General features: G+C 41.6%; 3 protein-coding genes across 3 annotated transcripts in view; 2 read left to right on the forward strand and 1 right to left on the reverse strand.

The window, feature by feature from the left end:
- Positions 1 to 15,701: 15,701 nt before the first annotated feature.
- cdkl5 (cyclin dependent kinase like 5) lies at positions 15,702 to 84,683 on the forward strand (the record flags this gene model as incomplete). The annotated part of the gene is made up of 21 exons (XM_083996771.1): positions 15,702 to 15,738; positions 28,959 to 28,993; positions 48,176 to 48,221; positions 48,363 to 48,499; positions 50,149 to 50,269; positions 52,308 to 52,367; positions 53,290 to 53,380; positions 59,756 to 59,858; positions 61,962 to 62,048; positions 62,557 to 62,637; positions 63,805 to 63,980; positions 66,754 to 67,230; positions 68,432 to 68,817; positions 69,252 to 69,595; positions 72,369 to 72,470; positions 73,997 to 74,102; positions 75,530 to 75,665; positions 78,760 to 78,865; positions 80,528 to 80,689; positions 82,642 to 82,908; positions 84,246 to 84,683. 21 exons carry the CDS (start codon positions 15,702 to 15,704, stop codon positions 84,681 to 84,683), a joined length of 3,498 nt encoding a protein of 1,165 aa, XP_083852897.1.
- Positions 84,684 to 90,853: 6,170 nt separating this feature from the next.
- On the reverse strand, positions 90,854 to 106,361 carry rs1a (retinoschisin 1a; the record flags this gene model as incomplete). The annotated part of the gene is made up of 7 exons (XM_084001478.1): positions 90,854 to 91,006; positions 96,255 to 96,450; positions 98,936 to 99,077; positions 104,127 to 104,256; positions 104,952 to 104,977; positions 106,165 to 106,273; positions 106,350 to 106,361. The coding sequence occupies 7 exons, from the start codon at positions 106,359 to 106,361 to the stop codon at positions 90,854 to 90,856; spliced, it is 768 nt and encodes a 255-aa protein (XP_083857604.1).
- Positions 106,362 to 111,240: 4,879 nt separating this feature from the next.
- ppef1 (protein phosphatase, EF-hand calcium binding domain 1) overlaps positions 111,241 to 144,179 on the forward strand; it is a gene marked incomplete at both ends in the record, with an annotated part of 33,210 nt that continues 271 nt past the window's right edge. Inside the window, 17 exons of the mRNA XM_084001479.1 lie at positions 111,241 to 111,307; positions 112,239 to 112,262; positions 114,856 to 114,983; positions 116,889 to 116,949; positions 118,886 to 119,049; positions 119,149 to 119,270; positions 120,289 to 120,370; positions 123,250 to 123,416; positions 124,585 to 124,621; positions 124,729 to 124,878; positions 127,860 to 128,011; positions 129,069 to 129,309; positions 130,208 to 130,393; positions 131,746 to 131,888; positions 132,880 to 132,986; positions 142,140 to 142,303; positions 143,297 to 143,381. Coding sequence (XP_083857605.1) covers positions 111,241 to 111,307; positions 112,239 to 112,262; positions 114,856 to 114,983; positions 116,889 to 116,949; positions 118,886 to 119,049; positions 119,149 to 119,270; positions 120,289 to 120,370; positions 123,250 to 123,416; positions 124,585 to 124,621; positions 124,729 to 124,878; positions 127,860 to 128,011; positions 129,069 to 129,309; positions 130,208 to 130,393; positions 131,746 to 131,888; positions 132,880 to 132,986; positions 142,140 to 142,303; positions 143,297 to 143,381 — 2,080 coding nt within the window. The remainder of the gene's footprint in view (positions 111,308 to 112,238; positions 112,263 to 114,855; positions 114,984 to 116,888; positions 116,950 to 118,885; positions 119,050 to 119,148; positions 119,271 to 120,288; positions 120,371 to 123,249; positions 123,417 to 124,584; positions 124,622 to 124,728; positions 124,879 to 127,859; positions 128,012 to 129,068; positions 129,310 to 130,207; positions 130,394 to 131,745; positions 131,889 to 132,879; positions 132,987 to 142,139; positions 142,304 to 143,296; positions 143,382 to 144,179) is intronic.

Genomic DNA, 144,179 nt, shown 5'->3' on the forward strand with positions numbered 1-144,179 from the left:
CAGTGTTTGAGCTAAGCTAATTAGCGGTGCGCCAGCTCTGCCCGTATCTCCCTCGTTACTGCACGCACAGTCGAAAGGATGGTGTCTATCTGCTGGTCATGGACTCGGGAGTGAGGCAAGACACGAAAAAAAAAGTTGCCGTATCCCTTTAAAGATAAAAACTGTCCGTATGAACTCCTCCTCCTGCCTTCATCAACTCTTATTAACATTTCCATGTCTCCCACATTCTTTGACATAAACTGTAAACTGTTTTCTTGTCTGTAACAACATCTATTGCACGTCTGTCCGTCCTGGGTGAGGGATCCCTCCTCTGTTGCTCACCCTGAGGTTTCTCAAAATTTTTCCCTGTTAAAAGGGTTTCCATGGAGTTTTTCCTCAGTCGATGTGAGGGTCTAAGGACAGAGGATGTTGTTACGATGCCATGTAAAGCCCTTTGAGACAAACTGTTTGTAAAAACGGGCTATACAAATAAAATTGCCTTGCCTTGCCTTGCCTCAGTGAGAATCAAATCCAGAAAATAAAACTGTTACCAAAAAAAAAAACCCTGTTGTGTGATCCAGATTCACAGTCCCTCTCATAGTCCGACTGTGTTGTGTTCACGGCGTCCCAGCGAGCCGAGAGCCGCGAGCGAAGCAGAGAACTGATCCAACAGCAGCTTCAGTCTCATCCATCCGGTCCAGAACCAGATACACAACAGAACCTCAGAGGGAAAAAAAACCACAAGACAAAAGGCTCCTCGGGTCGGGGATGAGGGAGAGTCTGTTGTTGTGGTGTTCGCTGCTGCCTCAGCCTTTACTCTGACTCTGTGTGTGTGTCTGTGTGTCTGTGTGTCTGTGTGTCTGTCTGACTCTGTGTCTCTGCAGCGAATCCCATTGAGTCCCTCTGAGCCATAAAGATTCCTGGCTGCCATAAAAAGCCATTAAGACGTGTGGATGTGGGACATCTGCTCTCACATGAAAAGGATTCCTGCTCTGCTGCTGCTCCACTGTTTGCACTGGTCTCTCTGTCTGTCTCTCCCCCTCCTCCTCTCCTCCTCCTCCCCCTCTCCTCCCCCTCTCCTCCCCCCTTACACAGGGTCAGACTCAACCCAGCTCCAGACCAGGAAGCACTTAATTTTTTACGACCTCCATTTCCACTCAGCCGGGCCACTGACCTGCAGGATCAGCGAGACGAACTGTCGTCTGACGAGCCGTCGGATCGAACAGGAGCTGATAACTCATCATCATCATCTCTTGGTTTTTATGTTACAGCAATTAAAAGTTAAGGGATAGTTCACCCAAAATTCAAATTTCACTCGATGGTAGTCTGTGTATTAATCCTTCTCAGGTTCTTTATTCAGACTCTGAAGTGAAGCAGTGAACAAACAGAATGTGTTTGAACATAATTAACAACTAAAGTAAAATAAAACTGAAGACTGAATAAACATTATAAAAGGGATAGTTCACCCAAAATTAAAATTTCACTCATTATCTACTCACCCTCATGTGGACTAAGGGCTGGGAGAAGTTTCAGAGTCCTCCGTGGCTTCTCTGAGTTACAGGGGGGCTCCGTGCAGCACTGCATGTCCATATGACGGTTGAGAACGGAGCTCACTTTTTTTCGTCCAAAAAGACACACCAAAAAACATCCAATTACCTCCATAGTGCTCGTCTGTAATGTCCCTCTTGTATTGAAGCTCCAACATGAGAAATTGTTCCGAAAAAAATTAAATAAGTCTATGTTTTAAGCTTGTTTGTAGTGGAAGCTCCGAGTGTCTCAGTTCACTGCTTTGCCTGTGTCAGTGCAAATCTCGCGCGATTTGCACTGACACCCAGTTCACGGCTCCGCAAATCGCGCGAGATTCCGGCAGAGCAACACTGGGAGCTTCCGCTACAAAACAAGCTTAAAATATAGACTTATTTAATTTTTTTCGGGACAATTTCTCATGTCGGGGCTTCAATACAAGAGGGACATTACAGACGAGCACTATGGAGGTATTTGGATGTTTTTTGGTTCTCTGGACGAAGAAAAGTGAGAACCATTCACAACCGTCATATGGACATGCACTGCTACGCCGAGACCCGCTGTAACTCAGAGAAGACACGGAGGACTCTGAAACTTCTCCCAGCCCTTATTAGTCCACATGAGGGGGAGTAGATAATGAGTGACATTTGAATTTTGGGTGAGCTATCCCTTTATAATGTTTATTCAGTCTCTTTTATTTTACTTTAGTTGTTAATTAAATGTTCAAACACATTCTGTTTGTTCACTGCTTCACTTCAGAGTCTGAATAAAGAACCAATCAGTCACTCACTCATTTGAAGAACAAAATCTTCTAAAGGTGACGACTTCAAATCACTGAACAAGAACACCAGAAACAAAAATATATTCAATTTACAATAAAATAAAAAGAGAAAAATAAAAAAAATCCTCTCATTTAAAAAGCTGGGACATTTACAATAAATAGATAAATAACTTAATAAGTTGTGCTGCTGATTAACCGATTCATTTTGCTTGTTTAAAGTGTGTTAAATAATGAAACGAAGATATTAATTTATGATGATGAAACGATAATGTTGCAGTGAATATTAATTAATATTAATGTTCAACTAAGAAAAATAAAATGGGCTTTAACTTTAACTTCTCTAAAGGATTATTTATGGTGACAGAAGAAAAAGAATTATCTAACATCAAGTTTTCTTTGTTTTTGAACCAAAGATCAGAAAAATAAATCTTGTTCGTCTGTTCATTGATTTTAACAAAGAGCTGAAATTATGAACAATAATTATCACTGGTTTGTCTGGTGATCATTTTATTAATTCACTTTTTCATCATTTGTTTCATAAAATGTGAAAATGCTGGTTATCATTTTCTGAGCTTATTGTTCTGGGTTTCTGTTTCACAACTGTAAAAACATTTCATGGATAAATTCAGATTCACCTGCAGCAAAAAAAAAACATTTATTATATTTGATTGTCACTCTATTGTTTGGAAAACGACTGTCAAATTTTGACAACATCATAAAACAAAAAGCACAAAATTCTCACATTTTAAAACCTCAAATGATAAATAGTTGAAATTTCTTCTGAATAAACAACTTGAAAGACACAAGAGTCTGGAAATGATGCTGTTTAAAACCTGCTGATAAATGACACTCTTTGATTTGATCTTTTATCTTTTATCTCTTTTTATCTTTTATTTCTTTATCTTTTATCTCTTATCTCTTTTATTTCATATTTTATCTCTTTATCTTTTATCTCTTTCTCTCTCTCCAGACCGACCGGTTGCAGCAGGAGGAAGAAGTGAAGGAAGTTTTTTCCTCATCACAGTTGTTGAGTTTGTTCTTTTATTAAAATACTGTTTTTAAAGACAGATTTATTGATCTGCTTCAGAAAACTAGAAATAAAATAAAATGTATTGAAATTAATGTGATTGATTATTTATCCAGCATTTCCAATTACTGCTGTGATCGATCTAAAATCATATCATCTGTATAATAATAAATAAAAAAAGTTGGACCACAGGGGGACGATGGGTATTATTATTATTACTGTTATCAATAGGCTATTATTATTATTATTATTATTATTATTAATGAACTTGATCAGGAACTGAGTCGCTCCAGGTTGAAACTGATCGATGAGGATGTGATCGGTGCTGTGTGTGTGTGTGTGTGTGTGTGTGTGTGTGTGTGTGTGTGTGTGTGTGTGTGTGTGTGTGTGTGTGTGTGTGTGTGTGTGTGTGTGTGTGTGTGTGTCTGCAGGGCGGCACCTCCAGCAGGACGGGATGGAGCAGTAACAGTAACTTGTTCCTCTCTGTCAGTGACAGACGCTGCTGCTGCTGTGATTTGCAGCTGCGGAGCTCAGAGGAGGAAAAACATCTGACCAGCAGCAACGGACCGGGTTCGATACCGGAGAGTCCGGGACCGGAACCACAAACAAACCGCTGCTGCACGAACGAACGAACTGAATGTAGAGAAATTAAATAAACGTGGAGAAGAGAAGAGAAAAGTGTGTGACGCATTTTCATTCTGGTTCGTCCGGTCGGTCGGTGGGCGGAACGGAGCTCAGCATGCACGAGCCCCCGTTACAGCACGAGCACCGACAGCACGAGCCACCGACAGCACGAGCGCCGAACCGTCAAGACCCGTTCCTTCACACGGAGAGCGACGGGGAACGAAGCACCGAGCAGAAACACACACACACACACACACACACACACACACACACACACACACACACACACACACACACACACACACACACACACACACACACACACACACACACCGCTCAGCTCGGTGCTTTACGCAGCAGCGGCTCAGACCCACCGAGGCCCGCGGGAATCGAACCGGAACCGGGCCACAGCACGGTAGTAGGCTAGTAATAATAAAGAGACAGGAGGAGTCGTAGGTACCAACCGTGACAATGAGCCGCTCTGCTCTGCTGGGAGAAGAGAAGAGAAGAGAAGATCCCTCCTCACTTTCTATCAGATGCGAGCCGCCATGTTCGCTGCAGCGCCGCGCATGTCCACCGCGCAGTGCTGGAAGCATGAAGAGTTTCCACTGGAGGAGGAGGAGGAAAATAGAGAGAGAGAGAGAAAAGGGTTGAAGAGAGAGGAGAGACAGAGAGAAGGAAAGACAGAGAGAGAGAAGGAGTGAGTGGTTTGGTGGTTGATAATAAACTAGAGGAGGAAACAGAGACGTGGACACTGATGATGAGCAGCTTCCTGTTGTTTTTACCGAGCAGGAGATGAGATGAACCTGCAGAGCACACACACACACACACACACACACACACACAGGAAATAATAAACACTCACAATGTGACGTCAACAATTAATAAAAACAACACAGAGAAGTAAATAAATAAAAATAAAAAAATCCCCTTAATTGGATATTAAAGCTTTTACCCAATTAACACGTTTTATCAGCCAATGTAATGTAATTTCCCAGCTTGGGATCAATAAAGTCTATCTATCTATCTATCTATCTATCTATCTATCTATCTATCTATCTATCTATCTATCTATCTATCTATCTATCTATCTATCTATCTATCAATGACAGCCACTCATTATAAATAGACAAGATGGTGTTTATATAGGATTTGCCTGTTGCATAGTTTACGGTCACACCTCATTTCCTCTGATGTGGTTTTTTTTCTTTTCTTTGAGTCGTTTTTTTTTAAATATTTTAGAGCTCTTTAACCTCCAACAGAGACGACGATAATGAGAGATACAGTTATGGTTCTTTTCATACCTTTGATTTGTCTGTTATATTAAAAATAAAAACTAGTTTATCTGGATGATATTTGGATTCTTCCCAAAACTGAAAATCCTGAAAATGTTGGATTCTATAAAAGAGACAGAGTCTGAAATGTCACAACATTACATTTGAGACGGTTGATAAATACAGAGAAATTAATAAATATTCTTTAACTCTTTAAGGCAGAAATTAAAATAGATGTAGTAAACGGTTTTAAACTCTAACACAGAGGAGTGAAGTCTCCCTCTGAAATATAATAAGCTAAAAGTATAAAATAGACTGATACAAATACTGATGTAAAATTATATTCTTTTTCCTGAGGAGCAGAACTTGAAATAAACTCCTAACGGCTGCTGATTATTGTCTATAAGACGATCACTGACTGATCAATACACGCTGAGAGAGGGTGATGGAGAGAAACTGTCACTGTTAAAACTGTGAAATAATAAATGTGCAAATCAAATGTTCAACTCTTCCCATCATGCCTCTAAAGTTTGGGCTTAAAGGGATAGTTCAACATTTTGTCAAATTAGCCCATTGCCATAATCCCTATAGTCATAGCAGTAGGTTCGTTACCTTTAATTGTCGGTGCAAGCTATTTTTATAACGGCGGAGCAGAGCCGTGAGCTGCTCAGATCAAACTCAGGTCAAACTCATCAAATACACAATCCAACAACTCCACAACGCTCTGGTGGACAAGTTGTGAGCTGCACATTCACCACGCTATGAGATAATAACACAACGTTAGAGTTGTTTTAGAGGTAAATACAGAGACTGTTGATGAAAAACTGTCCCTGAAGGCAACGCGCATCAGTGGTTTTACATGAACATCATTATTTTTTATAATTTAGCTATTTCAAACCAGACCAGAATAACATATGCACATACAACAGACAGAGAAATAAAACAGCACAGCCAACAGGAACAAGATTTAATTGTACAGATTTAACATTTGTTGCTTAAATTTTCTTTTAAACTCACTTTAAAATCACAGTTTCTGATGTTTTGATCGAAACCATCCAGAGTTTTACAGACTGAGATGTTTTAAAATGTGGTTCTGCTGCAGGAAGGTAGGTAACTTTATTATGGTAAGTATTACAGTTTTTTTCAATTGCTAACAAGCAGTGGTCGAAACTGAAGTCACATTTTTAAAACTCTTAACACAGTTTGCAAAACACAAGTCCATGTGGACCAAACTGTGAAGCACTTTTCATTGCTTTCACACTAAATGCATTGAGTGACCACAGTCACCAAAACTCATGGACTCTTTTCTCAGTTACTAGTTCACCACCTGCAAAACACTAGACTTTTACAGCACATTTTTCACATACTAACACACTTTGTTCAAAACAGTTAAAAACACAATCAAAACAGAATGATGGGAGGGAGGGAGGGAGGGAGGGGATGGGGGGACGTGGGGAATTTCTGTTGCAGGAACATTGAAATCTATAAAACATCAAATCAAAAATATTTTATTGAATAAAATAAATAAAAATATTATGCAACTCCAAACACAGGTGAGGTTACTGTAGTTTCCAGCTCAAGACCGATCCAGGTGATCTGTGTTTGGCCTCATTAGAAACCATATGAAAAGGGGAGGGGGGGGGGGGGTCAAAGAGCACCAGTTGGGGAGAGAGAAGAGTGGCCAGGAGAGGGAGAAGAGGAAGGAGAGGAAGACCAAGAGTTGTGTTTTTTTTTTTTTTTTACTTACATGCATGTATCTCTTGATTTGTGTTCTACCTCTGGAGATTCTGCATTTTGACGTAAATTGCTGCATTCCTGATTCATTCTTATTGCAATATATTATCTAGAACACATATTTATTTTATAATAAAACTGATTTACTGATTTTGAAAAAAAAAAATCATTCAAACTTCAAAGATCAAATTTATTTTAAGTAATGTTCTTTGTTGTTAGTGTTCTGTAGTTCAGTGTGCTAAGAGTGACAGTGTTTGTTTCCAAAGTGATACTATGTGCTAGTGTTGTGGTTGAATGAGCTTATTTTGAGACATGTATGAAGTGTTTTGTTGATGAGGCACCGTTTTGGGGAAGAGATGAACTGTTTAGCTGAGATGCCTGATGGAAACGCTGGCTGTGTTAAGAGTTTTGAACATGTGACTTCAGTTTCGACCACTGCTTGTTAGCAATCGAAAAAAACTGTAATAAGTAACTTTATTATGTCCCTGAATGTGTTTTTCCCTGTCGACGACTTGTACAGTTTTTAGTTTGACCAGATCTCTCAAGAACAAGTCGTTGGTTTGTTCATCATTATATTTTACATTGAATACAGAGCAGATAGCTCTATTCTGTAAAATAATCAAAGGGTGCACATGTGTTGTTGTTGTGTTAATATAAGGGTCAAAGTGAAAAGGCTCTTTTATTTTGAAAAGCACATTATTCTGAAAGGCTGCAGCAGGAACAGTTGCACTGGATTATTCACTTTGGTGTTTTGTCTGATGGAAGTTACACTGAACCACATTAATAACTAGAAAATTTCCTCTCGGGAAATTTTGAATGGGCCACGGCTACTGCCGATTTTGCCATCTCTGTCGACATGGGAATCAAACCCACGATCTTAAGGTCAAGACAGAGCTGATCAGACAGACACATGATCATCTTTCTATAAGCACTGATATGGAGGAGCTGTAACCACATTAGGTTAACTGTGTGTGTGTGTGTGTGTGTGTGTGTGTGTGTGTGTGTGTGTGTGTGTGTGTGTGTGTGTGTGTGTGTGTGTGTGTGTGTGTGTTTATCTTGTGTAATAGGGCCAGGACTCAATTAAAACAATTCATCTAATTAATTAGAGGCTTTGTAATTAATTAATCGCAATTAATTGCATTTTAATCGCATATAAATATTTGACCTGAGAACAGTGAGAAGCATTTTTTTCACATGGATTTTAGTATACCATTGAATGACTGAATAGCTTAAGCAACAAAACATTGTTTTTTTTTTTAAGGTGGTACTTAACCAAGACCAACATGCAAATTATCGATTAATTCATTAGTCGATATTTGATACAGATTTAAATGGTCTTTCCTGCCAATACACTATGATGATTACTGTAGTATTTAACTAGGCTACATAAATCACAGTAGCATAAACTGGTTTGTTGAACGGACCAGGTGATGGGCTGACTGGTCCTGTCTAACTTCTGTGTACTGGGTGCCATTGTGCAGGGTGTTAAGGCAGCCTTCCTCCACTGCAGTCCCTATGGTCCTGGACCCTCTGGCTGGTGGGGTGGGCTGCTTTCAGCTGGGGGGGACTCTATCAGCTGCTCCCACGAGAGGCATTTGACGCATTTGACACCAACAAGGTTTAACTTTAAAACCAGATTAAATCATGGTTTAAGTTTAAATTCTGTTGCACGTTAACTGTGTTTTAATCACATGAAGGTGTGTGTGTGTTTGTGTGTGTGTGTGTGTGTGTGTGACTGTAATCACATGAAGCTGGCTCTAGAGTCTGTGTGTGTGTGTGTGTGTGTGTGTGTGTGTGTGTGTGTGTGTGTGTGTGTGTGTGTGTGTGTGTGTGTGTGTGTGTGTGTGTGTGTGTGTGTGTGACTGTAATCACATGAAGCTGGCTCTAGAGTCTGTGTGTGTGTGTGTGACTGACTTGACACATAGTTAGTTAGTAGCTGCATCCTGTGTCAGTCTGATTTAGCTGTGTCGGTGTTTATAAACATTTAAACGAGCGCCAGGTGGATTGTTTATGAAGTTAACGAGCTCTGGCCTGAGGATCAAAGAGGTTACCACGGCGATAGGGGCCCCCGCAGGCTGAGACAGACAGAAACGTGGAGAAAAAGAGCCATTTTCTGCCTCTGCACCGGCCTCACAATTAGGCTTAGCCTGACAAAACGGTAAGTCCTATCAGAACAAAACACAGATCAACGTTGCTCTAAGGACTTACTGAAACTTTTGGTACGATTTGGTGTTTCTACAGTAAATATTTTGGCGACGCTGGCAGTTTTAAAACATCAGGCCGTTCTGCTTCTCTCAGAAAATATTTGTATTGGAGTCTATGAGGAGCAGAGACAGACGTGGCCGCACTTAGAGGCTCAGAGTTTAAATTCTGTAAGTCTCTCTGATATTTTGAGCAGATGATAAGAGAGATAACAAGTTTGTCTTACAAATTCTGAAAAAATTATGTGTGTAGAGTGTAAATTGTGGCCGGGCCGAGTTTGGAAAGAGAAAAAATCTGGAGTTTTTCTGGCATCTCTCCCACTCTAACCGATGATGTCACGCACTCTGACACGAACATTCCGTCCAATACACACCCATTATAATCTCATAATTTCTCCAAAATGATCATGGTCATTGAACAGGGATTGATCAAAAACTATATGACCTATCAAAACGTGGAGTAATACGACAATACACAAGACTTGTGTCTACTGTTTAAAGTTTAAATGGAGTCTCTAGGTGAAAGTATGCCTGAGCAGTAGACGTTTGTTAAACTCCAATGATTGGTCTTTACGTCGCGAAAAATTCGTACACTGTTGAGAAAAGTAATAGCACACCGATCCCGATCAAGACACACGTTTTGATATATAATTTGGCCTGCAACTCTTCGAGTTGCAGGACTAGTAGCAAACCGAAAGTCGGCCGGAAGATGAAGAAAGAAGACTAGGAAAAAATCCACACAATAACAGTAGTCCCTGCAGCTATTTCATAGCTGTTGGGACCAGTGCCCGGTGCAATTGCCCGTGGCCCTAATAATAATGATGATGATGATGTTTAGTTTCATCTTCAGGACAGAGAAGTTGTTGAGGAATTGATAATCTGTTCCCTTCCTCCATCCTTCCTTCTTTCCTTCCTTCCTCTTTTGATCCAATTGACCTGATCTGTTCTCTCTCCCTTCATCCTTCTTTCCTTCCCTTTTCCCTTCCTTCTCTCCTCCCTTCTTCATTCCTTCCTCTTCCTTCCCTGTTCTGTTCCCCCCCTCCATCTTTCTTTCCACAATCCTTTTTCCCCTCCCTCCCTCCCTTCCTTTTTGACCCAATCTGTTCCCTCCCTCCTTCTATCTTTCCTTCGTTTTTCCCTTCCTTCCTTCCCTTCGTCCTTACTTCTTCTTCCTTCCTCTTTTGATCCAATTGACCTGATCTGTTCCCTATACCTTCATCCTTCTTTCCTTCCCTTTTCCCTTCCTTCTCTCCTCCCTTCTTTCCCTTCTTCCTTCCTTCTTCTTCCTTCCCTGTTCTGTTCCCTCCCTCCATCTTTCTTTCCACTATCCTTTTTCCCTCCCTTCCTTTTTGACCCAATTAACCCGATCTGTTCCCTCCCTCCTTCTATCTTTCCTTCCCTTTTCCCTTCCTTCTTTCCTCCCATCTTTACCTTTGTCCTTACTTCCTTCCTTCTTTCTTTCTTTCCCTTCGCCCTTCCTTCTTCCTTCCTTTTTGACCCAATCTGCTCTCTCCCTCCCTCCCTCCCTCTATCTTTCCTTCCTTCCTTCCTTCCTTCCCTTAGTCCTTCCTTCCTTCCTTCCTTCCTTCAGGAGGACAACAGAATGCTTAAACAGACCAGGACCTGGTTTCCAGGGCGTGTGTGTGTGTGTGTGTGTGTGTGTGTGTGTGTGTGTGTGTGTGTGTGTGTGTCCGCGGTCGCAGCAGCAGGAACCAGAAACACAGAAACCAGAACCGGAGCAGCACCGCGGGAGCGCGCCTCCCGCGTCCATACTCGCTCCTTATTGGCTATAGCCACTACGCGCGGCGCCGCTCGCACGGTGACGCGCCTGCGCCGCTTCGCCGCGTTGCCGCTCCGCTGCCGCTGAGGCTTCAAGCTTCAAGCTGAGGAGCAACGGAGCCTCCGGAGGAAGAACTGACTGGTGATGCTTCATGGACCCCCCCACCCTCACCCCTCCTCCTCACCTTCCTCACCCCCACCACCTCCTCCTCCTCCTCCTCCCCCCTCTGCCGCTGCTGCTGTCGGCGGCGCCATGGCTGCTGCTCCGCTCCGCGCTCCGTCCACAGTGAGTAGATGATGGAGTCACGACGCTCAGGCCTCTCTCTCTCTCTCTCTCTCTCTCTCTCTCTCTCTCTCTCTCTCTCTCTCTCTCTCTCTCTCTCTCTCCACATGATGTTTCTTCTCTCTCCTCCTCCTCCTCCTCCTCTTCCTCCTCCTCCTCCTCATCATCATCATTTTCTCGGGCATGCTGCTCTGCTCTGCTCTGCTCCTCTCCTCCTCAGCAGCGACACATCAACATCTGCAGGTAAAACGACCTAATGGGGCGTTTTTATTATTTCTCTTTGACCGAATCTTTCGTTCGTTCGTGTAATTGTGTGAATGTGTCTGTGGATGTTGTTGGAAGGCAGAGAGTGTGTGTGTGTGTGTGTGTGTGTGTGTGTGTGTGTGTGTGTGTGTGTGTGTGTGTGTGTGTGTGTGTGTGTGTGTAGGCTGAGAAACGCGTGGACAGCGGAGGAATGATGCTGCGCTCCGCGACGCAGCGAGGAGAAGAGAGACGCAGTTTCGGTGCAGAGAGAGAGAGCAGCATTACAGCCTCTCTCTCTCTCTCTCTCTCTCTCTATCACCTCATACATAGGCTACACGCGCACACACACACACTCATATATCCTATACTGTCGTGCACGCGGACGCACGCACGCACCTGCTGCCTATTAAATTCAGTCTTAAACTCCGTCCTCCTCCTCCTCCTCCTCCTCCGTCGGACCAACAGGCGTCTGTTGTTGAGCAGGATGGAGGATGAAGGTCTCGCTCCATCCGCTCAACATCCCATCATCACGCTGCTGTTGTCACCTTGGTTCCGTCCAGCTGCTGCAGCTGTCTGTCTGTCTGTCTGTCTGTCTGTCTGGGGGGTAGAGGAACATTTTCTCCTCCATCATCATCATCATCATCATCACCATCCACCTTGTCTCTTCCCTGAAAGCCTGTGAATATTCTCATTTGTCCAGGTCATACATAGTTATCTCAAGGAAATTTAAAGGGATAGTTCACCCAAAATTGAAATTTCATCACTCATGATCTCCTCACCCTCATGTGGACTAAGGGCTGGGAGAAGTTTCAGAGTCCTCCGTGGCTTCTCTGAGTTACAGGGGGTCTCGGCGTAGCAGTGCATGTCCATATAACGGTTGCAAATGGATACCAACTGTCTTCATAACAAAAAGACAACATCCAAATACCTCCATGCTGCTCGTATGTAATGTCCCTCTTGTATTGAAGCTTCTCGAAGCTTCTCTTCCCGGTTCGTCCAAATTTGACGAACTGGGAAGAGAAGCTTCCGCTACAAACAAGCTTGAAATATAGACTTATTTAATTTTTTTTCCGGACAATTTCACATTTCGGGGCTTCAATACAAGAGGGACATTACATACGAGCAGCATGGAGGTATTTGGATGTTTTTTGGTGTGTCTTTTTGTTACGAAGACAGTTGGTATCCATTTGCAACCGTCATATGGACATGCACTGCTACGCCGAGACCCCCTGTAACTCAGAGAAGCCACGGAGGACTCTGAAACTTCTCCCAGCCCTTAGTCCACATGAGGGGGAGTATAGATAGGCTAATGAGTGAAATTTCAATTGTGGGTGAACTATCCCTTTAAATGGAAAGCAACTGGACTTGGTTATTTGTCTAGGAAGACGTTTCACCTCTCATCCAAGAGGCTTCATCGGTTCATGCTCGCATCTGACCAGGCTGGGACTGGTCCAACTATCTGTTCTGGGCAAATTGGATCGTAGGCAACTGGACTTGTATTTGTCTGCGAAGATGTTTCGTCTGTTTTTCGTTTTCCTCTTGCAAGCTAGTGCGGAGTAGTGAGACTTGTTGCGTATGAACTGATGAAGCCCCTTGGATAAGAGGCAAAACGTCTTCCAAATACAAGTCCAGTTGCCAACGATTCAATTTGCCCAGAAAAGAACGATGGCCTGGATGAATGAGAATATCCAACTATCTGGTGTGGAGATCCAGGTATTTAAAGCAGAAGTAAGCAGAATATATGTCTTAATATAAGTCTTAAATAGTTATATCTTCCAACAGCAATCACTTCTATAGAGTGTTTGGTCTGAAACACGGGTCTGTCAGTCCCTCTGCTCTGCTCTGAGCCGAGGAGAAAACTTTCCTTGTATCCTACAAGCTTTATCCAATGAGGAGAGAGAACGGCATAAAGGGGCGGTCCTCTCTGTGTGTGCAGCCAAGGGATGCGCCTGAATGTGGTGACGTAGGGACGAGGGCCAATAGATCCATGACGAGGGCGGGGGCTGCTAACTCCATCGGCTGACAAGAAGTTCTGGTGCGTTCAAGGCAACTCTTAACTCGTGTTTTTCCGACCTGTGAAGTCGTACCAGTTCGATCTGGTACGAGTTCACGGGTCGGAAGTTACGAGTGGCCGTTATAGTGACTTTCACAGGTAAAACAGGTCGGAAAAACACGAGTTACGGGTTGCCTGGAACGCTACAAAGTCGTAAGTCGTGACTTGAAGTTTTTAAAAGGCTGCCTGGAACGCAGCATTAGCCAAAACGACCGGATCGCTTTATACTTCTGCTTTAACCTCTGTGAGGGCGTTCACAAGACCGATGATGTCACTGGATCCCTTCGTGCTCCATGTGCCAACGACAGTGACAGTCGTTAGAGGAACTGATGAAGCCTCTTATTGGATGAGAGGTGAAACGTCGTCCTAGACAAATAACCAAAGTCCAGTTGCTTTCCATTTAAATTTCCTTGAGACTCTTCCCTGAAAGACTTTGCTGTGTGTGTGTGTGTGTGTGTGTGTGTGTGTGTGTGTGTGTGTGTGTGTGTGTGTGTGTGTGTGTGTGTGTGTGTGTGTGTGTGTGTGCTCACTGCATAGGAAAACGCCCACACAGGCACATGAGCCAAATCAACATTAAAGTGTTGGTTTTTGTTGTTGAACAAATCGAATTAAGTTGTTGTGATGATGTGAGAAGAAGCTCAGATGTTTCTGCTGCAGCAGCTTCACATCACACCACAAACGAACGAGGTGTTGACTGACGTCGTCGTATTTCAGTCTGGACTCAAGTTAAAACCCTCCTGCTCTCCTTCTGGTTCACATTGACCCAAACTCTTCCCTTCCTTCCTCCATCCTTCCTTTCTCCCTTCCCCTTCTTTCCACAATCCTTTCCCCTTCCTTCCCTTCGTCCTTACTTCTTCCTTCCTCTTTTGATCCAGTTGACCTGATCTATTCCCTAAACTGTACCTCCATCTTTCTTTCCTTCCCTTTCCCTTCCTTCTTTCCACAATCCTTTTTCCCTCCCTTCCTTCCTTCCCTTCGTCCTTACTTCTTACTTCCTTTTTGATCCAGTTGACCTGATCTGTTCCTTATACCTCCATCTTTCTTTCATCCTTTTCTCCTCCCTTTCTTCCTTCTTTCCCTTATTCCTTCCTTGAATGAATATGTTCCCTCCCTCCATCTTTCTTTCCTTCCTTTTTCCCTTCCCTCTTTCCACAATCCCTTTTCCCTCCCTTCCTTCCTTCCTTCCTTCCTTCCTTCCTTCCTTCCTTCCTTCCTTCCTTCCTTCCTTCCTTCCTTCCTTCCTTCCTTCCTTCCTTTTTGACCCAATCTGTTCGCTCCCTCCATCTTTCTTTCCTCCCCTTTTCCCTTCCTTCTTTTCTCCCATCTTTCCCTTTGTCCTTCCTTCCTTTCTTCATTCTATCCCTTCGTCCTTCCTTCCTTCCTTCCTTCCTTCCTTCCTTCCTTGACCCAGGAGGACAACAGGAGGGTTAAACCCGGCTCGAAGCTGCTGGTGTCACACGGCGTCGGCTCCTTCAGCTTCATCCTCGGTCAATGTGGGACTCATTAGAATAGAAGGCAGAGAGTGTGTGTGTGTGTGTGTGTGTGTGTGTGTGTGTGTGTGTGTGTGTGTGTGTGTGTGTGTGTGTGTGTGTGTGTGTGTGTGTGTGTGTGTGTCTAAGTCATGCTTAAGTCATCCATGATTTAAACGTGTCCTGGAGGAAACGCTGCCTAGGCTGCTTGTCCTAGTTAACCACCATCTGTGGCTAACGCTAACTGAGTGAGGCATGATGGGAAGTTGGACCTTGGAGTGACCCCCCTCTCTCTCTCACAGAATATGTTACTGTAACTCCTTCGTCTTCTTCCTCATCTTCTTCCTCATCTTTCTCTTGTTTCTTGATCTTCCAGGTGCAGCCGTGCGGAGGTTTGGATAGAAACGCGTGACGACGTGCAGCAGCAACAACAACAACGACGTGAAGACTTGGAATAGAGTTTGATTTTGAGAGGCGACTGAAGCAACTTGAGGCAAATCCATAAATAAAAGAAAGTGACATTTACAGAGACGACAGAAGGCTGAGGAGAGAGAGAGAGAGAGAAGGAGAAGCTGCAGAAGAAGAGGAAGAAGAGGAGGAGGAGGAGGAGTGAAGATGAAGATGGGGTGTGGTCTGACACTCGACTCGACAGTTCGGTCGGAGCTGGAGTCTCCTCGCTGAAGCTGAGCCGCTCGTTTCACCTGGAGGAGCCCCCGCCCTCGGTGATGTGATGAATAAGTTTGAGGTCCTTGGCATTGTGGGAGAAGGTGAGTGCTGTGTGTGTGTGTGTGTGTCTCTCTCTGTGTGTGTGTTAAAGGGATAGTTCACTCAAAATTGAAAAACCCTCATGTGGACTAAGGGCTGGGAGAAGTTTCAGAGTCCTCCGTGGCTTCTCTGAGTTACAGCGGGGCTCCGTGCAGCACTGCATGTCCATATGACGGTTGAGAACGGAGCTCACTTTTCTTCGTCCAAAAAGACACACCAAAAAACATCCAAATACCTCCATACTGCTCGTCTGTAATGTCCCTCTTGTATTGAAGCCCCAACATGAGAAATTGTTCCGTAAAAAATTAAATACGTCTATATTTTAAGCTTGTTTGTAGCGGAAGCTGCCAGTGTTGCTCTGCCAGAATCTCGCGCGATTTGCGGAGCCGTGAACTGGGAGTCAGTGCAAATCACGCGAGATTTGCAATGACACAGGCAAAGCAGTGAACTTGGAATTCGGATGTTTTTTGGTGTGTCTTTGTGGACGAAGAAATGTGAGCTCCGTTCGCTACCGTTATATGGACATGCAGTGCTGCACAGAGCCCCGCTGTAACTCAGAGAAGCCACGGAGGACTCTGAAACTTCTCCCAGCCCTTTCAATTTTGAGTGAACTATCCCTTTAAAGGGACATTGTGTAACTTCTCCTGTTATCTATTCACGAAAATCGATTATTTGGTTCTTCAGTCTGTTTTTCATTAATCAGTAATCCCCCCATCAACAAAGTGAAGTGTTCCTTTCAGCTCTGAATGAGCCGTTCATATCATTCATATCTCCATGGAGCGGGTAAGCTCGGTGCTGCTGCCATGTGGTGTCGCCATGTTTTTAGGTTCAGTGGCAGCGTGACGGTAGGAAACCACGGAAACTCAGCGGAGACACCGGAGCTGTCGGCTCAGGTGGAGGTGGCGTCTGTGAAAAGTCACCACGGTAACGCAGTGAGGAGGAATGGAGCGTTACAGTAGGTGCTTTTCCATCAGCTATTTAGATGCATCTAGATGTATCGCATCGGAAAATGATGATGGAAACGCCGTAATTCGAATTAAAATCCCCTGATTCGCACAAACTGAAATACGCTCGCTTGGGCCGGGTTTTGGTTGATGATTCGAATGAATGCTCCCGTGTTTGCAGTTCACTCACAAGACAACATCAGGGTTTCCACTACATGCCTAATTAATTGTGGCGCACCGCCACGGCCAAATAAAAAAGTCCGTAGATGGAAACACACATGATTCGAATTTCTTTTAATGTGCATTCCCCAGTAATTTGAATCACTTTGGATGGAAACATGGCTACTGATGCTGCATTCACCTGTAGTCGGGCAGACGGCCGTTGGTAACAAACCAGACGTCATTTTAGTCACACAAGTCGAGAGAAAGCCGGTAAAACGTGGGTCAGGTAAACAATACCACATCGCCATGACAACATATTGTCACGTGTATTGTTTTGCCTCGTGCTGACGGACCACTTGTTTACATAGAGGCTTGTTTATGCCGTTACAGTACGTGCAGCGGCTGTCGTCCGTCTGCCGTCTGCCCAATTTCAGGTGAATGCAGCATGAAAAATACGATTGAGTTGCTTGAGATATACAACCGCAACGCTAGATGGGAGGAATTCCTACACAATGTACCGTAAACTGAGGTGGTGTGTTCATCAGCAGCCGATGCTTCAGGTCTTGCAGGTCCAGGTCCAGAGCAGCAGAGCCAGATCAGGGTCTGGGCGGCAGCAGGATGGAGGAGTTTGTTGTAGATTAAGATGTAATCCTCCAGACTGGGCTCACATTGTTTACCAGATATTCTCCAGAAGCTTCCAGATCTTTTATTTACCGTGTTCTTCTGCAGAGAGCTGGGCAGTTATCAGCTTTACTCCTCCATCCTCCTCATTTATGTCCAATCAGAGCTCAGTGATAACTCTCCCTGTTCCCTCATCTGCTCTTTTATTTTCATCTGGCGGTGATGCAAACTCAGAACGACCTTGTTGCAGTGACACAGTCCTGTAATGTCATAACTCACAGTCCATGCTGAAGTGACGGGGAGTGAAACCCCACAGCTGCAGGTTTGGGGTTTCACACTGTCCGACTGTAACTCCGCCAGCCTTTAAAACACTGCAGAGGAGACTGAATTAAAGGGACATTGTGTAACTTTTCCTGTTATCTGTATTGACGAGACGTACTCACACCGTGTAGTTCAACATCCAAGTTTACTTGCAACTGCACTTCCTTGTTACATACACTTCAGTAAGCAACTGGTGCCAACTAGTGGTAGCGTTGATCATTACATCTCAATACATCTCCCTTTTTTTCAAGTAAAGTATTCTTGTACCACTTAAACTTAAATCAGTTTTTCAGTAAATGAATCAATTCTTGTTAACGTGCTTTCACAGCTTAACTGAAATATTTTCCAGAAATAAATTCCTTTAAATTCAAATTCACATTTTACTAGCATTTACCACTATATCTTAACACAGTTTCCTCTTTGGCACTTTAACTGTTCAGAACTTAACACTTAACAACTTTTACTCTCATCATTTCCATTTGTCTTTTTTTTTTTTCATATCTCTTCAATCAGTCTCTTTGGTTTCACAATCAGTCTTTTTGGTCTTTGACCCTGTGTGACATCAGTTGGTGTGTCTTTGTCTGTCTCAGAACAGGATTGGTCTGAGATGACTGGCATGTCAGTTGTGTCATTGTCCATGAGTTCTTTCTGAGGCACTTTGAGCAGATGCCTTCTGTTCCGCCTCAGTGGTGTCCCCTACTCCGTGATGACTTCATATGATCTAGGTGTTGTCTCCTTGACCACCTTAGCTAGTGGTCCCCACTGTCCATCACATCTCACCCTCACAATGTCCTCCTGTGAGAGTGGGCCTAGAGCCTTGGTTGCTCTGTCGTACAGTCCTATCTGTCTCATGTTTGGACGTGTTGTCACATACTTTTCCTTCCTGTATGTGGCTGCTGGAAGCCTGGTCCTGAGCTTTCTACTCATGAGCATTTCTGCTGGCGAAAGTCCATTCTCCAGTGGTGATGCTCTGTAGTTCAGGATAGCAAGGTACGGATCCTCTGCATTTTCTGCAGCTTTTTTCAGAATACGTTTCACTATTTGTACTCCCTTCTCCGCTAATCCATTGGATTGCGGGTAGTGAGGACTCGAAGTCACATGTTCAAAACCGTACTTTCCTGCAAAGTTTTTAAAACATTGGCTCGAGAATTGTGGTCCATTGTCACTTATCACAGTCACAGGGATCCCATGAAGTGCAAAGATCGCTTTTGTGTGCGTCACAACTCTCTCAGCAGTCGTATCACTCAAACACGTGAATTCTGGGTAGTTGGAATGATAATCTATAACTAACAGGTAGTCCTTGCCTTTAAGATGAAAAAGATCCATCCCAACCTTTCTCCACGGTTCCCTTGGCTTGTCATGTGGCCTCATCGGTTCCTTGGCCTGCTGATATCTGTGGCGCTGGCAAGTGTCACAGCGCTGGATGTAGGTCTCAATATCTCTGTTCATGTACGGCCAGTACAATACTTCTCGTGCACGTCTCTTGCATTTTTCTATTCCTAGATGTCCTTCGTGCACTAATCTGACCATTTGCTGTCTTATTGAGTTAGGAATAACAATCCTGGTGCCTTTTAGAAGAACACCGTCTAACACTGACAGTTCTCCTTTAAAGTGTTGGTATGGCTTAGACAGTTTAACCTGGCCTGGTAGGTTTATCTGTTCCATGACTCGTTTCAATGTTTCATCCTTTTGTGTTTGTTTGGCTATCTCTGACCATTTTAAGTCTGACACTGGCATGTGTGCTCTGACACAGTCTATATGGATTTGCACGATTTCTTCAGTTGTGCTCTTTAAATCCTGCAGGCTGGCCCTGCTCAACGTATCTGCCACCACTAGGTGTTTTCCTGGCTTAAACTCAAAGTCCACGTCATATTTCTGAAGTCTTAGCATTAGGCGTTGAATGCGTGGTGGTGCATCACCCAGTGGCTTCTGTGAAATTGCTATTAGCGGCTTATGGTCAGTTTCTAGTGTTACTGTTCTTCCATAAACATATTCATGAAACTTTTCACAGCCATAAACAGCCCCTAATGTCTCTTTCTCAATTTGTGCGTAATTTCTTTCTGCACTGGTCATAGTGCGAGATGCGTACGCGACAGGATACCATTCTGTGTCATGCTTTTGAAGAAGCACAGCTCCTAGGCCGGCTTTGGATGCATCAGTTGACACCTTTAACGGTTTGTCCTGATCGTAGAATGTTAAGACGGGCTCTCTGATCAGACTATTCTTTAGCCACTCCCATTCTTTTGCATGCTCTGGCATCCACTGCCACATTGTTTTATTCTCTAGCAAGCTTCTCAGTGCTTTAGTGTTAGCTGAAAGGTTCGGGACAAATTTTCCCAAGTAGTTAACTAAGCCTAAAGCTCTCTGTAGGTCATTTTTGTCCTGTGGTACAGGCATTTCCGCAATCGCCCTGACCTTCTCTGGATCTGGTTGGACCCCTGCCTCTGAAAGTTTCTCTCCCAGGTAGGTTATTTCTCTAACCCCGAATTGGCATTTGCTTTTGTTTAGTTTTAGTCCTGACTTTTGCGCCTTAGTGAGAACTATGCGCAGCCTCGCATCATGCTCCTCTTTTGTTTTTGCCCCAGACTACGACATCATCAATAAAAACACCCACCCCTTCTATTCCATCAAAGAGCTGCTGTACAGTCCTATGAAATACCTCAGGGGCGGAGCTTATTCCAAATGGAAGTCTCAAGAAGCAATGTCGACCAAAAGGAGTGTTAAATGTGCACAACCTAGAACTTTCCTCTTCAAGCACAATCTGGTAAAACCCTGATGAAGCGTCTAGTTTAGAGAAGTAGCATGCTCCACTCATTGCACTAGTTATGTCTGATTTAGTTGGAAGCCTGTAGTGTTCACGCTGGATTGCCTTATTTAAATCTTTGGGATCTATGCACAATCTCAGATCTCCATTAGGTTTCTCAACAATGACTAGGGAGTTAACCCATTCGGTGGGCTCTTCAATTTTCCTGATGACCCCTTCAGTTATCAAAGAGTCTAGCTTTTCCCTGAGTCTCTTCTTAAGTGCGACAGGTACTTTTCGTGCTGGGTGTATGACTGGTTCTACATCATCTTTCAACCTGATTTTGTGTTTGCCTGGCAGACGTCCTATACCTTTAAACACATCTGCGTATTCTTTCACCCAGTCAGCATGTGTAGCTCTTGTTGCAGTAGTCACTGTTTTCTTAGTTTGTTTGTTTTCTGTCATTTTGTCAGCATCAATGACATTTATTCTCTTTATTAGCCCTAGCTGCTCACAGGTTTTTAAACCTAGAATAGCTTGTCTATTCCCCTCAACAAGCACAAATAGAGCATTCACTTTCTTATCATTTCTAGTCAGACTAACTCTACACACCCCTTTAGTGGGTATAGGAGTGTCATCATATGTCCTTAGATTTATCTTTTTGTCTCTCACCTTGGGCTTGTTTTTCAGTCTTTTATAGTCTGTTATTGGCAGTATGTTCACCTGCGCCCCCGTGTCCAGTTTCAGTGGGATGTCGGTGCCATTCACATCCAGGTGAGCTATCCACTCATCCTTTGAAGCCGTCGGTGCCTCCTCTATTGCACCCACAAAGAACGCCATCTCCTCGTCGTCCTCGGTGTCGCTCTGTTTTTCCACGAGCTGCACTTTCTTCTTGGTGAAACAGCATTTGGCGAAGTGATTTCTTCCACCGCATTTCCTGCAGTCCTTCCCGAACGCTGGGCACTGTTTCGGCGCGTGTCTCAGCCCGCACCTCTCGCAGTTCCCCCTGTCCTGCTGCGGCTGTTGCCTCGGCTCTCTTTTCCTTGCCGACGTCCTCGGTCTCCCGCGCTGGACCGCGTCCACTTCCGCAGCTTCACCCTCGTTGTTGAATGTCTTTATCTGCGCCTTTGCGCTATCTGAAGCTTGGCATATTTTAATAGCTTTTTCAAGCGTGAGATCTGTCTCTTTCAATAAGTGCATTCTCACTTTATTGTCCAGTACACCGATAACTATCTGGTCACGTATCATTGAATCACATAACGTGCCGAAGTTGCATGACTGACTTTTCAGCCGTAGGTCTGTGACATACTTTTCTATCGCCTCGGACTCTTTCTGAACACGGTTTCTGAAAACATATCTCTCATATGTCTCATTCTTTCTCAGCGTGCAGTACTCCTCGAACTTTGCCATGACCACATCAAACTTATCTTTTTGGTCGCCTGTGAAGACAAACGTGTTGTACACGTCCAGTGCGCTGCGGCCTGCTACTGTTAGCAACAGTGCTATCTTCCGCTGGTCGTCGCCTTCCAGTCCGATGGCAAGCATATATAGTTCGAAACTTTGTTTGAATACTTTCCAGTTTTCGTTGACGTTTCCTGTCAACTTCAACTCCTCTGGTTGACGTATAAAGTTCATTTTCCAGTTGAGATATTTCTCCTGGTACCATGTATTGACGAGACGTACTCACACCGTGTAGTTCAACATCTAAGTTTACTTGCAACTGCACTTCCTTGTTACATACACTTCAGTAAGCAACTGGTGCCAACTAGTGGTAGCGTTGATCATTACATCTCAATACATTATCTATTCATGAAAATCGATTATTTGGTTCAAAAGTATATTTTTCATTAACCAGTAATCATCCCCATCAACAAAGAGAGGCTTGTTTATGCCCGTCTGCCCGTCTGCCCAATTTCAGGTGAATGCAGCATGAAAAATACCATTGAGTTGCTTGCGATATACAACCACAACGCTAGATGGGAGTAGGCTACTGTAATTCCTACACAATGTACCTTTAAAAAAACAGTGTTTATGTTGAAAGAAGAGAAAGAATGAATGCGGTGCTAATGCACGGTGGAGGATTCACCATGACTGGTCCAGTCACAGGTGTGTGACTCAGCTTTCACCTGAACATCACTGAATATTTCTGACTAAAATCACCAAACCAAAACCAGGTCAGAAAGTCCTGTACGGAGGCTTTCACACCGACCTCGACTGGTCCAGACTTTCTGACCCTTCTGTTTGTCCGAACCAAATTTACAGGTGTGAAATCTCCCCCTCCCCCTCGGACGACCGACCTAAAGAGGTGGTTCTGTCTGGACCAGACTAAACCCTGGTTCAGTGTGAAAGCTTTGTTTTTCAATGGTTCAGACTTATGAACCTTTAACAGGAGGTTCTGGAGGTTAGCCTACACATTAAAGGTCCAGTCTGTAAAATGGGGGGGATTTTCCCTTCGGGCTGACATACAAACATGGCGGTGCAAGATGGCGACGCTCTCTAAAGCAAGACCCTTGCTATAAAGAATAATTATAAGGCAGATTTGATTTTATAGCGATTATACACTTATACAAATATATCCATGGGTAGTAGATTCAGATTTTACCAATAAACCTTGACAATTATTACACACTGGACCTTTAAGAAGAAATAAAGATAAACTGTGGTAGCACAAGAGGAGATGAAATGTCCAAAATGACCAAACAAATCTGGTCCGATGACAACATGCAAGCTTTCAGCAGAGCTTCAGTCGTCTTCTTCTTCCCAGGCGGTGACGATAAAGCCTTCACATGACGAGGACATTCATCTGAATCCCAGCTAGCCATAACAATAATTATCGTTGCCACGATGCCACAAACTTAATTTTCCTGGGTCGTTACTTTGCTAACGAGTTAATCTGAGGAGAGCTTTGGTGACTCTGTGACTACGTCATCACACGCCTGTTTACAAACCAATCAATGTCAAGTGTACGGAGACGCAGCAACGTAGTTGATGAGGACAGGACGTCAGTATGTCATAAACAGTTGTTTGGTGTGAAACCAGAACCAAATGGAGCAGAAACACCAACCTGGGTTCAGACCTGCGTTCGGTTCGGTCAGGTGTGAAAAGTCTTCAGATAACGATGTCATCCTGCTGATTGATCTTTTATTTTGAATGACAAAAATAACCACATCTGTAGATATTTTCACTGATGACCGTGTCTATTTTCTCAGCTTCTATATTTAAATCTTTAGACTTTTACTTTAGGTTTCACTTTCTCAAGAATATGACTGCTTCACTTTACAGTAAATATCTAAAATGAGGTCATGAGCATCAGCCTCAACTGTGTTGGTGTTATGTTGGTGTGTGTGCGTGTGTGTGTGTGCAAGGCTCTCAGTTACCCGTGCAGCCATTATTCCTTTCTGCATGTCTGTCATTCAGCAGCGCGGTTTGGGGCTGATTCCTGGGAGCTGGACTGACATTCATCCGCAGCTTCAGTCTGATGTGAGACGACGCAGCGACCGAGTGTTTATTGTGCTGTTGATAATTCTCACTAACTGTGATCTACATCGGTGCTTGTCGGCACACATTAATCAAAAAAAGTTAAATATACAAAGAGCTGCAGTTCGGCGGTGGGAGATTTAAAGCCGCAGTGAGACGACTTAACCCGACTAATGACTCTCTGCTTGTAGATACACAAGAGTTATACACATGGATTCATTCACCGCTGCTGCTTTTCACTGTTTTGTCCCTAAGAAAAGATATTTTGGGGATTTGGTTTCGGTGCTTGTGAGCCGCTGAGGAACAGAGCCGTCAGCTTCAGAACACTTTGTTTCTGCAAACAGCAACAAAACTCTTGATCGTCCTGTTGTTGCTGACTTCTTTCAGAACTGACCCAGAATCTGAGCAGGGATCTGGTTTAAAGGGATAGTTCAACATTTTGACAAATTGGCCCATTGCCATAATCCCTATAGTCATAGCAGTAGGTTTGTTACCTTTAATTGTCGGTGCAAGCTGTTTTTAGAACGGCGGAGCAGAGCCGTGAGCTGCTCAGAGCTACGCTACGGAGGCTCATGGGATTTCTTGGTTTCCCTCATCAAACTCATCAAATACTAGGCCTGGGACGATAACAAATTTTGCTGGACGATATATTGTCCCACAAATTATTGACGATAAACGATATTATTGACACATTTTTTTGAGAACAAATTAACCACTAATATAATAATAGTATTTCATAATAATGAAGTTATAAGTAGACCCTTTTAAATGCGATAAACTTGTATTTCTCATGAGTATTTTTTTTTAACCATTGTAATTGGAATGACAAGAACTTATATAGCTACTATCCTAAAAAAATAAAATAAACAAAAAATAATAAGCAGTGCAGCTCTTCTGTCCAATAACGTTACTGAAGCTCCACTTTTCATTCAAACAAACTAATGTGACTTCCACAGATGTAAGATTTCATCAATGAGACTAGCATTTATCTCCTAAAAGATATTAAACCAGCCGGCGGTAAACCTCTAAAAACCTGCTGATAAGTTTTCTTAGTCGTTTTCTCCCCCAATGACGGAGGTTGACACGGCCCGTGAGCTGCTGCAGACAGACGGCTGCAGACTGTGGGAAGCCCCGCTCCTCCTGCTGGCTGCTACCACATTAGCTCCAAAACGTCGGAGGAAAACTCCTAACAGGCGATATGTGGATAAACTGACACAGACTGGGGATCTAAACTGTGACTTTCTGGCATGAAAAAATATTAAAACTTTAAAAAGTGACGTGTTAACAGCGCTGCAGCAAGAATTACGTAAAATAGCTTTTAGCTGCTTAGCTTTACAGCTAGCGCTGCCGGTTGCTGCCAAATGCATTCTGGGAAACAAAGATCCTGGATGACTGAAAAGAGGGTTCACTCCTTTCATTCTGCAAAACAAACGGCCCAGGTGCTGAGACCGATGCACAGAGTGAAGCCTCTTGTCATCCAGCCTGGTTGGAGGAAAACAAATATGTGCGCATGCACATGGCGATTTATCGAGGCCGGAAAAACTATCGAATTCATTTTCATTTATCGTACGATTAATTGATTTATTGATTATCGTCCCAGGCCTATCAAATACACAATCCAACAACTCAAAAACGCTTTCGTGGACAAGTTGTGACCTGCACATTCACCACTATGAGATAATAACACAACGTTACCAGACAGAGTTGTTTTAGAGGGAAATACAGTGGTTTTACATGAATTTCCCTCTAAAACAACTCTGTCTGGTAAAGTTGTGTTATTATCTCATAGCGTGGTGAATGTGCAGGTCACAACTTGTCCACCAGAGGGTTGTGGAGTTGTTGGATTGTATATTTGATGAGTTTGATGAGGGAAACTCCAATGAGCCTCCGTAGCGTAGCTCTGAGCAGCTCACGGCTCTGCTCCGCCGTTCTAAAAACAGCTTGCACCGACAATTAAAGGTAACGAACCTACTGCTATGACTATAGGGATTATGGCAATGGGCCAATTTGCCAAAATGTTAAAACTATCCCTTTAAATGAAGTAGTGAATTTAGAAGTGCATGGGTTCGGTTTTTGGATTTTGATCGTGGTATCGAATGAGTATCGAGAATTTGGTATCGACTGCTGAAGTCCTGGTGTCATGACAAGCCTCCATCTCCAGCTGAAACAGACGTTGACTTTACTCTTGCACATCCTTTGACCTCCAACATGTCATCAAAGCAACAGATATTTAACAACCAACAAACATCATATTTTGTATAATGCAGGTGCTGATCTCAAACCGATAATTCAACCAGAAGCTCCTGTGACTGTGGAGAAGATACTGTAAACATGTTTCCCTCGAGTCCTGGAGTCAGTTTCACCACATCTACAACATGAGGTGGTTTCTGTGTGAGAGCTCTGCACAGGAGGACTCACTCATTTATCTACAATTTGGGAGCACAAAGAACTTGGGAAAAAAAAGAGAAAAGATGCAGCAGCCATTTGTGATCTGCGTGGTGCGAATCACCTTTACGAAAAAGCCCCCTGAGTGTCTAAAATAGCTCATCCCTTTTAACAACACTGTCACAGCTCAAGTTTTATTACAGAGCATTTGTTTCATCAGTCTCCCTGAAAAGCTGAATTATGTTCCTGCAGTTTTCTGTCTGTGCTATAAAAGATCGTTGTTGCTTTATCTCGGTTTGGCTTCTCAAAGTGAAATGAAGGCGGCTTCCAAAGGGAAAAGCCGTTTTGTGACAGATGACAGTAAAACAGAGGAGAGAGCTCGTGACCTCCGCTCTCCTTTAGACACGAGTTGTAAAAACCTTTAAATCACAGCACAGAGGAAAAACGTCAGGGCTGAAAAGCACTGATACAAAAACAAGCTGGAGTCTGAAGAGCCTCCAAACATGATCGCTACATCCAAAGCAAAATAACTGACCTCAGACTGCCATTTCTGTTCAACTGTCGAAGAGATCAACTACATCTCCTTAGTTATTTTACTTCCCTGAGACAACTGGACTATAGAATGATACTTTAAAGCTTGTGTGTCCTGATTATAGACTGTATAAAGATGGACGTAGTCTCTGTTCCCCCTTTTCCACTGAGCTGGTTCAGAGTAGACTTGTAGTCAAGACCGCCTGAACCGAGACCAAGACACTACCAAGACCAGAGAGTATCAAGACCAAGACAAGACCAAGACCAAGACAAGAACAAGACCAAGACAGACCAAGTCAAGACTAAGACCAGTTGAGCTCAAGACCGAGACTGAGAAAGAGACCAGTCTAGTTCAGAGCCAGAACCAGACTTACCACCGGTTCTTTGCTGTTCGACCACCTAAGCACCGACTCCTAGTTCTCAAATCTGGTTCCAGACCAGCACCAACTCCTTGCTGGTCTAGAGCCAAGAACTGATTATGCTAGTGGCTGGGGGTGAAGTCACCTGACCAACAGGACCACCTCAGAGATGTAGCTATAGCCACAGTCACGAGGTACCAGTGAGGAGAAGTGACAGCGTGTGGCGGTTAGCGGTACTGAAGTTAAACTCACTCACATAAAAGACGTGCTAACCCACTTGCCAAGTGGTCGTTGACCTCTTGGCGAAACGGTTAGCATCGTTGCCTGCGGTGCGAGAGACCCGGGTTCAAAACCCACTCAGGGCAGGCCAGACAATGGGTCACACATAGACATTATCAATATCTTATTACGTTAAACTGCAGATCGTTGCTAATCACAGTCTAAGCTGAGTATCCGAGCTACAGGCTGTGGCTAACAACGTTCATTTAAGAATCAAAACGTCTCACCGTCAAAACGCAGTCACTGTTCACGGCGGTCAAGTCCAAGATGGCTTCCTTTGTTTTCCTTTTATGGCTGGTTTCCGGCCGTGAATAAATGCTAGTGAGACGGGCTGTGTCGGGTCCGGGCTTTAACACCCGCCGATCGGACCGGGTTTTAATTTTCAAGCTAGTTGAGAACTCTGTAGTAGTAGTAATAAAATATAAACTGATGAGTTGTATAAAACTTACACACCAGTACAGTTGCCATGGAGCAGGACTGGTTTTGTACCAGCCTGTAAACATGTAAACATGCTTATTTCTGGTGTAAAGTTGGAGTTTTTAACATGGGAGTCTATGGAGTTTGACTCACTTCTGGAGCCACCCTCAAGTGGCCGTTGAAGGAACTGCAGTTTCCAGCAGCTTCCCATTTGTAAATTACTCACACGTTAAAACAATAGGAGGAGCTATGAATATATTTTTCTTTCTTTAAATGTACCCATCATGCACTGCAGCTCTGATTCTGTGGGGGAATGACGCATGTTACTCCTCTCTTGTAACGTTGCCAGTTTTGCAGTGATCGAACAAACCTGGCAACAGAATGTAATAGATGAAAACAAAGGAGGATACGGGAGCGATGGAGGTCGGTGGAACTATTTGTTTGCTCTCGTCTTGTTCCCAGATGAATGAATAGTTTAACCTGGAACAGGCACAACTGGGAGTGAACACAGTGTCTGAGATGAGCAGCCTTTACCTAACCATAGTATGTTGTGTTCCTATTTTGAATGGCAACAAAAGCAGCTTGGACAAATGCTGAATTTTTGTTTTTATCACAACAAATGCAAGTCTGGTTTACAAGACTAAAAAAGTCATTTGTCTGAACCTGAGATCTGAAATATGGATGATCAACTGAGAACATAACGTGCTTAAGAAAGACAGAAAACTACAGGGACACTGTGTGTGTGTGTGGTGTTGGTTATCAAAGGTATAAGCTTCCGTGTGTGTGTGTCGAGTGTGTGGGAGAGTCCGTGCCTCCGCCTCACCTATTAACTGCTGTTTCTCTGGTGGCTCTCACCTCCTGCTCTTATTTCTTATGAACATGTTTGTCTAAGGTTTGGGAGGCCAAAACATAATTAAGATGTTGGAACTTAACAACACGTCTCAGTCTCACTTTATTGATATTTTCTGTCTCTCTCTGTGCAGGAGCGTATGGAGTGGTGCTGAAGTGCAGGCATAAGGTAAGACAGCATTTCTTACTTCTATCTGTACGTCCAGCTGTCAACAAACTGTTTTGTATGACTTTGTATGAAAATAAGAACGGTTTGCATTGTTGTGAATGGACGTTTTTGTTGTGTTTCTGTTGAGTTTTTCTTGAGCGATTGGATGGGCAGAGTCAAAAAACAATGAAACAAAGATGATGTTTCATATACTTTGTTTGGATTGACCTTCTAGATATTTAGTACTATTTTATATCGAAGAATGATGCAACAACAGCAAAGAAAACTGACACAAAGAAATCATATAAGTTTCCTTCTCTACTGTCCTCAGCAGATTTTAGTTGGTGTTAAATGGTTTCAGCTTTCTATGACTATAAGATGGATAAATACAACATTAGAGTGACGTGTCAGGGGATTTGTCTTGTGGTTGTGTGAGGTAGTCCGACACTGTCAGTGTTTTACCTGAAACAGATTCAGATCGGAGCACTAACAGTTTGAAACAGTAGGCAGCAGTAACAGCTTTAATACTTAAGGTGATTGGTTCTGCTTTGGTCAGTACAACTGTTCAGAGGAGTCGCCCAGGACGAAGCAAACAGAGGAGGATTTCTCCAGCGTTGTAGAGTAAAACATATCTAAGAAGTGGGACTCTCCCTCTGAGGTCGGACTCTGTCATTGCAAACAACAATGTATGTTTCCTGTGTGATGATGTAAAGAGCCCTGGTAATAACAAGAAGAGGAGGTGGTTGGAGATACAGAGCTCCGTTTCCACAGCGACTGCTTCCAGGTCTGGTGAATGCTGAATGCTTCATTCCTATTGGTCCTTTTGGGTTTTTGTCACAGTTTGAGTCCAACTGAGTTGAACATTGACGGCTGCACTGAACGGTGTTATGTTGAGTGTGAACTTTGCTTGGTGCAGCTACAAACCGCCATCCACAACAAAGGGTTTCAGAGTTCATGTTGAGTGCACTGAGACGGACTGGAAAGACGTTGGTAAAGAGGATCTGCATTATTGGGATATGTAGAAGAAAGAAAGAAAAGCAGAAGATCATCTCTTCTTAAGGTGATTGAGAACATTAATGGTGTGATTAGACTGAGGGACAATCTATTGGACGAAGCAGCGCATAAACCAACAGTGGTGCCAAACCCATTCAGACACAAGTCAGTCTACGATGTGGGAAAGAGTGACGCGGTCAGATGAGTCATCCTTTCTCAGGTGGGCGGGTGCACCTGTGACGTACCTGAATGCTTGATGCTTCTGCAGGGAGGGGGCCCAGTGGTTCTGTTGGGGAGTATGTTGTTGGCATGGTTGGTGTCCATTGGTCCACTTGTCCCATTAAAGGGAGGAGCGTCAATACAAATGAACACCGTGTTATTCTGGGTGATGACTGTTGATCCTGTGGTAGTGAATCATGTCTGACTTCAGGGAGTGGTCTTCTTCCAGGAACGACCACCACTCTCTCTCTCGTCCCTAAGACACAAAGCGCCCCCTGGATGGTTGAGTGTGGGGTGAATCACATGCTATGACCTTTACAGTCACTGGATCTGAACCGAGCTGAAACACCTTCGGGAGGTTTTGGAGAGACGTGTTAGACGGCACGCTCCGCCAATGAGGTGTTATCTTTAGAGGAGAGTTCAGAGGCTCGTTGAACCAAAGCCAAAGCACACTGGAGCTGTTCTGGCAGCTTGTGATGGCCCAACACTTTATATGTGTCTCTTCTTAATTTGCTGTCTGTCTGTAGGTCACACTGTATGCACGACTCAGAATTTTAACTCGAGAACACTGACGAATAATATGGTTCCAACGGTGGTTCTTCAACAAAGTATTTAAATTTATTCCATTAATGTAGTTGGTATGCAGGAAAGCAGGGCCTGCTGGTGTGACTCATCCAGCAGAGCTTTCCATACGTGACTACATGTTTCCCTGCTCATGTATTGCTTTATCCAGTATCTTCTTCCTCTTGTCTTTTCTCTGCCGTGTGTTTATTGATCAAAGCAACGTCCCCGACCTGCGATGCTCTGAGTTGCAAAGTGAAAAATGGCTGATATTCACCAAAGTAGCTCTGATGCACTAATTTATTTGTTTCACAGTGACTTCTAATGATGTGACTTCTGTTAACCAGCAAAGAAAAAATAAGTGGAAATTGTGAGAGAATGTAGCCTAGAAATCTAGCTGCACCCTAGCAGCAGCAAATATATTTGCTCCGTAGGTGGGTCTAGAAACGAGCCATAGGAACTTTTTGAGTCTCGAACACTGTTTGTGTTGACCAATCACAGCGCTCCATCTGTTTAGAGAGTCGTTGGGCGGGCTTAACGCGATGACGACATACTTGCGACGGTGAAAAACATGACAAGAAGATAGATGGCTTTGGCAAAGGAATCGTTTGAATCGGCGTTGGCATCAACTTTGAAAGAATTCAACTTCAAAGAAGGATGTATTTGGGGTTTTGCCGACGGGTTATGGGAAAAGTTTAATCTATGTCATCCTGCTCTTTACTCTGATTGGTCGTAGCGCTACCCTATTGCGTGCAGAGGCAGTTTGAAAGACAGCCTTCATCCCGCCCCCTGGATTGAGCCGAGGTCTACCGGTCGTTGCCAGACTAGACATGTTAATGATAAAGTCTGGTTTATCAGGCTAGAGAGAATGACAACTTTGATAGAAACAAATAATCAGTTATTTCTAACACAACCCATGTATCATAATCCTGTAATCTGCACTAGCCCCATGGTATGCTAATGCTAATGCTAATACTTACGATCGCAAGAAAATAAAGATAGTTAGCGAACAGGTCTACCTTTGGCTTTGACTCTAGTAGATTTCAATTTAAAAATGGTTTCATACCATTTTTATTTTAATGTTTTGGTCTCATTCTTGTTCAGTACTCGTTCAGTTGGTGCCTTCGGGGCAAGAGGTCGTGAGGTCAACACACTGACATGGCTGGTTGAGCATGTAGCTACACTACACTCTGACTCTGAATTTGAACAAATAATCACTGGTCTGTTTGTGATAACTTCAGTTTCAATTCTTCTTCTCATTCAACATTTTTGGATGTAATGAGTTTGATCTTTTAATTTGTTCATTTATTTCCACCAACACTGTTATGAATGAAACACCAGTGTGATGTCCTGACTCCATCATCCAGGAATGGGGTTAAGGACAGATTACTGCCAGCTATTATTAGCACATGATTTCAGGCCTTCATTAATAAAGTGCTGTTAACTAAGAGTTTAATCTCAGTAGGAGCGCCAGTTACTGCAAAGGTGATCAACATCATCATCAATTGGTCGTTGTCATAATTCATCATAGAACAAGGTTGACACAGTTTTCATATGAAATTAATTCATCTACATCGTACTTGATAAGATACATTAGTGAATTAGGACATCAGAGGTGGAAAACAGTCTGTATTGGAGCTGTTGGCACTTTTATACATGTAGTTTCTTAGATAAACTAATGCTGAACATTACGTTTGCAGCACATAGACATAGTGGTAAGTCAAAGAAAGGTTAAAAAAAAAAAAATCTGGGCTCTTTTTGGCTCAAAATCCCAAGAAAAGTTCCCAAAATGAAGGGCAGGTCTGAATAATACAACGCTCCCGGGCTAACGATGTTCAAAGCAGGTCTGCAGGTCTTCACACCGCCCCACATCACTGGGATCAGTTCAGATCGGTTCAAGAGATCTGTTCACTTGACTCATGACCTCTGGCTTCGTGCCGTCACTTTGACAAAGTTTCTAGTTTCCTCAGTGACGAGCGCAGGTTTTTAATGACTTTTAAGTCTTTTTAACTGATGAGTCTTGAACGCGCTGCAGCTGATTGATCACATCAGAGACAGTCGCAGTGAGCGATAGTCGGCCGGTCACCGGTCCCTCCTCCCCCCCGGTGTTAGGAGCTGACATCATTCAGACAGAGCTGCCCAACATGGACTCATATTTAGCTCAGTGGGCTAATAGATCAAACCGCCCATTTATTAAAAATGTTGATTCTGAACAATAATTTAGTACTTGATTGGTATTATACAGTACTTCAGTGTTTGTCACTGATATGTATTATTTTAACTCACATCCTCTAATGCTTTTCACATGACTCGTTGTATTGCTGCGTGTTTCTCGTCACGTTTTGTTGTGTTGTTGTTGTTGCACAGAGGTAATTTCCCTCCAGAATCAATAAACTATCTACCAAGACTTCAGCACTTTCCTCAGATGAACAGAATTACCTCCATCAGAGAGTGAATCCCTGTGAACCAATCGTGTTAAGTTTGCATCACTTGAACCAGGCAAATGCACCAACTTTGCACGTTTGTGATTATCATGAGCCTCAGCTGCTGCTGCTGCTGCTGCTGCAGAGAAGAGAAGAGCCCTCTCAAAATTATGAACCAGAGCGAAATCAAAACAGAACGAACCACAAAACCAAAGCTGCAGATGTCACCCAGAAAAGAAAAGTACTAGAGTTTAAAAGTAAATGGATTTAACGGAGCTAACTCGTATATAATATAGCACATCTACGAGAAACATGAGGTCATCAAACTTCAATCCATATTTGTCTTATTCTGCAGATATACTAACCAGACTCTATTCACTTATAGACTTTACATATGTTTATAGAAAATCCTGCAACCATTTCAATTCTCAAAACTGGTCAAACTGAGCCACAGTGACTAACAGTAATTTAACTATTTTGTAGAAAACATTCATCTGTGTGGATGAAGATAGATAGATAGATAGATAGATAGATAGATAGATAGATAGATAGATAGATAGATAGATAGATAGATAGATAGATAGATAGATAGATAGATAGATAGATAGATAGATAGATAGATAGATAGATAGATAGATAGATAGATAGATAGATAGATAGATAGATACTTTATTTATCCCGACGGAAATTCAATTTCTCAGCTGCACAATAAACAGTCATTCAACAGCAAGACATAAAATAGTAAAAAGTAGTGCATGGAGAATAGAATAAATAAAAACAATAGATTATAAAAAGAATAAATTAATAGAGGCAAAGAAGAAGAAAAGAAGCAACATTATACTTTGATATTTAACATATTTTTGTATCAGTGCTTCTGTCAGTGGTATTATGAAATAATGTTTGGGAAAAACACTGAACTCTGCAGCGAGAGAGGACGACTGTAGGAGGAAGAGAAAGTCGCAGCAGAATCACAGGCGTTTTTAAAGTTTAATGCCGTTACTGTTCCATCATGTTTCTGACTGAGGGCTGACATCAAAAATGAGCAAATCTTATTAAATTTTTGGTCACCATATTGTTTCTTGAACCCAATCTTATGTGGAAATGAAATGTAGAATGAAGCTCAAAGAGCCTGTGATAAGTAGCAGACAAATCTGGGTTATTACCAGCAACACTGAGTGAGAGATGAGGAGGAAATTAAACTAAACTGAGGTTGGTGCTTCTGAATTTAAACCAGATCTGTTCATTACTCTGAGTGCTTGGTGTTTGTCCTGTGGTCCCTTTCCCCTGTATGTTCCATTTGCACAAGTTCTTTCAAAGCCACGCTTCATGAAAATTTTAAGAGGCATAAATTATATACAATGAGTGAAATTCTAAATATGCAAACGCTCGCACTCTGGAGCCATGAACAAAATGACATGGTAAGCAGAACATGACGGTGATGGAGGAAGCTGCAGCTCAACAAAGGCAGATAGAAGCAAAACTAAAAACACAGTCTGCATCATCATCGGACATGTTAAAATAGAGAAGGCAGGCGACTGAGCGTGGTGATTGGCTGGCGCGTCGCCCTCTCCCTCTGTGTGTTGTGTGGGGAAGACTTAAGTGTCTCTGCTCTGATTAAGGTCTTTGTTAGCAGCAGTGAAGTGCTGCATGTGTGAGAAGAACACTTCTCTATCAACACAAGTTTAGACTGGAACAAATATTTTTATTGCATGCACATTTGATTTGCCGTGTTGTAGGAGGAATTACCATTCGGGACACAGAGCGAAGAGAGACAGAATCTCTCCATGTGAGCAGAGTCAACCATGGCTACCTGCACAGATGACTAATCCGTCTCAACACTCGGCCTGCTGATTGTTATTCGTACGCAACAGCTAATCGGAGTTATTTTGGTGACACAGAAAGTGAGAAAGTGAGAAAGAGCGAGCGGGCGGGCGAGACAGAATCTTATAGTTATTGATCCGGACGTCGTCTATTCTGTCTCCAGAAGACACGTCATGTTGCTCTGCTGCTACTGCATGAAAAATAAAGGCAAAGAGGCTGTAGAGCTACTCAATCATTTATATGTGACATAAATATGACAGATATAAATTAAACACGATAATACTCAAATCTGCAGCAATAAAACCTGATTACGTCATTGAATAAATTCCAATTTAGACAGAGATGGAAAAAAACAAAAAAATAGCTCTTATGATTTTGTCAACAAGATCAAAGTGAATATTTCCAGAAACGGATAATCTATTTGTTTTCCAGTATCCTTCAGTTAAAAATAACATTTATTGTGATTAAAGCAGGGATGTTGGTGAAGTGGTCTGACTTTATGTAAGTGAAGCTGATTCTTTAGTTAAAGGTACATTGTGTAAGAATTACTCCCATCTAGCGTTGCGGTTGTAGATCTCAAGCAACTCAGTCATATTTTTATATAAAAACATGGCGACACCACATGGCAGCAGCACCGAGCTTACCCGCTCATGTAGATATGAATGATATGAACGGCTAATTCAGAGCTGAAAGGAACACTTCACTTTGTTGATGGGGGGGATTACTGGTTAATGAAAAACAGACTGAAGAACCAAATAATCGATTTTCATGAATAGAGAACAGGAGAGGTTACACAATGTACCTTTAATGGAACTCCTGGATCTGAAAATCAGTAAGGCTCCAATTGGAGGATTTCCCTGCTGGCAGATGATTGGTTGATTGGACAACTGCATGAATAAGCAGGTGCATGAGTGCTACACTCATACACTCTAATGATACCTGATGGTGACAAAAAAACAATATTTAGAGTTAGTACAGCTTCACAATACAATGCACCTTAACATTGACTCTACAATACTTCCTGTATTGGAGCACTGGGATATTAGGGTAGGAGAAAATAAATCAATAAAGCACAGAGTCATGATATTTTGTGTGGTAACAATGTATTGGTGTATGGATGCCAAGTATTGATCATTTATCATGGAACTACGGAATACAAATTTAACTTTTTAGTATCAGAATACTAGGGAAGTGTTGGTCAGTCTGTCTGCTTGATAATCCCGTTGATGTATATAAATTTCAATGTGTCACAATATGATGTTACAATACTGAGGGTAGTGCAAAATGTCCCTTACTTGGGAGAACGCCGGTTTGAGCTCGGACCAAAATGATCATTCACTGCATGTCTGTCCCCATTGTCTCTCCCTGTTTCCTGTCAAAGCTCCACTGTCTGATCCAATTAAAGGCAGAAATCCCCTAAAAAATAACGGATTTACAAGAATATCATATCTTGTACATCATGGTGAGGTGGTGACTCAGATCCCTGAGAGATATCTCGTTGCTTGGTGCTTTGATGACGGCGGTACTGAGTGCTTTCTAAGATCTCTGCTGGACTTCATTTGGGTACAGATCTGGAGGCTGTGGAGGCCATTAGCCACGAACTGATGAAGCCTCTTGAAGCCTTGAGGCTTTCAAGCCAACTGTGTTGACAGTGCTCCATTGGGACAAATAGAAAAACCAATATAAACATGGTCTCAACAACAAGTGTCTCCATGATTTTGGCTTTGAACATTTCAGATCATAACATGTCCAAACTGGAGACAACCACCACAACGACGGTCCAATCTTAACACAAAGCTAACACTAGCCTACTATATTTTTCTTCCATGGTTTGAAGTTACTAGGATGTGACACATGACATGTTTCACACTTATATAACAGTGTAAGGGGATTCATTTTCACATGTAGAGCCAGAAACTCTACACAGACTATGGCTTTTTAGCTTTGCTGCAAGAGAGCAGTTATTTTTACTTGTCTCAGCTGGAAACAGGGCAAAAGAGAAAAGGATGGCAAAGAGAGAGAGAGAAAGAGAAGTAACGTGATGGAGAGGAGGAGGGAGGTATTGGATACAGAGACTATGTGGATGGTAAATGGGTCACCCTGTTAGGTGTCTACAGCAGACCTGTGTGTGGTTGATGAGGCCCGAGACTCCAAACACCTGGATGAAACCCAGCCAGGTGGTTCAGAGGAGAAATGAGACGCTTACTTAAATGTATGTGTTGCTGTGTTGCTGTATGAATTATGTATAGTTTCCAGTACATTATGTGTTTGATGGAACATTTAATTAGTCAAGCGAATGCGAATGCATGCCAGTGCTTGTGCAATGTTCTGCCACTTTATGCAAGTGTTGTATTAGCGTATGTGGGTGTGTGTATGGAGGCTTATGTGTTATCTTGAATTTATGTCTTTTAGGAGTGACAATAGCACAGCCTACACGCTAGCCAGTGTTTCCCGGTGGCTATACAGCATTTCTACGCAAGTGTTATATTTCTGACATCGTTAATTAAAAACCGGTGGTTGATCAACAGAAAATTCATTAGTGATTCTTTTGATAGTTGAGTAATTGTTTGAGCAGTTTGTCGAGTAATAACACAAAGCGTTTGTTCACATATTTTCACGTTATTTTCATTTTATTCCCATTTGTTTAATGACGTCTTCTTTAGCAGAACAGTAATAACAATGTGGTGTTTGACTGTTAATAACACAATGGCAGTAATGTGAAGACCTCCTCTTGTACTTTAGCTGCTCATCGCTAAATTTTGGTTTTTATTTTCTGTAATGCACGATTCTCCCAAAAATAATCGACAAATAATAAATTGGTGATGAAAATAACTGTTAGTTCTTCTGCTTTAAATAAGGTTTCAGATGCAAATAACTTGATCTTGATTGTGTCTTTGAAGAGCAAAAGATAACTGGTGTGGTTTGTAGCAGACAAAGTGGATAGTATTTTAAGTTTTACATTGTTATAGTGTATATAATTTAATTTTCTGTTTTCTTAAGTATTAATTTGAACCTTACCCTGATTTCGATTTACTGTCGTTGTATAATAAAAAAGTGATTTTGTTTAGTACAGTTTTCTTCATTGAAATTTTCTTAATGAAACCTGGATTTATTGCAACTACTTGGTGTATATGTTATTGGATTGGGAGTTATCAATGAGCCAATAAGGGAGTGAGAGAACCAGGATGGACCAGACTGAGGCATTACGTTTTTAAGGGCTGTACCGTGTATGTCCGTCCCCTTCGAATTGGACTAAAAAACATTCATTGGATTAAAGGATGAGCTGATCTGACTTTGGTCATCCAATGTCAAGGTAACAGTGACTTCTTAAAACGCAGCTCTGATCTTGTGTCATGGGAAATTTCATGGGAATCCATTCAGATTTTGTACCAAATGTCCTTTTGGACTCAATGAACTGATTAGATTGTTGGCAAAGGTCACTGTAACCTCACATAGCAACACAACAGACTCTTTTTGTGCAAAGATGAACTTCACTACATGTGATGTCAAATCACTCTGGCCATTATTTGTACTGAAAATCGGGAATAGCAATAGCTGCCATATTTTCTGCCACATTTTGACAGAGGCAAACAACCACAAGGCACTAACATGGTTTCTTATTTCAGCCCTAAATACAGTATATGTCCAGCATTTCATCAACTTTGCATGCAAGTTTTGCACCTACACAATGCACACATACTGAAAGATAACCACAAGGAACTACATAAAATGGAAAACTAAAACTGATACAAAATTATAAATTAATAAATAAAGAAATAAAGCACCAATCTTAACCCTCCTGCTGTCCTCCTGGGTCAAGGAAGGACGAAAGGAAGGAAGGATAAAGGGATAGAAGGAAGGAAGGAAGGATAAAGGGATAGAAGGAGGGAAGGAAGGAAGGACAAAGGGAACGATGGGAGGAAAGAAGGAAGGGAAAAAGGAAGGAAGGAAAGATAGATGGAGGGAGGGAACAGATTGGATCAAAAAAGAGGGAAGAAAGGACGGAGGGAAGGAAGGAAGGGAGGGAGGCAAAAATGATTGTGGAAAGAAGGAAGGGAAAAGGGAAGGAAAGAAAGATGGAGGGAGGGAACAGACCAGGTCAACTGGATCAAAAGAGGAAGGAAGAAGTAGTAAGGACGAAGAGAAGGAAGCAAGGGAAAAAGGATTGTGGAAAGAAGGAAGGATGGAGGAAGTGAACAGATAGGGTCAATTTGACCCAGAAGGACAACAGGAGGGTTAATAGTCAGAACAAGTGGTTTTGAAGGTGGGATTGGGTGAAATATGGGAACATGAGTAAAACAAAGGGTGAAAACTATATTCATCTATAGAAATACATGAACCATGGAAGAAAAAATAAGGAGGCACCTCTGGAAAAAATATTCCACCCTGTGCTGGTTCCCATGGGGCCCAATGAGAAATAATTGGTGACAAAAAAAAACCTGCAGCAACATCACCGCTGCTGTGGCTCAGAATATGGCGGTTCACGCTGTTTATGACTGAAGCTTCTGTGGGGAAGAAGAAGTGAAAGATTTGAGCTTTACTCTTTTGTGCGACGTGACAATCAGGACCTGCTCTTCACATCAGCAGAAAATTAGAAAAGGCTGAAACGCTATTTTTAGGTGTTGCTGACTGAACAGTGGCTCAAAAGGTAAATCAGTGGGGGTCAGAGCCACCACACATGAGCACGAGCAGCATCAGCACATTGCAAGGTGCGAACATCGGTCCTGGTGTGTGTGTGTGTCTGTGATTTATGTTGCCTGGTAATCACAGTTCGTTATTCGCATCCATCGCTGGAAATGAAAGGGATAGTTCACCCAAAATTCAAATTTCACTCATTATCTACTCCCCCTCATGTGGACTAAGGGCTGGGAGAAGTTTCAGAGTCCTCCGTGCCTTCTCTGAGTTACAGCGGGGCTCCGTGCAGCACTGCATGTCCATATGACGGTTGAGAACGGAGCTCACTTTTCTTCGTCCAAAAAGACACACCAAAAAAACATCCAAATACCTCCATGCTGCTCGTATGTAATGTCCCAGTGTTGCTCTGCCGGAATCTCACGCGATTTGCAGAGCCGTGAACTGGGAGTCAATGCAAATCGTGCGAGATTTGGACGGACCAGGAAGAGCAGTGCTGGGAGCTTCCGCTACAAACAAGCCTAAAACATATACTTATTTAATTTTTTTCGAAACAATTTCTCATGTTGGGGCTTCAATACAAGAGGGACATTACAGACGAGCACTATGGAGGTATTTGGATGTTTTTTGGTGTGTCTTTTTGGACGAAGAAAAGTGAGCTCCGTTCGCAACCGTCATATGGACATGCAGTGCTGCACGGAGCCCCGCTGTAACTCAGAGAAGCCACGGAGGACTCTGAAACTTCTCCCAGCCCTTATATTAGTCGACATGAGTGAAATTTGAATTTTGGGTGAACTATCCCTTTAAGGCTACGTTTACACGGAAACAATCTGAACAGAAAACGCAAAAATTCCACGTTTAAACGAGCGTTTTTGGGGAGGAAATCTGCGTGCATGGTGACGCAAAAGTCTGTGGAATCCAATGTTGTATACACGCCAGGCGCCTACGTGGCAGCGTGTCGCACAACACACAACACACAACACCTCCAAGTCTGCACGCCTACAGGTGTACAACTCAGAATTTTCCCCTCTTCTTCCTCTTGATTTCCGGCAGGCTGTACGCCGGCCATCGTAACGCTGCCCTCTGTGCCCTCCACAGGTCGTAGCAATCGGAGCAGACTTTTGCGTTTTCACCCTTTACATTGAGTCAGATTTCCACTCTGGAGGGTGGTTTCACTTTTTTGCGTTTTCAAGCCCCCAAAACGCTGTCGCCGTCTAAACCAGAGGTCAGGGGGTCCGTGATCCCCTAGGGGGTCCGCAGAGGTACTGCAAGGGGGTCATGAACTATTTGGTTGATTATACTATTTTGTATTTCCACATTTATGCTTAAAATAAAAATGTCAATTTAAATAGCTTGTATGCATGATTATCATGCAATTAACAGACATAGTTGATATAACAAAGTGTGTTTATAAATGACTGAATGAATGGCCACCTTACTCACTGTACCTTTAAAATAATTTAATACATGAAGACTATACCAGTGTATTATTTGAATAGCTTGGTACTGAATTAAGGGGATACTAGGCCCAGTTTAATATAATAAAAAAATGTATGATTATATTTAGCAGGGGTCCCTGCTCCATCTCTCCAGTAGTTTGGGGGTCCTTAGCCTGAAAAACGCTGAAGACCCCTGGTCTAAACGAAAGGCACATCTGATTAAATATTTTGTAGTTTTCATCCGCAAGCGTTGTCGTGTAAACTGGGCCTAAAACTGTGCATTTAGGATTCTGTGCTGAAAGCTGTAAATCCACGCTGTCTTAAGTGAAACAAGTGTGTGTGGAGTCAAACAATCGTCTTGTGTGACTCTGAGAGCGGCGGTGGTGGTGACGAGCGGCTCCTCATCGTGTGGTGGATCCTTGACACTGAGGCTTCCTCTGTTTTCTCACTGTGTAAACAAAAGGACGATAGAAGGACATGAGAGCAGCAGAGGACAGATGGAGACTGGCCTTCATGTTGTCATCCCCTCTGGACCGCTGTCCTCACCCACTCAGGCCTCAGGCTGCAGCACCGACACCGAGTCTACGGGTTCACATCTAGACAGGAGGAGGGGTAGATGATGTCATGATGGAAAATAAATGAATGTATTAATGCTGAGGGCATTCAGGCATCTATTCGCTGACCTGACGGATACCCTCGACCCCTAAACAGTAACATTAACAAAACAAAAGCACAATATAAGAAGGTACAAAAGGAAAGAGGAACCATGTGTCCCTTGTCTCTAGTTCTGGTTAAATCAATGACTAGTAACTAGTTCCAGGGAGAATGGAGCGTCTCTTGGCTGAAAACCAACCTTGTAAGATCAGAGCCTCCGACCCGGTGTCCCAGCTCTCGTCTCCATGGCGACACCGCCACACAAACGTAACGCTCTAACCCGTAACCCGTAATCTCTTGTTTATGACACACTGCAAAAACTCAAAGTCTTTCCAAGAATATTTGTCTAATTTCTAGTCAAAACTAATCTCTTTCCACTTAAAATAAGACTCATCACCTAAAAATTGATTTGTTTTTAGATCATTTTCACTTGTTTCAAACACATTTTCACTTGAAATAAGTAGAAAAATCTGCCAGTGAAAGGAAGTTTTTTTGTGCTTGTAATAAGGAAGAAAAACTTGCTCCACTATCAGATTTTTCTACTTATTTCAAGTGAAAATCTGCTTGAAAGAAGTAAAAAGTGTCTAAAAACAAGCTACTTTTTAATGTGATGAGTCTTATTTTAAGTAGAATGAGATTTGTTTTGACAAGAAATGACATTTTGACTAGAAATAAGACAAATATTCTTGGTAGGACATTTGAGTTTTTGCAGTGCAGATAAGACTACACAAATATACACATGGTAACATGGTAGATGATAAATAACCTTATCCACCGCTCCATGGATTGATTTCTCACCGGTTTTGTTGTTGAAATTGGTCTTGGAGGAGTTTGCTGCTGCAGATGGTTTGACTTTCACCATCCTTGTCTCTCAGTTGGAGCGGCCGGACGGTGTTAAAGGTGCTGGGGTCTTCTTCATAATGTGTCACATCAGGGCTGAACTGGCCTCAAGTCATCCAACCACCTAGGATGTTTTCTTTCCTTCCGTAAGGATTCACTGTCATGTAGTTTACTATCTACACTACGTACTCACTTCTGTAGTGCACACATTTTGACAGTTTGTGTTGTCTCAAATCGAATACTGACCGGCCTGTCCTCCCTTCCCATGAACCAGTCTGCCATCCAGTCCTCCCATTAAGCTGGCCTGCTCTCCCTGCCTCCCTGCAGCTGTTGCTAACATTTCCATGTTAACCACATCCTGTGTTATAAACTGTTTTCTTGTCTATAACAACATCTATCTGTCCGTCCTGGGTGAGGGATCCCTCCTCTGTTGCTCACCCTGAGGTTTCTCAGATTTTTCCCTGTTAAAAGGGTTTTCTATGGAGTTTTTCCTCAGTGGATGTGAGGGTCTAAGGACAGAGGATGTTGTTATGATGCCATGTAAAGCCCTTTGAGACAAACTGGTGGTAAAAACGGGCTATAAATAAAATTGCCTTGCCTTAGGCTACCTACTGTCATTGTGAATTTACCAGAACTAACAATTGCAACTGTTGTCAACGTCTTCTTCTTTGGACGCTACTGTTGCCCGTCAACGCGTCTTATCGGCTTGTTTTGTTAGAAATAATGAACGCCTTACTTGTACTTTTTGCGTGTGTGGACCACCAGACGGCGGTCACTGAGGGTGGGAAGAGTCCATCGTTCCATACTCAACTTTTTGACCGTTATGAGTGAAACCATCCGGGTACTTCACTGCATTTTGCCATAGGCTACTTGTCAGTGTGAACGCACTTATATACACACTCAAAATAGTGAGTGTAAGTATGGAAGTATTTGAATTGAGACACATTGAGACTCTCGCTGGCGGCTCAGGATGAAAACGAGCCGACGGGGCCGAGAACAGGACGAAGCCCTGGGGATTCATCTCCTTTCTGGAAGCATCTTCACTGATGGGGGGGATGATGGGGATGATGGGGGGCTGCATGGTCCATGATGACAGTCCTGAACATCTGCAGCTGGTGGACCGTGTGATGGGCAGTGTGGAGGTGGGGTGTGTGTGTGTGTGTGTGTGTGTGTGGGTGCTGCTGAGTGGGCAGAGCGTGGCTACAGTACCTGGGCTGGTGAAACTGTAGTAACAGAGATTGGACTGGCTTCTTCCTCTCACAGCATCCCCATCTGCTGCTACTCTCTCTCTCTCTGCTGCCTTTGATGCTCTTCACGCCATCCCATAGCTCTGTGATGCTGCCTCACAACCTATACTCCTCCTTTCTCTTGTATGACCGGACCTCTGAGTCAGACCTCCACTGCTTCATCTCGGCCCAGTCTCCGTCTTTAAAAGTCTTCCTTTTTGTTAAGATGCACTAGACAGAGATTGATGCACATTATCATAAATAAGAAATCACAACTTGCAGGAAAATAGTAGGTTTACTGCCTGTCTGACACCTTTAGCTCACAAAGAAAATAGAACTAGAACCACATTTTCCTGAAGGGATTTCTCCAAGGGATCAATAAGGTTTCTTTCTTTCTTTCTTTCTTTCTTTCTTTCTTTCTTTCTTTCTTTCTTTCTATCTATCTATCTATCTATCTATCTATCTATCTATCTATCTATCTATCTATCTATCTATATGGTGGCTACTCCAGCAGAGACATAAACACAAAGGAATAAAAATAATTAATAATAAATAATTCTGGTATTAAAGGTCCCATATTTTACCCTTATCCAGTTAGGGTTATTTGGAGATAACATAAGAATCTGCACTAATCTGATCCAACAAACTTTGGCCGAATTTGGACTAAAATGCAAATGAAAAGAACAAAACAACAAAAAGTATGCAGACCTGGTGGACGAATGCAGGGAGGCTGGGACGCCATCACTTGCCCCGTCAAAGTGGGATGCAGGGGCTTCGTCGGGGCTTCAACGGTGTCACGGCCTGCTCCGTGACGTACAGTAGGATGCACAGGAGCAGGGTGTCGGAAAGCCATCAAAGAACTGGCGGAGGAGGCGGAGAGGGGCATAGGAGGAAGCAGAGGAGTTGGGGGCCAGATAACACCTAGGGGTGGGGGGCAGGGAGATGTACTGGTGTTAAAGGTATAATATGTAGGAATTCCCCCATCTAGCGGTGCGGTTGCATATCTGAACGTATTCTTGATCAAATCAAATCAAATCAATCTTTATTTATAGAGCACCTTTCATACATGGGAATGCAACACAAAGTGCTTTACACACAGAAAAATAGAAACAGAAAAACAAATTACAAGTAAAAACCCCTCCCTCCCACACCCCATACTGCACACACACACACACACACACACACACCTACACACACACACACACTCTCTCTCACTACTGACACTAGGGAGACATGGCATGACACTGAGGATTGAGGAAGCGCTATCTTTGGGGCCGTCCACACTGGGAGGAGTCGCCGGCCGTGCCACAGGGGGCACCAGCGCCCAGGCCCCCCGACCCCGACAGACCACAGCCAGCGGAGCCGAAGGGACCCAGGGACAGCGCCCCCAGCAGCAGCCCAGACACACCTCCCAGCGAGGAAGACCCCCCTGAGGAAACACTGGAGTTAAAGCTAAAAACTAAAAACATAAGATAGGATAAAAACATTGAAAAAATTAGTTAATAGAATAAACGGTTTAAAAAGATAAAAATATGTAAGATAATAAATAAAATAAATAAAACAAGTAAAATTATTTAAGGTTAATAACATCTTTAAAAGCAAGATAGAAGCAGAAAAATAAGATAGAACCATAAGAAGAATTTAAGATCTAGTTAAAAGTGGAGTAAAATGACATCCGGTCGGTTTGCCGACGGCCGTCTGCCTGACTGCACCTGAATGCAACACCAGTGCCTCCGTCCTTCCTCACACTACACAGTGGTGACAGTTTTAACAGGCGGTACAAGAAAGCTAAGGTACCAGAAAGCTTTCACTTGTATGCGGGTGTGATTCCACTTCAGTGAAATACGTATTTATGAAAGACAGATTTGATTTTTGCTAATAAAAAGCCAAATAAGTTACACACTGGAGCAAAACATCGATGACCAGTGGTCCCCAGCTCATGACCCGTGTTCAGAGGAGCACACCTGCACAAAGTCACTGGTGGAGGTGCGTCAGGCAGCAATGCTCAGCAGGCACAGTATTATACAGCTGATACGTATATATATGATTGCTCATTTGAAGGCAGAATTTCAGAAGGAAAACTGTGTGCATTTCTCTGAGGATTGAGCACTTTGATGTTTTTGAAACTTTACATAACACAGAGACCTACTTTATGATCAGAAAAGACATGGAAATCTCTCTCACTATATATTAAAAAACAGTCATGGAATTGCTGTTGTTCCTGTTCCAAGCTTTGCACTGTTCATTAAAAAATATAAACACAGTAAATCTTCCTTTAACCCAGATTCAGTTCATCCCTCCAATTTCTAGTCAAAAATCCACAACATCAAAGTGTTTGACTGAGCTGCTCCATATAAATCACTAGTCACAGTATATACTCAGAAGCAAGGCATGAAAATAATGATTCCCATCATGTATAAACATGAATATGAAGCTCAGTCCAATCAGATGGTTTCATTTTGAGAATTTTTCACTTTTGCTGAGGTCCAATGCAGTAATAACGTACACCTTCAAACACCAAAATATATGTAGTTTTTAGTAAAGAAAGATCGTGGTGTATACAGCCTGGTATTTCTTCATGTCAATCAATAAGCCTGATTGAAAGAAAAAAAAAAAAAAGGCTGGATAGAGATGTGTGAAATAACATAATCAGCCATCTTGGTCTGTTTGAAAAACTGCAGCAACATCACGTTTAAAAGATCTAAAGTTTTTCATGAATTTGCTGTATGCACAACGACGGTAGGACATGATTAAACACAAAACCTACTGTTTTATTGTTTTATTTTATTTATAATGTTGAAAACGTACAGTACGTATTCCAGTTGCAGCACAGCTGTGGAAACAAACCTATGGTAAATCTCTGAATGTGCAACGACATCAGCTTGTAAAATCCTTCAAGGTCAACCAGCATCCTGATGCTTATCAGCTATGCCAAGGATGTGCTGTTTTATTTTGTGTGTGTGCGAGTGCCCTGTGGTGAAATAATTGAAATGAGTTCACTGTCATTGCTCCTGTGTTGGCACTGCCAGCAACTTGGACACACTTTTTTTTTTTTTTTTTTTATGGTAAGAGTGGGCTGGGAATCAATTTAAATATCCTCAGCGCTTCTTTTTTATTTCTCCTTTTCACCTTTCGTTCCAAAACGAAAGGTTGATTTTCTTTTTTACTTCTGCTCCAGTCTTGATGTTCCCTGTGTCTTTTTATCTGTCTGTTTTTTTTTTTTTTAGAAAACTGCCGATGCCATTGTTTAACTCTATAAGTACCTGTATGTACTTTGGTATTGGCCCTGGCATACATTGGTACTGTTGTGTGTGAGGTTTGCTGTGTGGTCAGTGAACGAGCGTTGGGGGAGTCAGTGAATGGATGCCAAATATTCAGATCAGAATCGGTTTAGAATGAAAATGCTCCATATAAACAGTTCAATCAGAATAAACACACCCAAATTTCATTCGGTTTCAGAGAGGTGGAATAAAACTTTTCTTAAACCGATAACGAAAATGACATCATGTAAATGGTGAAACTGAATGTCGTCTGGTTCCGTTCTTTCTGCTCCGTGGTGTCGACGTAAATGCGTGTGACGTTTCTTCACTTGCAAATGTTTGAATGAAAGAGTCAAAACTATGAACAACTACTGAGTTGATCAGACCATAGATCTGATCTGGGATCAGTCGCGGGATGTTTGCATTTCTACAGTTCTCAACAAGCCTGAAAATGAAAATCCGACCGGACCGGACCCACACACTGCAACAACTCAAAATCTTTCCAAGAATTTTTGTCTTATTTCTTGTCAAAATGTCTCATTTCTAGTCAAAACTAATCTTTTTCCACTTAAAATAAGGCTCATCGCCTAAAAAATTAATTTGTTTTAGATCATTTTCACTTGTTTCAAACAAATTTTCACTTGAAATAAGTAGAAAAATCTGCCAGTGAAAGCAAGTTTTTTGTGCTTGTAATAATGGAAAAAAAACTTGCTCCACTATCAGATTCTTCTACTTATTTCAAGTGAAAATATGCTTGAAAAAAGCAAAAAGTGTCTAAAAACAAGTTACTTTTTAATTGATGAGTTCTATTGTAAGTATAATGAGATTTGTTTTGATTAGAAATGACATTTTGACTAGAAATAAGACAAATATTCTTGGTAAGATATTTGAGTTTTTGCAGTGCAGGTGTTGAAGCCCGGACTCGACGCGGTTCATTAATTCTCCGCCCGACCGGACTTAGCCCCCCCCCAAAAAAAAAACAGGGAAAAAATTACGTCATTCCTGTAACTTCGGTCTGAATCGGCTTCGTCCATGGTTGTTCATGCACGGAAATGACAATAAAGGTATTTTAAATCTATAATATGCTGCTTTCTTCTGTCATAATAACACAACTCACGTCCTCATGTCTTCACAGGAAACCAATGAGCTGGTGGCCATTAAGAAGTTCAAAGACAGCGAAGGTGAGTGAAGGCGTGAGGGAGGGAGATAGAGGAGGAGGAGGAGGAGGAGGAGGAGGAGGAGGAGGAGGAGGAGGAGGGGGAGGGGGTTGGAGACAAACAGCTGCATCATCATCATCGCTGTTTTCTTTCATTCTCGTGCAGAAAATGAGGAGGTCAAGGAGACGACGCTCCGGGAGCTGAAGATGCTTCGGACGCTGAAGCAGGACAACATCGTCGAACTGAAAGAGGCTTTTCGCAGGAGGGGGAAACTCTACCTCGTCTTTGAATATGTGGAGAGGGTCAGACTCAGCTTAACCACACTCACTGTTATTTCACTATGTGTACATGCTACGTATGTGTGTAATACTACAGTGGCAAGAAAAAGTATGTGAACACTTTGGAAACTCTCAGTTTTCTGCATTAATTGGTAATTTAATGTGATCCAATCTACATCGAAGTCACAAGTATAAACAAATACAATGTGCTTAACCTAAATACCACACAAACAATTATAATATAATTATAATATTTCTATTTCTATATTCATGTCTTATTGAACATTTCCATTAAACATCCACAGAGCAGGTGGAAGAAGTAAGTGAACCCTTGGATTTAATAAGTGGTTGAAGCTCAACCCAACGTTTCCTGTAGCTGCAGGTCAGAACTGATCAACACTCAGGATGAATTTTTTTGAGAAATGTTTATCACTTTTTTATAACACTTTTTTTTTTTTTTTTTTACTTCTTTTGAGAAATTTGAACACTTTTTTCTCGAAAATCTGTAACTTTTTTTTTTTTTTTTTACTTTTTTCTCGAATTTTTAACGTTTTTGAGAAATGTTTACCACTTCTAGATTTGATTTTATTACCTTTTTTTTTTTTTTTTTTAGAAATTTTACCAAAATGTGTAACTTTTTTTTTGTTGTTGTTGAAATTTTACCACTTTTTTCTAGAATTTTTTAGAAACTTTTTTTTTTTTTTTTGAGATTTTTTTTCCTGAAATGTTTAAAACGTTTTTGGAGAAATGGTACTACTTTTTTCCAGATATTTCTCTACAATATTCCCGAAAAATTCACGATACCGGCCCTAATTTGAACATACGTACATTGACTAAAAATGTAACGTTCTTCAGTCTCAGAACAAATAGGCTATTTGTGTATTTCTGGTGTTTGTGTCAAAATTTTGTCCAATGGGGGTCCGTGGTCTAATTTGTGTCAATTTAGGGGGCCTTGATGTAAAAAAAAATTGAGAACCACTGATCTAGAAGAGAAACTCTGGAAATCATCAAACTGTCCAGGCCCTGAGGCAGCAAAGCCCCAAACCATGATGCTGCCTCCACTGTACTTCACCTCCGACATGATGTTTACATGCTGATATGCAGAGCCATTTGAACACCATACGTACAGAAAATACTAAAAAAAAAAAATACAAAAAATGAATCTTAGTTTCATCAGTCCACAAAACATTTTCCCATTAGTGTTGTGGAGTGGCAAACTTCAAGCCTGCAATGGAAAGCAAAGCAATGAATGCAGGAAACTATAGGAGATTCAAAGGGTTCACATACTTTCCCTTGCCACTGTATGTGTAGCTACAGGCTGCTGTAAGTTTCAGACTGCTAAGTGTATAAAAAAAAAAGCATCACCATGGCAACATATGAACTATGCTGTTGGTGAATAATGGTATTCCCCACTGTGTTGCCAGGGTTTCCAGCCAAGTGTTTATTACATGACAGGTTTTATTCTCATATTGTACTACAGCCATTTGTAAGGGTAATAATTAATAAATTAATTAATAAATAAAAAACACTAAAACTCGGGAGGAAACCCCAAAGTGAGGGAGGAACAGGAGTTTGACAACATTCATATTTTATAGCTCACGCTCGCTGTACCGGGCAGTTAAAGCTCCTTTACTACAGGGATGATGATGATGATGTGTTGTTGGTTTTTCCAGAACATGCTGGAGCTGCTGGAGGAGCTGCCCAACGGAGCACCGCCGGATAAGGTCCGCAGCTACATCTACCAGCTCATCAAGGCCATCAACTGGTGCCACAAGAATGAGATAGTTCACCGAGGTGAGGCGTCTGTGACCTTAGTAAATATGATTCATTAATACGTAGGCCACTTTAGTCTGTCACTGGAGTTACTCTAAATGCTTCATACAGGCATTATTGCCTTAATCCAGCTATAACTGGACAACTGAAGTGCATGTGAATGCGTTAGTCCTACTAATACCAGACATATCCAAATCAGACTAAAACACCCAGATAATATGATTGGAAACCGTTTTTTCTTCTGCATGTATTCACCTTAATCAGACTAAAACTGGACACATGTTTCAGAACCGTAGAGACGGCACAAAATGAAGCAGAGAAGCTGGACCGAACCGGGCAAAAATTAGTTACTTGGGGGGAAAGTAAGTAGTAACTATAAAAGTAATGATAATGGTTTACATTTATATAGCACTTTTCTACTGATACCCGATACCCAAAGCGCTTACAGAAACCATTATTCATTCAGTCACATTCACACTGGTGGTGAGCTGGTAAGGCAAGGCAAGGCAAGGCAAGGCATTTTTATTTATATAGCGCATTTCATACCAAGGCAACTCAATGTGCTTTACGTAAAGACAAAACATAAAAAAAAAGAGAGAGAAGCATAAAACAGAATAAAAACAAACACTAAAATCAGAGGTAAAAGCAAAAAAAAAAAAGTGTAGGCTGCCAATATGCGCCAAATGGCCCCTCCCACCACCACCATGATCAGTCATAGCATATGAGGCTTTGCCCAAGGACACTACGACAGAGACTGGGAGAGAGCGGGATTCGACCCGCCAACCCTCTGATTATTTGAAGACGTCTACCTTCAGAGCCACTGCCCAACACACTGCACACAGGTGAACAGGAGGACACCTGTGTCCCGTCCTCCATGTTTTGTTTACATTAGCATTAGCCATATGAGCATTAGCATTAGCAGCCGTTTACTCACCAGTCTTCTTGAACAAACTCCGCGAGTTCGACATTAACTTACAGTCTATGGTTCGACATCAAACTTTGTTCCGTCACTCGCCGGAAGGAGTCCGACGACAGTGGAGACAAATGTCAATAGTACCTTTAACATTTTCTACGTTTTTCTTATCTTTTTTTTCTCTACAGAAGTTAGCATGAGTTAGCAAGCTCAGGGTCCGTTCGGCTTCTCTTTCTTTCCGATATCACGTCGGTCGACGTAGCGTCCATTCGTTTACTGTATGACCCAATTTTGTTGTCAGGACAACGACGGCAGAGGCTCGTGCCCAGACTGTTAACAGCGGTTGGCAGCGCTAACGTCAGCTAATGTAGCCTAGCAACAGCAAAAGTAAAGCAAGTGGTAAAGTTGGTCATATTTTCCTCATATTCCCTTTATTGTCAACGAACGCGTTAAAAGGATTAGCGGTAAATTTAACAGTTTGTTGTCAGTCTGATTGTGAGGCACACATTAGCATTATAATATATTACCATGATATATTAGCATTTCCCTGAATGTTGAAGGTACGGTATGTTAATGCATCATGTTGTGAAGTAAGAGAGAAAATGCTCTGGTGGAGTAAATTAATACCATGTAGTAAATCAAAATGATACATTTTTAGGGTTTAACTTGTTATATAACAAATTGAATTTGTTGGTGTTGTTTTTTTTTGTGTGTAAAAAAAAGTAGCTTCTAAATTATGGTAATAGGCCTGTGTAAATGAGAAACAAATTGGGAAATCTGAGATGCAAATCGCAGATTAAAAATGCTGTTTTTGAAAAAGGTGGTTGATAAATGTTAAATAATTATTTTATATTCCATCAGGTTGACAAATAACAGTTTGTGATAAGTCTTAGTGATGGTTTAATAAGCCTCTACCTTCTCAATCAAAAAATGATATAATTATTTCTGCATTATAGTTAAGGATATGTTTGCAGAAGTCTTGCATGCTGTCTTGCTGTTTTTTTTTATTTATTTCATAGTTAAATAGACCAGAATAAAGGTCCAAATAAAAAGCAGTAAGTGGAAGCGTTGTTATGTGATGTTTCATAACAGTTAACTGGATAGAAACACATTATTTACGGCTCTTTGTCTGTGCTTCTCTTTCAGATATAAAACCCGAGAACCTTCTCATCAGCTCTGAGGATGTTCTCAAACTCTGTGACTTTGGTGAGTCTTTGGTTTTTATGTCCTTAAAGTAAATAATGTCACATTGAGTCGTTGAGATTTACTCATGCAATCCCCTACACATTTGTCAAATGAAAGTATATTTGCTTAACACACTCATTGGATTTTATTAGTCATTTTTTTCTGTTTATGTAGATTTGTTGAAATGCTGTCAAATCTTATGTGGTTTTAACAGTTTTAACCTGTGATTTCATTCTGGCTGGTTCGGTTTCTTGGGCTCAGATCACTGGGAGAAAATCACACCATTAATTTGTCAGCTCGTGTATCAGACAGATGCCACTGGAAAGCAGCCAAACAGGACAATAAAATGTACTCTGCTGATTGTTATCACAGTTAATCTGCTAGAGTTACATTTCAAGAAAGCCAAGTTAATGCTGGGCACCTGTTTCTTTACGCTGTGAAATAGGAATAAATTGTTCGATGCAGCAATCGTTTTGTCATTTTTTGCAGTTTCCCAGGTGTATATTCTACATTTTGGATGGGTATTTACTAAATCACACGGTCAGTTAGTTCTGCATGATTGGCTAATGCAACCCTGCTGAGTCAGCTGGGGCGAGATTTGTTTGTTATTCACTGTTGGAGCTGGCGTTGTGTTTATTGTGATTTTTCATGCTTAAAATGGACTCTCTCTGTGTGCACCAGTTATCTAAAGCACAGTCTCAGCTCGCCTGCAGTGACATAACTAATTAGAGTCTGGTTACATGGGATGATGACCATGTTGTTACTGTAGCTGTCCAAATAATTTGAGCGTTGCTGCTTTTTCTTTATTCTCACTAATTATCACCCGTTTACTCTTGCTTTGTGAAGGACTGGAGTGAGTGTGTCTGCACTGATACTGGATGTCTGATGATTTGATCTGAGCAGGTCCATGTGATTGATTCATTTCCATGCTACTCTGGCTCAGGTTTTGCTCGTAACCTGTCCGAGGGAACAGATGCCAACTACACCGAGTACGTGGCCACAAGGTGGTACCGCTCGCCTGAGCTGCTGCTGGGGTGAGTCTGAGTGTGTGTGAGTGTGTCTGCGTGTGTGTAGGATAATAAGTGAGAAAGGATCCTCATTCTGTTGTCTGTTGTAAATCATTCTCAGTATTTATTCTCACCCATCCATCATTTACCTGTCCTAGATCAGCTGCTCCAGTTTACACTAGAGTGATTTGTATGTGAGGCGACATGAGGCCAGAGACTCTGGTACCAAGTCTACTGTGACTGAATGAAAGTGACTGATAGCAAATAAATATTGATTTTTAAAATCAAAATGCCAAAGAAATTGTAAATAAGGCAGAATAATGGCCAGTTAAAGGGATAGTTCCCCCAAAATTGAAATTGCACTCATTATCTCCTCCCCCTCATGTGGACTAAGGGCTGGGAGAAGTTTCAGAGTCCTCCGTGGCTTCTCTGAGTTACAGGGGGTCTCGGCGTAGCAGTGCATGTCCATATGACGGTTGAGAACGGAGCTCACTTTTCTTCGTCCAAAAAAACACACCAAAAAACATCCAACTACCTCCATAGTGCTCGTCTGTAATGTCCCTCTTGTATTGAAGCCCCGACATGAGAAATTGTTCCAAAAAAAATTAAATAAGTCTATATTTTAAGCTTGTTTGTAGCGGAAGCTCCCAGTGTCTCAGTTCACTGCTCTGCCGGTGTCAGTTCACGGCTCTGCAATTTGAACAATTTCTCATGTTGGGGCTTCAATACAAGAGGGACATTACAGACGAGTACTATGGAGGTATTTGGATGTTTTTTGGTGTGTCTTTTTGGACGAAGAAAAGTGAGCTCCGTTGGCTACCGTCATATGGACATGCAGTGCTGTGCGGAGCCCCCCGTAACTCCAAGAAGACACGGATGGCTTAGTCGACATGAGGGTGAGTAGAAAATGAGTGAAATTTGAATTTTGGGTAAACTATCCCTTTAATGCAGGGCTCCAGACTAGGAGCACAGTGGCACATTTTAGGAGTGCAAACAGAAAATTTAGGGGTGCACACTGTAAATGGACTTGCACAGGAAGTATTCACTTTTACTTTTCATTCATGAACCTCACACACATTGGCCTGACTGTAATGACAGATTCCAGGTTCTTTGAGTGTTAAAAAAAAAAAAACAGCAAATTTACTGGTTGCACGTGTGCAAGGAGATGAAAAATGTACCTGCACTGTCTCAAGTTTTAAGGGCAAAATGCCTCAAGTTAAGGGCAAACTAGAGTTAAAGGGCTCCTGGACATACAGATGCTGTAAACATCAGAAAACAGACCTCAGTGTCTTAGTGTGTTAATGTCATTAAACTCACCTGTATTTATGAACATAATATGTAAACTAAGATGCCAAACACAGGGGACCTCTACACACCACAGGACATGATGATTAGTTTAGTTTATTTCGGTCAATACATGTCATTAAAAGAAAAGTAACAAACCAGAAAGAAAAAAGTAAATAAAGAAAAATAACATCAATCAGAGTAAACAATAAGTAAACAGAAAAAGAAGATTTGGACCGAAAAGGCATAGGCTGAAGCATAGCTTATTACGCCTACCCTGTTACAACTCTGGTTAATTTAAAAACATTTTAAATGTACAATTTGTTATTTATTAATAAAAGAAATAAGCCATCACAAAAGAGTGAAAAGAGAGAAGCTGCTTGATTTGATTTCCCTTTCTTCTTCCTTTCCCTTCCTTCCTCTTCTCCTTCCCCTTCTTCCTCCCCTACTTCCTTCCTCCTCAAAAAAAAAGAGGAAAAAAAGAAAAGAAAAAGACAATCAAACATACAGAAAACAGAACAAAAATAGCAGCAGCATAGCACGTGTCACCACTCATTACTCTAACTTAAATTATATCTACTATAAATTAATCATCCTGTTTTTAAGTACTTTAAGATTATGGTATTGCATGTTTTTAAGTCATTCTCCGATTTGTTCCATAAATTAACAGCTGTTACCGTAGTGCATTGTAAAGCTCATAATTCAGGATCCGTCTTTGTTGATTTTACACTTCAGTCGTCTAAATGAGTTAAACAGAGGAGCTGGAGGAGTGTTGGAGCCCAGATGGTGATGGTGCAGCCAGCCAGGCTTTAACAGCTCAGGCCAAAGGGTCCAAAGAGGCTGAAGTGGTGAAGGTCTTGGCAAATGATGTCTGATCTGTTTCATACGGTCACAGTATTGATGATGATGATAATAAAATAAGAACACTGATCTGGCTCAGTGTTGGTGTGTTGTTGTGCTGCACACTGAAATAGGACACGCACACACGGTACTGTAGGTACCAGGATAAAAATAGCAAGTGGGGCCAGTTTTCTAAACTGGGTTTGACAGATCTGCAGGGGTCCACGAGGGGGAGGGGAGGGAGGGGGGGGGGGGGATTACAGAGAGAAGACCTTGTTGTCTTTCTTAATACATCACCACCTTACCTGGAGTGCAGCTGCACACAGTTAACATGCCTGGTCGTATCTGGTTCAGTGTGAAACGATCTGTCTCTAAAACATCAACAGTCAGAGACTCTGGAGCTAAATGAACATCCCAGTGTTCAGCTCCGTCAACGTGGTTTCAGTTATTTCTGCATTTAGCTTAAAGGGATAGTTCAACATTTTGGCAAATTTGCCCATTGCCATAATCCCTATAGTCATAGCAGTAGGTTGATCGTTACCTTTAATTGTCGGTGCAAGCTATTTTTAGAACAGCGAAGCAGAGCCGTGAGCTCATGGGATTTCTTGGTTTCCCTCATCAAACTCATCAAATACACAATCCAACAACTCCACAACGCTCTGGTGGACAAGTTGTGAGCTGCACATTCACCACGCTATGAGATAATAACACAACGTTACCAGACAGAGTTGTTGTAGAGGTAAATACAGAGACTGCTTGATGAAAAACTGTCCCTGAAGGCAACGTGCATCAGCGGTTTTGCATGAATTTCCCTCTAAAACAACTCTGTGTGGTAACGTTGTGTTATTATCTCATAGCGTGGTGAATGTGCAGCTCACAACTTGTCCACCAGAGCGTTGTGGAGTTGTTGGATTGTGTATTTGATGAGTTTGATGAGGGAAACCAAGAAATCCCATGAGCCTCCGTAGCGTAGCTCTGAGCAGCTCACGGCTCTGCTCCGCCGTTCTAAAAATAGCTTGCACCGACAATTAAAGGTAACGATCAACCTACTGCTATGACTATAGGGATTATGGCAATGGGCCAATTTGCCAAAATGTTAAACTATCCCTTTAAGAACACTGAATCCTCTGTAGCTCAGTTATTTTCCTGTAATGTAAAAATACATTTCACCATTTCCTCTCCACTTCTAAAAATGTCTTGTTCTTGTCTGACCAACTGTTCACAACCCACGGGATGTTCAGTAATATAAATAATTTTCAATGTCAGTGCCAACAAACACAATAAGTTAAATCAAACATCCTCCTCTAACCTTAACCCGGAGTTCAGTCCCCTCAAACTACTTTGTGTATTTTTTTATTCACATTTTTCACCCTCATGTTGAATTCTCATTTACATCTCTTGTGTTTCCTCGTGGTTTGAATCCAGATGAGTGGGAATCAGATTTTTACTCTCTAGCACTGAAAAAATAAAATAAAAAAAAGAAGGATGATGATGTTGATGATTATGAGTCACCGGCTACAGATGTAAGACCTGAACCGTCGTGCACGCCGCCGCCGCGTCCTGACTGAGATCAGGTTGATGTAGCGTTTGAAGCGTTTTGCTGCTGCATCGACATCGAGTGTCCGTTGTAGCTCGGCAGAGACAGCAGAACGTCATCGAGCCTCACGCTGCTGCTGCTGCTGTAGCCTGATTTAGTAAATGCCCTGGAACATTTATTGAGACAGTGTTTGAATGCCGCCCACTCAAATACTCTCTCTCCCTCCAACACCACCGCTCCTCTGCTTCTCTGCTCGCCAGATCTCTCGCCATTTCTCACCAGACTCCTCGCTCGCTCTGCTGCCGTTATCCTTTAGAAATGACCGTCTTCTTTCTGAGGAACACAAGCACTGTTTGATTTCACTGCACCGTCCGACACCATTAATTTCATTTTGTTTTATTCCATTCATGGTATAGTACATATACTTCACATGGTTGCACATATTTACATAATGTACACATAGTAGGGAATGTCACGATTATAGATTTTCTTGGTACGATTATTGTCAGAGAAATAATCACGGTATTACGATTATCACGATTATTATGCATCAGTAAATTTCACAACACTATGAATGTGTAAAATCAAATATAGTCAAAATATAATTACATTACTAATCTCTTAATATAGGACCAGGTATTAATCCACTGGGGGAAGTGTTTGAAATATTTAAGTCATTAATTGTCATCTATATCAAATGTTTAAGTCTATTTTAATCATTTTTTTCACAATACAAATGAGACGCTAACATTTAAATTCCTACTAATTCAGTGTTACTTTAGTTAAATGGACCAGTATCTGTGCGTTTACCTTTACTTTGGTCTGCCGACATGCTTACTATCAACACCAAAATTATACTCTATTTCAAAAAATTAAAGATGATTAAACATATAGTAATAAGTAAACAAACAAGCAAAATAGCAGTGGACACCACTCGTCTATCTATCTTTTCTTTTTCTCCTTCTTTTTTGTAGGCGCTTATCTTTTCTTTTTTAAACATTTTCTTAAAGGGATATGCCAACATATAGATAGAGCCCGTATTGCCCGTAATTAGCTTAGCTCAAACACTGGAAGTGTATGGGTAGTGTTAGCCTTCCTCCACCTAAAGTCGCTAATTAGCTTAGCTCAAACACTGGAAGTGTATAGGTAGTGTTAGCCTGCCTCCACCTAAAGTCGCTAATTAGCTTAGCTCAAACACTGGAAGTGTATGGGTAGCGTTAGCCTGCCTCCACCTAAAGTCATCAGAGAAACTCTTCAGCAACTCTAAAGGGAAACCGGCGGGCCGATCTTCGTCTCCGAGCTGACAAAACTCTCCGGTAAGGCATCTTGAGCGGTCAAATGCCGCTAACGGGACGAGATCGGTCAAAACGGAGGGTTCAAGCAAAGACGCTTTATTTTGGTTCAAGCTAGCTACATCGAGGGTAGGTTAGCTTCCTATTTCAAAGTAAAAGCACAAATTCTATCCTCATGGTTTTCTGTATGTAAAGGGCAACGGGTGTTTTATTTTGTGAAAGTAACCAGAAGTGCGTTGGTCACAACGGCTAGCTTGAGTAGCGCCGAATTCGACCGAACAAAATTGTAAACAGCTGGTATTTAGAGAAATTAACGACACACTGCTGATCTAAACGGCTACTTTCTCGCCTAAACATGTTTGAAATGTTGATAAAGTGATATATTTACAGAGTTTAGAGCTAAAATGAAATCAGCTTCTGACTGCTGATTTCAGCTCGGGTAGGAGGCAGGCTAACACTACCCATACACTTCCAGTGTTTGAGCTAAGCTAATTACAGGTGATACGGCTCTATCTCCCTTGTTACTGCACGCACAGTCGAAAGGATGGTGTCTATCTGCTGGTCATGGACTCGGGAGTGAGGCAAGACACGGAAAAAAATGTTGGCATATCCCTTTAAAACTGAAATATACTTGTACAACTTTTCAGTTCCTTGCTTTGGAATGCCATAGTTTTACACCTGCAACAGAAATACACATTTGTTTTAAGCTTAGCCTTGCAAATGTATGTTTAAAATCAAGCTTCAGCCTGTTATTCTCCTCTTCCTCCAGTTTGAACAAGTTCCTTAAATGTTCTGGTAATGATCTGTTCTTTGCTTTATAGTTTAGTTTAATTTAGTTTAGTTTAGTTTAGTTTTTTATTTGCACATTATAAACCCTGCATAAACAATGAAAATAGTACAATTAAACATTGTGCAGGAGAGGTAGAAGCCAAAAAAGGCTTATAAAAAAGAAAAGAAAGAAAGACAAATTAACATAGAAAAATGAAAGATACTGAATTAATAAAAAAATAAAAAAATTTACATAATGAAAAAAAAATTAAATTAAAGGTACAAATTGACAGATCTGGAAATGTTACAAATCTTAACTAAAGAATGATTTTTTCAGTTGTATTTTGAACAAAGCCAGTGTGGATATTGATTTTAGTGATGTAGGTATAATGTAAAGAAAAGGAAGAGCTCTGAAGTTCTATTACATCGTTTAATGTTAATAATAATAATAACACTAACAATCTTCTTCCTCTTCTTCTTCACCATCATTCTCTTCATCATCTCTTCTTAATTCCCTGGATTCATGTTCGCTCCTTTTTCCTCGTTCTTGGTTTCACCGCCGCCGTCGTCGTCGTCATCTCGCTGCATGCCTCCTAATTAACGAGGTCGTCGCACGCCATCATCGATGTGATGTTTTTTTTCCACTTAAATAACGTTTCCCTGTCTCTCCATCTGTGTCAGGGCTCCCTATGGGAAGGCGGTGGACATGTGGTCGGTGGGTTGTATCCTCGGGGAGCTGAGTGACGGACAGCCTCTGTTTCCAGGGGAGAGTGAGATTGATCAGGTTGGTTATTTAATATTTAAATGAAAACCTCACATTTCTTAGTTTGTTGCTGTTTTGTAGCTTCTTTCCCCTGTGAGAACTGGAGAGCTCTTCTTTTTCTTTATTTTAAATCTTTTTTTACTATGTGAATCTTTTTTTTTAACAGTGCGCAGACAGGATAAATGGTTTGATTCCTTTGTATTTGACAAAGAGCCAATTTGAGTATGATTTTTTTATGTAGAGATAGAATTTCTAAAGGGAGCATTTAACAGAGCTGTGAATCTTTGTGAGGCAAAAATCACAGTTACAGTTTTTTTTTCTTTTTTAATGGATTTGGCACCAGGAAAAGAAAGATTCGCGTGTGTTATATCTTCAGGCATTTTGTCTGTTTTTTATAGATTAAGACAATGCAGTCACGTTTATTTATTCATTCATAAACCTCAATCAAACCCTCAACCCAACTGATTTATTAATTTACCAATTAGCTAATGGATGGATGAATAATTATCAGTTTCAGCCTCCATAAGTTTATGGATTTATTATCTCTTTCATCCCGACAACTGTGAAATGTGAAATTAATAGAAACAATGTGGAACATTTAATCATTATCTGCATTTTCCATTAAAAGGCCACTACAGTAGATTGAAGAAAGAAATGAAACATAAAAAAGCAGATTAAAAAAAACATTTTTGATGGGAACTGCAACACATTAATTGACATGCAGTAACATTAAAGTAAGGTTTGTATGAATACATGAATATTGGAGGTATATAAATAACATTTCTTGTGTATTATTAAAGGGGTTTTTAAACCATCCTCGGTGTTCAGTTTCAGTGACCTGACCACCAGCGAACTGCAGATGAATAATAGATGAGTGAACATCTAGCAGCTAAACACACAGATGTTTGCAGCTGGAGTTTGCAGAGACCAAAAGACTTAGAGAGAATAAACAAATGTGAATATTGAACTCAGGAGACGAAGATCAGCTTATTGATAAATGATGATGATGATGTCGCTCTCTAACTTCTGGGTGTTTAATAATAGTAATATGAGGTTGTTGTTGTAACAGCTTGTTCACATCGTGGCTCATAGAAGAGAATCTCTAAAAATCTGTGCAGAAATTTTACAATTTTATTTACCTTGAGGTCTCTTCTGCAGCTGCTGCTTGTGATCATGTCATGACTTTTATCCACAGACCTTTTTGTCTTTTTGTCCACGTTAAATTTGAGACATCTGTTACTGTCAAAACTGCTTTTAACTCACGTTGTCTCCACAGCCTGTTTCTGTAAATACTTCTATAAATATGATCGATAATGTTGAAGGGGAGCTCAACAACACACACACACACACTGTTCTTTGTGATGTAGGTGAAATAACACACAGAACGTTTACATGACGCTTGAAAAAAACTAATTATTGCCTTAATCCGACTACAACTGGACAACTGAGTGCATGTAAAGGCGTTAGTCCGGCTAATATCGGAGTTCTCTAACTCCGATTAAGACACCCAGATGATGTGATTGGAATTCGACTTTCTCCAGCATGTATACGCCTTAATCAAAGTTTAAAGGGATAGTTCAACATTTTGGCAAATTGGCCCATTGCCATAATCCCTATAGTCATAGCAGTAGGTTCGTTACCTTTAATTGTCGGTGCAAGCTATTTTTAGAACGGCGGAGCAGAGCCGTGAGCTGCTCAGAGCTACGCTACGGAGGCTCATTATGGGATTTCTTGGTTTAGAGGGAAATTCATGCAAAACAGCTGATGTGCGTTGCCTTCAGGGACAGTTTTTCATCATCAGTCTCTGTATTTCCCTCTAAAACAACTCTGTCTGGTAACGTTGTGTTATTATCTCATAGCGTGGTGAATGTGCAGGTCACAACTTTAACCTGCTGAAACGAGGCATATCGCCACCTGGTGTTGAGGAGGAGGAACACGTTTCCTCAGTTATTAGATTTTCTCAGTTGCATGTGAACTGGGACAAGGACAGAAGTCGATTAGACGCCAAAATCTAATGTTGAGCACAGCTCCATTACGCTGTGCATGTAAACGTACTGACAGTCGAGTGTGTGTTGTTGTCACGTGTTGTCTAATAACAGTGTTGCTGCTTCATTTCATCTCCAGCTCTTCACCATCCAGAAGGTTCTGGGTCCTCTCCCTGCAGAGCAGATGAAACTCTTCTACAACAACCCTCGGTTTCATGGAATCAGGGTAGAAAAAAAAACCTTTTTATCTTTCATCCTCCCTGCAGTCGCTTCCCTTCTCTTCCTCTGCTGCTGCTGCTTCTTCTTTCTCCTCCTCCTCCTCCTCTCTCTGTTTCTACCTCCTTCCCTTCTCTCTCCATCTCTCTCTCTCTTGTGGCAGTCTTCCCAGCACCATGACTGAGTGGATTGCTGTGACTCATGAGATAGGTGGTTGGTGTTCAGTTTAGCAGCGAGAGAAAATGTCCCAGAAGACCGAACAAGTCTTTGTGGTGCGCGCGCGTGTGTGTATGTGCGTGTGTGTGTATGTGTGTGTGTGTGTTGTGAGAGCCTGTGATTGATTTCTGTGTGATCTGAACTGTGTGTGCTACTTTTCTACTGGCACAAACATCTACTGTATGTTGGAAATCCTAATAGTAATTTTCAATGCACAAAAAAACAAGTTCAGTTTGGATACAAATTTCATCCTGTGTGTGTGTGTGTGTGTTTCTGTGTGTTTCTGTGTGTGTTCGTGCCAGTTTCCCTCAGTTACTCATCCTCAGACTTTGGAGAGAAGGTACCAGGGCATCTTGAGTGGTTTGATGTTGGATCTGATGAAGGTAAAATACCAAGAAGTCAAAATCTATCTGTCTCTGTTCACCGTCTGATCTGTCTACTTTATATTCCTTCCTGTTATTCTTTAGTTGATCATTAAAGGGATAGTTCAACATTTTGGCTAATCCCTATAGTCATAGCAGTACGTTCGTTACCTTTAATTGTCGGTGCAAGCTGTTTTTAGAACGGTGGAGCAGAGCCGTGAGCTGCTCAGAGCTACACTACGGAGGCTCATGGGATTTCTTGGTTTCCCTCATCAAACTCATCAAATACACAATCCAACAACTCCACAACGCTCTGGTGGACGAGTTGTGACCTGCACATTCACCACGCTATGAGATAATAACACAACGTTACCACACAGAGTTGTTTTAGAGGGAAATACAGAGACTGCTTGATGAAAAACTGTCCCTGAAGGCAACGAGCATCAGCGGTTTTGCATGAATTTCCCTCTAAAACAACTCTGTCTGGTAACGTTGTGTTATTATCTCATAGCGTGGTGAATGTGCAGGTCACAACTTGTCCACCAGAGCGTTGTGGAGTTGTTGGATTGTGTATTTGATGAGTTTGATGAGGGAAACCAAGAAATCCCATGAGCCTCCGTAGCGTAGCTCTGAGCAGCTCACGGCTCTGCTCCGCCGTTCTAAAAATAACTTGCACCAATAAATAAAGGTAATGAACCTACTGCTATGACTATAGGGTTTATGGCAATGGGCCAATTTGCCAAAATGTTGAACTATCCCTTTAATATTTGTATAGAGAATATTAGGGCTGCAACTAACGATTATTTTCATTATCGATTAATCTGTCCTTTTTATTTAAACGATTAATCGATTAGTTGTTTGGTCAATAAAATGTTAAAAAATGTTGGAAAACATCAATCAGTGTTTCTCAAACTACCAGACGACATCGTCCTCAAATGTCTTGTTTTGTCCACAAACCAAAGAGAGACTCAGTTTATTGTCATAAAGGAACAAAAAAAACAGAAATATTCACATTTAAGAAGCTGAAATCAGAGAATTTGGACTTTTTTTCTTAAAAAACTAAAACTGATTATTAGATTATCAAAATAGTTGACCATTATTGTTAAATTAATTGATGTGGCTGTAGAGAACGTGTTGATAGACGAGCCACTGCCTGCTCTAACCTCCTTCACCTCCTCGTGCCTCCAGAACCTGCTGCTGCTGAACCCGACCGAGCGCTTCCTGACGGATCAGAGTCTGAACCATCCGGCCTTCCAGCCTCTCAGGCAGGCGGAGAGGGAGAGGCCTCCTCCTGCCTCTCCCAACCCGCCGCGCTCCTCCAAGAGGAAAACACACCATCACGGAGAGAACACCGTTCCTACAAGGTCAAAACAAAACACCAATCCTCTACTGTCTTCTCTTCTCCTTTTCCTTTTCCCTTTTGTCACAGCTGCCACCTGGAGTATTGATTTCTGAACTCACACCACAGCTGTTATGTCACTGAAAAGCTGTTGTACTTGTTTAAAGCAGAAGTAAGTGGTCCGGTCGTTTTCGCTAATGCTGCGTTCCAGGCAGGCTTTTGAAATCGTAAATTACAGCTTCAAGTCACAACTTACGACTTTGTAGCGTTTCAGGCAACCCACTCGTGTTTTTCCGACCTGTTTTACCGGTGAAAGTCACTATAACGGCCACTCGTAACTTCCGACCCGTGAACTCGTACCAGATCGAACTGGTACCACTTCACGGTCGGAAAAATACGAGTTTCCTTGAACGCACCATAACAGTCCTCGTCGCTACGTCACCACATTCACGGCGTTCCTTGGCTGCACACACAGCCCTGCATGCCGGTCTCTCTCCTCATTGGATAAAAACTGTAGGATACGATAAATGTTTTCTCCTCGGCTCAGAGCAGAGGGACTGACAGACCCGTGTTTCAGTCCAAACACTCTATGTAAGTGATTGCTGTCGGAAGATATAACTATTTAAGACTTATATTAACACAAATATATCACTCACTTCTGCTTTAACTGAGACGAGTTTGGGCTGTGTGGAGAGTCACTTTTATATCGATGGAATAGCAAACTCTTTAGTACGACGGAGTATTAGGGCCACATTAAAGGGATAGTAGCATTTTTTTTTTAAGTGGGGTTGTATGATCTCCAAATAGCCCCTAAGTACTTTAATTGCAGTAGAAGACTCTCTGCACTCCTCCCGTTAGCAACGCCAGCCCATAATAGCCCTGCCCAGAGATTTACAACAAACAGTGTTGTGAACAGACCCAAAGAAACGGCCTATTTTCATGGCCTAAAAGAGGTTTTACCTGGGAAAAAAAATACACAGTTCCATTGTTCGCTATAATATAATTTTTTCCAGCCCCTCAAAGTGCAGGAAAAACACAGTTTTTATTTGGACCTAACCAACTGCTGATCGGTGGGCGCTAACCCTGGGCGGAGGGATACGTGAGTTGGTTAGGTCCAAATAAAAACTGTGTTTTTCCTGCACTTTGAGGGGCTGGAAAAAATTATATTATAGCAGAGAGTCTTCTACTGCAATTAAAGTACTTAGGGGCTATTTGTAGATCATACAACCCCACTTTAAAAAAAATGATAGTATCCCTTTAAGAAAAAAACAACAACACAGCATTGAGAATAAAGTCATACATTCACGAGAATAAAGTCGTAAATTTACGGGAATAAAGTAGTAAATTTAGGAGAATAAAGTCGTACATTTCCTACGAGAAAAAAGTCATAACATTACGAGAATAAAGTCGTAAATTTACGACTTTGTTCTCGAAGTTTGTGATATTTTTATTTGTCAATGTTGCCCCAATACTCCGTCGTACTTTAGCGACTGACTGACTAATCCCATAGTATGTCCTGTTATAGAGAAATATACAGTGTCATGCAAAACAGTTCATCAAGTGGAAGATGAAATGATCCAAAAGACATAAAGTTACAGATGACACATTCACTTTACATTTTAAACATAAATATATTTATTTTTCATCGTTTCCATGTTCAAACTGTCAGAAAAGGAAAAGGGCCCTCAGCAAGGTCAAAGTTCTCTGAGAGCTTCAAGTCTCCTGGGTTTCCCATTCTTCTGCAGGCTGCTGCTTTATTTCCCTTTTTCACTCTGAAACTGTAGAAAACTAAAATAATACACTGATATTGATTAAAATATTGATAAAAAGAGTGTTTCATGTTTAACTTTATGTCTTTTGGAGATCATTTCATCTTCCACTGGATGAACTGTTCACATTAACACACATTTTAAACAGACAAACAAACTTTTGCATGATGACACTGTACGTATCATATCGGCTTTTCTAAAGTGGCAGCCTCCACAGGGTAGAAACACGTAAACACTGTAAATATCTACCAGCTGAAAAACAACATTTTTTTTTCTTCAAACATCTATGTAACTGTACATCCCATCCAAAGATGCAGGAGCATATTTCTTGTTCTCCTGCAACGCTGATGACATCATCAAGTGGTGCTTGATCAAAGTAATTAGCTATAAGTGCTGTAATAATTGTTTCTTGACCCAAACATTGTTTCCTGAGAGAAAATGACAACGAATACGAGGATTTTTCTTCCAACTTGGACCAGTTGGTAGGAAAAACAGGATAAAGGACAAAGATCGTTGGTAGTGAAATGATTACAACTTTAAAGGGATAGTTCAACATTTTGGCAAATTGGCCCATTGCCATAATCCCTATAGTCATAGCAGTAGGTTCGTTACCTTTAATTGTCGATGCAAGCTATTTTTAGAACGGCGGAGCAGAGCCGTGAGCTGCTCAGAGCTACGCTACGGAGGCTCATGGGATTCCCTCATCAAACTCATCAAATACACAATCCAACAACTCCACAACGCTCTGGTGGACAAGTTGTGACCTGCACATTCACCACGCTATGAGATAATAACACAACGTTACCACACAGAGTTGTTTTAGAGGGAAATACAGAGACTGCTTGATGAAAAACTGCCCCCGACGGGAACTTGCATCAGCGTTTTTGCATGAATTTACCTTGCAGCTCGCAGCTCTGCTCCGCCGTTCTAAAAATAGCTTGCACCGACAATTAAAAGTAATGAACCCACTCCAATTTGCCAAAATGTTGAACTATCCTTTTAAAACAGAGCATCATCTGTCTCCTCCAGGAGTCACACTAAGAGCACCAGCCGTCGCTCCAACAGCAAAGAGTGCTCCAGCCTCCCTCGCCACGGCGACCTGCATCACCTGGGCAACGAGAGTTTCCTCAACGGAAACAAACCGGCACCGTCCAGTTTGAGTCCGACTCTCCACCCCAAGGGCCAGTACATGTCCCAGACCCTCAACCGCTCTGTCTCGTCCAGCAAAGACCTGGCCAACAACAACCTGCCGCATCTGCTCAGCCCCAAAGAGGTCAAAGGCAAAACGGAGTTCGACTTCAGCCTGGGGCCGTCCGCCAAGCTGTCCGACCCGGGACACGGCGCCAAGTACGGCCACGGCAGCAGCAAGCCCGGCTCCTCGCGCTCGCAGCAGCAGCAGCAGCAGCAGCAGCAGCAGCAGCAGCAGCAACAGCAGCAGGCCGGACGCCACGCCAACACGCTGCAGTCCGGCGCGGAGAAGCAACATGGCCGACACTCCCACACAGGGTATAAAATTAACTTTGTGACCTAATAATGTATGTAATTTTACCGGCCAAAATATGTTTTCACCGGCCACTGAACTGCTCACAACACAAAGTCATTAAAATCAGCAGTGTTTCCGCCATTGCATTATAGTTAGCTGCCTTAACAACACACACCTCCCTCCTAAACTAAATTGTTGCAATAAATATATATTACAAAATAGGTTTAGGCTTAAAGGGACAACGAGGAGTTTTGGAAAAGCGAAGTGTTTTCACACTACCTTTATGAGCCTCCGCACCGTGAAATTATTTGACCGGCGCAAGACGGACTCATGTTTTCATTCATCAAGAATTAAAGTCAGAGGTTGGAAGATGATCACATACCGTCGTAGTTCCCACCATAAACGGAGATTCTGCGGCGTTATTCTCATGACTCGCCACGAAACCGAAAGTAAGGAAACGCTGGTCGGCTCGACCAGAATTTCCGCCACCACTTATAATAACAAAATAACCATAGAGAAAAAAACATATATTTATAGAAAATGGACCCATTAACAAGTGGTAACGTAGATTCATCCACATTAATATGAGACTTTTTTATAACCGAATAGAAACTCCTCGTTGTCCCTTTAAGATTAGCTGATGGAATGACAACAGACATTGCATAAATAATAAATAAATAATAAAATAGGATTTCGGAGGAAGATATAGTGATGTGAGTTTTGAAACTTCCATTTAAAAGTGCATAAACTTAGACTGAATAAGTGGTGTGAACACAGGTTTTTTTTTTTTTTTTAATATAGATCGGCTCACAGTTTGGCAAAAGCAGTTTATCGTAAAACGGCAACAGAAGAATGTATTTTGTGTGAAGACGCTCTACGGACTACAGATCTGGTGTCCCACAGAAAATACGTCACCAACTGACACGGGAAAGGGCGGCATTTGGTGACGTCACCTACGCGACTTGTAGTCTTTCTGGTTACAGATTCTTCCGAATTTTATTCTACAATAGTTTTACGATAAACTGCTGATTTCTCTTTATGAAACGTGATGTTTTAAACATGTAGAAGTCATATTTTTTTCTCATGGCACAATTCAATCGGATCACGAAATAAAACTTTCAGTCCCGTTCACTTGCATGGAGAGTTTTTCAAAGTTGAGGTCCCATGGTGACCGTTACTTCCTGCTTCTGCTTAGGCTCTCTATTTTAACCCCTGCTCCCCCAGCATGGCCGACTCCGCCCACGGCTCCATGTCGTCCTCCTCCAAGAGCTCCGCCTCCTATCTCAGCCTCTCCAAGAGCCACAGCGCGCTCAGCGACGCCAAGTCCGTGGGCAACCTCAGCGACGGCCGGCTGCACCTGGACGACCCCAACGCCAACACGGTGGGGGCGGGGGTGGGGCCGGGGCCGGGCGCTCGCTTCTTCCCCGCCAGCTGCTTGGACCTGAACGCCCCGTCCGGCCCCCCGGGACCGCCCGGCAGCCCCTCCACCCGGCACAGCGACCGCTCCGGACACAGCCCCGCCTCCCGGAGCAGCGGGAACGTCCGCATGGAGAGCAGCACGCTGGACTCCTCGTCCAGACACAAGTCCAGACACAAACCGCTAGCACCGGGTGAGTTCAAGAAGAGCTGAGTTTATATTCAGGAGTTAGAGAGAGATTTCTGTGTGTTACGTTGTGTCATGTTACGTTACGTTATATTATTTTACGTTATGTTATGCTACATTACGCTATGTTTACGTTATGTTATGTATGTTATGTTACCCTACGTTATGTTATGTTTACGTTATGTTATGTATGTATATAAACTGGTTCTTACACATTATCAGTTTTTACTATTATTACAGTAAATATAGATGCAGATGTGGAAGAGAGAGATTAGTCAAAACATAGGAAATGTTATCGATAGTTCATCTTTCTTATATAAATGTTAATTTTATACTAACAAAAAAACAAGCAATTTGAGGAACTTCACCTCTTTATCTCAGATTATTCACCTTCTGCAGACTTTAATTAACAGCCAGTCAAATCTGTGCTCTCGTCTCCAGAGGACGCCGGCGCTCCGGAGCTCTTGGACCCGGGAGGAGCGGGGATGCCGTCCACTCACACTCTGCCTTCGCCACACGAGTCGTATCACTACGGCCTGGGCTACACCTCGCCTTTCTCCTCTCAGCAACGCCCCCAACGCCACTCCATGTACGTGAGGAGGGAGCGCCACCGGCCCCACGGCCTCGAGCCGGGGGGGATGGCCGGTTTGCCCGCGCCGGGGCAGGTGATCCCGACGCGAGCCAGCAGCCTGCAGCTCCTCTCGCCGCAGCTGCAGCACCGCACCACGCTCACCGGACACTCAGTCAGCTCCTCCAGAGAGGACTGCACCGACGACATGACCAGGGTTAGTGACCGGAACAGGAAGTGACCGCGGAAACAACATTCACCCTGAAACACTCAGACATAAACGCAGACAACATCATGATCTGCTGTTACCGGGTTGATTTAAGCAGCAGGTCAGAACACAGAATCAGTGCAGGGTCCTTTTTACATTTTGTTTTGTGAATAATCAGTGAGTTTCATCAGTGAATGAAATGCAGTGCAGCTCAGCCTTAAAGGGATAGTTCAACATTTTGGCAAATTGGCTCATTTCCATAATCCCTATAGTCATAGCAGTAGGTTCGTTACCTTTAATTGTCGGTGCAAGCTATTTTTAGAACGGCGGAGCAGAGCCGTGAGCTGCTCAGAGCTACGCTACGGAGGCTCATGGGATTTCTTGGTTTCCCTCATCAAACTCATCAAATACACAATCCAACAACTCCACAACGCTCTGGTGGACAAGTTGTGAGCTGCACATTCTATGATAACAGAACGTTACCACACAGAGTTGTTTTAGAGGTAAATACAGAGACTGCTTGATGAAAAACTGTCCCTGAAGGCAACACGCATCAGAGGTTTTGCATGAATTTCCCTCTAAAACAACTCTGTCTGGTAACGTTGTGTTATTATCTCATAGCGTGGTGAATGTGCAGGTCACAACTTGTCCACCAGAGCGTTGTGGAGTTGTTGGATTGTGTATTTGATGAGTTTGATGAGGGAAACCAAGAAATCCCATTAGCCTCCGTAGCGTAGCTCTGAGCAGCTCACAGCTCTGCTCCGCCGTTCTAAAAACAGCTTGCACCGACAATTAAAGGTAACGAACCTACTGCTATGACTATAGGGATTATGGAAATGAGCCAATTTGCCAAAATGTTGAACTATCCCTTTAAAATATATGATATTAATTAATTATAATTGCCCATAAAGTTGGAATAAAATGTTTTTTTTTAACCTCCTCTCTTGAAATTAGATTAGATTAGATGTACTTTATTCATCCCACAACGGGGAAATTTAGTTGTTACATCAGCCAAGTTAAGAAAGAAAGTAGAGAGGGCTAAAAAAAAAACGAAAACACAAACACAACACAACAGACAGAAAATATAGACACAATAAACAATAAAACAAATCCAACCTTCAACCAGGCAATGTGCAAAACAAGTACTGATGATATAAGGATGTAATGTTGCCTGATATAAAAGTATTGATAGGTAAACTTGTAAAAATATTGCAACGTAAGTGACAATGATATACATATAAGTATAAATATATAAATATTACTACTGCAGGCGTGCATGAAATAAGAATATTGTGATGTAAAGTGACCATTGATATAAAAAATATTGTAAAGTAAGTGACAATTATATAAATATAGATATGAATATGAATATAAATATACTAATACGGCAGGTATGCATGAAATAAAAAAATAAAAATCATAATGTAAGGTGACCATGAAATGATTGTGGCAATGTGATTTATTCTAAATAGATTAAGTGTATATCTTCTTGTAACTGGTAACTCGGTTTACAATCGTTGCACCTGGTCAAAACGTGATACACTGATGTGTATAAATAGGAATAAAAAGAGGAATGAGTCTGAAAACAAAATTATTCCAACATTATGGGCAACAGCGTGTATATATAAAAATTGAATTAAATATGGTTGATAAAAGGGTTATGCACAATAAAATATGTGTAGGCCCTCAAATATCAGACTGGTCACAACACACAGTGTGTCAAAGATGAGATACTTATACTATAATAACATGAACACATTATTATACTTATTTATTTATACACTTCAACTCAGTTTCTCCATAAACAGTAGCTCTGTCTCAAAGGACCATGATTCAGTGCAGCCAGATGTTGAACCAGATCTTAATGCAACAACTACAGGTGCATCTCAATACATTAGAATATCATGGAGAAGATTATTGATGTCACTTACTCAATTCAAAAAGTTCAAACTAATACATTATACAGATTCATTACACACAGAATGAAACATTTCATGCCTTTATTCATTTATTTTATTTATTTCAATCGTAATGTACATTTAATGAAGACTTGAAATTCACTATCTCAAAAAATAATAATAAAAAGCATTTTTAACTCATTGAGTGCCGCGCTCCTTTCCAAAGATTTAGTCAATTGTACCGGCAATTTAGACTTCAAATGGCCACAAACCGTTTGTTTCTACAAGCCTCCGTTCCTGAGAAAACTCAAGCTAAACATGGCCGGTTTTCATCAAAATCCCTGCTTTTTTTCTAGAAATTTACAAATAAAGGTGTGTTAAAGTGTCTATTTTCATAATTTAAAAAAAAAAAAGTAAAAAACTTAAAATTACGTTTTTGGCACTCAACGCATGGGAACGAAAAACGAGAAATTACGTGGTTGGCACTCAATGAGTTAATATGGAAATGCTGGCCTTCTGTAAAGTATGTCCATCTACAGTATATGCACTTGGGGCTGTTTGACTTGAACTTTATTGAGATGCAGCTGTTTATATAGATACTGCACACACACAGTAGATAGATACCTGTGTTAGTGAGGAAGACGAGGCCGGTGTGTGACACCTGGGTGCATTGAAGCTCACACATCCAGGACAGAAACACTGTTCCTCTGGGTGGGTTGTTGCTTTTCTATATGCTTTGATATTGTTCCTGTGTGTATGTGTATGTATGTGTGTGTCTGTGTGTGTGAGAGTGTGTGAGAGTGTGTGTGTGTGTGCAGGGACTGTCAGTGTCTCTCATCACCATTGCCGCTGCTTCATGCTGCGCCTGTCCGTCTTCCCAACAGAGTGAGCAGTCCCCTAAAGACATGAGCCACCCTTGTGCCTCCATCAAAGACTCTGCGAGGGACAACAATGCTGCTTTTCATACACAGCGCTCTAAAAACGAGGTCCGACCCCCCGACGACTCCCCCTCCTCCTCCCTACCTCCTCCTCTTCCTCCTCCTCCTCCTTACCTCCAACCAGTCCACCCCACACAGACAGACAGACAGACAGACAGCAGCTCTTCTAGCTTTTTTCTATCTGTTTGTACTCAGGCCAACAGCTTCTCTGCACGTTGTCGTTGGTATAAATGTAACGTCACCGAGAAGCTCTAAAATCTGTCCCCAGTGTCTTGTGATGTGAGCCAGTAAAGAATGTGACAGCTAGTGATGAAGTGAGATTAAAGTGATACGCCAACATTTTTCTTGCCTCACTCCCGAGTCCATGACCAGCAGATAGACACCATCCTTTCGACTGTGCGTGCAGTAACAAGGGAGATACGGGCAGAGCTAGCGCACCGCTAATTAGCTTAGCTCAAACACTGGAAGTGTATGGGTAGTGTTAGCCTGCCTCCTACCTAAAGTCGCTAATTAGCTTAGCTCAAACACTGGAAGTGTATAGGTAGTGTTAGCCTGCCTCCACCTAAAGTCATCAGAGAAACTCTTCAGCAACTCTAAACGGAAACCGGCGGGCCGATCTTCGTCTCAGAGCTGACAAAACTCTCCGGTAAGGCATCTTGAGCGGTCAAATGCCGCTAACGGGACGAGATCGGTCAAAACGGAGGGTTCAAGCAAAGACGGTTTATTTTGGTTCAAGCTAGCTACATCGAGGGTAGGTTAGCTTCCTGTTTCAAAGTAAAAGCACAAATTCTATCGTCATGGTTTTCTGTATGTAAAGGGCAACGGGTGTTTTATTTTGTGAAAGTAACCGGAAGTGCGTTGGTCACAACGGCTAGCTTGAGTAGCGCCGAATTCGTCCGAACAAAATTGTAAACAGCTGGTATTTAGACAAATTAACGACACACTGCTGATCTAAACGGCTACTTTCTCACCTAAACATGTTTGAAATGTGGATAAAGTGATATATTTACAGAGTTTAGAGCTAAAATGAAATCAGCTTCTGACTGCTGGTTTCAGCTCAGGTAGGAGGCAGGCTAACACTACCCATACACTTCCAGTGTTTGAGCTAAGCTAATTAGCGACTTTAGGTGGAGGCAGGCTAACACTACCCATACACTTCCAGTGTTTGAGCTAAGCTAATTAGTGACTTAAGGTGGAGGCAGGCTAACACTACCCATACACTTCCAGTGTTTAAGCTAAGCTAATTAGTGACTTAAGGTGGAGGCAGGCTAACACTACCCATACACTTCCAGCGTTTGAGCTAAGCTAATTAGCGACTTTAGGTGGAGGCAGGCTAACACTACCCATACACTTCCAGTGTTTGAGCTAAGCTAATTACGGGCGATACGGCTTTATCTCCCTTGTTACTGCACGCACAGTCGAAAGGATGGTGTCTATCTGCTGGTCATGGACTCGGGAGTGAGGCAAGACACGGGGGAAAAAAATGTTGGCGTGTCCCTTTAAATGGGATTATCAGTCACAACGGATGAGGAGACTGAGGAACCCTGTGTGCTCCTGTGTCCGTGTGTGTTTAGGTTGGTATGTATCACGACCCTCATGGTGAAGATGGAGGTTCCTCCAAGGAGAACAGGATGATCTTCACGGAGTCGATGCCTCGGAGAGTGGGAAGTTTCTACAGAGGTGAGGAACACACATCACTATAAACACTGTGTTATAGTATAATAGAGACCACTTCAAAATGATCAGTTTCTCTGATTTTACTATTTATAAGTATGTGTTTGAGTAAAATGAACACGTTTGTTTTATTCTATGAATTACTGACAACATTTCTCCCAAATTTGAAATAAAAATATTGTCGTTAAGAGAATTTATTTATTTGTAGAAAATGACAACTGGTCAAAATAAAAAATAAAAAGTTTGATTGTTTTTAGACCTCGAATAATGCAAAAGAAAACAAGTTCATATTCATTTTTAAACAACACAACACATTTTATTTTAACTAAAAGTTCGCAAATCTACGACGGAATATTAGGGCCACATTGACAAATAAAAAAATCACAAACTTCGAGAATAAAGTCGTAAATTTCCGACTTTATTCTCGTAATGTTATGACTTTTTTCTCGTAGGAAATATACAACTTTATTCTTGTAAATTTACGACTTTATTCTCGTAATGTTATGACTTTTTTCTCGTAGGAAATATACAACTTTATTCTCGTAAATTTACGACTTTATTCTCGAAGTCTGTGTTTTGTTTTGTTTTGTTTTGTTTTGTTTTGTTTTTCTCAATGTGGCCCTAGTATTCCGTCGTACAAATCAACAATTTTTCTCCAATTCTTTAAATCACAGCAATGGTTTCTATAATCTTCATTAAATATGATTTGGTTCAGGTGAAGCTGATTTATTAAGAACATTTTGGAGTGGTCTCTTAATTTTTTCCAGAGTGCATATACGTATATATATATTGTATATACATATATACAACTTTTATACAGGGGTTCTGTAGATATTTGGTCATAAACTAAACTACCAGACAAATTAAACTGACTTTGTGTTGGCACTCGAGGAAAAGTCTGAGCATCATCAAATGTTATTTTTACGCCTCATTCTCAGGAGGAAGTGAACGACTGAATTTAACGACAGTCCAACTGAACGATTGTCGCGACGTCTCGATAAAACACAGAAACGTCTGCTGGTGTCTCAGAATCACAGAAAACATTCAGCAGCATTGATCCTCCAGGCAGGGACCAATAACAACCTGCTTTCAGTCTGGAGTAAAGTGGTTTATTGGCCGTCCAAACAGCATAAAACTTCACGACTGGCACGAGTTAAAAAAAAAAAAGATACAGCCTCTAATGTAATAAAAAACAAATGAGCAGAAGTCAGAGGGAAAAATATGGTACAATTAAAGTCTGAGATAAAAGTAAACAGCTCTGTATTGTCTCTGATTAATTAGGCTGTTATGTTCTCAAGTAGCTCCATGTTAATTCGTTAAAAGGCAACAGGAAGTGGATTTAGGTTTAAACAGACAAAAAAAGTCTAAAGTTAAAGCTATTTATAGAATAATAATAATAAACTGAATCTCTTCCTCTCCCTGTTTGTCTCCAGTCCCGTCACCCAGACCAGATAACTCCTCCTCCTTCCATGACGGCGTTGGCCAGGGTCGTGGGCCGGTCGTACCCGTTGTTTCTGGAGATCCTGTTGCCATGGCGAACCACTCCAAACGCCAGACCGCTTTCGACTGGTGAGAGCATTTTCTATAACTATTAAACACTTTGTCTACAACTCACATCATCAGCTGTCGTCACCAGTCGACCCTGAAGGATGAAGAAGAACTAGACTCCTCTACAGTGCTGGGCAAGCTACTTGGAAAATGTAATGAGCTAAGCTACAAGTTCCTCTACATGAAATGAAGCTTCACTACACTGAAGCTACCCACCAGAGAAATGTAGCAAGCTACGCTACAATAAAATGACAAAAGTAGCTTAGCTACATCAAAGCTTCTTCTTTTTTTTCACATCAAACCAACTTCATTCTAAGTCATTGCTCATTAGTGATCAATAAAACTTTAAGACAAACAGATCGGAAAAAATGTTTATTTTAATAGTTTAGGCTATTTAAAAAGAAAAAGCAAAAATAATATTTGAGTAACAGCTTCTCCTCTCTTGTCATTTGTCCTACCTCTTCCTGCCTAAATGCCCTTCTACACACACACACACACACACACACACACACACACACACACACACACACACACACACACACACACACACACACATTGATGTTTTCTGACTGAATTATGAGCTTAGCTGGCTATTGTTGTGTTAGCTTCGGGAAAATACCTTAATGTGAATGTGTGTCCTCCAACTCCTATTTGACGTGTTGGACGTTGAGCCCAGCTTCATTTTTGTGTTGCAGAGGAAGCGTGCGAACGTGTAACGTTAGGTAATTGTTCTCTGAGGACTCCATTAGAAACATAAAGTTGATGATTCACTCTCTCCCTCCTCCTCTGTCACCTGCTGCGTGCTGCGCCCCGCTGCAGCAGACGGGCATCAGCAGATACATACATTACGTCACATGGAAGCGGTGCATTTAAGGTCTAGAAATGCCTGGGGAAATGTAGCTTCTGTGGACGCTACCGCGCTACTGATCAATTAAATAAAAGCTTTTTGATGTAGAAAACAGCGACGCTACGACCACGCTACTGAGAAATGTAGTTAAGTTACTAACGCCGCTACTTGTAATGACGCTACTGCCCAACACTGCTCCTCTACTTCTTCTCCTCCGTTTGCTAAGTGAGGAGTTCAGACAGAAACATGATCATATAAGATCTGTTATATTTTACAAGACGCCTCTGTAGCTGTGCAGGAAACATCCCAGCATCTGAATGACTGAGGTTACATGAAGGAACACACGCTGTCATGTGGCTCGTAGCTGTAGTTGACTTGAATAATTATTATCTGACTTAGAGCTCAAAGTTTAACCTTCCACTTGTGTTCAGGTCGCCACTGACTAATTTTTAGGTTTTTAATGCATAAAAGTACCACATACATTTGTTTATTGCATCAAGGTTTCAGGAACATCTATTTAAACAAAATAAAATAAAACATTTTTTTCACAAAATTCTAAAATGCTCTGGGTAAAATTGTGACATTTGTGTTGTTAAGGTCGGTTTCGACCTGCCCTGGTAATAACAATAAGAAACAATAATGAGAGTTAAAACTGAAATCATAAGTGCAAAACCAACCTTTTCATGGATAAAGAAGCCTAACAACGTAACCAAGAGACGAGAAACAAATGGGATGATAAATAACTGTTTTTAGTGTGTTTTACAGCTGATTTAAGACTTGGGTCAAAACCAACACTAACACAAGAGATGGCAGCAGAAAGCTACAAGAGGAAGGTTAAATTGAAGTCAAGGGGTAAACTGACAAAACAGGAAAATGTCTAAAAAATAAAAATAAAAATAAAATAAAAACAATTCTACAAAAAAGAAAAAAAGTTTAAAATTTCTAGAAAAAAATGGTAAAGATTTCTCCCAAAAAAGTTTTTAAAAAACTTCTAGAAAGTGGTAAACATTTCTAGAAAAAAAGGTTGAAATATTTCTACTAAAAAAAAGTTTTTCAAAAATTCAAAAAAAAAAAAAAAAAAAAAAAGTTAAAACAATTCTAGAAAAAAAAGGTAAAATTAAAACAAAAAAATTCTTGACAAAAAAAGTTGAAGACCCCCTTGAACCTTTGTGCCTTAATTAAACTGAACGTTGTTGGACTGATGAAGGAACGAGGGAGAAGTTTATTGTCACATTTGTGTTTTATTATCAGAAGATCTATTATAGAGGAACTCTTTAGTATTTCCACCTTAACTCGACTTGTGTGACTTGTATTGACTTGTAACTAGTTCCAGGGAGAATGGAGCATCTCTTGGCTGAAAACCAACCGTGTAAGATCAGAGCCTCCGACCCGGTGTCCCAGCTCTCGTCTCCATGGCGACACCGCCACACAAACGTAACGCGCCCCGTAACCATAGACTGTAAAAAATATGGACGTAGCGTCCGTGACGTCACCCATTGGTTTTGGGGAGTCGTTTTTGTGACTCCAATATGGCGGCCTGAACAGCGCCATGTTGGATTGGCCGGCCGAGAACCCGCCCACTGGCCTCGAAGCAGCCTGTCTCCGGACCGCTCCGGACCTGTCACTCAACGTTTCCGCGCCCTAATTGGCCAGAGTTTTAACCTAATAACAGTAAAACGGTGGAGTTTTAAAAAAATTCACCCCCCTCAGAGTGTGTGCGGGGGTAGAAACTATCGATTGAGAAAAAAAAACGTGCTGACACCAGGCTTTTAACATGTTTACTGAGGATGTAAAGTGGGTGATTTTAACATGGGGGTCTATGGAGAATGCTCCCTTCTGACACCAGCCCCCAGAGGAAGCCGGGGGGATTGCAGTTTTTTGAACGCGGAAGTGAGCTTCACTTCTCAGACCGACAACTGCCCCCTTGCCCGTAACCCGTAACCCGTAATCTCTTGTTGATGACAGATAAGACTACACAGATATACACATGGTAACATGGTAGATGATAAATAACGTTATCCACCGCTCCATGGATTGATTTCTCACCGGCTTCGTTGTTGGAAACTAATGCACATGGAGGAGAGGAGGGTTAGAGACCAGACTGGTGTTTATTTCAGGACCAGAATCCTTTTTTTTCTTCTTTTTTTTTCACCACGCATCATGTTTTCTCTTCATTACATTTTCTACTTGGTTGCACAACATAAAGGGAAGTCACAGTCTATAATACTACAATACAAACCTGAGTCATGTGACCGACTCTCCGTGCAGGACTGCTGCAGAAGCGATGGTCATGAATCCTCCAGAGCCCGCCAAAGAGAAGGAGAAACAAGGCTTCTTCAGAGCCATTAAAAAGAAAAAGAAGAAGACACAAATAGTAAGATCACACAACAAGTCGTCACCCGTCATCTCATCTTCCAGTGCATCTAGAAACACTCACCGTGTCTTAATATCAGAGCGTGTAGTAGAGGATGATGATGATGATGATGATTCTCCTTCTGGTGTTTTACATTCAACAGCTGCTGATATTAATCATAAACATGCTAAAGGGTAACTCTAATATAACTAATAATAAAAATAACATCTTCATCTTCATGGTTCATTTAAAGGGATTCGCCAACATCTTGCCTCACTCCCGAGTCCATGAGCAGCAGATAGACACCATCCTTTCGACTGTGTGTGCAGTAACAAGGGAGATAGAGCCGTATCACTGTAATTAGCTTAGCTCAAACACTGGAAGTGTATAGGTAGTGTTAGCCTGCCTCCACCTAAAGTCGCTAATTAGCTTAGCTCAAACACTGGAAGTGTATGGGTAGTGTTAGCCTGCCTCCACCTAAAGTCGCTAATTAGCTTAGCTCAAACACTGGAAGTGTATGGGTAGTGTTAGCCTGCCTCCACCTAAAGTCGCTAATTAGCTTAGCTCAAACACTGGAAGTGTATGGGTAGTGTTAGCCTGCCTCCTACCCGCGCAAAAATCAGCAGCCAGAAGCTGATTTCATTTTAGCTCTAAACTCTGTAAATATATCACTTTATCCACATTTCAAACATGTTTAGGTGAGAAAGTAGCCGTTTAGATCAGCAGTGTGTCGTTAATTTGTCTAAATACCAGCTGTTGACAATTTTGTTCGGAAGAATTTGGCGCTACTCAAGCTAGCAAGGCACTTCTGGTTACTTTCACAAAATAAAACACCCGTTGCCCTTTACATACAGAAAACCATGAGGATAGAATTTGTGCTTTTACTTTGAAATAGGAAGCTAACCTACCCTCGATGTAGCTAGCTTGAACCAAAATAAAGCATCTTTGCTTGAACCCTCCGTTTTGACCGATCTCGTCCCGTTAGCGGCATTTGACCGCTCAAGATGCCTTACCGGAGAGTTTTGTCAGCTCTGAGACGAAGATCGGCCCGCCGGTTTCCGTTTAGAGTTGCTGAAGAGTTTCTCTGATGACTTTAGGTGGAGGCAGGCTAACACTACCCATACACTTCCAGTGTTTGAGCTAAGCTAATTAGCAACTTTAGGTGGAGGCAGGCTAACACTACCCATACACTTCCAGTGTTTGAGCTAAGCTAATTAGCAACTTTAGGTGGAGGCAGGCTAACACTACCCATACACTTCCAGTGTTTGAGCTAAGCTAATTAGCAACTTTAGGTGGAGGCAGGCTAACACTACCCATACACTTCCAGTGTTTGAGCTAAGCTAATTAGCAACTTTAGGTGGAGGCAGGCTAACACTACCTATACACTTCCAGTGTTTGAGCTAAGCTAATTACGGCGATACGGCTCTATCTCCCTTGTTACTGAACGCACAGTGGAAAGGATGGTGTCTATCTGCTGGTCATGGACTCGGGAGTGAGGCAAGACACGAAAAAAAAAATGTTGGCGTATCCCTTTTAAGATGTGTTCCCTGTTTATTTAACAGTCTTCTTCTTCTTCTTCTTCTTCTTCTTGTATCTACTGTGAAGTGTTGTTCTTGAACCAGCGGAGGTTTGCAGCTTTGTGTTCATCAGAGTTGTGGCTGTGCATCTTTTTTTGCTTTGCAGACGGACGTGGAGGACGGGAGGAACCCGAGTATCAGGAAAAGTCTTTTCCCCCTCTTTAGCTCTAAGAATAGCTTAAAGCACAACGCAGCAGTCAAAGTCCTGCCTGTAGTGGCGTCGCCCATGGTACAACACCAGCCTCCTGCGCCCTACCCGGCCTCACCAGTAATCTAACCTCTAACACGGCTGCATGTCCACGCACTCTGCACTCTCACACACACACACACACACACACACACACACACACACACACACACACCACCAGCTGCTTTGAAATCCTCACCCAGCGCCTGCATTGGCTCATTGATCGATCGATTGATTGATCGATCGACTGAGACACTGGAAGGATTTCAAATACAGCTCTAGAAATAAATAAGAGACCACTTTCACAAATGTTTCTTAAAAGCATCTCTACATGTACGACAGTCATTCTTTTCTTTTCTTTTTAAAACACCAACACAAACACAACTCATTCTCCTTAATGAGACACTGATGAGGTCATCACCTTAACCACATCTGGTTTTATATAAAAACCACTGCTGGGATTAAACATCGACATTATCCCACTAAAACTGATTTATAAACTCTTCCTGAGTTAAAATATTCTTGCTATGTTCTTTAGGAATAAATATGAACATGTTTTCTTTGCATTATTATTATTCAAGGTCTGAAAAGACTTGATTTTTTTGTTATTTCGACTAGTTTAGTCATTTTCAGCCAATAAAAGCTCTAAATGACAATATTTTTTGTTGTTGTCGGTAGTTGATAGAATAAAACAAACAATAAAAAAAAAAAAATGTACTCAAACACATACCTATAAATAGTAAAACCAGAGAAACTGATCATTTTGGGAGTGGTCTCTTAATTTTTTCCAGAGCTGTAGGTCTGATGAGTCTGATTAGTGCACGCTGTGTGTGTGTGTGTGTGCGTTCATTCATTCTGTCTTGCTGTGATGTAACCAAGTCCGTCAGACCCAGTCGCCTCCATGCTGCATCGATGCTCATCCTGTTTTTAAATGAATCACCGTGTCACATGAAGGTCAACACATTCATCAACACACAAACCAACACGCACCTTGTGATGCATAATAAGACCAAAGTTTATAACATTTCTACCTGTGCATTGAAGAGGAAGCTACAGCTGCTTATACTTTCCCAACTCCCCCCCAGGTCAAATGAAAGGTCACTGGGGGCTGATTTTTGGCGAGGAGGTTTATCTTTGGGTAAACTCTGGATGTCCCGAGTTTCAGAATGAAAGTCCATTTTTTGGACTCGTAATGAATTTTAACAACATCCATGACCCTTCGCTCGACAACAGTGTCCAACTCTGCCTATGGGTTTTTTAATGTATTTTAAGGTAAAAAAAAAAATTTAACTAACAGATATCACCATGAAACTTTACCACCAAGTTTATCACTTACATTAAGACAAATATTTTTTTTAATACAATGTTTAAATATGTAAATGAGGCAATATCTAATGAAATATGCGCTAATTTGCATATATTTCCAGAACAGAAATCTTAACAATGGATAAAGCTACTTTCAAAATTCTTGTTTTATTTTGTTGACAGTAGTCATAAGTTTTTACAGAGGGGATTTTGGATATCTCTTTTTATCACTCTGTAAATGAGAAAGAAAAAAAAAATTCGCCATGGTTTTTGGAATAAAATTTTGTATGAATGATATATCGACAATCCCCTCTGTAAAAACCTTCAGGATATAGACAGGAATGAAAAAATAATAAAATAAAAACATAGTAGTCTAGTCACTGACAATAGAGAAATCATGTGTTTTTGCAGCAAAAACAACTGGCCAGGAATGAATGAATGAATGAATTTATTTATTTAAAACAGGGACAATGCACAAAAGGGTTAAACATTTTGAAACCCATGTCAAAAGTGATTTTCATGTTTAGTCAAGACCCGTTATGACGTCATCACTAATCACCATCACCACCTCCTTGTGTTTTGTGTGGGGCTGCACGCGGGTGCATGGAGATCCAGGACTTTCCATCTGAGCGGATGTGATGAACATGAACCTTTACTGTAACAGAGTAAATATATTAAATAATAATAATGAATTAACTTCCTGTTGTTTTCTGTTTGTGCAACGTCAGGTCAGCGGCATCGGGCAGGAACACCTGTCGCTGCAGCGGAGCTCCAAGTCCTCGTCGCACCACGGCAGCCGGAGGAAAAACCGCGAGAGATCCCGGGACCGCGACCGAGAGCGAGAGCAGAGCCGGGACCGGGACCGAGACCGGGAGAGAGAGAGGGAGCGGGAGAGGGAAAGAGAGAGGGAGAGGGAGCGGGAGAGGGAGAGAGGGAGGGAGAGAGAGAGAGTCAACGACTGGCCACAGGAGAAACCGGTCGACTCCCACTCACAGGTTCGTGTCTGTTTAATCTTTAGGTAAATGTGTGATTTCAGAAGTCGCTGTGAACTGAACATTTACACGTATTCGGTGAGTTTTACACCGTCTTCCTGTGGGATTTTCAAGCCCAATATAAGAAACTAATGGAGATATGTTCACTGAAAGGCTCAGAGGAGGGCCATGATTTAAAGGGATACGCCATCTTTTTTTTTCATGTCCTGCCTCACTCCCGCGTCCATGACCAGCAGATAGACACCATCCTTTCAACTGTGCGTGCAGTAACAAGGGAGATACGGGCAGGGCTGGTGCACCGCTAATTAGCTTAGCTCAAACACTGGAAGTGTATAGGTAGTGTTAGCCTGCCTCCTACCCGAGCCGAAATCAGCAGTCAGAAGCTGATTTCATTTTAGCTCTAAACTCTGTAAATATATCACTTTATAGACATTTCAGACATTTTTAGGCGAGAAAGTAGCCGTTTAGATCAGCAGTGTGTCGTTAATTTGTCTAAATACCAGCTGTTTACAATTTTGTTCGGACAAATTCGGCGCTACTCAAGCTAGCCGTTGTGACCAACGCACTTCCGGTTACTCTCACAAAATAAAACACCCGTTGCCCTTTACATACAGAAAACCATGACGATAGAATTTGTGCTTTTACTTTGAAATAGGAAGCTAACCTACCCTCGATGTAGCTAGCTTGAACCAAAATAAAGCGTCTTTGCTTGAACCCTCCGTTTTGACCGATCTCGTCCCGTTAGCGGCATTTGACCGCTCAAGATTCCTTACCGGAGAGTTTTGTCAGCTCTGAGATGAAGATCGGCCCGCCGGTTTCCGTTTAGAGTTGCTGAAGAGTTTCTCTGATGACTTTAGGTGGAGGCAGGCTAACACTACCCATACACTTCCAGTGTTTGAGCTAAGCTAATTAGTGACTTTAGGTGGAGGCAGGCTAACACTACCTATACACTTCCAGTGTTTGAGCTAAGCTAATTAGCGACTTTAGGTGGAGGCAGGCTAACACTACCTATACACTTCCAGTGTTTGAGCTAAGCTAATTAGCGACTTTAGGTGGAGGAAGGCTAACACTACCTATACACTTCCAGCGTTTGAGCTAAGCTAATTACGGGCGATACGGCTCTATCTCCCTTGTTACTGCACGCACAGTGGAAAGGATGGTGTCTATCTGCTGGTCATGGACTCAGGAGTGAGGCAAGACACGAAAAATTTTTTTTTTGGCGTATCCCTTTAATGAAGTCAGAAATCACAGTTTTCCTCTGCTATAGCTTCAGACCTGTCGCTGTGACGTCGTGTTGTAAAACCTGTTGGTGTTTGTTCCTCCTCTTCTCCTCCCGTCAGAGCCAACCGCTGAAGTCGCTCCGCCGGCTGCTCCACCTCTCGCCGTCGTCCTCCAATCAGGGGCCTCCTCCTCCTCCTCCTCCAGACCTGCGCTTCCAGCCCCCGCTCCCCCCCACCGCCCAGCAGCAGCAGCCGAACTCCAAACCGGGCGTCTACAACGACCCCCGCAGCCACGCCGCCGACGCCCGTAGCCACGCCGCCGCCGCTGCTGCAGCCGCCGCCGCCGCCGCTCAGGCTAAGAGCCGCAAGCCGAGCTACCCGCTGCCCGGGCAGATCGAGTCCAGCTGGCACGTGTCGGCGCTGCAGCGGGCCAACGAGGGCGCACAGTTCACCCCCGAGCAGCTGGGCATCAAACCGGGACAGAACGGACCCACGTTCACCCGGGCGTCGCGCAGCAGGATGCCGAACCTCAACGACCTGAAGGAAACGGCGCTCTGAAGACACAACAGAACAGAACAGAACCAACTCCAACGTTTACATGAAAGTCTCTTTCACTCAGAAACACACCGACACCGACTCACACACACACACACAGACACACACAGACAGGAAGCGGTCCGGTCAGGTCCGATCCGGTCCGGTCCGGTTGTACATTACCGTGTCTGTGCTGAACCGGGTGAGGACGTCGGGCTCAGCGGCGGAGACTCTGTGGCGTCTCTGCTGCCATCTGCTGCTCACAGGATGCTACTGCAGCACACGGGACCGTCGCCGTGGACTACTGTATGAACTCCAAATGTTTTTCAAGCTCTGATATTTGATAAGAACAAACAAACAAACAAAAAAAAAAAGATTTATATCAACATTATTTATTAAATATTTATTTGTTTTAAATTCAAGGATATAAGCTATAAATGACACAGTATGTAGGCTATATGGAAATATTATAAGGTAATATAGAATTAATGTGTAATTGCAAGAGCTTTAGTTTCGACACAAAGAAATGCATAGATATTTATGTGTTGATAATACAATATGTCACAAGGAATATTTAATAATGGTGAATGTCCTTTTTTTTTTTTTTTTTGTTCAATTTGATATGTTATTATTAACAGATTTCACATTTATCACGTTATACTTTGACCCTTTTCTCTGTTGGTTTCATCAAAATGTAAAGAAACATTCATGGATATTTTGCCCCAAAGTGAAAAAAAAAGACATGTCGTAGAAAATCTGCTCATCCCGGACGAGCCCCCAATTTATGTTACGACCCCAAACAACCACTACGACGTATGTTCACGGGAAGGCAACATAAGTGCAGAGACAGGAGTTGTTTGTAGTGGTTGTTTGGGGTCGTAACAAGATGTGAGGTTCAGTGACCAGTCGTAGCAGAACCAGAACCAGAACCAGAGTGAGACTGATGGACTCGAGCCTCGTCATTTCAGCCTCTCACCTGTTTCCTATCAGTGATCGATGATCAGTGATCAGTGGCTTCCAGCTCCGCGCTGCCGTGTTGGTTTCGTCTCTTCAGCCTTAACAGCCGGTAGGCAGGCAGGAGAGCAACGAGAAGCATTACCTCACCTACAACCTTTAAGATCATGAAGGACACGTCTGGTTTTATAGTTGTTGTTGTGGTGGTAAATTCCATATGAAACCCTAAAAACCAACGCTGAGGGAACTTATTGCTCTGAGCACAAAAAGACAAAAAAAAGAACAAAAAACACATCAGTGAGTTTATTTTGAGTAAATACTCAGAGGTCTAAAATAAACCCAGACAAAAACTATATCTAACAAGATCCAGGTGTTAGAGGAAATTATTTAGATTTTTATCAATATAATAAAATGGACAAAGTGACCTGAGTTTGGACTGAGAGGCAGCAAGTTAAAGATGCCTTCACTGACCTAAAAGTATACAAATACAAGAATCTAGAAGTGGAATCGTCAAAATATGCTCACATGAGTTTTAACGTGTTATTTAATGATAAATGTACTTTTAGTTTTAAATGGATAGTTCAACATTTTGGCAAATTGGCCCATTGCCATAATCCCTATAGTCATAGCAGTAGGTTCGTTACCTTTAATTGTCGGTGCAAGCTATTTTTAGAACGGCGGAGCAGAGCCGTGAGCTGCTCAGAGCTACGCTACGGAGGCTCATTATAGGATTTCTTGGTTTCCCTCATCAAACTCATCAAATACACAATCCAACAACTCCACAACGCTCTGGTGGACAAGTTGTGAGCTGCACATTCACCACGCTATGAGATAATAACACAACGTTACCAGACAGAGTTGTTTTAGAGGGAAATTCATGCAAAACAGCTGATGCACGTTGCCTTCAGGGACAGTTTTTCATCAGTCTCTGTATTTCCCTCTAAAACAACTGTGTCTTGTGTTATTATCTCATAGCGTGGTGAATGTGCAGGTCACAACTTGTCCACCAGAGCGTTGTGGAGTTGTTGGATTGTGTATTTGATGAGGGAAACCAAGAAATCCCATGAGCCTCCGTAGCGTAGCTCTGAGCAGCTCACGGCTCTGCTCCGCCGTTCTAAAAATAGCTTGCACCGACAATTAAAGGTAACGAACCTGCTGCTATGACTATAGGGATTATGGCAATGGGCCAATTTGCCAAAATGTTGAACTATCCCTTTAAAGTGAAAGTTTGTGTTCTGCAGAAAAACAACCGACACGTCTTTATTTACTGTTTTTATTAATGCAACATTGCAGCATCAGCACCGTTTGTCCAGTGGTTCTGGACCCGCGGGTCGTTCACCTCAGAGGAAGAAAAAAGAAAAACAAAGTTCAGCCAGTTTCATCTGAAGCTGCTTTATGGGATGTCATAGTGTTTAAATACAAACCTACTCACAGACTCTGATGAACAGTTAACTGTGTTTTAAAGAACCAACTCCTGCTGTAAAATGAATGTAGTGAATAGAAATATAAAATCCTTCAGCTTTAGTAAATGTGTTGGTTTAAGGTTTTAAATGGAACTTTTAACAATGAGACAAATATGAAATAACACCAGACGTGTCCTTTAACGTGTGTTTACATTTTCTGTGTGCGTGCGTGTGTTTGTGTGTGTGTGTACATTTTAAAAGCATGTGTTCTCAGAGTTTTTTGTAAATGCCTTTTTGTAAATCTGAATGATTTGGTTTTCATTACAACGACGTTTCTTTCCGACATTGCAACAACAACAGTCACGATCAGGGATGATTTTACTCGACTCAGTTGTTCATACGAAGCATTTAGCTGTTGTCTGCTGATGATTTAAAACACACAACTAAACTGAGTTCTGTAGAACTAAAACACTATTTGTGGCCTAGACAAAGTCGACTACGTAGTTTTTTCTTCCAGTTTCACTCCAGTATCCTGACGGACGGATGCAGCTGTGCAACACGACATCACAACATCTGGACTGAAGAGAGAATCTGGTTTTGGAGAAGTTCCTGTTTTGTTTTTGTTGCTGTGGCAGAAAAAAGGATGAAAAGAAAAACAAAAGACGACAACTACTAATAATAATAATGAACCAATTGACTTTGTGGCTGATTGAAAGCAATAATGTTGAGAAGAAGAAGAAGAAGTCGGATCAGTGGGCGGTTGAAACCGGAGCCAGAAGAAGCACAGAGAAGGAAATTGTGGTTAAAGGGATACGCCAACATTTTTTTTTTTTACGTGTCTTGCCTGACTCCCGAGTCCATGACCAGCAGATAGACACCATCCTTTCGACTGTGCGTGCAGTAACAAGGGAGATAGAGCCGTATCGCCGTAATTAGCTTAGCTCAAACGCTGGAAGTGTATAGGTAGTGTTAGCCTGCCTCCACCTAAAGTCGCTAATTAGCTTAGCTCAAACGCTGGAAGTGTATAGGTAGTGTTAGCCTGCCTCCACCTAAAGTCGCTAATTAGCTTAGCTCAAACACTGGAAGTGTATGGGTAGTGTTAGCCTGCCTCCACCTAAAGTCATCAGAGAAACTCTTCAGCAACTCTAAACGGAAACCGGCGGGCCGATCTTCATCTCAGAGCTACAAAACTCTCCGGTAAGGCATCTTGAGCGGTCAAATGCCGCTAACGGGACGAGATCGGTCAAAACGGAGGGTTCAAGCAAAGACGCTTTATTTTTGTTCAAGCTAGCTACATCGAGGGTAGGTTAGCTTCCTATGTCAAAGTAAAAGCACAAACTCTATCGTCATGGTTTTCTGTATGTAAAGGGCAACAGGTGTTTTATTTTGTGAAAGTAACCGGAAGTGCGTTGGTCACAACGGCTAGCTTGAGTAGCGCCGAATTCGTCCGAACAAAACTGTAAACAGCTGGTATTTAGACAAATTAACGACACACTGCTGATCTAAACGGCTACTTTCTCACCTAAACATGTTTGAAATGTGGATAAAGTGATATAATTACAGAGTTTAGAGCTAAAATGAAATCAGCTTCTGACTGCTGATTTCGGCTCAGGTAGGAGGCAGGCTAACACTACCCATACACTTCCAGTGTTTGAGCTAAGCTAATTAGCGACTTTAGGTGGAGGCAGGCTAACACTACCCATACACTTCCAGTGTTTGAGCTAAGCTAATTAGCGACTTTAGGTGGAGGCAGGCTAACACTACCCATACACTTCCAGTGTTTGAGCTAAGCTAATTACGGGCGATACGGCTCTATCTCCCTTGTTACTGCACGCACAGTGGAAAGGATGGTGTCTATCTGCTGGTCATGGACTCGGGAGTGAGGCAAGACACGAAAAAAAATGTTGGCGTATCCCTTTAAAGTGTCCACGTAGAATATCAAGACATCGCTCTGCAATACGTTCCTGTTTTATTATTATTATCATTATTTCCCCTTTGCCCCATGTTGAGTATTATGATTGCTAATGATTGTAAATGACTGATGCTGATGTGGGTTTGTTTCCGTCACCATAGCAACAGCAGCAGCAGCATCTGGACCAGAAGAAAAACAGAAGTTCTGTTCACGAATATGAATGTGTTTCCTAAAACATCTGTTTTTCTCGTTTCTTTTCTCTTCTTTTTTTTTTCATTTTAGCCGTTTCCCACTTGGTACAGGGTGTAAATAGAAATAATAATAGAGTGTATCTAACTGACCATTCTACTTTAAAATGATAGGGTCTCATAATAAAAAGCCAACTGTACATTTTTGAACGGCTCGTATGTTTGATTTGTAAAAACTCACACACACACACAAACATGGACATGAGACAAGAGTTAAATTTAATGAAGGGAAGAGTTTCCCCCCAGTGCATCATGGGAAATACAATTGAAATGTTTGTACAAAAAAAAAATCTGGAGGTGACAACAAAATAAAAACCACATTTGAATATTACAGAGTTTTAGATTTAGAGTTTACAAAGAAGAAAAGAAACAGGAAGTGAGATCACAGAACAAGTCTGACGTCATTCTACATTTTGTCTAATTGTTAATAACTAATAAAGTTCAAATTTTTTACCAATACATAACTTTTTAAAAAAAATTGGATGTCACATGCTTTTATATTTTAAAAAAGAAGAATTAGAAGATCTAATGATCTAAAAGAGCTGGAGACTGAAGTTTTCAAGTCGTTTGTTCACATGTCGGGATCTATTTTCAGCTGCGGATTATTTACTACACACTTAGGTTCACATGTTTTTAGGGTTTAGTGATAAAACTAGTTTATTATAATAACAGTAATAAGGATTAAGCTGCCAGGCCTCGGTCACAGACGTTTTTATTTCTCAGGATTAAACTCGTTATTTTCACTAATTTCATTGTTGACAGAGGTACAGCTGCACGTTTCCTGTTTGTCACATTAAATCTGAGCTCGTCTTGTCTCAGACGTGTGGACGCCATCACCTCCATAGCAACGCTGCCTCTCCCCCTCCCCCCCAACGCCTAATTATTGCTTTGAATTTATGCCATTTCGTTGCTAAATGGAACAATCTATTTATTAAGAGCTCACCAAATTAAAGCCTCGCAGTGTGAGACTGGTTTTAAACAGACAGACAAAGGTGAGAGCAGTGAATGAATTAAAGCCTGAGCACATCAAACACCTGTTTTAATGACATCACACAAGTCAAACCGTTTTTTTTTTTTTTTTTTAAAGGTTTTTAACAGAATATCTCTGTGGTTTTTTATCCGAGCAGCTGCACGGACGGAGGCCGATCTGGGGATGTGACATCAGAGCTTCAGGTGCGGGACAGGTGAAGGGGTTTTTGGGGGAAGACAGGATGAGACGGGACGGGATGGGACAACACTGTAAAAACTCAAAATCTTTCCAAGAATATTTGTCTTATTTCTTGTCAAAATGTCTCAATTTTAATCAAAACTAACGTCTTTCCACTTAAAATAAGACTCGTCACCTAAAAATTAACTTGTTTATAGATCATTTTCATTTGTTTCAAACAAATTTTCAATTGAAATAAGTAGAAAAATCTGCCAGTGAAAGCAAGTTTTTTGTGCTTGTGTTAAGGAAGAAAAAGTTGCTCCACTATCCGATTCTTCTACTTATTTCAGGTGAAAATCTGCTTGAAAAGTAAAAAGTGTCTAAAAAAACAAGCTACTTTTAATGTGATTTGTCTTATTTTTTAGTATAATGAGATTTGTTTTGACTAGAAATTACATTTTAACTAGAAATAAGACAAATATTCTTGGTAAGATTTTGAGTTTTTTTCAGTGAATGAGACAATGAGACGTTCACATGCATTTGTTCATGCAGAGCAGCAGCTCCAGACGCAGAGCGATGCGTGTGTGCCAGCCCAGCGGGAGGACGCGGATGTAACGGGCCACGATGGGCGGCCGCAGGAGGTTCTGCACCGACGAGGAGCGGTCCGAGTTCCCGTAGAAAACCTGAGGACAGAGAGAGAGATGATGATGAGGAGGATGATGATGAGACTAACATTTGTTTTAATAATCATGTAACATTAGAGACAGAGTTGTTTTAGAGGCAAATGCAGCTGGAACTACATTCCAGACACGGCCGCTATAGGCAGAGGGATTTCAATAGAGAAAGTAGTTCAGAGTATTTGCTTCATGTGTCGTAATGTTACATAATTATACGTTATTATCTCATAGAGTGGTGAATGTGCAGGTCACAACCACTGTTCCCTCTAAGGTGTTTTACTGTGCAATTGCACACTGCTCCCCACCTCTTTGCCCAGAAGACAAAAAAAGTTGCACACTCAAATATCCCCGACTAGTTAGTGTGAATGCTGCAAGCATTCACACTATTGTTATTCAAATCTTTATACTTATTATTATTATTATTATTCTTACTTCTTCTTCCCTTTTTCTGCGTTTAACTACTTCTTCATACTTTGTGCTATTTCAACAATTCATATATCAAAATGTGCAGCTTTTTCAGGACATTTATGCTATGACTTTTCGCTTTCATACTATTTATACTTTTTAAAATATTTAACTTTTTCTGCAATTTTTCTCCCATAGGAAATACATTGAAACAGTCTTCAAACTCTTCAAATCTTCTGCTTCATTCAGCCTCTAATAGCTTCAGCATACTTTCAGCTACAGACTTCATTCAACTTTTAAACTGTTCACAAACCTTTCAACTATTCAGCTATATCTCAGCTTATTGATATCTTCAATAGTTTCAGATATATGTATAGTTTTAAAATCATTAAAATTTCTGACAAAATTCAGATTTAACATGAAAGTCAATGGGACGGAATGTTCGGACGTTGGCAGTTGGTAGAGTGACAGAGGGTCTAAAAATCCTCTCACATTTTTCTCTCTATCCTGTCAGTACGGCCACAGATTACACTCTACACACATAATTTCGGGCATGCTTGTAGACAAGCTCATCCTTGATCTCTTCATGTGCTCAAAAAACCAGAGAGACGAACACAATTTAAACTGGGAGCCTCTGAGTGCAGCCAGGTCCCTCTCTCCTCTCACTGACTCCCATTCAAAAGTAGGCGCTGATTTTCTAAACGTCCCAAAGTTTCCAACCTGCGACACAATCAACAATTTTTACTCTAGAAACACCAAAGTGACACGGATGCGTTCAGCAAGGTCTTATGGTTCGGAAAATGTAAACCTTTTGCTCGTACTAAGTACAGATTTGTCGTACATTAGATCTGTTTGAGGGTGTCACAGAGCAGTTAAAGCCTATGGTTAAAGCTGCCACCATGCTGTGGCATGGTCTGTCTGTCTCTGTCTCTCTCTCTCTCTCTCTCTCTCTCTCTCTCTCTCTCTCTCTATCTATCTATCTATCTATCTATCTATCTATCTATCTATCTATCTATCTATCTATCTATCTATCTATCTATCTATGGGTGTGTGTCACCCTCTCTATTTGTCTCTCTCTCTTGTTCTCTCTGGGTCTGTCTGTCTGTCTATCTCTCTATCTATCTATCTCTTTCTCTCTCTCTGTGTCACCCTCTCTATCTGTCTCTCTCTCTTTGTCCGTCTGTCTGTCTGTCTGTCTGTCTGTCTGTCTGTCTGTCTGTCTGTCTGTCTGTCTGTCTATCTATCTATCTCTTTCTCTCTCTCTGTGTCACCCTCTCTATTTGTCTCTCTCTCTTGTTCTCTCTGGGTCTGTCTGTCTGAAATGATATTATTCATACTATATACTATATACTTCTAAATGATAATAATTATAATCCCTCCCTTCCTCCCTCTCTCTATCCTTCCCTCTCTCCCTCCCTTCCTCCCTCTCTCTATCCTTCCCTCTCTCTCTTCTGTCTCCCTCCTTCCCTCTCTCCCTCCTTCCCTCTCTCCCTCCCTTCCTCCCTCTCTCTATCCTTCCCTCTCTCTCTTCTGTCTCCCTCCTTCCCTCTCTCCCTCCCTTCCTCCCTCTCTCTATCCTTCCCTCCATCTCTCCCTCCCTTCTTCCCTCTCTCCTTCCCTTCCTCCCTCTCTCTATCCTTCCCTCTCCTTATCTCTCTCTCTTCTCCCTCCCCCTCTCTCCCTCTCTCCTTCTCTCTATATCTATCTATCGATCTGTCTGTCTGTCTATTTATCTATCTGTCTGTCTATCTATCTACCTGTGTGTGTGTGTGTGTTTCACTCTCTGTCTCTCTTTCTCCCTCTGTCACCCTCTCTATCTGTCTCTCTCTCTCTGTCTGTCTATCTATCTATCTATCTATCTATCTATCTATCTATCTATCTATCTATCTATCTATCTATCTATCTATCTATCTATCTATCTATCTCTATCTATCTATCTATCTATCTATCTATCTATCTATCTATCTATCTATCTATCTATCTATCTATCTCTCTCTGTGTCACCTGTTAATTTTATAACTTATTAGAGTAATTTGAGTGTACTTAAAATGTTAATTTCTCTTTCACCACAATCTTCAACAATTCAAATAATTTCCAACCACCTAGATATTGTTTAATCTATATTAGTAATAGTCCAACAATGTATTCATGCTGTCATGTTTAAATATATTTGAGTAGACTTCAGCTTTTCAATTTCTTCATGCTAATCTTCAACAATTTAAGTAATTTCCAATCATTTCATACAAAATAAACCTCCTTCTTACAGGTTCCATTTGTTAATCTATTTTCACTTATTACTTTAGCCATGTTAGCACTTGTTTATCTGTTTTCTGTAGCAGTGCTTTTTGCAGCTGACTGCAGACTCCTCAACTGTTAGACTTAATAATGCAGGATTTTCCAACACATTCCTCTGCCCTTTCAACATTTCTACTGCTTTTAGATTAAAAACATATTTATTACACTTAAACCTAAACAATTCAGGATTTTTTCCACCAATGTCATGTCATTCAGCTTCCTGCTTACATGTTCCTTCTTTTTAATCTATTCTCACTTGTTGCTTCAGCTATGTTACTGCTGGTTCATCAGTTTTCCTTTCTGTGGCTAGCTGCAGATTTCAACTCCTCAACTGTTAAACATCTTCAACATGCAGGATTTTTTTTTTTTTTTTTTTTTACATTTCTACTGCTTTTTGTCCTTAAAAAGGCATTAATCTTCAAGTTATATGTTTCAGCTTCAACGTTAGACTTTTTCAACAGTTCTTCAGCTAATTCAACTTTGTTTCAATGATTTCTTCAGCTTATTCAGCATTGCTTCAGCAATAGCGTTCAGCTGCTTACAGCATTCACACGCATTTTCTGCAGGAAATGCTTTCTTTTTCTAGTTTACTGTTTATTTCTCCCTAATGTGGCTTCGAATTGTGAAATGTATGACCTTAACCGTGGTCTGTAGTGCAACTACCATTTAAGTTTTTGCTTGAGAATTATTATTACTGTTCATATCAAGATGCTTCTGTGCCAAGAGTTGATGACACCAACTTGATGTTAGTTATTTTTTTCATATTGTTCATATGGCAATAAATGCAAAATCTATTTTTATATATATTAAAAACAATATTATTTTGTTATCATTAACTGTAACTGACCTAGATATGGAGCAGCCTAGGTAATGTTGTCAAAATAATCTGTTCATAATAGTAATAGCCAATTGTATTGATATTTGGAGTTGGAGAGGTGAGGCCATAGCACCAGCATGTGGACGTACGCTTGAGCTTTCGCTCACAGTCGCTCAAGCAGGTCATCAGGGGAGTTGAATTTCTGCTCAGGAGTTTTGAAAATTAGAGGGAACATTGGTCACAACTTGTCCACCAGAGCATTGTGGAGTTGTTGGATTGTGTATTTGATGAGTTTGATGAGGGAAACCAAGAAATACTGTGCACTGTGCAGAGCTCAAAACAACATGCAGCGATAATTAAAGGTATTGAACCTACTGCTGTGACTATAGGGGTTATGGTGAGAGGAGGATCTGAATAAATGTTGAACTGTCCCTTTAAAGGTTCAAGGGTGATGTCATGTGGACGATATACAGTCATAGAGGCCTCGGATCCTCTGACCGATATAAAAAAGTGAAAGACATTACATTTTCTATACTGCCACCTGCTGGTCACCTGTTGCAAAGGGAATCTTGGTTTGTTCTTATTTGATACTGTAGCAGTTTTAGCTTTGAACTAAACATTAATAATAAACTTGTTTTTTATCATCTCAGAAATATTTCTAAAACACTAATATCCATTTTAAATTCTAGAGGTGCTGAAATCAAAACTCTGAGAACTGTGAACACATCTCACATCCTGCTTCAGCTCCTTTACACCGAGTCCCTGTTTGTTGGTTTTTAGGATTTAATTCATCACTTTTAAAGTCTGTAGCTGTTAGAGGAACTGAGGTGGTCGAAGTCTGAGTCTCTACTGTTGCAGGTTTTCTCTGTTTAAAGGGATAGTTCAATATTTTTGGCAAATTGGCCCGTTGCCATAATCCCTATAGTCGTAGCAGTAGGTTCGTTACCTTTAATTGTCGGTGCAAGCTGTTTTTAGAACGGCGGAGCAGAGCCGTGAGCTGCTCAGAGCTACGCTACGGAGGCTCATTATGGGTTTTCTTGGTTTCCCTCATCAAACTCATCAAATACACAATCCAACAACTCCACAACGCTCTGGTGGACAAGTTGTGACCTGCACATTCACCACGCTATGAGATAATAACACAACGTTACCAGACAGAGTTGTTTTAGAGGGAAATACAGAGACTGATGATGAAAAACTGTCCCTGAAGGCAATGCGATCAGCGGTTTTGCATGAATTTCCCTCTAAAACAACTCTGTGTGGTAACGTTGTGTTATTATCTCATAGCGTGGTGAATGTGCAGGTCACAACTTGTCCACCAGAGCGTTGTGGAGTTGTTGGATTGTGTATTTGATGAGTTTGATGATGAGGGAAACCAAGAAATCCCATAATGAGCCTCCGTAACGTAGCTCTGAGCAGCTCACGGCTCTGCTCCGCCGTTCTAAAAATAGCTTGCACTGACAATTAAAGGTAACGAACCTACTGCTATGACTATAGGGATTATGGCAATGGGCCAATTTGCCAAAATGTTGAACTATCCCTTTAACACTGTCATTTACCTTTTAGTGTGTGTTGTAAAGTTAAATAAACAACAACTAAAACAACATTAACAGGCATGTTTGTGAGTCTGCAGCATCAGATCAGTCGTTAACTTCACCACTTTGTCTTTTATCACAATAATGAAACTGAGTGTGAATCCGGTTCGGTTCAGTCCGGTCCGGTCTGAGTGGGACTGACCCGGTTGTTGCCGGTCTGGTCTTTGTAGTAGATCCAGTTGAGCGTGTCGTCGGTCCGGTACTGGACGCTGTACTTGGTGATCCACTCGTCGGCGTCGCAGCGTCCCTGGGTCAGGATGCCCGACACCACCTTCACCTCCGTCAGGTCGATCTGCAGCCACTGGCTGTTGTCCTGGAACTTAGACAGCCACGCACAGCTGCAGCACACACACACACACACACACACACACACACACACATACACACACACACGCACGCACGCACGCACGCACGCACGCACGCACGCACACACACACACACACACACACACACACACATACAATAACATTAGAGATGTTTGTTTCCAGGAGCCTGAAACTGAAGCAGTTAAAGGGATAGTAGCATTTTTTAAAAGTGGGGTTGTATGATCTACAAATAGCCCCTAAGTACTTTAATTGCAGTAGAAGACTCTCTGCACTCCCCCCGTTAGCAACGCCATATAATATAATTTTTTCCAGCCCCTCAAAGTGCAGGAAAAACACAGTTTTTATTTGGACCTAACCAACTCACGTATCCCTCCGCCCAGGGTTAGCGCCCGCCGATCAGCAGTTGGTTAGATCCAAATAAAAACTGTGTTTTTCCTGCACTTTTGAAGGGCTGGAAAAAATTATATTATAGCGAACAATGGAACTGTGTATTTTTTTTCAACCTCTTTTAGGCCGCGAAAATAGGCCGTTTCTTTGGGTCTGTTCACAACAATGTATGTTGTAAATCTCTGGGCAGGGCTATTATGGGCTGGCGTTGCTAACGGGAGGAGTGTAGAGAGTCTTCTACTGCAATTAAAGTACTTAGGGGCTATTTGTAGATCATACAACCCCACTTTTAAAAAATGCTACTATCCCTTTAAATTGACTGAGTTACTGAAACACATATCAATACGTTTACAGTTAATCACGTGTCATGAACTTAAAGTCTATATTGTTGTGCATTATATTCTGTTGTTGTTGGAAAGTTTTGTAATTATTGTCCTTCCTCTCTTCTCTTCTCTTCCCATCTTACACCTGCCTACAGGACCAGAGATGGAAATCAGCCGTACAGCTACAATCTCTTTTCATATTTACTTTTTTTTTTTTTTTTTACCTTTAATATGCATTGTCCCATTACTTAAATAAATAAATTGAAACTTGAAGTCCCTGAGCTTCTCTAATGACATGAAAACAATAGTTTTCTTAATATATTTATGTTTAAAGGTACATTGTGTAGGAATTACTCCCATCTAGCGTTGTGGTTGTACATCACAAGCAACTCAGTCGTATTTTTCATGCTGCATTCACCTGAAATTGGGCAGACGGCAGACGGACGACAGCCGCTGCACGTAACGGCATAAACAAGCCTCTATGTAAACAAGTGGTCCGTCAGCACGAGGCAAAACAATACACGTGACAATATGTTGTCATGGCGATGTGGTATTGTTTTACCGTCTTTCTCTGGACTTCTGTGACTAAAATGACATCTGGTTTGTTACCGACGGCTGTCTGCCCGACTGCAGGTGAATGCAGCATCAGTGTAACGCTCAGACGCCACCTCGATTTTCGTGAATAGATAACAGGAGAAGTTACACAATGTCCCTTTAAAAAATTAAAATCTGATTGAGAACAGCTCTTTAATATTCAAAGTAGGAAACATTTCAGTCTGTGCTGATGATTTTTAATACGCATGTTGATGAATTCAGTTCTAAACATGAATATTCTTACTCATTGATTTATAATAACTACTATTATTGTTTTGTATATTTTTGAAAAATCTGCCTGTATATTCTGAAATCATCGTTTTGCACGAGTCTAAGGAAAAACACGAATGAGAAGATCTTTGAATGTTTGTATTTATATTGTTTAGTGGCACAGAAATGTGCATGACACTTCAACCAACCAATACATATAGATCACATCTAGATTATTAATATCATTAGCGACTGCTCCTTTAAAGCCCCAGTGTGTAACTTTTTTGGCTTTTTATGATCAAAAATCAAATATTCTTTCATAAATCCGTATTTCACTGAAGGTGAATCACAGCTGCATACAAATGAAAGCTTTCTGGTTCCTTAGAATGAGTTGTTACAAGTCGTTACAAATACATAAGTGGGCGACGCACCGAACCGAGGCGGCCATGTTGCATCGTGACCGTAGGTAACCACGGAAACGGCCTGTTAAAACTGTCACCACTGTGTAGTGTGAGGAAGGACGGAGGCACTGGTGTTGCATTCAGGTGCAGTCAGGCAGACGGCCGTCGGCAAACCAACCGGATGTCATTTTACTCCACCAGAGAAAGACGGTAAAACAATACCACATCACCATGACAACATGTTGTCACGCCTGTATTGTTTTGCCTCGTGCTGGCGGACCACTGGTTTACATAGACGCTTGTTTATCCTGTTACATGCAGCGTCTGTTGTCTGTCTGACGTCTGCCCCATTTCACCTGAATGCAACATCAAGAATACGTTCAGATATGCAACCGCACCGCTAGATGGGGGGGAATCCTACGTATTATACCTTTAACATTTCTCTTTTTCCTGTTTCTGTTTTATTTTGAAAGGTTAATGTTGGATCCTGTCGGCAGCTCGACCTCCACATGAACCGAGACCCAGTTTGATCTGGTTCCTGACAGAGAACAGGTGCATCATGGGAACTGGACCGGTACCTACCCGAAGCCCTGAGCGTTGAGCCGGGCTCTGCTGGGGACCCAGGAGGAGAACCAGCCGGCGTACTGGTCCTGGTTGGAGCAGGTGATCTGGTCTGGACTCACCGAGCCGGCCTCGAAGCCCAGAGGCTTGTGGTACGGACACTCTGCAGCAGAACACACACAACCACACGGTCAGAACCACACAGAACCACACGGTCAGATCAATAGATATAGAAACGTAGATGCCGCGTTCTATATCTGGCCATACGTCAGCGGGGCCGCCATATTACGCAAGGACCAGAGCATCAGCTGAGACAGTTGAGTTGCTCCCACAGGAGGACATTAGAGAATCGGCAGCGTGGGATCACGTCTGTGTTTTTTCCTTTTTATTTTTTATATAATATTAATTTATATGCGGATCGAGAGTGAGCGAGTGAGCAAAGCGCGAGAGAAACAGCAGATACACCAGAAGCAGGTTGACCGGCAAAAACTGAAACAAGACGGTTAAAGGGACAACGAGGAGTTTTGGAAAAGCGAAGCGTTTTCACACTACATTTATGAGCCTCCGCGCGCACCGTACATTTCTTTGACCGGCGCAAGACGGACTCATGTTTTCATTCATCAATAATTAAAGTCAGAGGTTCAAAGAGGTTCACATACCACCGTAGTTCCGACCATAAACGGCGGTTCGGCGGCGTTATTCTCATAACTCGCCACGAAGGAAACGCTGGTCGGCTCGACCAGCATTTCCGCCACCACTAATAATAACAAAATAACGATAGAGACAGAACGATATATTTATCGAAAATGGGCCCATTAACAAGTGTGGGTAGCGGAGATTCATCCACATTAACGTGAGACTTTTTTATAACCGAATAGAAACTCCTCGTTGTCCCTTTAAAGAGAGGAAAAACACAGAATATAGCTACAATAAGAGACTTTGTCCCATCGTCACGGCGTGAGGAGGGATCGGATGGTGGCTCAGGTTTAGCTAGTGATGAGGATGATGTCACTGTCAGCTGCACATCTGTCAGCAGCTGCTCCAAACAGTCACTAACTAACTTTAATTTGAAGGGACAGCTAGATGTTGATTTTGTTATAAAGCAGTACTTAAGAATTTTCAGTTTTGGTTGAGTTTGGCGGCGCCAGTGGCCCAAAGTGGTAGTGTTTTGCCTGAAGGAAGACTCCATTTCCCATGAGCACTAGCACGTAGCGCCATAAACATTCTGGTCTACCGGTGCATGGAAATGAACAGAAGACGTCCAAACTAAGTTTCTGTTTCCAGCGGATCATTTCACAGTAAACACACATACACAATCTGACTGAAAGGTGCTGCATTGCTGCTCCCTCCTCATCGTGACTCGTGAAAGTGAAAGTGAAACTTAAGTGAGAGCCGGGTTCCTACCATGCTCCTCAAAGCTGCTTAGTGCCAGTGAAGGCGACACAGACCATAATGATACAGACCCCCTCAGGCCATGACAGAGGTGTCATTCAACCTGTTGTAAGTCGATGTACCATCACAAAAGTTATGGAAATATTATATGAAGGTTGAAAAGTTCCTTAGTGTTGGTTTAACAGGGACTTTGTTGCACCCAAACGTTAAGCATATAGCCTATCTGTTGGCTGCTGTCTTATTGTTCAATCGACCCCCTCCTTCCCCCGGTGCGCCTTGAAATTCAGCGGGAGATGACAGAAAGAGTCTGAGAACTACTTAATTGAAGCTACATTGTTGCGAGTTGGCTCCGGCGTACAGGAAGCTCTGCGCCGTGCACAGGGTTTCGGCTGCTTTTAGGATAATGTACGGTAGTTAAAGCAGAAGTAAGCGATCCGGTCGTTTTGGCTAATGCTGCGTTCCAGGCAGGCTTTTGGAACCGTAAATTACAGCTTCAAGTCACAACTTACGACTTTGTAGCGTTCCAGGCAACCCACTCGCGTTTCTCCGACCTGTTTTACCTGTGAAAGTCACTATAACGGCCACTCGTAACTTCTGACCTGTGAAGTCGTACCAGATCGAACTGGTACGACTTCACGGGTCGGAAAAACACGTGTTACGAGTTGCCTTGAACGCACCATAACGTCTTGTCAGCCGATGGAGTTAGCAGCCCCCGCCCTCGTCCCTACGTCACCACATTCAGGCGCATCCCTTGGCTGCACACACAGAGAGGACCGCCCCTTTATGCCGTTCTCTCTCCTCATTGGATAAAACTTGTAGGGTACGAGAAAAGTTTTCTCTTCGGCTCAGAGCAGAGCAGAGTGACTGAGAGACCCGTGTTTCAGTCCAAACACTCTATGTAAGTGATTGCTGTCGGAAGATACAACTATTTAAGACTTATATTAACACAAAAATATCGCTTACTTCTGCTTTAACCTAGGATTACCCCAGTGTAAATGACGCCTGTGAATAGATTTAATCAAAATCTGGGGTTACAACGTTTAGAACGTCAGTCCTTTAGAACTTATGTCCTGCGCAACATGGTGGCCAGCAGACGCATGGTGGCGCTGTTCGGCAGCATGGAACACGGCATCTACGTTTCTATATCTACGGTCAGATTCACCACACGGTCAGAACCAGACCACTTCTCAGTTACCAAATATATCTAAAGGAACATTTTCTGTTATCATGGTGGGCCTGATTACAGCTTCCAGAGTGACTCTAAGACATTGGAAGACGGCCGTGTCTCCTAATCTGAGGGAGTGGCTGGGTGCAATGGTGGAGACAGCATCCTATGAAGCTATGCTCTGTAGGCTGAAAGGCAAAGAGGAAGACGGGATGAGCACTTGGGAACTTTTTTGGAGTTACACAAAGCAGACCAGAGACTAAATGCAGCACCTTGTATCATTTATTTGGTGGACTCGGTTTCTTCTCATGTGGATTCCTTATGTGTCATATTTGTTTGGATTTCATAATCTCTCCTTTTAGTGTGTGAGAGGATGTCAGCACCAAAACACACAAAAGAAAACATGTGTATCTTGTTGAACCTGTGCTTATTTGTATGTTTCTTAAAAGTTCAATAAAAATTTAAATGACAAAAAAAAGCACTGAGACCAGCACCTCTGAGCTGCTCTGGATCATCAACTCTCCATCCTCCTCCCCTCCTCCTCTCCTCCTCCTCCTCTCCTCTTCCTCTCCTCCCCCCCCCCCCCCTCTCCATCCTAACAGCAGCAGCAGCAGGTTAAATCTCCGTGGCGACAGATCAGTGGTGGTGTCCATTAGAGCAGCAGGAGGACAGATGGTCGTCTCCTCTCCACAGATTTAACTCTGTGTTGTTGCTCTCACGTTTTGATCTCATCTGTCAATCTGCCCCCCAACCCCCCCTCCCCCCTACCCCATCTCCCCCTCCCTCCCTCCCTCCCTCTTTAAAAACACAACAACACTTTGGTCTTGAACTTAGTGAACTCAGAAGAAGAAGAAGATGCTCATCAGTGATTTTTTGTGTTTTGCCTCAGCAGAAGACGACAAAGAAAGAAGAATAAGACGAAGCTGCTGCGCTTTTGTTTACTCGTGCGTAAAGCTGCTCTGGCCCAGGTCACATCCTGTCTAATCCCAGTATTACAACGCACACACACACACACACACACACACACACACACACACACACACACACACACACACACACACACACACACACACACACACACACACACACACACACACACACACACACTCAGCAGCGTATGTGTGAGTCAGTCAGCAGATAAGTGTTTGCATAACATGTGTTAATGGGAGCAGCTCTGTGGTGTCTCTGTCTCTACAACTACACTGCAAAAACCAAGAATATTTGTCTTATTTCTAGTCAAAACTAATCTCATTATACTTAAAATAAGACTTGTCACATAAAAAGCAGCTTGTTTTTAGACACTTTTTACTTCTTTCAAGCATATTTTCACTTGAAATAAGTAGAAAAATCTGATAGCGGAGCAAGTTTTTCTTTCTTATTACAAGCACAAAAAACTTGCTTTTACTGGCAGATTTTTCTACTTATTTCAAGTGAAAATCTGCTTGAAACAAGTGAAAATGATCTAAAAACAAGTTCATTTTTAGGTGATGAGTCTTATTTAAAGTGGAAAGAGATTAGTTTTGACTAGAAATGAGACATTTTGACAAGAAATAAGACAAAAATTCTTGGAAAGATTTAGATTTTTGCAGTGTAAAGACTGAAGTGAGACGGTGTCGGTCGTCCAGGTGAGACACGGAGATGGAGACGGACTCAGAACGAATCCTCTTCCTCCTCTCTCCTCGTCCTCGCTGGATAATCAGAGGTCTGTGTGACTGTGAGCTCGCTGCCGTCTATTACCAGCTCTGTAATCTGAGACGGTGATGATTATCTGCTCAGGTCTCTCTCCTCATTCCTCTCCTCCATCTCCTGTTGCCACACTGCAAAAACCTCAACATCTTTCCAAGAATATTTGTCTTATTTCTTGTCAAAATGTCTCATTTCTAGTCAAAACTAATCTCTTTCCACTTTAAATAAGACTCATCACCTAAAAATTAACTTGTTTTTAGATCATTTTCACTTGTTTCAAACATATTTTCACTTGAAATAAGTAGAAAAATCTGCTGTGCTTGTAATAAGGAAGAAAAACTTGCTCCCCTAGCAGATTTTTCTATTTATTTCAAGTGAAAATATGCTTGAAAGAAGTAAAAAGTGTCTAAAAACAAGCTACTTTTTATGTCATGAGTCTTTTTTAAATAGAATGAGATTAGTTTTGACTAGAAATAAGACAAATGTTCTTGGTAAGAGGTGATTTGAAGGAAAACTCGTCCACTGCTTCACAGCCTCAGACCGTTTCAGTTTCACGACTTGAAGAGGAGAAGAGGAGATTCTGGTGGAGAGTTAAATCCTGGGACGAAGGAAGTGAAAGTTTTTTTATTTATTTTTTTTTATCTGAGATTAAAAACCGTCTTCTGGGTTTGAAGCTGCAGAACTTGTTTCCGTCTTTCCGTCTTCTCTCCATCTGCAACTCCTTCCCCGAGGAGGAGGTGCAGTCAGTGGAGCATGTTGCTCCCTGTGGCGTCAAATCTGGAGTCTAATGCACTCATGCATGTACGTGCACACACACACACACACAGATCCCCCTCCTCTTTGTTGTGTGTGTGTGTGTGTGTGTGTGTGTGTGTGTGTGTGTGTGTGTGTGTGTGTGTGTGTGTGTGTGTGTGTGTGTGTGTGTGTGTGTGTGTGTGTGTGTGTGTGTGTGTGTGTGTGTGTGTTTACCCGGCATGCAGTCGACTCCTCGCACCATGGAGGAGCCCGAGGCGATGGAGGAGAACTCGGTCGGGGCTTCTCCTCCTTCACAGTCACATTTACACGACCTCCTGGTCCAGGCCTCGGACACGGCCGCCTCCTGTCGCCATGACAACGTGACATCATCATCATCATCATCATCATCATCATCATCACATACAGAAACACAGAAATATATTGATTCATGTTCACAGCCTGAACTACAGTTATGAATCAAGAACGGATGGAAAGTGCACTGCAAAAACTCAAAATCTTTCCAAGAATATTTGTCTTATTTCTTGTCAAAATGTCTCAATTTTAGTCAAAACTCATCTCTTCCCACTTAAAATAAGACTCAGCACCTAAAAATTTACTTGTTTTTAGATCATTTTCACTTGTTTTAAACAAATTTTCAATTGAAATAAGTAGAAAAATCTGCCAGTGAAAGCAAGTTTTTTGTGCTTGTAATAAGGAAGAAAAACTTGCTCCACTATCAGATTTTTCTACTTATTTCAAGTGAAAATATGCATGAAAAAAGTAAAATGTGTCTAAAAACAAGCTACTTTTTATGTGATGAGTCTTATTTTATAGTATAATGAGATTTGTTTTGACTAGAAATGACATTTTAACTAGAAATAAGACAAATATTCTTGGAAAGATGTTGAGTTTTTGCAGTGTAGCCAGTAAGCTAAATCTCTTCTCATTTCGAGACTAATGTTATGTTGTACATTGTCCCTGATACAAATAAACCTATTAAACTAAAACTAAAAACCAAACTAAGAACAGAGAGGTTTGTCGGCAGTTTGTTCTTCGTACCTCTTGAGCTGAGACGCCGGTGAAAACTGTCCAACGGAGAATAAAACAGAGGAGAGAGAGTGAGGGTCAGTGGTCAGAGCATCACATTTAACACACATCTAAATAATAAATAAACCTAAAGATCCTGAGAGAGACAGACAAGTTGAATTCACCAGATTATAAATACAGATTCTACAGCGTTTAAAGGTGCAGTTCCTACCTAAACCCCCTGAACTAAAAGAGTGGATAAACATTATTGTTAAAACAGCTTCATATGAAGTTATTATGCTCGACAAGATGAATAACAGGAGTAACATCAAGGCACCAGTCTGGGACTTGTTTTGGACTCACATCACATTGACTGATGAACCTATAGCTATTACACTGCAAAAACTCAAAGTCTTACCAAGAATATTTGTCTTATGTCTAGTTAAAATGTCATTTCTAGTCAAAACAAATCTAATTATACTAAAAATAAGACCCATCACATAAAAAGTAGCTTGTTTTTTTAGACACTTTCTACTTCTTTCAAGTAGATTTTCACTTTAAATAAGTACAAAGCAAAAAAAACTTTCACTGGCAGATTTTTCTACTTATTTCAATTGAAAATTTGATTGAAACAAGTGAAAATGATCTAAAAACAAGTTAATTTTTAAGGTGAAGAGTCTTATTTTAAGTGGAAAGAGATTAGTTTTGATTAAAAATGAGACATTTTGACAAGAAATAAGACAAATATTCTTGGAAAGATTTTGAGTTTTTACAGTGTGAATACATTTTCCTGAGTGTATCCAACATGTTGTATGCTCTCCAGCTACGTAAATGCATCAATGTCCCCTATACATCATTCACATGGTACTTTTATTTCATTTTATTCTTGTTTTGCTATGCCACTTGCAATATATAAGTTGCGTCTTAGGCTTGTTTGTAGTTGAAAATACATTCAATAAAGCATAATGAAGTGTAGCAGGAGCATTTTATTGAACATTTTGCAGTAGCGAGGCCTCTACCATAACATTTTTCCCAAGGAGCATGCATAAAGTGAACTATTTCCCGGTTCAAGGTTCCCGGTTTAAGACCTGTCTAAAATTAAAACACAATAATCCAACAAATTTAAGACATTTTAAGGCCTAAAATTTAGATTTTCAAATTTTAGACTTTTTAAGACCCCGCGGATACCCTGGATAACAGAAATAAAAACTTGAATTACATTAAAAAATAAAGGTGCAGTTCGTACCGTCGGCTCCGAGGAGCAGCAGCAGCAGCAGGGTCGGAGGGAAACGCTGCATGTTGAGAGACGTCGTCGTTGTCGTCGTCGTGGTAACCTGCTTCAAACCGAGACCGAGCTGCAAGTGACACGGAGAGAGAGAGACAGAAAGAGAGAGGCTGGATTATAGTAATCCACAGGACTAATGGCCTCACCTCTAAAGCCATCCTCATCTGACCAAGCCCCAAGCCCCAAGCCCCAAGCCCCCGGCCTGGGAAACACACACACACACACACACACACACACACACACACACACACACACACACACACACACACACACACACACACACACACCGCAGGAAATAAAAACACAAACATAAGGCCAGTGTGTGTGTGTGTGTGTGTGTGTGTGTGTGTGTGTGTGTGTGTGTGTGTGTGTGTGTGTGTGTGTGTGTGACAGAGGGTCTCTGCTGGGCGCTGTGATCCATGTGATCGACCAGCAGGTCAGTGTCGTTTTCTCCTCCTGTTCAGATGATTAAATCATCACGTTGACTATCTAAAAAAAAAAAAACAGATAAAAATCTAAATAAATAAATAAATAACAGGTGATTAAAAAAAAAATTGTTTTAAAGGGACATTGTGTAACTTCTCCTGTTATCTATTCATGAAAATCAATGATTTGGTTAAAAAATCTGTTTTTCATTAACCAGTAATCCCCCCCATCGCATTTCGCATTTCGGGGCTTCAATACAAGAGGGACATTACATACGAGCAGCATGGAGGTATTTGGATGTTTTTTGGTGTGTCTTTTTGTTATGAAGACAGTTGGTATCCATTTGCAACCGTCATATGGACATGCACTGCTACGCCGAGACCCCCTGTAACTCAGAGAAGCCACGGAGGACTCTGAAACTTCTCCCAGCCCTTAGTCCACATGAGGGGGAGGAGATAATGAGGGAAATTTCAATTTTGGGTGAACTATCCCTTTAAAGGGTGGGTGAGACTAATTAACCCTGATTAGACAAAGCTGTTTTCAATTTGGGTTCATTAAAACACACTCACACACTCTTTAAAAGCAGACCTCACACACACACACTCCTATGTAAAGCTATAAGGAGCTGTTCCACTGTGAGCTCCAGTTCCTCCTGTGAGTTTGTGACAAACCTTCCTGAGCAGGATGAAAGCTGCTCTCAGACCAGCTCAGAGGAATCCTCCTCCACAGACGACGAAAAGGAAGAAGAGGAGTCGAGTCTTCTCCACCCGGATCTACAGAGCTCAGAAAGAGGTGAGAGGAAGAGGAGGAGGAGATGGAGATATCTGCAGCAATGAAATAAAGGGAGATGATTATAACACACAAACATCTGTAAGAGTGAGAAAGAAGGAAGACGTCACCATGTCTAGTCTTAGATTAAAAACTTAAAACCTTTCCAAGAATATTTGTCTTATTTCTTGTCAAAATGTCTCAATTTTAATCAAAACTAATCTTTCCACTTAAAATGTCTGTGCTTGTAATAAGGAAGAAAAACTTGCTCCACTATCAGATTTTTCTACTTATTTCGTGTGAGAATAAGAAGTAAAAACTACTTTTTATGTGATGAGTCTTATTTTTTGTATAATTAGATTTGTTTTGACTAGAAATAAGACAAATATTCTTGGTAAGAGTTTGAGTTTTTGCAGTGTAGTCATAGTCTAAATGCAACTTTTATTTCTCATAAGACAGAGTTGGTTAATTCTGGTTTTTGTAACTGACACAGATAACACAGGCCTAAAAATCTAACTGGAACTCATCTCTCTCTCACTCCAGAGATTTAAAACCATACATACAGTACTTTGGCTCAAATATTTCCAAAAGCACCAGAAAAACTAACACTTCTATCACCTGGTTTTAATCACAGCAAGGCCCACACTGCAAAAACTCATATCTTAACAAGAATATTTGTCTTATTTCTAGTCAAAATGTCATTTCTAGTTCAAACATACTTAAAATAAGATTCATCACATTAAAAGTAGCTTGTTTTTAGACACTTTTTACTTCTTTCAAGCAGATTTTCACTTGAAATAAGTAGAAAAATCCGATAGTGGAGCAAGTTGTTCTTCCTTATACTCATTCCAATTGAAAATTAGTTTTGAAACGAGTGAAAATGATCTAAAAACAAGTACATTTTTAGGTGATGAGTCTTATTTTAAGTGGAAAGAGATTAGTTTTGACTAGAAATTAGACATTTTGACAAGAAATAAGACAAGTTAAGTTTTTGCAGTGTGATGACTCCAGTGCAGCAGCGAGCACCTTAACTGTTGGTCTGTAGCGCGTCAGAAACACCTGAGTTCACCTGAACATCCCATAGATCAGAGACCTGTTGACCCTCTCCTGTCTCCTCAGCAGCAGGTGGGGATGAGCGGTCCAGACCTGCGGACCGGTCTTCCCGGTGTTCCTCGGCCGCTGCTGCTCCGGCTGCTGAGCGCCGAGGCGTCTCGTCTGTCGCGGTCCAACAGGATGAAGGTCGTCACGGCGCGGGAGCTCAACGCTGCTGCTGCTCGGCTCAGACACACGACCGCCACCAGAGCTGCTGCATGAACCAAGAGCTGTTTTATTCTGTTTTATTCTCTAATATTAAAGAGTTGAGTATGTTTTTAAAAAAATCTGTTGACTTGTTTTTAATTCAAAAGTTCTGTAATGTACAGACAGGAAGTGGAATATGAAGCTTCTTACCCAGGAAACTCAGAAAAAGATTTCCTGTTTGTAGTTGGTGTTGGATTTGGTGTCTCTTTACACTTCACTGGAGTTTTCTAACATGTTCAGAGTTCACAGCTTCATCAGGCCTTGAACTTAAAGCAGAAGTGAGTGGTCCGTCGTTTTGGCTAATGCTGCGTTCCAGGCAGGCTTTTGAAATCGTAAATTACAGCTTCAAGTCACAACTTACGACTTTGTAGCGTTCCAGGCAACCCACTCGTGTTTTTCCGACCTGTTTTACCGGTGAAAGTCACTATAACGGCCACTCGTAACTTCTGACCGGTGAACTCGTACCAGATCGAACTGGTACCACTTCACGGTCGGAAAAATACGAGTTTCCTTGAACGCACCATAACAGTCACTCGTCCCTACGTCGCCACATTCACGGCGTTCCTTGGCTGCACACACAGCCCTGCATGCCGTTCTCTCTCCTCATTGGATAAAAACTGTAGGATACGATAAATGTTTTCTCTTCGGCTCAGAGCAGAGCCGAGTGACTGACAGACCCGTGTTTCAGTCCAAACACTCTATGTAAGTGATTGCTGTCGGAAGATATAACTATTTAAGACTTATATTAACACAAATATATCACTCACTTCTGCTTTAATCTGACTTGGATTATCAACCTGAGGTCAACTGAACTTCTACTTCCAGGTCAAATCCACTCAAACCTTTATATTGGAGTTTCATCACATATCGGCCTCAAATATCAACTTTTACTTTAGAAGTGATCAATCCCTTAAAAAATTAGGCTTTTTTTTAAAAAAAACCTAGCCTACTTTTCCTCCATGTGTCAGATCCACTTCCTGAGGTGGTTCTGGTTCTGATTAACCTGTAACAACTGGAAACAGAAACAAACCCAGTTTCATTTGTTTACCCCCATGGTGAGTTATTTGAAAATATTTTTGGGGATTAAAGTTATCTTTTTTTTGTATTTGAGCCATATTATGGGTAAGATATTTTTGTCTTTAAATCAAAAAGGTGATTTAAACAAAAGATATTTCCAATCAAATATTAACTTCAATAAAATAAAAACATTTTCAATCAAAGAAAAGGGTTCAAACAGTGAAGTTTGTTTTGATTGAAAATATATTTTTTGTTTAAATCAACTTTTCTTTTGATTGAATAATAAAGACACAGATGTACCTCCATACCTACTGTTGCTGTAGTCTGTAGCGCTACTGTACACTGCAAAAACTCAAAATCTTACCAAGAATATTTGTCTTGTCAAAACAAATCTAATTCTATTTAGAATAAGACTCATCACGTTAAAAAAATAGCTTTGTTTTTAGACATGTTTCAATTTAAATAAGTAGAAAAATCTGATGGTGGATCAAGTTTCTTATATACAAGCACAAAAAACTTATTTCAATTGAAAATTTGTTTGAAACGAGTGAAAATTATCTGAAAACAAGTTAATTTTTAGGTGATGAGTCTTATTTTAAGTGGAAAGAGATTAGTTTTGACTAGAAATTAGATATTTTGACAATAAATAAGACAAATATTCTTGGAAAGATGTTGAGTTTTTGCAGTGTAGTCTACTGTGTCTGTAGCTCTCCTCTCCTGCTGCTGCGGAGCGGAACCGCAGCGGCACCGGGCGGAGCTGCGTCTCGTCGCCTCAGCTGCTCTGTCCCCGCGGTGGCGGCAGCTGCAGCAGCGTCTCTGCTGCTTCAGCCCTCGGACTCGAACCTGTAGAGTCACTGGGACCAGAAGAAACCGGAGCCGAACCGGAGACCTGAAGGGTTTGTTTTCTTTTTTCTCCTCCTCTGTTTTGTTCTGGTGAAGTTCTCCGGACTGAAGCTGCAGGTCGAAGCCACCTCACTCACCGCTGATCTCACCGATGAACAAACAGCGGAATAAAACAACGGAGGAAACAGAAAGAAAGAAAACAGGTTTTTATTCTGATTCATTCTCATATTTTCATTTTCATCTGTTTAAAGCAGCAGCAGATTTTACTGATGAAGCGTCGCAGCCATTTAAAGCTTTAATCTAATTCTGTTGTTTAACATGTTGGAGGCTCGTGCGTTTAGAGGCTGCACGTGATTATAATGATGATATTATTATTAGGCTATTATATTATTATTAGGCTAGTAGTATTAGAATAGAATAGAAAATACTTTATTAATCCCTATAGGAGGGAAATTCAGATCGATTATTATATCAGATATTATTGTTATTAAAGGTTTTAAATGAGATCAGATTTAAACTGGAAGTAAAGACCAGCTACTGGGAGAGTGACGTCACACCGGTCAGCTACTGGTCTGGTGAACCAGCTGCTGCTGACGTCACAGATGTGGACAGATGTTGTCCCTGTCTCCTCCTCCTTCCAGATGTGTGACCTGCTGCTGCTGAGACTGATGTGAACCCCCAATCATGGGATGTGGCACCTCTGTCGCCACGGAAACACAAGAGAAAAAACAAAGAGTGGAGCCAGCACCAGGTGAGGAGGAGGAGGAGGAGGAAGAGGAAGAGGAGGAGGAGGAGGAGTTAAAGTAGAAACCACTAGATCCAACAGGAGCAGAATCAGTTCAGATTCTACGACTTTACACTGCAAAAACTCAAAATCTTACCAAGAATATTTGTCTTATTTCTAGTCAAAATGTCATTTCTAGTCAAAACTAATCTCATTCTACTTAAAATAAGACTCATCACATTAAAAAGTAGCTGGTTTTTAGACACTTTTTACTCCTTTCAAGCAGATTTTCACTTGAAATAAGTAGAAAAAAATGAAAGTGGAGCAAGTTTTTCTTTCTTATCACAAAAACATAAAACCTGCTTTCACTGGCAGATTCTTATACGTATATCAAGTGAAAATTTGTTTGAAACAGGTGAAAATGTATCTAAAAACAAGTTAATTTTTAGGTGATGAGTCTTATTTTAAGTGGAAAAAGTTTTGTTTTGACTAGAAATGAGACATTTTGACAAGAAATAAGACAAATATCCTTGGAAATATTTGTTTTTGTTTTTGCAGTGTAGTTTTATTATTAGAGACTTTTATTTTGTTATATTTTGTTTATTTCTATTCTACACATCAGTATCACGTAACGTTGTGTCGTATAATCCTCATCACACGCAACACTTGTTACACACGCAGAGCAGATGTGTGACAGGTGGTTTCTCTCTTCTTGTTTTTCCAGTCCCAGTGTAGCTCCTGACCTCCCCTGTGTCTTGTTATCTCTCCTACAGTCTGAGTGTGTGTGTGTGTGTGTGTGTGTGTGTGTGTGTGTGTGTGTGTGTGTGTGTGTGTGTGTGTGTGTGTGTGTGTGTGTGTGTGTGTGTGTGCACGCTTCCTTGCACATGACGTTATTCAATTACCAGTCCCTTAATTGTGTTGAGCTGTAGTTGTGTTTTTCTTCTCTCAGATGCTTCAGTCAAGACTCCGACCCCGGCTCTGAGTAAGAACCAAACACCAGACTGACTGACACACACTCACACTCAGCTGAAGATGAACACACTCAGTCGCAGTAGTAGTAAATAGCAGAGGTGGGGACTTGGACTCTGGACTTGAGACTTGACTTGGACACAAGTCCCGATTTTGATTACTCTTAACTTGCTTGATCAAATCAAAAAAAGACTTGGACTCGCTTGGGACTTGATGCCAAAGACTTGAGACTCTACTTGGACTTGAGAGCAAAGACTTGAGACTCTACTGGGACTTGATGCCAAAGACTTGAGACTCTACTGGGACTTGATGCCAAAGACTTGAGACTCTACTGGGACTTGATGCCAAAGACTTGAGACTCTACTGGGACTTGATGCCAAAGACTTGAGACTCTACTAGGACTTGATGCCAAAGACTTGAGACTCTACTGGGACTTGATGCCAAAGACTTGAGACTCTACTAGGACTTGATGCCAAAGACTTGAGACTCTACTGGGACTTGATGCCAAAGACTTGAGACTCTACTTGGACTTGATGCCAAAGACTTGAGACTCTACTTGGACTTGAGAGCAAAGACTTGAGACTCTACTGGGACTTGATGCCAAAGACTTGAGACTCTACTGGGACTTGATGCCAAAGACTTGAGACTCTACTGGGACTTGAGAGCAAAGACTTGAGACTCTACTTGGACTTGATGCCAAAGACTTGAGACTCTACTGGGACTTGAGTGCAAAGACTTGAGACTCTACTTGGACTTGAGAGCAAAGACTTGAGACTCTACTTGGACTTGATGCCAAAGACTTGAGACTCTACTTGGACTTGAGAGCAAAGACTTGAGACTCTACTGGGACTTGAGAGCAAAGACTTGAGACTCTACTGGGACTTGATGCCAAAGACTTGAGACTCTACTGGGACTTGAGAGCAAAGACTTGAGACTCTACTTGGACTTGATGCCAAAGACTTGAGACTCTACTGGGACTTGAGTGCAAAGACTTGAGACTCTACTTGGACTTGAGAGCAAAGACTTGAGACTCTACTGGGACTTGAGAGCAAAGACTTGAGACTCTACTGGGACTTGATGCCAAAGACTTGAGACTCTACTGGGACTTGATGCCAAAGACTTGAGACTCTACTGGGACTTGATGCCAAAGACTTGAGACTCTACTGGGACTTGATGCCAAAGACTTGAGACTCTACTTGGACTTGAGAGCAAAGACTTGAGACTCTACTTGGACTTGAGAGCAAAGACTTGAGACTCTACTTGGACTTGATGCCAAAGACTTGAGACTCTACTTGGACTTGATGCCAAAGACTTGAGACTCTACTTGGACTTGATGCCAAAGACTTGAGACTCTACTTGGACTTGATGCCAAAGACTTGAGACTCTACTGGGACTTGATGCCAAAGACATGAGACTCTACTTGGACTTGATGCCAAAGACTTGAGACTCTACTGGGACTTGATGCCAAAGACTTGAGACTCTACTGGGACTTGATGCCAAAGACTTGAGACTCTACTTGGACTTGATGCCAAAGACTTGAGACTCTACTGGGACTTGATGCCAAAGACTTGAGACTCTACTTGGACTTGAGAGCAAAGACTTGAGACTCTACTTGGACTTGATGCCAAAGACTTGAGACTCTACTGGGACTTGATGCCAAAGACTTGCGACTCTACTTGGACTTGATGCCAAAGACTTGAGACTCTACTGGGACTTGAGAGCAAAGACTTGCGACTCTACTTGGACTTGATGCCAAAGACTTGAGACTCTACTGGGACTTGAGAGCAAAGACTTGAGACTCTACTGGGACTTGAGAGTAAAGACTTGAGACTCTACTTGGACTTAACCCTCTTGACTTGAATTCAAGTCAAGTCACAAGCAGCAAGCACAAATATTAAAATATAAAAAAAAAAGTGTCACATCAATGTTACTGCAGCAGCCATCCAGACACGTTCCTATAGAACCCACTCCTGTTATCAGTCTTGGCTGTGTAGGCTATAATTAATGCCAACACACTAATGCCTACCACACACATAAAGATAATCTGGCTGATTTTGCCCAGATTTTCCCCCTTCCAACCAAAGACAAAATCGCCCAATTATCTTAGGCTTTTAAGATTATGTTATGTTCTTTTCTGTACACCTTTAAGATTTTAATTCTCCCGACAATTGGCTCGTAAAACCAACCCTAAATATTAAACATGTTCAATATTTACGATTGTCGGCCCCGGAGAAGGCAGTGCTTATATTGACAAAGTATATCACGATAGAATATTATTAATAAAAATAAACAGATGAATAAGTGGCAGAATATTAACAATAAAATATAAACAACTTAACAATTGAGGTGTGGTCATGATCTTTACGTATCATTAATTATAATCGATTTGTTTGGGACTCGAAACTAAAATCTTTGGACTTGGACTTGACTCGAGACTTGAGAGCAAAGACTTGAGACTCTACTTGGACTTGCAACATAGGGACTTTCTCCCACCTCTGGTAAATAGTGTGTTGTGTTGTGTTGTGTTGTGTTGTGTTGTGTTGTGTTGTGTTGTGTTGTGTTGTGTTGTGTTGTGTTGTGTTGTGTTGTGTTGTGTTGTGTTGCAGCGATGAAAGCAGCTGTGCTGATCCAGCGCTGGTACCGGCGCTACGTGGCTCGTCTGGAGATGAGACGCAGATACACGTGGAACATCTTCCAGTCCATCGAATACGCAGGAGAACAGGACCAGCTGCAGGTCACTCTTCCTCCTCCTCCTCCTCTTCCTCCTCCTCCTCCTCCTCCTCCTCCTCCTCTCCCTCTCTCTCTCTATATATATACTGTATACATATAGTATATATTATGGGATGCCATTCAGGAAATTAAGCATCTTTGAATATATGGAATGAACCTTGAATATATTGAATGAACCTTGAATATATGGAATGAAACTCTGAATATATTGAATGAACCTTGAATATATTGAATTAACTCTAAATATATTGAGTGAACCTTGAATATATTGAGTGAATGAGTGAACCTTGAATATATGTAATGACACTCTGAATATATTGAATTAACCTTGAATATATTGAATGAACCTTGAATATATTGAATGAACTCTGAATCCAAGTTCATTCCATATATTCAGTGTCATTACATATATTCAAAGGTTCACTATTCAGTTTAATTCAATATATTCAAGGTTCATTCAATATATTCAGAGTTCATTCAATATATTCAGATTGTCATTACATATATTCAAAGGTTCACTATTCAGAGTTTCATTCAATATATTCAAGGTTCATTCCATATATTCAGAGTGTCTTTACATATATTCAGAATTTCATTCAATATATTCAGAATTTCATTCAATATATTCAGAGTGTCATTACATATATTCAGAAGTTCATTCAATATATTCAGAGTGTCATTACATATATTCAGAATTTCATTCAATACATTCAGAGTTTCATTCCATATATTCAGAGTGTCATTCAATATATTCAGAATTTCATTCAATATATTCAGAGTGTCATTACATATATTCAAAGGTTCACTATTCAGAGTTTCATTCAATATATTCAAGGTTCATTCAATATGTTCAAGGTTCATTCAATATATTCAGAGTGTCATTACATATATTCAAAGGTTCACTATTCAGAATTTCATTCAATATATTCAGAGTGTCATTACATATATTCAAAGGTTCACTATTCAGAATTTCATTCAATATATTCAGAATTTCATTCAATATATTCAGAGTGTCATTACATATATTCAGAATTTCATTCAATACATTCAGAGTTTCATTACATATATTCAGAAGTTCATTCAATATATTCAGAGTGTCATTACATATATTCAGAATTTCATTCAATACATTCAGAGTTTCATTCCATATATTCAGAGTGTCATTCAATATATTCAGAATTTCATTCAATATATTCAGAGTGTCATTACATATATTCAAAGGTTCACTATTCAGAGTTTCATTCAATATATTCAAGGTTCATTCAATATGTTCAAGGTTCATTCAATATATTCAAGGTTCATTCAATATATTCAGAGTTTCATTCAATATATTAAAGGTTAATTCAATATATTCAGAGTGTCATTCAATATATTCAAGGTTCATTCAATATATTAAGAGTTTCATTGAATATATTCAAGGTTCATTCAACATATTCAAGGTTCATTCAATATATTCATAGTTTCATTCTATATATTCAAAGGTTCATTCAATATATTCAGAATTCCATTCAATATATTCAGAGTTTCATTACATATATTCAAAGGTTCACTATTCAGAGTTTCATTCAATATATTCAGAGTGCATTACATATATTCAGAGTGTCATTACATATATTCAAAGGTTCACTATTCAGAGTTTCATTCAATATATTCAGAGTTCATTCCATATATTCAGAGTGTCATTACATTCAGAGGTTCACTATTCAGAGTTTAATTCATTCAACATATTCAAGGTTCATTCAATATATTCAGAGTTTCATTCAATATATTCAGAGTGTCATTCATTATATTCAAGGTTCATTCCATACAGTATATTCAATTAATTTCCTGAACGGCATGCCATACATAATATACTGTATAGTGAAATTATGATCATTTTCAGGAAAACGTTTTATTTTTCTCTCCTCAGCTCTCGAGTTTCTTCAGCTTCATGTTGGACAACTTCACTCAGCTGAACGGGAACGGTCCAGGTCAGAGGAAAAGACTTTTATTTATTAGTCAGTGAAGCATCATGTCACGTGTTTTCTGTAAATACAGGAACTTGATTCTACTTTGTTGTTTTACTGACTGGGGATTTTTCTGCACAATATGAACTTTATTAATGTTTTTTTCATTCACTTTATTTGATTATTTGTGATTTAAAGTTTGTACACTAACAAGTAAAGGGCTCACACTGATTCCTAGGTAAAATATTACTGTAAAAGTGACAGATTATGACAAATTATAAAATTTGTTATGAAAATACAGTCATTATTTTTTTGTTTTTTTCCAACATGACATTTAATTTTTTTTTTACTTCCATCAAATTAGCTCCAGTGTTATTCATCCACTGTATTTTGGTCTAGATTAGAAAACCCACTGCATGTACCCTGTTGCTTAGCAACTGCTGTGAATGTGGAGGCCAGTGGTGTGTATGTGTGTGTGTGTGTGTGTGTTGCATTGACACACAGCTGTGGTTTAAGTGTGTATTGACCCACTCATGCAGCTAAAAAGCACAAAGCTTCATTGACGAGTGAATCCTTAGGTCAGCAGAGTGTTTATTATATACGGCAGCTGTGTGTGTGTGTGTGTGTGTGTGTGTGTGTGTGTGTGTGTGTGTGTGTGTGTGTGTGTGTGTGTGTGTGTGTGTGTGTGTGTGTGTGTGTGTGTGTGTGTGTATGTGTGTGTGTGTCTAAAGGTGGACACAGACAAAGACGTAGTAAACAGAAAAAGGAGGAGGTAGATTTCTGTTTGTGTGCATAAATTAGAGGCTTCAGTTTCTCATTTCCATGTTGGAGTGGAGCTTTAATACGACTGGAAGCAGGAAGCTGCTCATCACACAAACACACAAACACACAGACACACAACACACCTCAGTTCAGTGGGAGAATCCTTCCTCTTCTTCTTGTTAAACCTCCAAACAGATCTGACTTCATCCGTTAAACACACACAACTACAACACAATTACAACACAACTACAACCAGCTGCAGCCTCAAAGCTTCGCTCCAACATCTGGAAACAGATGATAAACCAAATCCAAAGTTTCACTCTGGTCATGTTCAGACTTATGCACAAGATCGATCTATCTATCTATCTATCTATCTATCTATCTATCTATCTATCTATCTATCTATCTATCTATCTATCTATCTATCTATCTATCTATCTATCTATCTATCTACCTACCTACCTACCTACCTACCTACCTACCTACCTACCTACCTACCTACCTACCTACCTACCTACCTACCTACCTACCTACCTACCTACCTACCTACCTACCTACCTACCTACCTACCTACCTACCTACCTACCTACCTACCTACCTACCTACCTACCTACCTACCTACCTACCTACCTACCTACCTACCTATCGTAATGAAAGACTTGAAAATGATATGTTTATTAGGGAAAACATACATTTGGAAAAACAACTGCAGCCCCAGTCTGGATCAGTGAATATATGGAATGAAACTCTAAATGTATTGAGTGAACTCTGAATATATGGAATGAAACTTGAATATATTGAATGAAACTCTGAATATATTGAATGAACCTTTGAATATATTGAATGAACCTGAATATATGGACAGGGCCGTTACTAGGAATTCTGGGCCCCCTTAAAGAATACTAAAGTGGGCCCCTGCCCCCTGACTTTTCCACTTTTTTTCTTAGACTACGCATGTATTATCATTTTTTATTTAGCCTACTTTGTTTTGATGCTAATGCAGCATTACTATGAGTATTAGTCAGGGTCTTATGCAGAATAATTCAGTCATACAAAGATTAGACTACTGGGGCTTTTGTGGGCCCTACTGGGTGCTGGGCCCCTGGAATTATCATCACCTTTCTCCCCTATACAACGGCCCTGTATATGGAATGAAACTCTGAATATATTGAATGAGCTGTGACTCTGTGCCCTCCAGAGTTGATCTCCCAGCTGCTGGACCCGGTGATCGACCCGTGGCTGGACAGAGAGTCCTGCTTCGACCTGATCGCGGTGCCGGACTCGTACGCCGGCCCTCGGCTCTCCTTCCCTCTCTCCATCGCCGACACCAACGCTCTGCTCAGCGCCTTCAAGGAGCAGCAGGTATAACACGTGTTTCTCTCACTCTGCTGCTTTTCACTCACTTTCACTTTCGATCGTTTGCTGTTTTATTTTGAAGTTCTTGTTCCACTTCCTCCACAGACTCTCCACGCCAGATACGTCCTGCAGCTTCTGTACGAGACCAAGAAGCTCCTGAAGCAGATGCCCAACATCGTCCACCTGTCCACATCCTGCACCAAGGAGATCACCATCTGTGGTGAGAGGCAGCGCCCGGTGTTTGGATCAAAATTATCCAAGTTGTTCAAAGCAAAGTCGGATTGGATCAGTCTGATTCAGACAGAGACTACACTGCAAAAACTCAAAATGTTACCAAGAATATTTGTCTTATTTCTAGTCAAAACAAATCTCATTATACTAAAAATAAGACTCATCACAAAGTAGTTTGTTTTTTGACACTTTTTACTTCTTTCAAGCAGATTTTCACTTGAAATAAGTAGAAAAATCTGATAGTGGAGCAAGTTTTTCTTTCTTATTACAAGCACAAACAACTTGCTTTCACTGGCAGATTTTTCTACTTATTTCAAGTGAAAATTTGTTTGAAACAAGTGACAATTATCTAAAAACACATCCATTTTTAGGTGATGAGTCTTATTTTAAGTGGAAAGAGATGAGTTTTGACTAGAAATTTGACATTTTGACAAGAAATAAGACAAATATTCTTGGGGAGATTTTGAGTTTTTGCAGTGTAGACTTTTATAGATTACAAGATCCTGGCCTTATCTGGTCTGGATGTTCAAATAAATAAAAAAGCAAATATACAGAGTTCATTAGTCAAACAAATGTGAATATTTTTCCATGTGTTTTAAATTCAAAGTTTAAATTTCAAATTTCAAACTTAAAATTTCTTTTAATTATCCAGTAGTTGTGGAAAAATCTAAAGTTAACTTGATTTACTTTATCACTGTAATGGTTTAAATATATATTCTACATTATAAATTATGTTTATTTGACCAGTTTGAATTTAATTTAAATCACATTTTGTTCCCGAATCCACCAAACTGCTGGGATCAGAATAATGTACATGAATGAATGAGCTGCTGGTGGTTTTAAATGTTCCCTGATGTCTGTGGATGTGAATTAATCCAGTTCAGTGTTTCTTAATGGCTCCGTTCCAACAGGAGGAGCTCGTGTTTATTTGTTTATCTGCTCACTGATAAACCACTTGACTCCTCATCTGCATTCGCATCTCATTAAACTCAACAATACTTAACACACATTAAGGTTCCTCCTCTGCTTCTCTTCCTCCTGTGGTTCAGGCGATCTACACGGCCGGCTCGACGACTTGCTGCTCATATTCTATAAGGTAAAAAAACATCTACACGACAACTTTATGTCACGTCACATCTCAGCTCTGGTGGTTTTTACTTTTCTATTGTTTTAGCCAGTATTGTTCTTATTATTATTCTTCTTTCTAGGAAATCCTACTTCCCACACATGAAAAATCACCAAATTTTTATGTTTATTTTGTACAAAGCTCCAGTCCCACGCCAGATTTAAAGGACATGTCAATATTCCTCGTGGGGGGGACACAATAAGCGTCTAAATTTAAAACTTAAATAATTCCCAGCAAACCAAGTGTACCTGATACAGTTTTGCTTTACTTTCACCAAAATGTCGCCCCAATACTTCAGAAAGTTTTGTACAATCCAGGGTCGGGCAATTTTTTTATAGACAAAATTAGACAATTTTAAAGTGAAAGTTGCAAAGTCGTATAGCACATATGGTTGATCTGTTTTGTCATTAATTTATTTTCAAAGTTTTGAAATTTAGATGCTGTAACCAGGCGCGGATTAATGCACAGGCTGACCTAGGCTGCAGCCTAGGGGCCCCGCGTGTGGAAGGGCCCCGGGATTGGTCAGATTATGTGGTCACGGAGCCGCAATGTTAGAGAAAAAACAGCGGAGCCCGACAGCAGAGCGCAAGGTGGGAGAAAGAAAAAAGAGACCAACAACTAGCCTATAACTGAGATCCATATGGGCCAAAACGGACTCAATCACCTGTCTCTGGTCACCTCCACTGAGAGTGAGTTACATCATGATGAGCCAAAGTTACACGATTATACGGGGGCGATCGTTCATTTGTAGAAGGATATTGTTGTTGTTGTTGTTGTAAAGAGCTGGGTTACATGCCGTTTTTTTTTTCTTTTTCTTTTTTCAATTGCCCGTTCATTCGGCAGGGCGGGGGGGCAGAAACACTGTGCACCTCAGTGTTATGATGTGAAGGATGTGTTTTTGCTCCTCATGTTCCCAGAGAACATGTTCTACCTTTGTTGTAGCGCTGCTCCCGCTGCCGTCCTCTTTTTTTTTTTTAGCTGCAGTCCTTATTCGCGCTAATGTTTAAATCCCACCGTCACATGTTTTTTTTTTTTTACCCTTTATGAACAACCGTATAGGCCTGCTGTCTCTAAACAATAGAGAAGAGAAATATGCAAGAATAGAAAGTCTCTAGAGAAACGTATCCGAATAAAATCCGTTTGCAGTGCCTTCTTGTTCTGTAGTCCAGCTATTAGGCTATTGGTTCAGTTATTCACGCACGAGTCCTTCATACAGGGCCGGCCCTAGGATTTTGGTGGCCCTAAACATGATCTTGTTTGTGGCCCCCAAAACACTCCAAATGCAAACACCAAATCACACACACTGCTTACAACTGAATGGACAGACACACACAGACATCCTCTGAGGTCTGAGACCAATTTCTTGACTTTTACTTATTTTCTTAACCCTCTAGGCCCCAGAGTTTATTTAGGAAAACATTAAGTTTGGATTTCAAGATTTCACAAGGCTGTAGCTTGCAAGTGGTGAGGGATAAATCTATGGTGTAAATGAGAAAAATATTCATAATGACCTAAAGTTTGTGATAGGTGTAAATTACTCATCTAATTTGCATATTGTGACGTCACCAGGTGGCAGCCACATTGGATTACATGACTTTCAGTAAAACTTAATTTGAAACATATTTACACAGAAAAAATATTTCTTTCTGTACATTTACAGTCTGCCACACGGGGACACACACGGTGTTTCTCAACACCTGAAGATCCCTTCCTGTTCAGCTTCGAGCTGCGGGAGCCCCTGAAAGAGGAGTGGCTGCGCTCCAGTCAAACTATTTTTTTCTCAGATATTTTGCTTAAAAACACACCCACAAATGACGTCAGGATTGAAACTGAGTGTGTTCGCCACCAGATGTATTTGTATGGATTTGGTACCTTCCTGATCATACCCCCCCCCCCTCCCGCCGCACGTACCCTTATTAGCTTTATATGCCGCTGCTGCTGCATAAGGGGGCCCCACAGAAAGAATAGCCTAGGGGCCCATGACTACCTTAATCCGCCTCTGGCTGTAACGCCACCATTGTCTTGTGTTATTAGACTCCAGTTGTTCCCATGAGAGCAGAATTCAAAATGTTGTAGAAAATTCAGTTTTTGAGATAAAATTCTGATATTTGCCAAACTTCATCAACCATGACTCCAAAATATTCTCCGTTTTTTTCAGGAAGATTGAAAATGTATTTAGCAGGATTCGGATGTTTACAGTAGTGTTTACAGTCAAACGTTTTCATGCACTGTTGGCTCAGTTTTCGATAAATCAAAAATCTGTGTGAATTGTTAGTGGAGGACGGTCTGAAGATGCTCTGTAGCAAGTTTAGTGTCAATTGAGCATAAATTGTGGGAACGAGATAGGTTTTATAAGTTTTACAGTTTTTGAATGTAACAGAGTGATGGACTTCATAATTTGTAATGAGTTTAAGTGGACAAACGTTTCAGCAGTATTGGGGCGACATTGTGGTGAAGTTTCAAAACTGTAGCATCTACCGTTGGATTGGTAGGAATTTTCAAAGTTTTTAAATTTAAACGCTTATGTCCTTGGAGTTGAGTAAATCTGGCATGAGGTCGACATTTCTGTGAAGTTGTTTTCACTGATTATACACGGTAAGTAGGACTTCCTCGGAAGAAGAAAGAAGAAAGAAGAAAGAAAGAAGAACATTGAGGAAAACAATAATTATAAAGTCCATCACTCCGTTTATTTTTCAAAAACTGTGAAACTTATTAAACCTTTTTTTCTTCCACAATTTTTGTTCAATTTTCACCAAATTTGCTGCGACTGCATCTTCAGACCGTCCTCCACAAAGTTAACACCCGGATTTTGTTCTTGTTGTTTTTCCTAACTCGTCGTCGTCTCTCAGAACGGGCTTCCCTCCGCCGAGACGCCGTACGTCTTCAACGGCGACTTCGTGGACCGTGGGAAGAAGTCGATGGAGGTGGTGGTGCTGCTGTTCGCCTACCTGCTGCTCTACCCCGACTACATGCACCTGAACCGAGGGAACCACGAAGACCACATCATGAACCTCAGGTGGGTCAGAGGAGGAGTTGAACGGGGCATTAAAGGGATAGTTCAACATTGTGGCAAATTGGCCCATTGCTATAATCCCTATAGTCATAGCAGTAGGTTCGTTACCTTTAATTGTCTGTGCAAGCTATTTTTAGAACGGCGGAGCAGAGCCGTGAGCTGCTCAGAGCTACACTACGGAGGCTCATTATGGGATTTCTTGGTTTCCCTCATCAAACTCATCAAATACACAATCCAACAACTCCACAACGCTCTGGTGGACAAGTTGTGACCTGCACATTCACCACGCTATGAGATAATAACACAACGTTACCAGACAGAGTTGTTTTAGAGGGAAATGCAGAGACTGTTGATGAAAAACTGTCCCTGAAGGCAACGCACATCAGCGGTTTTGTATGAATTTTACCTCTAACTGTGCGTTCACACCAAAAGCTTCCAAAGCGTCAAAAACGCCAGAAGTCAATTCATTTTCAATGAGAGCCCGGCGACACTGAGCGTCCAAAGCGTCAACAGGCGTCGCCGCGCTTCCAAAGCGTCCAAAGCGTCACCAGATGAGAAGTTGAGCCCTGATTAACTTTAGGGTAATTAGCTATGACGCGGTTCAGCGGCAACCGGCGGCAGCCTGTCAGAATAGAGATGTCCGTCGGCTGCCTTTTTAAAAAAAAAAAATTATTTCAGCTCCCCAATGACCAGCGCGATCGAACTTTGACGTCAGTCACGTGACGAGCGACCAAAGCGGCTGAAAATATTTGCCGTTTTCGGAGCTGTCTTGTCTGACGCCCACCCTCGAGCGTTTTTGATGCTTTGGAAGCTTTTGGTGTGAACGCAGAGTAAAACAACTCTGTGTGGTAACGTTGTGTTATTATCTCATAGCGTGGTGAATGTGCAGCTCACAACTTGTCCACCAGAGCGTTGTGGAGTTGTTGGATTGTGTATTTGATGAGTTTGATGAGGGAAACCAAGAAATCCCATGAGCCTCCGTAGCGTAGCTCTGAGCAGCTCACGGCTCTGCTCCGCCGTTCTAAAAAATAGCTTGCACCGACAATTAAAGGTAACGAACCTACTGCTATGACTATAGGGATTATGGCAGTGGGCCAATTTGACAAAATGTTGAACTATCCCTTTAAAGACGGAGCTTCCTCTCACTGAGCTGCTGCTGTTGTTGTTTCAGATATGGGTTCACTAAAGAGGTCATGCAGAAGTACAAGGTACAGGAGAGTCTTTCCTCTGCTTCTATTACACTCTGAACCTCTGAGAGCGTTAAATAAAGTTTTATTCGTGTTATTTGTACGGTGTGTCATGTCATCGTGCTCAGACTCACGGCCGTGAGATCCTGCAGCTGTTCCAGGACATCTTCAGCCTCCTGCCCGTCGCCACCGTCATCGACGGGAAGATCCTGATCGTCCACGGAGGGATCTCAGACCAGACGGACCTGGAGCTGCTCGGCTCCGTGGAGAGGCACAAGGTCAGAGTTCATCATCAGACTGTAGCTAAAGGTCAGAGTTCATCATCAGACTGTAGCTAAAGGTCAGAGTTCATCATCAGACTGTAGCTAAAGGTCAGAGTTCATCATCAGACTGTAGCTACTGCAGCTAAAGGTCAGAGTTCACCATCAGACTGTAGCTACTGCAGCTAAAGGTCAGAGTTCATCATCAGACTGTAGCTAAAGGTCAGAGTTCATCATCAGACTGTAGCTACTGCAGCTAAAGGTCAGAGTTCACCATCAGACTGTAGCTACTGCAGCTAAAGGTCAGAGTTCACCATCAGACTGTAGCTACTGCAGCTAAAGGTCAGAGTTCACCATCAGACTGTAGCTACTGCAGCTAAAGGTCAGAGTTCATCATCAGACTGTAGCTAAAGGTCAGAGTTCATCATCAGACTGTAGCTAAAGGTCAGAGTTCATCATCAGACTGTAGCTACTGCAGCTAAAGGTCAGAGTTCACCATCAGACTGTAGCTACTGCAGCTAAAGGTCAGAGTTCATCATCAGACTGTAGCTAAAGGTCAGAGTTCATCATCAGACTGTAGCTACTGCAGCTAAAGGTCAGAGTTCATCATCAGACTGTAGCTAAAGGTCAGAGTTCATCATCAGACTGTAGCTACTGCAGCTAAAGGTCAGAGTTCACCATCAGACTGTAGCTACTGCAGCTAAAGGTCAGAGTTCATCATCAGACTGTAGCTACTGCAGCTAAAGGTCAGAGTTCATCATCAGACTGTAGCTAAAGGTCAGAGTTCATCATCAGACTGTAGCTACTGCAGCTAAAGGTCAGAGTTCATCATCAGACTGTAGCTAAAGGTCAGAGTTCATCATCAGACTGTAGCTACTGCAGCTAAAGGTCAGAGTTCATCATCAGACTGTAGCTACTGCAGCTAAAGGTCAGAGTTCATCATCAGACTGTAGCTAAAGGTCAGAGTTCATCATCAGACTGTAGCTACTGCAGCTAAAGGTCAGAGTTCATCATCAGACTGTAGCTACTGCAGCTAAAGGTCAGAGTTCAACATCAGACTGTAGCTACTGCAGCTAAAGGTCAGAGTTCACCATCAGACTGTAGCTACTGCAGCTAAAACAAAGATATTCAATAAATGGAAAGATACTCCATGAGCGGCTGCTCCAATGATAGAAATGGTTTCACTTCCTGTCTCTCTAAGTGGGCGTGGCCAACCGTCACCACCTCGTCTGTGAACGTGTGTGTGGATTTATACAATTTGTAGGTAGATGAAAGTGAGATATTTATATTTTCTTATGATAACATTAAATACTTACACTACTAACAGTCATATTTAGCATGACAAAAATAATTTAAATCATTTTCACGGGAGTTCGCGGCCGTTTGTTTGACGTTGCCTAGGAGATCTGAGCCAAATCTGGCGAGAGTGTGTCGTCGTAGAGACAGAGACAGGTCTTGAACAAAGTGGATTTTCTCCTGATCTCTCCGTCTGAAAATCGCCATTTTGGTGTCAAACTGTTCAGAAGAGATGTGGCTTGTGAAAAATGAATCCAAAATTTACTTCAGTGACTGTGGGGAGAAAGGACAGACCATAATCTGTGTTCACGTTAAATTGTCCCATTGGAGTCAATACACTCTATGCTGCCTCTGGTCTCTCTAAAGGGGCGTGGCCGTGCAGAAGCCCACGTGACATCATACAGGAAGCTGACTCCTCATGGAAGGTCTTGGTTTATAAACCGTCTTTGGCTAAAAGTCAGAGTTCATCATCAGACTGTAGCTACTGCAGCTTCATCCTCCAGCTTCCTCTGCACCGTTACTGTGACTGTAATATCAGGTCTGGGCCACTAGAGGTCAACAAAACTCACACAGAGTCACAGCAAACACATGACAAACTCATCCTGCCCGAAATATAATTTAATGTGGTAGTAGTTTTAGTATTTTATATATAACATAGTGTATATATATTTCTTTAACTTACTAATCACAGGTTGCTCAAATTTGCTCTCTGTGTATATGTGTATATATACATTTTGTTGACCAAAACTCACCTGACAGATGGAGAGTGTGCATGAGTTTTGTCAACTCTTTTAATCTGAGAATGCACAAACACAAACACATCAGCAACTTTCACTGCAGGTAACAGGTTGTCTGTTTACTGAATGAGTCACACACTTTTTTTTAATGTCCTTTATATCCTGATTGTTTGTCTTTGCTGCAACTGGATGCTTGAACTTCCCTTGGGATCAATAAAATAGATCTAATCTAATCTAATCTAACAACTCTATGGACGGAAACTAGCATCCTGCTATAATCCGGCATATTTATTATATTATTATTATTATTATATATGTTCTTATGTCCAATAATGTGCACTGTCCCATTCAAATAAACAAACAAATAAATAAATAAAATAATCTAATCTAATTTAAACAAGGCAAGTAAAGATTAAGATACCACTTTCACAAATGTCTCTTGAAAAGCATCTCTACATGTACGACACTCGTTCAACTTGTTTTTAAACACAAACACAACTCCACATCTGGTTTTATAGGAAGATTATAAAAACCACTTCTGGGATTAAACATTGACATGATCCCACAAAAACAGATTTATAAACTCTTCCTAAGTAAAAAATATTCATGTTGTGTTGTTTAGGGATGAGTGTGAACATGTTTTCTTTTCATCATTGTTATTCAAGGTCTGAAAAGACTTGATATTTTTTTGTTATTTATAACTAGTTGTCATTTTCTGCCAATAAATAAAAGCTCTAAATGACAATATTTATATTTCAATTTTAGGAGAAATGTTGTTAGTGGTTAATAGAATAAAACAAAAATGTTCATTTCACTCAAACACAAACCTATAAATAGTAAAACCAGAGAAACTCATCATTTTGAAGTGGTCTCTTCATTTTTTCCAGAGCTGAAGTGTCTGTTTGAACTTTACTTTAGACAACAGGTGTACGACCTTTCATTCTCTTATTATCTCTCTCTCTCCAGGTGAAATCTGCGCTGCGGTTTCCCCGACGCAGCCTGGAGCAGCTGGACCTCGGTCCGTCCTGCAGACAGGCCAAGAGGACGAGGTCCACGGACAGCTCCCGTCCCGGCAGCAGCCGCAGCCACAGCAAGAACCAGAGAACTCCCAACCTGAGGTCAAACAGATGTTCACAGATGTTTAAGGGATACACCAACATTTTTTTTCCGTGTCTTGCCTCACTCCCGAGTCCCTGACCAGTAGATAGACACCATCCTTTCGACTGTGCGTGCAGTAACAAGGGAGATAGAGCCGTATCACCCGTAGCTTAGCTCAAACACTGGAAGTGTATGGGTAGTGTTAGCCTGCCTCCACCTAAAGTCATCAGAGAAACTCTTCAGCAACTCTAAACGGAAACCGGCGGGCCGATCTTCGTCTCAGAGCTACAAAACTCTCCGGTAAGGCATCTTGAGCGGTCAAATGCCGCTAACGGGACGAGATCGGTCAAAACGGAGGGTTCAAGCAAAGACGGTTTATTTTGGTTCAAGCTAGCTACATCGAGGGTAGGTTAGCTTCCTATTTCAACGTAAAAGCACAAATTCTATCCTCATGGTTTTCTGTATGTAAAGGGCAACGGGTGTTTTATTTTGTGAAAGTAACTGGAAGTGCGTTGGTCACAACGGCTAGCTTGAGTAGCGCCGAATTCGTCCGAACAAAATTGTAAACAGCTGGTATTTAGACAAATTAACGACACACTGCTGATCTAAACGGCTACTTTCTCACCTAAACATGTTTGAAATGTGGATAAAGTGATTTACAGAGTTTAGAGCTAAAATGAAATCAGCTTCTGACTGCTGATTTCGGCTCAGGTAGGAGGCAGGCTAACACTACCTATACACTTCCAGTGTTTGAGCTAAGCTAATTAGCGACATTAGGTAGGAGGCAGGCTAACACTACCCATACACTTCCAGTGTTTGAGCTAAGCTAATTAGCGACTTTAGGTGGAGGCAGGCTAACACTACCTATACACTTCCAGTGTTTGAGCTAAGCTAATTACGGGCGATACGGCTCTATCTCCCTTGTAACTGCACGCACAGTCGAAAGGATGGTGTCTATCTGCTGGTCATGGACTCGGGAGTGAGGCAAGACACAGAAAAAAAAATGTTGGTGTATCCCTTTAACTGTTCACTCACACTGACTGTCTTCTATAAACTCTCTGTCGTCTCCTGTTGAAGGAAGAGGAGGTGTGGCTTCAGCCGGCAGGACAGCGCTGCCTCCACCTCCTCCTCCTCCTCGTCCTCCTCCTCCTCCTCCTCCCTCTGCTCTCCTCGGACCCCGTCCTGTCTCTCCCCTCGTCCCTGCCCGTCCTCCCCCAGCTCGCCCTACAACATCAACGTCCTCCAAGTGCCTTTCCTGGACTCTCTGTCGTCTCTTCCTCCTCCGTCGCCTCCGCAGCACGAGCAAGAGTGGAAACAGGTCAGAGAGGAGGAGGAGGAAGAGGAGCACTGCAAAAACTCAAATATCTTACCAAGAATATTTGTCTTATTTCTAGTCAAAATGTCATTTCTAGTCAAAACAAATCTAATTATACTTAAAATAAGACTCATCACATTAAAAAGCAGCTTGTTTTTAGACCATTTTCACTTGTTTCAAGCAGATTTTCACTTGAAATAAGTAGAAAAATCTGATAGTGGAGCAAGTTTTTCTTCCTTATTACAAGCACAAAAAACCTGCTTTCACTGGCAGATTTTTCTACTTATTTCAATGAAAATTTGTTTGAAACAAGTGAAAATGATCTAAAAGCAAGTTAATTTTTAGGTGATGAGTCTTATTGTAAGTGGAAAGAGGTTAGTTAATTAGTTTTATTTAAGGAGGACAGTGCACATTAATGAACATTATAAAATGTAAAGGTGCCGGTGTTAGCCTTCCGACTGTAGTCCTCCTGGCAAGGTGTTAAAAGCCATTAAAATGAACACAAGAACATAACAACATAATTCATAAAACAGGAAAAAAAACACATACAACAAACACATGTATCCAACAGAAACCAACAGACATAAAAACTACAAAGAAAGACAATTAACATGACACTGTTATAAAACAAAAACAGAAACAAGAAGCGTAGTGCAATTTAATAGATTTAGGTGAGATTGACTATTTATGATGCTGGATAAAATGGATGAAGATGCAACAATGCAAGACAAAAGCAGGGTCTCTTAATGGAGTTGTGCTAGGATGGAAACCAAATATAATACAGTGCAAATAAGACAAAATATTCTTGGACAGATTTTGAGTCTTTGCAGTGGGAGTTGATGTCGTTTACTTCTCTGCTTCACTGACATGTCACTCATCAGCCTCCTCTCTGTTGCTGCAGATCGTGGACGTCCTGTGGAGCGACCCTAAGACGCAGGAAGGCTGCAGCCCCAACACGTTCAGAGGAGGAGGCTGCTACTTCGGCCCCGACGTCACCAGGAGGCTGCTGCTGCAACACGGGCTGCAGCTGCTCATCAGGTCCCACGAGTGCAAACAGGAGGGATACGAGCTGTGTCACGGTGGACAGGTCAGAGGCTGAGAGCCTGAAACATGTCTGGAGGAATAAATACTTAAAGGGATACGCCAAAAAAAAAAAAAAATTGTGTCTTGCCTCACTCCCGAGTCCATGACCAGCAGATAGACACCATCCTTTCGACTGTGCGTGCAGTAACAAGGGAGATAGAGCCGTATCGCCCGTAATTAGCTTAGCTCAAACACTGGAAGTGTATGGGTAGTGTTAGCCTGCCTCCACCTAAAGTCGCTAATTAGCTTAGCTCAAACACTGGAAGTGTATGGGTAGTGTTAGCCTGCCTCCACCTAAAGTCATCAGAGAAACTCTTCAGCAACTCTAAACGGAAACCGGCGGGCCGATCTTCGTCTCAGAGCTGACAAAACTCTCCGGTAAGGCATCTTGAGCGGTCAAATACCGCTAACGGGACGAGATCGGTCAAAACGGAGGGTTCAAGCAAAGACGGTTTATTTTGGTTCAAGCTAGCTACATCGAGGGTAGGTTAGCTTCCTATTTCAAAGTAAAAGCACAAATTCTATCGTCATGGTTTTCTGTATGTAAAGGGCAACGGGTGTTTTATTTTGTGAAAGTAACCGGAAGTGCGTTGGTCACAACGGCTAGCTTGAGTAGCGCCGAATTCGTCCCAACAAAATTGTAAACAGGTGGTATTTAGACAAATGAACGACACACTGCTGATCTAAACGGCTACTTTCTCACCTAAACATGTTTGAAATGTGGATAAAGTGATATATTTACAGAGTTTAGAGCTAAAATGAAATCAGCTTCTGACTGCTGATTTCAGCTCGGGTAGGAGGCAGGCTAACACTACCTATACACTTCCAGTGTTTGAGCTAAGCTAATTACGGCGATACGGCTCTATCTCCCTTGTTACTGCACGCACAGTCGAAAGGATGGTGTCTATCTGCTGGTCATGGACTTGGGAGTGAGGCAAGACACGAAAAAAAAAATGTTGGCGTATCCCTTTAACAATAGTCTCTTTTATGACAGATTGCAACAAAATAAGACTAAAACGACACATCTAGAGGCCACAAAATGTTTGCCATGACATGAATGAAAGGAGGCAGAAAGAAGCAAACTAATGTTGTCTACCCCTGTTATCAAGAAATCAATTCACAAATTACATGATATATGTATCAAAGCAAAAAAAAGAGAAGAAAATGAATTAAAATAATGGCTGCAGACCAGACATCTACTCATCAAAGGTCTAAAACATGTCGCAATGCAACACTTTATTTATATCATCTACCACTTCTATTTTTGCAACTATATATACCTAATCACATTTATACATATGCAGACATACATTACCTATATGTACTAGTGTGTGTGTGTGTGTGTGTGTTGTGCAGGTGATCACCATCTTCTCAGCCTCTAACTACTACGAGGAGGGCAGCAACAGAGGAGCGTACATCAAAGTTGGCAGAGAACTGGTTCCTCGTTTCTACCAGTATCAAGTCAGTCGCAGCACACGCAGGCTCACACTCACTCAGAGGTAACAGCCCATCCACAATCAATCTGAACATCAACATTAGTATTTCATTTATTTATTTTTGACTTGCCCCTTTATTTTTTATTTTTCTTCTGTTGTAAACATTATGCAACCACGGTAATTAAGGAAACTGGATAAATTATTTAGAATAGAAGAGAATCTTTATTGTCACTGTTGCCTGACAGTATTAAACTGTGAGAAGCCGTTACAGCTCCATACTCAAGAAAAATAAACAGCAAGAACATAATATAAAGAAGTAAAGAGCAATAGATACAATTATTTACAGTAAAAACATCATTATAATAAATAACACTATATAACAAATAAAATTATAAATTAAATCAAAGCATTGCTTCTTCTCACTATGTTTCAAATAAGGATATAAGGATGATGTTTTTGTTCTCAATGTTTTTGTTTTCAGTTTTTGTTCTATAACTTAGTCCCTTACAGAAAAAACACATGAACTTCATACAGTACGTGATTCACATGTGAACAATTTCGCATATATATCATGTGGTTTTGGCCCAATTTTATGTGAATCACATGTGAATTCCCATGTGAACCCATTTTTCCACTGCGGTAACATGTTTTACAAAATTGGGCCAAAACCATGTGATTCCCAATGTGCAAATAACGTGAATCTTTCACATGTGAAATCAAACATGTGAACACATCTGAACTTCACATATGACACAATGTAGTTTTTCTGTAAGGGTTATGTTATCACAAACAAACTCGTGCCTTACTTTTGCTTACATGTTCAAATTAAATAAAATTCAATTCACTTCAGTTCAATATTAATATTGAAATAATAAAAAACAATAGATAATCTCTCATCCTCTTCAGTGAGTAGATTCTGTGTATTTGTCTGTTTTTAAATTTGTATAAATCAAATATTTTCGACAGCTGAGAAGTTCTTTTACATTTCTTTGGCTAAAATCTTTAAGGATAATAAAGTGATGAAATAACGGACTGAAGCATCGTGTGTTGTCAGAGTGCGGGCGGCGGAGGGTTCTGCTCTACGGGCCTTGAAGGAGAAGCTGTTTTCTCACCGTGCGGAGCTGATGGCGGGTTTCCAGGGGAACGACCACAACAACACCGGTGACGTTGACTCACCTCCTCTCTTCTTGTTTTAACCTTTGTGCCCTGCAAATTTTTACCGACACATGTACTACTATTTACTATTTAATTACTTTCAGACTTTTAACCCCTTCAATGCCAGGGACTCTATTTTCTGGCATTGAAGGGGTTAAAAGTCTGAAATTAATTAAATCAATGGTTTGGATCAATAGAGGAGAAGTGGATAAGAAGATTCATCCAAAAAAACTGGAAAATAATTGTAAAATATGCCTTTTTTTATGGCTTCAAACACATTGGACACTTTTGTCCAATGTAGTACATGTGTCGTTTTTTTTCTGAGAGTCCCATGTACAAAAAACTACAAACCCCAGGAAATCAATGTTGCTACTCATCAATGACATATCCAAGACTGATCTAATCCCCCCAAACCAAATTCAATTTGCATTCAGTTTTTTTGAAGTAACCCCCTTTTTATGTGCTTTTTTCCACCACTTTTCTTTCCAGGGACTCTATTTTCTGGCATTGAAGGGGTTAAAAGTCTGAAATTAATTAATTCAATGGTTTGGATCAATAGAGGAGAAGTGGATAAGAAGATTCATGCAAAAAAAACTGGAAAAATATTGTAAAATATGCCTTTTTTTATGGCTTCAAACACATTGGACACTTTTGTCCAATGTAGTACATGCAGAGGTTGCGCTAGACTTTTTCGTCGCCGGTCATTTTGACTGACGGGGTCATAAAAATTCCGTCATAATCTATTTTTACCGGTCACTTTAATTTTTTTTAAATGATAATAATGCCATATTCAATAGCATTCAATTTTAATTCATGTTTAATTCATATCAAGTCCAAACAAATTGAACAGAGAATGCTCCGGAGCAGATCCGGCGTCAGAGCACATCTAACTGTGGGTCATCAGTGAATGCGGGGGTCACTTTCTGCCACTCAACATCTAAATACAACGTTAGATGACATCAGTTTTCTGTCAACAATCAACATGCTAACCCATGTGTTATACCAAAACATCCAAAGGAGCACGTTTTCACATAGGCACCGCATAGTGCGCTGGCGTTAGCTCTCTCTCTCTCTCTCTCTCTCTCTCTCTCTCTCTCTCTCTCTCTCTCTCTCTCTCTCTCTCTCTCTCAATTCAATTTCAATTTCACAAGCTTTATTGGCATGACTGTCAGTACAATATTGCCAAAGCATTACAAAAATGGTAAAATAACACATACAATATAAATAAATAAACAGATAATATAATAATACAGATGATACTGATGAACAAACAGTGTAGATATCATTTAGCAGGTAAAACTCAACAGGAGCAGCAGCAGCTGCTCATATAGAGGAGCTCATGTTGAGCAGCTCATCTCTCTTTTTGTGACAGGCACAAACATATTTTGCTGCTTCTAAAGCAGTGGCTCTTTGTTCTCCTAACAAATGACAGAATTTGTCCTGGTCTGAGAGTTGGGTGAAGTTGGGTGTTGTTAGTGTGATGTTAGTGTATGTCTGTGTTCTGATGTGTGTGTATGCGTCACAGTGCAGCAGGAAGTGCTGCTCTGTCTCCACCTGTCTATGTGGACAGAGCTGACAGAGGCGCTGGTCTCTGGGCAGCCAGGTCTGTCTGTGGCGGCCGCTCTCTAAAGCCAGGCTGTGGCCGCTGAGTCTGTACATAGTCAAGGTTTTCCTCAGTCTGGGGTCAGTTACTGAACTCAAGTAATCTGCCATGGAGTATTCTTTGTTTAGGGCCAAATAGCATTGCAGTTTGCTTTGGGATTTGGTTGTACATGTCCAATAGTTGATGTAATTGTCTTTTTGTTTTTCTATAATTTGGTGGGGCCGGATTGTGTGAGGGTGGTCTTGGTGCTCGGTGCTGGTGGAGCTGAGCCTGTGGACCAGCTGGCTGAGGGGACTCCTGTCTTTGCTCTCCTCTTGGCACTGCAGGGCTTTGTAGTGGTAGGAGTTGGGGTCGCTGGCTTTGAGGTGTTGATAGAATAGTCTTTTTTGGATCCGAATTAAAAGGGGAAATTGGCCTAATTCAGCTCTGCATCCGTTATTGGGGGTGTTCCTATGGACTTTGAGGATGTTTTTGCAAATCTCGGTATGCAGGCTTTCGATCGGGTGTTTGTCCCATTTTTCAAAGTCTTGGGTTACAAGAGGACCCCACACCTCACTACCATATAGTATAATAGGTTCAATTACCGATTTAAATATTTTCATCCAGACTCTAACAGGGATATCAATACATGAGGATTTTTTAATGGACCAGAAAGCTCTTCTGCCCTTGTCTCGCAGATCGTTAATGGCCAGATTGAAATTTCCTGTGGCTGTAATGTTTAATCCCAGGTATGTGTAGTTGTGTGTGTGTTGTATGTCTGTAGAGTCCAGGAGGAACCTGTGTTGGTCTTTCTGACACTTGGGTCGTTTCTGGAAGACCATGACTCTGGTTTTGTCCAGGTTAATGGTCAGGGCCCAGGTCTGACAGAACTTTTGCAGATGATCTAATTGCTTTTGTAAAGCCTCCTTAGATGGAGCGAGCAGGATTAGATCATCTGCAAAGAGTAGACACTTGACTTCAGTGTCAGAGAGGGTGAGACCAGGGATGTCTGACTCTACCAGGGATTTGGCCAAATCATCAATATAAATATTGAACAGGGTGGGGCTGAGACTGCAGCCCTGCTTCACCCCTCTACTTTGGGGGAAGAAGTCGGTTTCCATGATTCCAATTTTTACAGCGCATTGATTATTTATGTACATTGTCTTGATTATATCATAGGTTTTTCCCCCAATACCTTTTTCTAGTAGTTTCAGAAACAGACCATGATGCCAAATTGAGTCGAATGCTTTCTTGAAATCTACAAAACAAGAGAAGATTTTGTTTTTGTTGTGGTGGACGTGTTTCTGGATGAGGGTGTGGAGGGTGTAGATGTGGTCAGTGGTTCTGTGTTGTGGAGTGAATCCAATCTGACTCTTGCTCAGGACATTATGTTCACTGAGGAAGTTTTGCAGACGGCTGTTTAAGATGCTGCAGAACAACTTCCCCAGGTTGCTGCTGACACATATGCCTCTGTAGTTGTTGGGATCGTACTTGTCTCCACTTTTATGGATTGGAGTGATAATCCCTTGGCCCCAGGTGTCTGGAAAATGACCGATGTTCAAGATGATATTAAATAATTTCAGTATGGCAGTCTTGATTTTATGGCTGCCGAACCGAAGCATTTCATTTAAGATGCGATCCGGTCCACTTGCCTTCCTTGGCTGCAGGGCCTGGATCTTGGTCAGTAGCTCCTCTTCACTAATTTCATGATCTAATGGGTTTTGGTTGTCTTTAACGACTGATTCAAGAGTTTCTAATTTGTTTAGCAGATTATTTTGGGCTGAATTCGGAGTGATTGTACTGTATAGATTTTCAAAGTGTTTTTTCCAAATTTCACCATTTTGAATTGCCAATTCTTCTTTGTGTGATTTGTTGAATGAATGCCATTTTTTCCAAAAATTATTTGAATCAATGGATTCTTCAATTTCTTTGAGGAGTTGCTGTTCGTGTTGCTTCTTATTAGTGCTTAGTGTTTTTCTGTATAATTTCAATGATTCACAATAACGAAGGCGGAGCTCATGATTGTCAGGTTGCCGGTGTTTTTCATTGGATAATTTACGGAGTGTTTTTCTCAGACACCTGCAGTCAGAGTCAAACCACTTTTCATGAGTAGATTTGTTTGAACTGTGATGATGAGGTTTGCTCAGATTGGACAGAAGTGCTGTTTTGTCAAATATTTCATTGATATCCCCAACAGCCTGATCGAGGCCATCTTTATTGTGGGGATATAAGGTGGAGAGAAAATGGTCCAACTTCATTTGGATAGTTGGGTGCCCGATGGCTCTCTGGTAGTCATCTTTGCTATGACTTGTCCACCTATAAGGCTGTTTGGATGGGTTGAGTCTGCTGGGCTCTGCTACATGGGGGTCTGTTGGGCTCTTCCTAATGTACAGGGTGATTTTGCTGTGATCTGATAGGGGCGTTAGGGGGCTGATGGTGAATGCTCTTAGATAGGAGGGGTCTAGGTCTGTAATACTATAGTCTACTGTGCTGTTGCCAAGAGGAGAGCTGTATGTGTAGAGACCAAAGGAGTCCCCTCGAAGCCGACCGTTGACTATGTACAGACCCAGCGTGCGACACATCTGCAGCAGTTGATGCCCATTTCTGTTGACTGTTTTGTCTAGATTGTTTCTGTGCTGATGTGGAGGAGGGGGGATGTTGATCTGGCCAGGTATGTGTTTGTCCCCATGTGTATTTATTAAGTCAGGTTCTGTGCCTGTTCTGGCGTTGAGATCACCACAGATCAGCACGTTTCCCTGTGTCTGGTAATAGTTGATTTCGTCTTCCAGAATGGTAAAGGTGTTTTCGTTGTAGTAAGGGGACTCTGATGGGGGGATATAGGCTGTGCACAGGAATAGGTCTTTGTCTGTGGAGACAGCCTCTTTTTTTATTTTGAACCAAATTGAAAAATTTCCTTTTTTGATGAACTCTATTGAATGAGTGAGGTTTGCCTTGTACCAGATCAACATCCCCCCTGAATCTCTGCCTTGGCTTACATTCTTAAGTTTCGTGGATGGAAAAACCACTTCTCTATACCCAAGAGGACAACCAGTGGGCATGTCTCCTCTATTCCAAGTTTCCTGCAACACAATGATATCAGATTGTTCTATTTCTCTATTAAAGTCTGGGGTCCTGCTCTTAAGGCCAAAAGCCGAGGACCTCAGACCCTGGATGTTCCAACATGAAATAACAAACGATTTAGAATTCATTAACTATAAAACTCAAATGATGCATTCAGTGTTAAAATGAGATAAACTTCCAATCCTACTGCCAATGAAGAGATTAATTCTAATGCATTTCAGGTATTCGTTTCAATCTAATAATATAATAATATTTAAAAATGAACAAATAAATAAATAATAATAGATATGATTGTCTACTGTACTTGGCCCATCAGGTGGGAGCAGAGCAGGCTCAGCATGTGTTGGATGTCTCTCAGCTGGCTGTGTGGGGGTGTAGGGGTGGGGGCAGGGGTTGGAAGGGTAGGCGGGGGGTCTGCTGCTCTCCTCACCACCTGGCTGTAGTTCAGTGGGCCGGGACCTGGCTCCTGGTGATGGCGATGGGGTGGGGCTCTTGGGGGTAGGAGGGGCTCTGGGTAGGTGTGAGGGGGCTCGTAGCTGCCCTGGGGTCTACGTGGAGATGGTCTGGATGGTCTGGAAGGTCTGGAAGGTCTGGAAGGTCTGGGAGGTCTGGGTGGTCTGGGGGGCGGTCTGGATGGGCTGTGGGCTGAGCTGCTCCTTCTGTGGGGGGTGGACTGGTCTCGGTTGAGAGCGACGTCCTTCAGTGTCCGGGCGAAGACGGAGACGATGTTTTTAAAGAGGTGCACGTTGTCATAGAGGCAGCTGATGTCCAGGGAGGGGTGGTGGGCCAGGTGGACGTTGGGCCTCAGGACACAGTCTCTGGAGATGCTGCTGTTGATCCTGTGGATGGTGTCTGGGTGGAAGTCTCTCCTGGGCAGCAGGGTGGACACCACCACTCTGCTGGTGGGGAGGGTGCTGGAGGCTTTCTCTATGACTCCTCTAAGGGACTCTGACACTCTGTCCTGCTGCGTCCTCAGCTCGTTGGTGCCGGTGTGGATGATGATGTGGCTGGGGGAGCCCAGCTGCTCCACCGACAGCAGCTCCAGGGCCTGGCGGCTGGTTGGACACCACAGTTTGGACACGTTGTGGTTGGGGAACAGTTTCTTTTCATCTAAGAACCTTCCATTGGAGTCGATGAGGATGACGATGTCTGGTTGCTGCGCCGGACTGGATGGACGAGGGGTGGAGTCCACCAGAGGGCTGGGGGGGGGTCTGGGTGTAGTGTCGGTCTGTGGACTAGAAGAGAGCTGCTGGGTGGGTGGGGCCTCTTGGTCCTGGTGGTTCTGAGTGGAGCTTCCAGGGTCCTGGTTGTGGTCTGGGTGTGGGTCTAGCTGTCCTGTCAGGCCTGGGAGGTCTCTGTCTCTGTCCTGGAGCTTCTGTGACAGAGAGGCCAGCTCTGTCCTGGTGTTCTCTCTCTCCTCTCTCAGCTCCTTCACCTCCTCTGTCAGAGTGCTCAACGCTGCCATGTGTCTCTCCTGGTGCTGCTGCAGCTCTCTGATCTCCGTCCTCAGTCTGCTCAGCTCAGTCTGGTCCTGGTCTCTGTCCTGTCTCAGTCTGCTCAGCTCTGTGCTGAGGCTGCAGGTCTTCTCCTCCTCCTGGCTCGGCTGATGGCTCATCAGCTCTCTCAGCTGGACCAGCTCTCTCTCCAGCTCACTGAACTTCACCTTCATGTCGGTGATGGTGGAGGTCAGCTGGGGGTCCTGGGTCTGTTCAGAGCAGGGGGGCTCACTCTTCTCAGAGGGCTGGTCGGCAGGGGGGCAGGTGGGGGTGGATGTGGTGTCTGTGTCTGGCAGGGTGGGGGTGTCATCAGGCGGGGTGGTCTTCTCCAGCTGAGCTCTTTCCTTGATGAGGAGGAAGTCCAGCTCAAACTGCCTGAGGTTCCCCTGCACCATGACGGTCCCGTTCTTGTAGAGGTTGACTGAGGTCATGGGGAAGTCTGGGTCCTCTGCTTCTCTGATCTTCAGCTTCCATCCGTTACAGATGCCCTCCTTCTTCACCGAGGGGTAGTGGCTCCTGATAGCAGAGTGCCATGCCAGTGGCTGCTCAGTGAAGAAGATGAAGTTGCTGATGTCTCCGGTCTTATAGGAGTCAGAGAAGAGTGTCTCTGGCCTTTCCCTCATAACCTTCTGCTTGTAGGCCTTCCTGCTGGTTTCATTCTTCACCTCTTGTGGGTAGAAGAGAGGAACAGCCTCCTGCGCTGTGTCTATGGATGGCAGGGTGTCTGTGACTGAGGCTTTGGAACTCTGCTGGTGCTGCATGGCTGTGTTCCAATTCCTTAGTGACCGTTGCTATGGCTTACTGTCTTGTTGGCTAGCTGTTAGCATTTACTACAAACTAACTTAAATTAGTTTGGTAGTTATTATTTTGTTTTGTAAGCCCCTTTTCAGGTTATACTTCCTCTGGTGTTATCACTCACTTCAGTTACTGGTTGTTGTCCCTCTTCTTGGTCTCTGTCAGGTCTCTGTTTGTTGTCTTGAGGACTGTTTGACTCACTGTCAGTTTGGCAGTTGGCTGAACTTCTTTGCTGGACTCCTCAGTCCAGATGGATTTCTCCAAGTTTTCTTTGGTTTTTTCTTTGCCGTTCTTCTTCTTTCAGGGAGGTAATTGCTTTAAAAGTGTATCTTCTTCAAAATTTGACACAAAATTGAAAGTTTATCTCATCTTAAAACAGAAAAAAGAGATCAACCTCAGGAGCTCATAATGATGCTGCTGCTGCTGATGGAATGGAATCTCTCTCTCTCTCTCTCTCTCTGCCTCTCATCTCTCTTTTACGCACGCAGCCATTGCGCATCACTGAAACAACTGAAGCTATAGACCACACAGCCAGATGCAGCACACATTCAGACAGGACAAGACCCACTCAGCTTTAAAGGTTGACTATGTAGAAATACAAGAACAACAACAGAAAAAGAATTCCAGCAGTCGATTGCCAGACCGTTGCTAGGTAAAACGGGCCGTTGCTAGGGACTCCGCTCTGATCAGAGGACAGCAGAGGAGGAGAGCTAAGCAGGATATTTACCTTATGTTTCATTTTTACCGTCATTAACAGCATAATAAATGACTTGTAGCTTGTTACAGGGACAGTGGAGGCTCTCTGCCTTCCACACCGCTGCTGCTCAGAGCCTCCGCTGTCACTGCTCTCGTCAAGTTGGAAAGAAAAAAAAAAAAGGAGCTCCGTGGCACCGAAAGTCCGCGACGATAAACGTGTTTATGACAGATAAGACTACACAAATACACCCATCCTAACAAGTATATGATAATCCATTGATCCACCGATTGATTATTAAAAAGGCTTGGTTGGAAACAAACGCATACGACCGGGAGGAGGCAGGAAAACAGCTGAGAACTGAGCCACATGTCGGCTACAGGCAGGTACGAATGTAAACAGAACGTTGACAGAAAGTCATTGTCGAGCCCGTCAAAAAAATTAAAAATAATAATTCAGACTAAAAAAAAAAATTTTGTGGAAAAGCAATACTTTCATTCTGTACCCCTCTAAAGGCCCCATGGATGTATTATTTTTGAAAAAATATAGCTTTTGATAAATATTCTACATATTCAACCTTTAAGTGTTATAAACAATGCCACGGCGGGCAAAATATTAAAAGAAGGCTTAACGTTACCTTTAGAAGAGTTGTGCGCGGCGAGTGTGTGAAACGGTGATGTCCTACCCCCACCGCTCTACCTGTACCGAGACACACCGCTGTGTAGCTACAGCTACGTAACTTAACAGCTGACTACTGTCGGTCCCTCGGACACTGCAGCTGAATCTCGCCCGTTAAATCATTATCGACCGTCATATTTGCACTGACACGACTCACAGTCAACATTTAATCCACTTGAAGGAGTTTGAATCCTGCGGGGAAGCTTTCTGTCTTCTTCTCTGTTGTTAGTGTTTCTGTGTGGCAGCGCTACAGCCACACACGCTCCACACAGGCCTGGAGGAGGTACTACAGCGTTTTCTATTGAGCGCACCAGCCAGCTGTGAGGTTTTTTTTTTTTTTAATCTAATTCTCACCGTAGTGACTTTGTGACATTGTATATGTTTTATATCGTTATCCACCGCTCCATGTATTGATTATCCTCTGGCTTCATTGTAAACAAATGCACATGGCCAGACGGCCATGGCTGTGAATTGCAATCTGTCAAAATGACGGATGGCCTCAAAATTTTTCCGTCACCGTTTTAAAAAAACGGTCAATGACGGAAAATATCCGGTTAACGCGACCCCTGAGTACATGTGTCGGTATTTTTGTTTTTTCAGTGTTAAGGTGTTATACAGGATCAGGTTTGGAATTCAAAAATATATGAAAAATGATGAACCTTTAACAATGTTGAAGGCTCTAGCTAAAACCACTATGAAATATCGCAAGATGAAATTCTAAAATGGACAAAAAAGTCAATTTCAGTCACAAAGGTTAATCTCTCTACTGAACAGGACGTTGTTTCATTTCTCTGTGTGAGACATACTGGACTGTTCGTGTCTCTGTCTCTCAGGCAGCGTGTCGGTCAGCGAGTGGGCTCAGGTCCTGGAGTCGGTCCTGAGACTGGACCTTCCCTGGAGGACGCTCCGCCCACACCTCAGCCGCCTGGCGCCGGACGGCAGCGTGGACTACCGGTCCTGCTTCGAGGACATGGAAGTGGAGACTCCTCTGCCTCAGGTCACATGACTGAACCCCACACTGCAAAAACTCAAAATCTTTCCAAGAACATTTGTCTTATTCCTTTAAAAATGTCTAATTTCTGGTCAAAACGCATCTCTTTCCACTTAAAATAAGACTCATCACCTAAAAATGAACTTGTTTTTAGATCATTTTCACTTGTTTCAAACTAATTTTCACTTGAAATAAGTAGAAAAATCTGCCAGTGAAAGCAGGTTTTTTGTGCTTGTAATAAGAAAGAAAAACTTGCTACACTATCAGATTTTTCTACTTATTTCAAGTGAAAATCTGCTTGAAAGAAGTAAAAAGTGTCTAAAAACAAGCTAAATTTCGACTAGAAATAAGACAAATATTCTCAGTAAGATATAGTGAAAGCAAGTTTTTTTATGCTTGTAATAACAAAGAAAAACTTGCCCCATTATCAGATTATTTCAAGTGAAAATCTGCTTGAAAGAAGTGAAAAGTGTCTAAAAACAAGTTACTTTTTAATGTGATGAGTCTTATTTTAAGTATAATTAGATTTGTTTTGACTAGAAATAAGACAAATATTCTTGGTAAGATTTTGAGTTTTGGATTATTTTCTTATCTTATAGTATCTCATCTCATCTCCTTTCATCACGTATACCCCGCTTTTTATTTATTTTTTATCTAATTTACTGCATCCTGCATTTTAATCACATTGATCAAATGGACTGTTAGCTTAGCATCAGCCTTTAGCCAGGTCCGTCTATATATTGTGTCCTCCAGAAACACTTTCTGTTGTGTTGAGTGGTTTTCTGAGTTTGTTGCATGTTTGTGTTTGTGAATGTGTTTTATGAAGGTGCAGTGAGTTGACCCTTCAAGGCCACCGTAGACTAATGAATGATTCAGTGTTGATTACAGGGCATCTGTTGGTTTAAGTCAAAGAAGTTGGAGAATTTATTTATCATAAATTGTATTTATATCTTTTTATTCTTATTTTAGATTTTCTATTCGTCCTTTTCTTTCTTTCAGGTGACTCCAAACTTGGCCGACACTCTGTTCAGATACAGAACAGACATCGAGATCATATTCAACATTATAGACAAAGACCATTCAGGTAAAACAGCTGCTGGGTCTCTCTCTTAGAATAAAATAGTATTTTAAATGTCCTGGTCAACATTAAAGGAGCATTATTGCAAATACAGCGGTAATAGCATAAAATAAACTGAAATATGCAAAAGACAGGTCGTTGAGAGGTCAGTGGCATTGCGAGTACCGGTACTTGAAAATGGCTGAGCGCTCAGGAGCTTGTTTATATCCAATATGCTCCGCCACTGGCTCCATCTAGTGGCCGAATTAAGAATAATTTGGATTTGCATGAATGCTCCTTTAAAAGAATAGTTCACCCAAAATTCAAATTTCACTCATTATCTACTCCCCCTCATGTGGACTAAGGGCTGGGAGAAGTTTCAGAGTCCTCCGTGGCTTCTCTGAGTTACAGGGGGTCTCGGCGTAGCAGTGCATGTCCATATGACGGTTGCAAATGGATACCAACTGTCTTCGTAACAAAAAGACACACCAAAAAACATCCAGATACCTCCATGCTGCTCGTATGTAATGTCCGTCTTGTATTGAAGCCCCGAAATGCGAAATTGTTCGGAAAAAAATTAAATAAGTCTATATTTCAAGCTTGTTTATAACGGAAGCTCCTCTTCCTGGTCCGTCCAAATCTCGCGCGACTCGCAAAATCTTACATACGAGCAGCATGGAGGTATTTGGATGTTTCTCGGTGTGTCTTTTTATTACGAAGACAGTTGGTATCCATTTGCAACCGTTATATGGACATGCACTGCTACGCCGAGACCCCCTGTAACTCAGAGAAGCCACGGAGGACTCTGAAATTTCAATTTTGGGT

The sequence above is a fragment of the Trachurus trachurus genome (assembly GCF_905171665.1).
Source record: "Trachurus trachurus genome assembly, chromosome: 3".
In the NCBI taxonomy this organism is placed as follows: Eukaryota; Metazoa; Chordata; class Actinopteri; order Carangiformes; family Carangidae; genus Trachurus; species Trachurus trachurus.